General features: G+C 36.4%; 4 protein-coding genes across 11 annotated transcripts; 3 read left to right on the top strand and 1 right to left on the bottom strand.

Moving 5' to 3' along the window:
* The first annotated feature begins 4,260 nt into the window (after window positions 1-4,260).
* Window positions 4,261-5,340, top strand: LOC121370187. The gene has a single exon (XM_041495302.1). The coding sequence runs from the start codon at window positions 4,261-4,263 to the stop codon at window positions 5,338-5,340; it is 1,080 nt and encodes a 359-aa protein (XP_041351236.1).
* An 11,421-nt stretch (window positions 5,341-16,761) lies between these two features.
* Window positions 16,762-50,555, top strand: LOC121371841 (tubulin polymerization-promoting protein family member 2-like). Of its 6 annotated transcripts, XM_041498036.1 has the most exons (5): window positions 16,797-16,892; window positions 16,979-17,021; window positions 36,369-36,583; window positions 36,868-37,015; window positions 39,987-40,568. In XM_041498036.1, the coding sequence occupies exons 3-5, from the start codon at window positions 36,390-36,392 to the stop codon at window positions 40,167-40,169; spliced, it is 525 nt and encodes a 174-aa protein (XP_041353970.1). In that variant the 5' UTR covers window positions 16,797-16,892; window positions 16,979-17,021; window positions 36,369-36,389; the 3' UTR covers window positions 40,170-40,568. The 6 variants fall into 6 exon arrangements, with proteins under 6 accessions (XP_041353975.1, XP_041353971.1, XP_041353970.1 ...); XM_041498041.1 differs by lacking the exons at window positions 16,979-17,021; window positions 36,369-36,583; window positions 36,868-37,015; window positions 39,987-40,568 and adding exons at window positions 47,545-47,748; window positions 48,958-49,105; window positions 49,783-50,555 and having other exon boundaries at window positions 16,762-16,892; XM_041498037.1 differs by lacking the exon at window positions 16,979-17,021 and having other exon boundaries at window positions 16,766-16,892.
* Window positions 22,380-94,015, bottom strand: LOC121371839. 3 transcript variants are annotated; one of them, XM_041498031.1, is made up of 10 exons: window positions 93,671-94,015; window positions 80,306-80,660; window positions 63,964-64,074; window positions 62,117-62,291; window positions 59,529-59,719; window positions 54,404-54,551; window positions 53,113-53,236; window positions 32,572-34,660; window positions 28,656-28,706; window positions 22,380-25,707 (listed from the first exon to the last, which is right to left on the bottom strand). In XM_041498031.1, exons 2-10 carry the CDS (start codon window positions 80,435-80,437, stop codon window positions 25,696-25,698), a joined length of 3,033 nt encoding a protein of 1,010 aa, XP_041353965.1. In that variant the 5' UTR covers window positions 80,438-80,660; window positions 93,671-94,015; the 3' UTR covers window positions 22,380-25,695. The 3 variants fall into 3 exon arrangements, with proteins under 3 accessions (XP_041353965.1, XP_041353966.1, XP_041353967.1); XM_041498032.1 differs by lacking the exon at window positions 93,671-94,015 and adding an exon at window positions 83,383-83,455; XM_041498033.1 differs by lacking the exon at window positions 93,671-94,015 and adding an exon at window positions 83,339-83,410.
* Window positions 84,334-108,860, top strand: LOC121371840 (ATPase SWSAP1-like). Its single transcript, XM_041498034.1, has 6 exons — window positions 84,334-85,054; window positions 85,398-85,553; window positions 97,109-97,223; window positions 104,990-105,066; window positions 107,176-107,279; window positions 108,312-108,860. Exons 1-6 carry the CDS (start codon window positions 84,927-84,929, stop codon window positions 108,443-108,445), a joined length of 714 nt encoding a protein of 237 aa, XP_041353968.1. The 5' UTR covers window positions 84,334-84,926; the 3' UTR covers window positions 108,446-108,860.
* The last annotated feature ends 6,695 nt before the right edge of the window (window positions 108,861-115,555 follow it).

Here is a 115,555-nt window from a genome sequence, read left to right as displayed (position 1 = left end):
GGTGAGGGGGTTAGGTGTGCGAGTGAGTGATTTTGTGAGTGTGTGTTGTTTTTATATTTAGTAAAATTATGTGTGTGTGTGTGTGTGTGTGTGTGTGTGTATACACACACGCGCGCGCGCACACACACATATATGAATTAAATAACGAGAGACATAACCTTGATACGAAAAGGCAATCAGTTTAATATCCTTAGAAGTATTACACAAGTAATCTTGTTTTAAACAATGTGAAATTATTATAAAAACGGCGATTAACAATCTACATGTTCAAATCCGACAACAGTGTGTGTACCATTTGTGATAGAAAACGTCAGAGCCGGTTTATCCTAGTAGCACATGTAGCACGTGCTACGACCCCGCCCTTTAGGGGCCCCCGCGGTGATGTGTACATTTATTTCCACAAGGTAATTTTTCCCCATTCCCCGAGGGGGTTGCAAAATATATGTTCTGGGATAGGGGATCCGCTGTTATTTGTGCTACAGGCCCCGCGGATCCTTAAACCGGCTCTGGGACACGTACGTTCCTGCTTACTTGTTGTTTGTATCACACATATATTTCGAATCGAAGGAAGTAAATGTTTTATTTAACGACGCACTCAACACATTTTATTTACGGTTATATGGCGTCGGACATATCGTTATGGACCACACATATATTGAGAGACGTAACCCGCTGTCGCCACTTCATGGGCTACTCTTTTCGATTAGCAGCAAGGGTTCTTTTATATGCACCATCTCACAGATAAGATAGTACATACCACGGCCTTTGTTACACCAGTTGTGGAGCACTGGCTGGAACGACGTAGGATAATATAGGACCTAAATATATTAATTTGCAAGTAATATTTGTTGCAAGAAATGAAAAATAAAGTTAACAAGTTACATTTGCATATATCCGCTTGAAAACTGAACCTAACCAAGATCCAGTCATATGCTTATATTCTTTGTTGATTTATCATCATCAGTAGGTCACCATCTTCAAACTGCCGAGTGCAATCAATCAATCATTTATTTTCAATGTATATGAATCGTACAAAAACAGGAACAATAATATAAAAATAATTATAGCAATGAAAGAACAAGGCACGTTACAGTGGTTACAGTTAGTTGCCTAGCATCATTATATGACATGATTATATGACATCATTTCAATTAGTGACAATGTCAGTAGGTTGGAAGTCGGACACCTGAAAGTAAAAGACGTATATATTTGTTTTAGCATATCGTACCCTGTGATTGGTGCACGATGTGCTGGGCAGAGAAGAAAAATGAATGGTTTTTCAGTGTCTTTTAATAGAGTAGATGTTGGGTTTAACTGCTGTAAATGTTGATATAACATATTTCTAAGTTTTGTTAAAGTGCCACAGTAATGAAATACGTATTTTGCTATCTTTTGGTACCTATATCACGTTTATAATATATATGAATCCTACCGAATTTTTAAAAGAACTGATAGGCCGGGTTTTATATATATATATATATATATATATATATATATATATATATATATTCGTAATAATCGATTGCCTTAAGAAGTGTAAATTCATCTTCAACACAGGAGTTGCAGATTTTTCATACCTTTGTTGATGGATGTTTTGGTATCTACCAGTTTCCGTTTCGATTTCGTGAGCATATATTCTTGCTGTGTTTTTGTTACCGCTTGTCGGAAGCTTGCATTATTTAAGCTGCTGAGGTTAGCTGCACGTTTATAGAGCCGTCAATAAATTTATAGTCAAGTAGTTTCATTGACGCGGATATTTTTTGTTGATAGTAACGCTGGTGTTTTGCCGATATATACAAATTTACTCCTTTGTAGTCATGGGCTTTAGTAGAGAAGTATCAATCCTATTTGATAAAACAGTTTGTTCCAGTTTGTCTTGTTGGTGTCTAACCTTTTGCTGGATTTGTTGGGGGGGGGGGGGGGGGGGGGGGGGGGGGGGGCGGTATCTACATATAATTTTACAAATGTGTCCAGCACTTAATCTCCATGCAAGCGATATAGATCGATTTGTTTTCTACCTGAAATTAGTTTTTCGATTAGTTCTTTTTTCATTCGACCGGCCTCGGTGGCGTCGTGGTTAGGCCATCGGTCTACAGGCTGGTAGGTACTGGGTTCGGATCCCAGTCGAGGCATGGGATTTTTAATCCAGATACCGACTCCAAACCCTGAGTGAGTGCTCCGCAAGGCTCAGTGGGTAGGTGTAAACCACTTGCACTGACCAGTGATCCATAACTGGTTCAACAAAGGCCATGGTTTGTGCTATCCTGCCTGTGGGAAGCGCAAATAAAAGATCCCTTGCTGCCTGTTGTAAAAAGAGTAGCCTATGTGACGACAGCGGGTTTCCTCTAAAAACAGTGTCAGAATGACCATATGTTTGACGTCCAATAGCCGATGATAAGATAAAAAAATCAATGTGCTCTAGTGGCGTCGTTAAATAAAACAAACTTTACTTCTTTTCATTCGATCGAACAACTTGAGATAATCATGTTTCTTTATGGTTGAAATAGGGCGGGATTCAGCTCAGTCGGTTGAGTGCTCACCTGAGGTGCTTGCGAAGCAGGATCGAACCACCTCCATAGACCCATTCAACTTATTGGATTTTTCTCGTTCCAACCACAACGGGTTAAAGGCCGTGGTATGTGCTTTCCTGTCTGTGGGAAAGTGCATATCAAAGATTCCTTGCTGCATTAGAAAAATGTAGCGGGCTTCATCTGATGAGACCGGCCTCGGTGGCGTCGTGGTTAGGCCATCGGTCTACAGGCTGGTAGGGTAGGTACTGGGTTCGGATCCCTGTCGAGGCATGGGATTTTTAATCCAGATACCGACTCCAAACCCTGAGTGAGTGCTCCGCAAGGCTCATTGGGTAGGTGTAAACCACTTGCACTGACCAGTGATCCATAACTGGTTCAACAAAGTCCATGGTTTGTGCTATCCTGCCTGTGGGAAGCGCAAATAAAAGAGCCCTTGGTGCTAATCGGAAATAGTCCATGTAGTGGCGACAGCGGGTTTCCTCTCAAACTCTGTGTGGTCCTTAACCATATGTCTGACGCCATATAACCGTAAATAAAATGTGTTGAGTGCGTCGTTAAATAAAACATTTCTTTCTTTCTTTTTCTTTCCTCTGATGACTACGAGTCACAATTACCAAATGTTTGACATCCAACAGCTGATGATTGCTTAATCAATGTGCTCAAGTGGTGACGTTAAACAAAACAAACTTTACTTTTTGGTTGAAATATTTCACAGTTTTACAAAGGTATCAAATAATGTATTGTATGTGACTAGAAGAGGTGAGCTACTGAGAAAACTATTGATTTTGAAGAAGGAAGGAAACGACGCACTCAACACATTTTATTTTACGGATATATGGCGTCAGACATATGGTTAAGGACCACACAGATATTGAGAGAGGAAACCTGCTGTCGCCACTTCATGGGCTACTCTTTTCGATTAGCAGCAAGGGATCTTTTATATGCACCATCCCACAGACAGGATAGTACATACCACGGCCTTTGTTACACCAGTTGTGGAGCACTGGTTGGAACGAGAAATATCCCAATGGGCCTACCGACGGGAATCGATCCTAGATCGATCGTGCATCAGGCGAGCGATGTACTACTGAGCTACGTTCCGCCCCCTCTGATTTTGCCATTCCCAGTCTAAATTATGGACCATGTGGCAACTTTGGCGAATCAAAGAGAATTCTTGGAATTTGACACCGGAAACCCCCCTGTACACCCCCCCCCCCCCCCCCTGAAGATTCGGTACCTCACAAAAATGGTCAAAAATTGAATTTCTTACCACAAAACTCATAATTGGGCACAGAATTTGCATTTTTTTTGTGGTTTAAAACAAGTTTTTGAAGAACTGAGCTGACATATGACGTCAGAAGAAATAATTGTAAAATCCAAGATGGCCGAAATCCAAGATGGCGGCCAAAATGCTCTTTTTCTGCACGATTGTTGAACTTGGTTAATAGGTAGCCTTGTAATATGTCTTTGCATAGGTTTTCGGGGTCGCTGAGTACGAATTTAGCGTTAAAACAACGTTTCAAGTAAGTTTTGTGTCATAACTGAGTGTATGGTGTAGTATATTGATTGTCTCAAACAAGTACTGCTGAATGAAATGTCTTTGAAATGTCTCATCAACCCGTATTGTTGTTTGCTGACCTTGATACATAAATGATCACTTTCATAACGTAACCCCAATTTCGTCTACTAACAGATTATTCCAGTATAATACATATGTAGGAGTGCCAACATGGCCAGTGAACAGTCAACATCTTCAGCAACTTCTCGAATGCCTATAGCTGCTGTTGGAAAGTCAACACATTCGTTTAATAAGCGGACGACTCCAACTTCATCCAGTAAACTGCCTACACGTTCATCGGAACAAAACATTCTTGGGACAGAGACCTACATAGAGGCACCAGACTTTCCAAATGGTGTTCTACCAACCAGAAAAACAGTTATAGAAAACATGATGTACCTGATGAGGCCCAATCGTGCTGGCAAGAAACAGAGGTCTAAACAGGAAGCTGCGCTAATTTTGTTTGAACTTCTGCAGGAACACTGGATTTACTGTAATATATATACGATCCGCACACGACACATTCAAACTAACATACTGAAACTGTATATGGAATTCACTAATCTGATACAGACAAGAAAAATTTGTCGGAATGAAAGTTATTATGAGAAAGTTCGACAATTCAATGAAAATCGTGACAAACTGTTTGACATATTTTGTGAGGACCAGGACAGTCGGAAGCGTTTGGAGAATGCATACGGTGTGAACATGATGGGGAATGAATGGGCTTTTCTCACTGACCAAAGAAACCAGCGTGTAATGTACTGTGAACATTTCGTCGATCGGAAGTGGGAAAACACAATGGAAAGGCGGCGTTATGATCTACAATCGTTAGAAAGAATGAAAGAAAAGGCAGTTAAGCAGAAGATAGAAACTGAGTCGACAACACAGCTGAGTAGTGAGAGCGAGTTTGAAGGAAATGACCAAATGGACAGCGATACCGAAATGCAGTGGAATGATTCTGATGGTTTTGATGATCTTGGAAGTGCTGCAAAGCGACGACGCAAACTTTTATGTAGCCATATTCCAGATAAAACAGACAATTTTCCACAGCAGTATCAACATATCAGAGAAAGTGTGCGCAAAGTTAGACCCGAGGTCCACGAGACCACAGACAAGTTGAAAAGTCAGTATCTCATGTCCAACCGTCAGTCAGAAGCAGCATTAGTGACCGTCGGCAACAGGATATTTGGACGAAAATGGAAATTTCATGACGAGTCCGATAATATTGATCTAGACACTCTTCCTTAACTGAAAAATGTCAGAGAGGTGGGAAAGAGTATAGAGTCCCTAGCACTGGACGAGATCGTCAAGGAGATAATGATAAGTGATGAACAAACTGTTGTGACTTACAGCGACGATGGGTCTAAAAAACAAGGTGTGGGATCCTTGTCTGTACAGGGACTGACAGTGAATGGAGTCTATAGATCATTACCAACCCTATCAATTGCGAGTGAAAGCAAAGCAAATGTAGCAGACTTAAAGATCACTATCCTAGAAATGCTTGAAGCAGCAAGTGGAGTGGACCGAAAAGCAATCTTCGAGAGAATGGACTTCGTAATCACTGATCAAACTGCTCATAATTTCAACGTGGAGGAGATGGTCGCCAGAAAATTGGAGTCGCAGCACTCCCTAGGACATCTATTTTGTAACGTGCATCCATCTCTCATGTTCAGTAGAGTGATAACTAAACTGTGGAATGACATTGAGAACAAAATTGGTCGTGATAAAATATACTCAAGCTTTTTAGTCAATGGGACCACTAACACGTCCACAGTGATGGAGCAATCCTTGGACTGTATAACCCGGTTGATCAGTCATTCGTTCGATCACAAAGCATGGAACAAAGCGAATGAGTTTGATTCATTTATTGCTCCCAGGCAAAATAAAGTTGTTCGGTTGCAAGATGAGCGATTCAACAGTCTCATAGTCACATGTGCTATTGTTGTCTATCACCTGGACGATGTTTCGTTGTTCTTAGAGAAATTCGATCATGTCACAAACCAGTTAGCCTGCATTGTCAGGTACTTTGTGGATTTGGATTTTTTGAAGGTACTGTACTGTGTTAGAGCACTGATTGGCCTACACTTAGTGGAGCCTTTTTTGTCTCTGACCGCTTCAAGCAACACGTCTTACTCTACACTGATACCAGCTTTCAAGCAACTTTACACCAATCTTCTGACCACAGACTCATCAAAGCTGACGAATTTAGATTCCCAAGCATTCCAGTTTGTCTCAGAAGAAAGATTCAAAGGGTGTAAGTACGACAAAGATGTTTGCGACGCAATAGTCAACACCACGATGGAGTTGAAAGACGAAGTGAAAGATGTACTAGATATGATTTTACCAAAGCTAGCCGACGGTTTCAGGAGACAAAAAGGTGAAATCTTTGGATTTGGAGATGGGGAAGGGACTTCTGAATATGCATTGTCCAAGATGGATGCTGAAAAGTTGGATAAAGCGCCTGTACATAACCTTGCTGCCGAACGCAGTGTTGGTTTTATAAACTATGAGCTACAAAGGCGTGGAGCCAAGCAAATCAGATGTGCCTCTAGCTGCCAAGTCAAGGCAAAAGCAGAAGATTTGATTGAAAAGCGTTCGACGGGCTCATATCGTGCGTACAGAAGGACTGTTTCTAGTGGCGGAAAAATTCCCGAAATAGTCCAGGAATGGGAGAAGAAACAGAGGGAGCTGATAGAGAACGGTATGGCATCTAAAGAGGTGGAAAATATGTCGGTGGATAAAAGAAGAAATAGAGACCTACAAGAACTGAAACGATATGGTGGACCTTTTACAGCTGTAGAAGAAGTTGACATGTACATGGGCGACTCCTCAATCGATGACTCTGAGAAAAACAAGAGACTTTACCTTGAGATTCGCTATACCAGGGACACTTCACTCTCCATTCCAAAGACAAGTGACATTTTCAGGCTAAAAAAAGATTACAAAAATCTGCCTAGTCTAACCTACGCCACAAACTTGAAAGTATATCTCAGCAACGTTACATGCAAAAATTCTGTTACTTTATCAGATTTTGTGTGCGCTGTGAAGTCTCTACAGACATAAAGTCGCTTGTATAGACTTGCAACTGCACATACGCGTGCAACTGTAGAAATTACAGGTGTTGAAAAAAGTATCGGATGCTGCTGAGAATGAACATACCAATTATCCTTACCTGAAATTAATGTCTTGAGATGTTATGGTTGGGTATTTCTGTGAAAAATAATACATTTATAATGCCAAATTTGTGCTCAGTAACCCAAAAAACCTATATAAAGATGCTGTATGTATTACATGCCTATGAATAGATATATTAAAAAAAAACATACTAAAAAGGGCATTTTTGGCCGCCATCTTGGATTTTCAAACATCACTCTTGATGCTATATTTGAACACAACTTTGTCACAGACCTGCATTACGCAGCAAAAAATGGAAGTTTCCGATTTCCAATCTGCGTTTTATGGCGGAAAGTCCATTTTCTGCTCAATTTTGTGGGTCCCAACTTTCAGAGGGGGTGCACAGGGGGGTTGCCGGGTTTAAATTTCAATTTTCTGTTTTGATTCGTGGCTCCAATCTTAGTTATGGCTCCATAGTTTTTTAAGCTGGGATTTTTTTTTTAATTTCTGACAAAAAGCAAAATAACACCCTCCCCTAGATCTGCGTTCAAAATTTTATGTCGAAATTACTTCTTTTTTTCAAAAATATTATTAAATAGTCCGATCCTTTCTTCTTTCTCTTATTTAATTTTGGACTGTCATTCTAAAATGCTCCAAATTATATAAATATTCAGCAGTCAATTCTTTTTATTTTTGGCTTGTAACCTTTTTTTTAATTTTTTATTCTATTAACTTTTTTACTAATTGCTATTTTCAAAATTCTGCCCATTTTCAACACCCCCCTCCCCCCCTTCATCCCGAGTCAGGCCACCGATCTTATCGGAGGTCGGACTTGGGATGGGCGTGTTCGAAACCCTAGTGGTATATGGGCACGTTAAACTAGTTATCATCATCATCATCATCTGATTTTGAAGAGAGCTTGTTTGTCAGGACTCTATGTACAGAGCCTTAAAGTTACGTATATTCTTATTCGATCTACTTCATTATCCCCAAATAGAATGTCATATTGTGTGTGTGTGTGTGTGTGTGTGTGTGTGTGTGTGTGTGTGTGTGTGCCTGTTGTTATTTTGGGGTTTTGTGTGTCTTTTTGTTCTAATCATTAGGTTTAATTTTCCAACGTGTATAGTAAGTTACAATGTTGAACAAAACTCATCAAGAGTATTTAATCATTTCCTAAGGTCGGCTGCTGACAGAGAAGCAAAACCTTCACTCGCCCATTGTGAGAATGAGTTTCATTATATAAGTGAACGGGGTCACGCACTCAAGTTGAATATGAGAAATCATTAAGGAAATGTTTAAAAGGATGGGCGAAGATTACCTCCTTTGTTGGAAGTTAATGTGGATGTTAATCTGTTACTGTATTTTAATGTAACTTCGTATGGAGAGTACATGTACTTAAAATCGTGCTAAAGAGTCGGTGTAGGTTAAGTAAACGTCCATCTCTTGACACATTATCAAAAGATTCCTGAAATCGGGAGGGTGTTATTTATCCAGATAGTTGGACCCCGAGTCAGACCCCCGATACTATCGGAGGCCGGACTCGGGATAGGCGTGTTCCAAACCCTAGTGGTATATGGACACGTTAAACCAGTTATTAAGCTATGCAGACAGTTGTTAATAATTTTGTTTTGTAATAATTAAGACGCTTGACACTTGATTATTCCTGCAGTTCAGTGTAAATGCCAACACACCGTCATCACCTATTTATTTTATCATATCGGTTGAGACATTGCTGGCGACATTCGGGAAGGAGAGTGGGACGTAAAATGCACAATCAATATTTAACAATAATCATTATTCTGAGTATTCTTAATTCGGTATAAGGACCCCCCCCCCCCCCCCCCCCCCCACACACACACACTATTAAGACCAGTTTTAATTAACTCACGCCGGTGGTCGCAATAGTGCAATTTCACTGTTATTCATACCACTGACGCATGTGTGGGTATTTTGGTGCACAAAAATTAGAGGGCACAAATATTTTTAGGGTAGTGTCCCTCAAACACTGGTGACAAATGAGTAGTGAGTGCATCCCATTGTTTTCCCTGTGACCAATTAGTTTCAAGTTCATGAAATATAATGTAGTGTGTGTGTGTGTGTGTGTGTGTGTGTGTGTGTGTGTGTGTGTGAAGTGGGGTACACGAGGACCATATGTAGTTTGCCGAGTAACAGCTCATAATGGAACCTCGCCTGTTGCCTCCCTATTTAGCTCTTCGGTGGGCTGGATCACTTTCTCGTCATCCGACACTTGTAATGGTTTTCGACTGAGACGTCTTTGGCGCCAAGTTATTTGTGGACTTGGCCTTTTGACTTGTTAATAAAAGTTATTCCAAATTCTGTCCACTCTCACTCATTCCATTTTTTTTTTAAACTAACCTCGCCCCTTTTGTCCTGGACTTCACAGGGGAGGTTAGATGCTGTGCACAGGCTGAATTTTCATATGATATGGTATGGTATTTAGTGTTCGTATTTTGACGTTATCACTCTCATCGTAGTTATGAGAGTAAACATGTAAATTATGTCAAGAATATACAAAGTAAGAGAAGAAAACTGCATGTGGTCGGGACAATATTCACAACAACCCTCCCCAGTGAGTTTTAAAGCGACTGTTTTCTTTTTTTAAGCCAAAATAACATGTTTTAAAGTATAACACTGTTAAGTATAATACTTATTAATAGCCGATGATTAATAAACCAATGTGTTCTAGTAGTGTCGTTAAAGAAAATAAACTTTTATTAACAGAGCCTTTGAAACAAGTAACATATTTTAATTAATTACATTTTGTTTTGTTGTTCTTCATGTTTGTTGAGTGACTGTGTTTCTGATCTGTAGTATCTCAGATTTTAATTTACTTCGTAATTATATCTAACCAACAAAACTATTTTGATTTTTAAAATCATGTCTTTGCAGAGTCAGAGTCAAAGAGATGTTTAGCAATATCACGACTGCTGCAGCGAGTATTTTGGGAGGACAGTCATTATTTGTTCGTACAAAATTATTTTGAGGTAAAAACCAGTTGGGACTACTCGAAATATTAAGATGACCAAAAAAACAAAAACAACCCCACATGAAAAATCCCAAACAACAACCGCATTTGATATACAGACACTAACATTATAAACAAAGTAATGTCTTTATGATAGTGGTTGAAAAACCTATTATTTGAAAACAGTTTACAATGATGTTAAATCGAGGACACTTTTTACTTGTTATAATTTATTTTCACGTTGTCCTGGGCTATGAGCTATCTGGGCTGTTTGTCCAGGGCAGTGAGTTAGTGGTCAGTTGTTAGTGGTCAGTGAGAGACAAGTCGGTGTAATGGCCTTACACCTACCTGTTGAGATGTTCTGATTGGGAGCAGGTATCTGCATGCAAATCACCGCACTACTAAAACCAGTGGGTAGTTACTTTAAACATTGTTGCGTTTGTTATTGTGCACACTCCGTCTACTACCAAAGATGAAATTATGCCACAGTCACTTTATCGTCTTTGGGGGAATGGATTGAAATGTCGAGACTTTTAATAAACGTTGTTGGGTTGAAATAGGTTAACCTTTTGAGTATCTGAAGGGTTAAATAGTGCGGGTAGCGCACGTTATGAATACATGACAGGGAAATGCAGAGTATGTAGAATTAACGAGTTGCCAGTTAATATCAGTATCACATGCCGAGTGAAATAATTATATGAAAATGAAGAATTTCGTATTATAGGTATAAAACCGAACTTTCATTTCAACTTATTTTCGTGCTTATATCAAATTAAGGTTCAAGCACGCTGTCCTGGGCACACACACCTCAGCTATCTGGGCTGTCTGTTCATGACAGTGAGCTAGTTGTTAGTTGTTTAGTGGTTGGTGAGAGAGAAGAGGGTGTAGTGGCCTTACACCTACCCATTGAGCCCTTAAGAACTCGCTCTGGGTTGGAGCCGGTACCTACCAGCCTGTAGTCCGATGGCTTAACCACTGCGCCACCGAGGCCAGTCAAAACCGAACTGGATAATCTATTCTGGATGTATAAATATTAAAATGATTCCGGACCCAGCAGATTACAAGCGCTTGCTTGGTGTACTATGGATCGGGCCGTCTGTAACCAAATAGGCGCTCCGGGCTAATTGTGAAACAGTTTATATCAAGTTAAAACGAGTCGGGACAAATATCGATTGGCTTAATTGATGAGCCAAACCCCGAGGACGAAAATGTACGGGTGTTTTTTCTACTCTAGATAAAAGATACACCCCCCCCCCCCCCCCCCCGATTCCTAAGTCTGTCATTGTGTCTCTGTCAAAGTGAATATTTTGTAAGATTAATATATGTGACATGTTAGGTGCAATATCAAAGTTGAATAATGGCGACTTCCCTCCAGAATTGTTGTTTTGAACTGTACACATTATACCTTCAACTATATACCCATGGAAATTACAACCAAATAATTTAATTTACCACCAGAAAAAGAAGAAAAAAACCCAACATATTAAATAATGTTTCAAGGACGCCCGCTGCTGCCAAGTTTGCTGTCTTTGTCCAAAGCATGATTGTGGTGGCCCCACCTAGCTGGCACCAGCCGACTGGCCAAAGTTTGCGGATTAACCGACATCATTAAGATAGGAATCTAGTTTATGCGGCATGCAGGCTTATTAGTTTAACTTTGAATTCCACATTCCCCACTTATTTATGCAAAGATTATGCGTGGGATAGGTTAACTTGTAGTTATTTATGATAAATAAATATAAAAGAATAGCGAAATATTGCACGTGTAACTAGGATACTGTACCTTTAATAACATTGTACTAAAACTTGTTTCTATAAATGATCTTTCCACTGCGATGACCTCGAGTATAGCTCTCAACTGTGACAGGTTTCACCAGGACATTGTAAAATATGGTGGTTGCAACAAACATAGCCTAATCTTAATCGATGCCTAAAAAACTGACCAAATAAACGCTCGTTTTAGGGGTGGACGTTGGCAATGGTACGCGATTCCCACTACAGAAGACAATAAAAAGTAAAATAACCTAAGAATACCAACCATCGCTGTACAATTTTAAAATCAAAAATATTATTGGTAGTAAATCTTAAAGGGACAGTCCTGAGTTTTCTGCAATTTTTTAAATGTTATCGACTAACAGAGACTTGTCAACGATTGTAATTGCATATCAAATATATTTTTCTGCATACACTATTAGTGGCTGTATATTAAATGTGTTTCTGATCGTTCTAGTATTTGTACTAGGTTAGTATTCATTTTATTTCCTAAAATATAATTTTTTCATACGTACGAAATTATTTGAAGGCAAAATCCAGTTTGGGCTTCTTAGAAATATTAAGACAGCCAGAAACACATTGAATATACAGACACTGATATTCTAAACAAGAAAATATATTTAATATGTAAATTTAATCGTAGAAATATTTTATTAATCGGGAACATCTTACAATGCAGCAAACTCAGGAATGTCCCTTTAAGGCAGAGATGAATTTTACTTGTAGAATGCAGGAAATTGCATTTCGGGACATCTAGTGGAGCACCCCCCCCCCCACCCCCCCACCCCCAAGAAACTGTGCTTTGTGCCCTCGATCTCAGTCAGCTCTCCCTCCCTCAATGTATACTTGCTTCTGTCCACCTTGCCTGCCTGATCGCAGAATAAATAATAAAAGTTTAAGGCTCGCGGGCAGTGCGAGTGGTAGTTGGGGAAGGGGGGGTTTCAACATCACCAATCAAAATTCGAGTGAGTTGTCAGTCGAACTAATTTGTGCGAGCATATTCACCAACACAATTGTTACATAAATATACTAGGACGCAGTGCTCCGTTAACTTCCACAGTTCCTCTACCGTGTAGCTTATTTTTGTTATTTTTCTACTTCTCCCACAATCTCATCAGAAAAGGGCATTTTAAAATATAATCATATTATAATTATAATGTAAAACAAACAAATCAACAAATGTAAACATAATTAATTTATTCGTAACCACACCACCATATATTGCAACTAATAAATTAATAAAATTTTTATGTCGTATAACAAATTTGGATACATAGAAACGATACAAAATGTATGATTTAACATCCTGCAACAAATAAACATTTCATTTGTTTTGATCACATAATTATGACACACCAAATTACAACATTCAGAAAAGTACCACAAAAACCTGCATTCATTGGGCTTGACCTAGCTATTCGCGTGATTCGAACAGTGATCCGTCGTCAGTAGCAGTCTTTGGTAAAGTTGGTAACTTGCAGGTCACGAGTTTTAATTAACTAGTCTCACGCCCACTTTGGTTACTTGCATTTTTCACCTGCAGTGCTACTTATGCCAGACTCAGACTATCAACTGTCACGACGAAGTTGCGACAGTTGCGTTGAAGTTGTCACATAATACGACGAGAATCGTGTTTTAAGAGCGCCCAGACTAGCAACTGGACAGTCGTAGACGTCGAGAGATCGGCGAGTTGGCCAACTACATCGTAACAGTTGGTAGTCTGAGATTAGCATTATAATTCTGTTGTAGACTACAGTTAAATATTAAAAAAACAAAAACAAATATAACTATTCTTTCACTAAAGGTTTACACATGTAAATTACTTTGAAGTACAGAATCATGATGCAAATAAAATCTAACGTTTGTGCTAAGTGAACTCATTATCTTATTGGACTTCCATAATTTTGTCATAATTTAACTTTATAATTATATTTCTGCTAACGAGTTTACAAATTAAACTGATCTTACATTAGATGTATACAAGTGGTTTTACATTGCGGGCAACCCATATTGGGGAAGAGGGGCAATCCACACTATGCGCGTGTGTTTGTGTATTGATGTATGTACATCTCTGTATTTATACAGCCATTACAACGCTGTTATAGTATATTAAATTTGGTCTCCTATAACATGTGTTCCCTTCTTTCTTTTTTTCAGTATATTAGTTAAAATGTTTTAAAATGCATTAGTAATCCCATCGAAAAAACCCCACTATAAAATAATGTACATGTACTTGTATTTAGAATAGAAATGTGCACCTTCGACACATTAACATTAATAAATGTTTACATTTTTCTTTTACATACATGTATATGTAAATTAAACATGGTACATTATAATACCGTTTAATTACGTTCATTGCTTCATGGACAAAATCATAATTATTATGTCTACTGTTTGTGCACTTTCATAACACTGTAAATGATATTTAAGACTGACAGAAATCTATATACGACGTAATTTCAGATATAAAATCTACAAGTGAGTTGGCCAACGAATGTCCTTGGAACGGTTCAACGGATTTTGATTCATACATTTTCAGGCCCATTGGAACCGGGGAGAAGGGCAATGGCCGCTGGGGGCATGCTACTCCCAGTCGAGGACTTGTTTGTGTGTGTGTGTGTGTGTGTGTGTGTTTGCGTGTGTGTATGTGTGTTTGCGTATGTGTATGTGTGCGTGTGTCCTATCCTATAATAATAAAGGTAAAACACTGGTTTGTGCCTTCACTAGAGAATGTGCCATTCCTACAAACTTCTCCATAAATAGCACACCACCAAAATATATCTGGCCGGGTACAAATATGACGTGTCCCCAGCTATAGAGCACTGAATACTACCACGCCCGCCATCGGTGAGGTATGTCACAGGACTTGTAACAATGGTGTGAGGGCCGTACCCTGATAAAAATCGTAGGTGGGACACTACTTTTTATAAACAAATAAAACACTATACAAATTAAACCCTGAGATGTGTATGCTATTTTCTGGAGTAAAAAAAGGAAAATAAAAAAGTGAGATTCTCAGGGGGGCAACCCCCCCCCCCCCCCCCGAGGGTACGGCCCTGGTTCTTTCACATAGCCAGTAACTGCCTGTAATTTGATTTCAATTGGTAGTTCTAATATAACTGTTCTGGCCACTATGTACTTGAAACATAACCCTAAAATTAACTTGATAAGTTTTGTGGGCAACTAAGGTAGGCAGCTTCATATTCCAAAACTAGCTCGTAACATTACCCCATACCATCCATATGTTGTGATTTAAGGGCTAACGGTTGTAGTATATGTATCAATGTATAATTGTGCCGATTGTAAGGAAGGAAGGAAATGTTTTATTTAACGACGCACTCAACACATTTTATTTAAGGTTATATGGCGTCGGACATATGGTTAAAGACAACAAAGATATTGAGAGTGAAAACTCGCTGTCGCCACATCATGGGCTACTCTTTTCGATTAGCAGCAATGGATCTTTTATATGCACAAGCCCATAGACAGGATAACACATACCACGGACTTTGATATACCAGTCGTGGTGCACTGCTGGAGCGAGAAATAGCCCACCGACGGGGATCGATCCCAGACCGACCGAGCGAGTGTTTTACCACAGAGTTACGTCCCGCCCCCGATTGTAAGGTTGCGTGTATATGTAGCAAGCAGCGTTAACCGCATGCTACTATTGGTTACATTTGACTTCAAATGTCGTGTGTTACGGGAATTCAGTTAAATTTAAGACAGGTGTTTTAAAAATGCGCATGCCACGAATATTTAAGTCTGATTAGGCCTACTTCCATATTTGTTCTAATGGTGCAGGAATGGTTACTCTGCATCAAGTTCCCAAACAGCGTTTATTTCGTAACTTAAGTGCAAACATGTATTTTATCATTTTATGTTATGACATATTATCACAAACACCATTTATTTTATGACATATTGTCACATAAAATGAAAAAAAAAAAAAAGAAGAAAGAAAGAAAGAAAACGAAAAGAAAATCGTTTCTAATATAACTGAGATATTAACTTAGATTAATATAAATGTTTCGGTAATAGTGTAGCTGCAAAACTTGCCTCTTCGGGTATATTCTCTTTCCTCTGTAACCACCTTTTCTGTAGAACAGCGTTTACAGAGATGACAATGTTCATACACAATTAGGAAGGCGAAATTTAAGCAATTTTAAGCACTTTTATGCTTCTAAGTAAAATTCCGGTTTTCATTTGGTAACACATGGTATCATATATTTTTGTCAGTATTATTCAACATTTTTCAATATTTGTGATAAAATGACGCTGAAACTACCCAAAACTGTCAATAATATCAGCTGACAAATTTTGGAATCACGAGAAAATAAACTTCAGAAAGGTAAATTTTAATATTTATCAGCAGAAATATGCAAAATCCAGCCTGAAGGTTTACCATAAAACATACAAATTAAGCGTGGATTCAGGCTTATTTTTGGTGAAACATTATGTTATAGAATACACAAAAATGCAAAGTTATCCCGTCCACCTGTCAAGGACCTTTAAATTCTATTTTCAAAAACGAGTTTTTGGCCCCCTCTATTAAAAAAATCCTGGATACGCGCATGAAAATTGTTTTAATTCTTCCCCAATTCCTAGACATGTCACAATTAAGAACTATAGTGGACCGTGATGTATGAACTCTCACCCAGAAGTCTACTGTGTAGTGAGACCTAAGGTATGGGTCCAGGGCCCATATTTTTGAAGCAATCTTAGCGCTACGAAACCGTAAAACCATCGTAAGTTGTGATATAGTGACGTCATAGCTTATAATATATACTGTAATGACGTCACAGTCTATGATGGGTTTAGCTTCAAAAATCCCTAATTAGGTGTGTATATGACGTAACTGAATTGAAACATGATATCATAAGTACATAATCTACGATTTGTCAAAATAGGTTTATTGGCAAAGGTATTTGAATTTTTTTTACAGTTTTCTGTTGCGTTTCAGTTTTTGTTACAAATTATTTATTTTAGTTTGTGTCAATTTATTCTCAGCTTTCGTCGGCAAAGAAGATTGAATCGGAGTTTAATATTTACGGTAAGTATATGTTTAATTTAATTTTAATATCGATAGTCCTTCCCATCATCCATGAACATTGTTTTGTAAATAATTTCAGTTTAATTTGCCGAAAGAAGACAGTTCAGTGTTTGGGAAATAATAATAATAATAATAATAAAACCTCACTATTTTTGTGTGCAATTTAAAAAACAATCCGCTCAGAAATAAAATATGTTTTCATTTGGGGATGTACACTTTTAGGGGGAGGGGGGGGGGGGGAGGGGGGTGGTCAAAAGCGTACGGTTTGTACGCTCGTGAAAATGTTCAAAATTATGGACGGTCCCTTAGAAAACGACGTTCCCTGCATAGGCGTAAACCGGTACGGTCTCCCATTTTTACTAATTTTTAGGGTAGAATGATGGAAATACATCATACATGGTAAAAAGGTCTCAGGTTAGCACATTTTGCCCGAATATCTATCATTTTTGCCCGAATTTTAGGCCCCCCCCATATCTCGTACGCATATGATTCCCTGATGGGAAGGACTAACGTCGAGATTGGCTATGTTTATGATTTTGAAATGAATACGGCAGTATTAAACAAGGTAGCTGGCTTTACACAATATATACCTTATGATCAGAGATTTTGTACATTATGTAATATGAAAGTTATAGAAGATGAATATTACTTTGTGTTAGTTTGCCCAATGCATAGGGATTAAGACAACAGAATTTAAATAAGATTTACAATAGATGGCCAAATATCCAAAAGTTTTATAGGCTAATGTCTTGTGATACCCCTAAAATGGTTATGTACATCTTGCTATGCAAAATGGTTATGTACATCTTGCTATGCAGAGACGCCGGTTATTGTTATAATTGGTTTCTTATCCGTTCCTCACAGCTTTATACTTTCATGTATTTTCTTCATCTAGCCTTCTTACTTACCGAGTCACTGACTACATTTAATTTGTATTTTTCATTATATGTTTGCTGTTAGTGTTATGTAATACTTTATGCAATAAACATGTTCTTCTAGTGGCGGATCCAGAAATCCATTTGGAGGGGGGGGGGGGGGGGGTGACATGAGGTGGAATGCCAAGGGAACTTTGGGGGAGGTGTAGAGGGGGATCGTAAAACAATGAAAATTAATATATAATAAAATTATAAACTATCGCAAACAAAAATTGGGGGGGGGGGGGGCCTGAGGCTCCTAGATCCGCCTCTAATTTTAAAACTATTAATTCACAATACTTGTCATCATCGATGTTCCATACCTGTGATGTTGATCTATTATCGGGCGTGTGCGCATGGGTTATGGCGTGTGTAACCGGCCTCGGTGGAGTCGTCGTTAAGCCATCGAACATAATATGCGTGCGTGCGTGCGTGCGTGCGTGCGTGTATGTGGTATGTGTGTGTGTGTGTGTGTGTGTGTGTGTGTAGACTGGGGTGAACAAAGTTTTCCAAGGGAGAAGGGTCCAGTCTTATTCCCCTAAAAATTATATACATTGAAAAAAAGTAATAAATTTGTAAAAATCAAAACAAAATCGCAAGAGCGGGGTTGGGTCGACCCCAGAACTCTCTGCACAGCCTGTAGATTTTTACCGATGTAAAACAACAACTGACAGGACTGGTATGCTGTAAACAAGTATAAATAAACAAATTTTACTGAAACTCCATTCCTTTCTTAAGTACAAAGGTAGATTTCCATGATGGTATACCTACATTTTTCGCTCACCTGTCATCGTAGCTTGTATGAGGCGGCCAACAGATCTATTAAAGTGACAAAAATCACAACACTTTAAATGTATCACAAGTGACAAAAACTGGCCTGAGAATCTGACTTTTACTTTCAATTACCTGTTTTACCTTTAAATAATTTATATACAGCGCCGTATCAAAAGTGTTCGCAATAATCCAAAATGGCCGACGTAAACACGGTCAGTATGTAAATTTTAAAAACAAAATTCGGCTAGTAGAATTAATAACCATACCTCAATATTTGGTTAAGTGTCCCTTGTTACGAATGCAACCCATAATGCGACGTGGAAGTGAAAAATATAAACTTTGAATGTATATTCCAAATTCAAATTTTCCCATATGTCAAGAACTGCAGCGAACAACTCTTCAGACGTTGTTATGGTTAGGGCCTTGTTTTGCAGTATTTTTTTCATTCTTAACCAAATATTTTCTATTATGTTCAAGTCTGGTGACTGAGCAGGCCATGTCATACCACGAATATTATTTTCACGTTTATATGCCTCGATTAATCGAGGTCTATAAGGTGCATTGTCATCCTGAAAACAATATGGTTTATCGATAAAATGTCGTGATAAAACAGGCCAGAGATGATTGTCGAGTATTTCACGATACTTTTCAGCATTAATGTTTCGATTAACCATACATAAAGTTCCGACACCATGCAATGTAATGCAGTCCCAGATCATAACAGACATGCATTCGGGACGGTATGCTTCATGTGCAGCTCACCAAACAAAAACACGGTGGTTTTTGCCAATTACTATCTGAGATTCATCACTAAATATCACTTGACTCCACTGGTTATTAACTTCTCACCATCTCCTGTCCAGGCACCACGACAGTAGCTTTTTTTTTGTTCACTTTTTTTCGAATAACTCGCCTAAAAATCTTATTTTTGTGTAAAATTCTTTGAATTGTCACAGGATGAACTTTCACTCTCCTACCTTGATTAAAATCAGCAAACTTACGTCTACGAGTAGCAGTAACGTCTGCCGTAGATTTACGTTTACGTGCAAAAAGCACCTTATTCTCAAAGACGGTCGTAAATGTAAACGTAACTTAGTTGGACGTAAATCGACGATTTAACACTCATCGGAGAAATAAAAAAAAAAACCACATTAGAAACGATGGCTACCGGGTAAATAACAAATGCGCAAAACGCAATTTCGTTTGTCGTCTGCTGAAAATAACATCGCGAACGGCGAACCATGGCATTTTGGTATTGGTGAGGATCCACGTTTTGGTACGAACTTGAGGGATATTTCTTAAAAAGGAAAAGATAACTCAGGAGAAATTGGCCGAGTCGAAAACATCCATTCGATCACCAATAAAAATATGTTAAATCCGTGAGCGTTCGCCATCGCAAACTGCTTCAATTATTGGAAATGCTGCCAGTTTCCGTAAATAACGGCGATCGTGCTTGATTTATTATATGTACACAACTTACGTGCAGCGTTAGTTGTAACCGGAGGCACTCTTATATTTACATCCAACTTCACACGTAACTTACGTTTTTGTTGTTTCGTGAATAGCTCTTCAGTCGTAGATTTACGTTTACGTGTAAAACTATAGACTTACGATGTTTTGTGCGAAGCCATCTTAGCGCTACGAAATCGTAAAACCGTCGTAGGTTGTGACGTCACTACAGCGCACGCCATAGTGACGTCATAGCTTACGATGATTTCACGATTTCGTAGGCTAAGATAGCTTCGAAAATATGGGCCCAGACGACTAATTCATGACGTCACCAGTGTAGCTACGTAAAAATTTTATAAATTGGGATTGTATCAAAAGACTTGGTTTTATGTAACTTGGGGGAAAAACACGCATTTTGCGGAAGGTAGAAAAGCGCTTCCATGTTACTGACGTAATTTTCGCGAACACTTGATACGGTGCTGTAGCATAAGGTTTTAAAACAATTTACTTTTTAAATAACTTTAAGTTTTTAAAACACTACTTTTTCATACGTTTCAGAAAGTTTTAAAACACTATTTCAATTTTTTAAATTAATTTTGTCAGAACAAAAGTAAAATACAACTGCAGCCGCAGTACTAAATATTGTTGTGTTTTAATTTGTTTAAGAAATGCAATACAGGCAGTGCTATATATGGACGTTAATAAACAAGTTACCAGTCATTATCATATTTATGATCACAGTAAAATAACTTTAACTTGTTATGAGTTTTAACAAGTGACAAATTAAAATAATTTCATGAGGGACATAAATTTGATAATTGGTATAGAGTTTGTTACTCTATTTGTTACCTCAGCAACTTTTATCTCCGAAAGCAGTTTATTTTTGATATTCATACACATTTAGAAACATGTTACATACATGTATTTTACATACTGCTCTATAATTATTTATTATTATTATTCACGTTCATGGGTGTATATTTTGGGGTTTTTTAAAGTTCTATTTATTCTGTTTAAAAACAAATCTGTACTGAATTATATTAAAATAAATTTGTTTTGCAAATTTAACAATAAGACAGCTCTAGACATGTAAATGTAAACTTTGACCTACGTGATGTCATTGTGCATATTTGCCAAATCGTGATGATATCACATTTAGTACCTACAAAATCATTGCGTTGTAAGCGGCAAATCATCCAGTAGTATGATAATACATGAAATTATGATTTTTATTTCCCTGGTTATGAGTGCCCCCAAGGATAACAAAAGTCTAAAGCTATCAAGAATGAAGAAATGTGCTGCTTAGATTGCCAATAGTTTTAGTGTGATGATAGTAGTAAAAAAAAAAAGCATAACCCCCCCCCCAAACAAACAATATAATATCAGTTATGTCTTATATAATGTATCACTGTGTTGGCCAAAACCTGAAGAACATTAGAGCTGTATAAAACGAGACTGGCTGATCCTGATAACAAGCAATCCTTGACCTAATAGGTGTGGAAGTAATCTAACCATATAAACAAGATGATTTAGGGGTTCCAATAGTTCCACGTGGCTATACATCCATTCATAAAGACAAACCTGCAGACAACTGATCTGTGTTCCGTATACATGTGATATCCTCCATGAGATCACTGACTGACTAATGTGTTACATAAAACTGCAACATACATAAAACAGACCCACAGCCAGCAGGGGAGTCAAGGGGATTGGTTGACCATCTCACACCCATCAGACCAAATGACTTTACCAAAATTAACCTAAATTCTGTACATATATATTTGTTAAAACAAGATTGCACCTCAAACATTGCTGAATAATTTAGTTAAATGTTATGTTCGTCAAAGTTTAAGTTTAAGTTTAAATGCTGAAATATTTAAAAATAAAATGCAAAACCCCCACAGCAGTATAGTATCTTAAAATAAAACCCCCAACCCATCCCCTATTCTAGGCTGGCTATAGGCCTGTAAAATAAAGCTGTGCATAAATATTAATACTAAAACGGTTGGTGTTCATCAATACTTTTCCTTAGTAGACAATGTATTATCATTATATATTTTGTGTCGTTAATACAATATTCTGTGACAGACATGATAATTAATTTGAATTTTCAGTAACTTACAAACACAAATGTTGCTAGTCAACAGTATAAAATATAAAAATATAAAAAAGATAACAACATTAAATACATTCATGTTTCGTTAAATGAAGACAGACACTGTAACACAAACATCATATATTCTGAATCATACAACAGGATAAAACATGGTGAAAATATACCCGTACAAGAGTTGTTATTTAAAACAAAAGATAATCATTTAAAACAAGAGTACCGATCAGGTACATGATACACCCATCAGAAGTTTGATTGAGAAGAACACACATTTATTAATGTGTTAGGTGTATGGCTTGATTATAATTATTTGAGGTTTGTGTAATGGGATTGATTAACAGTTCACTTTGGACCAATTACTGATGATACTGCACCTATTGGAGAAATTGCTGTCTGATTTATGAAGCTATTTTTTGTGTGTTTGGTTAGGTTTAAAAATTAAAATTAAAAAGGGAACAGTTTGTAGTATGGGAACCATGATAATACATTTATATTGGCAGAGAAACAGTTTATGAATGTATTGTCAACTTCTGATAAATTTAACTGTTTTGGCTTCTTCAAAGGCTGAACAAGACATTTTCTACGATGTTCTAAATCTAGATAAATTAAGTGGTTTATCTGTGATACAAGATCAGGTGTCTAGAACCTATATGAATTGACAAAGAAGATATTCCCAGAACAAGGATTCACTTTCATGTGCATTAAACCATAAAACGTAGGCCACCGTGACCTAGTAATGGTATCGTATGTGACACAACACCCATCCCAAGTTGTTCCTCTATGTGAGGTCTGATGGTCCAGAACGCATCAGTATCCAAGATATGGTTCAAGAAATGAAAAACTTATCAGATGGACAACACCATCCGAGTAATTTTTAAAAAGGTTAAAAATAAATACAGCTTAGTGAATATGTCTAACTACCATGCTATTATGACTAAGTTAAACTATATCTGTTACTTTGCTGCAAAGTATGGATCAGTTCTGGACTTAAGTGAACTTGAAAATACATGACTATAAAAACACTTTAAAGAAAACAACAGTGCTTATGTTTCTATGCTAATTGTTGTGTAGTTTAAATATATGAGTTCCAATTTTGAGATGTTTTCTCTACCTTCTGGTTTATAAAACTGATTTGTTACTTCCTTCTTTAGTCCTGCTTAAAATTAAAGCAAAACGTATAATGCAGTATATTGTCTGGTTGCATACAAATAAACCGCTAATCCACTGTTCTGAACAGACAGCCCAGACAGCTGAGGTGTGTGCCCACAACAGCATACTTGAACTATAATTGGATATAAGCATGAAAATATGTTACAAATGAAAACTTCAGTCCAGCCTTCAGTTGCAGCAGTTCATCTGCAGGTGATGTATGACAAGACAGTGCTCAATGTTTTAACAGGCTGAATGTATTCAAACGGCTTATTCAAGATTTGTGAAATCTTTTTGGAAGTCTTTAACAAGCCAGGGATATTTCTGCATTGATAACATTTTTACAAATATTTCCTATAGACTGACTTTATATTAATTTGTTTTATTTTAGCTGGATTTTACAAAAACTAAACCCAAATTCAACAGATTAATAAGGAATTAAGAAATTATCGCCACAACCAGCAAGAAAAGAAATACCAGTAGTCCAAGAGATATTTTTGATAGTGTTCCTATGCTTATCAATAAAATAAATTAAGTTATGACATGTTAAAATGATTGACAGGAATTGACAAAATCAAACTTAGAATCTTTTGCACTTTTTGTGGTCTTCTAAGGTGTAAGTCAATTAACTGCTTTATATTTTTACCAAAAGAAACAGGTAGTTACGTATTTTAAGGTATAAACAAAACAAATTATAATATAACTATTTAATATCGGTGAGGTATATTTGCAACAGGTTGTGTACACTAAAATGGTTTTTCACTACATGTACCTATATTTTTAAATTTTAAGAGTAACTGTCCTGAGAAAATAATTTCACAACAATAGTGGCATGCAACTACCACAAATAAATTTTAAATTACAAATACAACAGATTTTAAAATGATATGTATACTGCATTTATACAATTTTTTTTTTTTACAAATAATAGTAATATCCAAAGAACATCACAGTAAGACATTTTGACTAGTTCTGCAACTCCGATGGATTTAAAATCACATATAGTATACATATCTGAAGAAATTAATGCTCTTACATGAATGTTTATGACATACTGATCAAACAAATAAGGTTCACACCAACACTTAACAGGAAGGAGTGACTGCAACCAAACCCCTCATCCATGGTGTGAGGGAAATAAAAGTTTTACTGACATTCAATCTCACCATTACATCTTTGTATCTTATACACAACATTACCCTAACCAAAACCCGACATTATGACACTAATAGTTAATTAAATTCCGTCTATAATGCCTAATGTTCCCTTATTTATTTGCCATATGGTATTATCATATTACACCTGACATTATTAATAAACTTTTGGGGAAATTTCTTATTTTAAATTGTTTGTATTTTTTTATTTGTAACAAAATAAGTAATGCAAATTACATTAAAAGTTTACCTTTATATAAAATGAAAATAACTTGATAAGTTGATATTTAAAAGTATTCACTGGTAATATGTATATATATTTTTTTATTATTAATCCAAAAAGAATTAAAAATATTCAAGCATTTTGTCTCTTAACTTATGTCTGTCAATACATGTTATCTCTACTCCGTTAATCTTGAATAAACCTCGTTTGGTAGTGCTGTAGTTTAAACTGGTGACTACTAACTAGCTAGTCTTCTGAACCGAAACACCATAATGGAACTAAATACCTGTTTGGAACAATGAAAAAAATGGTGTTTTAACATCCAAATTATATGACGCACACATTTACAAATCAATTGGCAGTGAAGCCTACACACATCTTGAATACATTTTGACAGTGCTTATCTGTGGATTCCAAGACGCTATCACAGGAAAGAGTAATTTGCATTAAATACTTAACATGCCCAGGTATACTTCAAAATAAAAATACTTGCTTCACTTTGATTACATATTTAAAATATTGACTATATAGACCTCCTTTATTGTATACCTTTCACATTTCAACAAACAGCTGACATCTACAAATAATTACACCTGTTTCATATATATGTTGCTTTACAACTTTTTGTCAGAACCACATAGACACATAAAGGAATGAACAATCATTTAATATCAAGTGCAATCACAAATGTTTAAAAAATCACATTGCCTCAATAACCTAATTGGAGTAACAAAGTTTTTAACATTCAAATATCACTATGGAAACAAAGACGAAGAAGAAAAAACTCCTTTGGCGAGATGTGAGGTTGTTGTAGAATGCAGCCAGTGATAAGGCACGCATCACGCTGACAAAATACACACACACAAACCTGAGGTACACGAGACAGGACTTACCACCATCAACGATGAGGCTTGCAAGAGAAAGAAAAACACAATTAAACACATGTAACCAGTGACAAAACACAAACATGTAAACAAAATTCACTTACTTTACCTTTAATATCCAATTCAATATTTATAGATTTTCTTTATATACCCTATGAATTTCAATTACTGTACCTTTAATATTTATTCAATATTTATAGATTTTTTTAATAGACCCTATGAATTTTACTTACTTTACCTTTTATATTTATTCAATATTTATAGGATTTTTTTTAATAGACCCTGTGAATTTAACTTATTTTACCTTTAATATCTATTCAATATTTATAGACCCTATGAATTTCCCTTACCGGTACTTTACCTTTAACATGTGTTCAGTATTTAAAGACTTTCTTTAGACCCTATGAATTTCACTTATCTTACCTTTAATATCAAATTCAATATTTATAGGTTGTCTTTATAGACCCTATGAATTTCTCTTATTTTACCTTTTATATCTATTCAATATTTAAAGACTTATTTTATCTTTAATATCTAATTCAATACTTACAAACTTTCATTATAGACCTTTTGAATTTCATTTCTTTCACCTTTTATATTCATTCAGTGTTTATAGCATATTTTTTATAGACCCTATGAATTTCATTTATTTGACCTTTAATATTTGTTCAATATTTATACTTCCTTTAGGCAGGCAAGAAAAAGAAACAACAACCCCCCCCCCCCCCCCCCAAAAAAAAAACCCCCACACAACCCCAACCAACATCAACAAACACAAAAAAACACAAAAAAAACCCCCACCCCAAAACCAACTACTAAAAGCCCAACAGTTTTCATAAATTGCTAATTATTTATAAAGTCCGTTTTTCACTCCAGCTTTGTGTTATAAACATAAAGACCTATTTCCTAACTGAGTCAACACTAAGCATTACATTTTAGATGGAGAATTATATACCAAAACTGTTGCAGTCTGGCTTTGTTTTTTATGCATATGCAAAGAAACGGGTATTCAATGGGTATTAAAGGTGAAATTAGCCAAAAGGTACAGGGTAATACATGTAGTTTAATATCTGAACATAATAATAGTCATAATAATTTATCAGCAAATCATGTAACTGGTATACATTTGCATTTTATTAGAGTATATACTGGTACCAAGTGCATATATGCAAGTTATATGATGGTCTTTGTCTTAGACCGTATCATTTGAAAGTTACCACTAGCAAATTGTTGGGGGTTTTGGTGAACAGCCAGGTACATGATTTGTATTGAGACCATGCAAGCAATAATCCTTGTAAAATTGTGTCCAATTGCATACTTCATAATACCAAGTTTTGTTAAAATCAGTGCTGATGTATTGTGTATATGATATAAATGTGTCAGACAACATTACTTGGTATATTGTAAAGAATAAGTTAACACATCTCGGCGGATCAGACTATGACAATTATTCTAAACAGTGCAAGTGATAATAAAAACACAAAAGCTGGTATCATACAAAAAGAAAACCAAATGAAAACAAAACTAACAATGAACACCATCTATTTATTTTTAACTGTTTATTTCACACAAGATGTGCATGTTAGAAAACCTTGATGGGTGGCAAATATACATCTGATAAAATAAATATATTTCATCAACTCAACAGGTACCCCCAAACAACAATCCCAGGAGTAATGCTATGCTTAAATATATATTAAAGAGTAAAGGTAGTTTACTTCAGAATACTATGTTTAATGAATATATGTAACTATTTGTGTTTACAGTGCTGAATATATATAATACTTTTTTTTTTCTTTTCTTTTTTTGTGAAATTTTAAAAATATTTTTATCTTGAAGTGTGTCAAACCTTTACTCATTGTAATACACAGTGAAACCCCTGAAAATAGGACCCTCTGTACACTGGAATTCCCTCAAAACCGGACATTTTTCATGGCCCCTTTTTAAATATCAGTACAGAACTTAATCTCTCTAAACCGGATACCTCTTAAAATGAGTTTTTCCTTGGTCCCATGTGTGTCATGTTGAGAGAGGTTTCACTGTATATATAACAAAGACATTACGCCTGCGATTCCTGTTTGGGTTTACCTGTGACAACACAAGCAGTGTCAGGTACAGGGAGACAGGGCAATGTGATGCATAAAACAAATACTACAACCAAAAAAGCAAAATAACAAAAACAAAGATGTATGATTGTGTATCTGAAATAGCATGTCACCAACCAATGTGCAGGTACATTCTGTTAATTGTTCTAATGAAGAGAAAAGAAAGAAAACCAAATGACCTAGGCACCAATGTCACTACTAAAAACTACTGTGCATTCACAATTGTTGGAGCCAGTATTTCTGAGACAGAAGTTAATATACATTTTAACACAATACTATTTCAGTGGGTGAGTGGGAGTTTTAGTTCCAGCTGCTCCCAGTTGAATTGCTATATATAAAGTAGCAATAAGACTTTGAAAACTTCAACCTTGAAAACCTAGATCTGTCAAAGTAATTTCTAGTCCAGTATGCAAATTTAAATTTAAAAAATAATATATTTATACTTCATCCCATCTTCATACAAAAATGTTTTTGTAAATAATTTCAGTTTGGTTTGACGTAAGAAGAAAAGTAAGTGTGTTGGAAATAACTAAAAAAATAAAGACTATTTTTGTGTGCAAGTGAGAAAACAATCGGCTTCAAAATAAAAATAACTTGTAAATTCCATAGTATGAAAGAAGGCATTCCCCCATGGGAAGGACTATAGTCTTGTCAGTGAATGTGACATACCTGACTTTGCACAATAATTATGTACATTAAAAATGAGGCAAGGTGAATATGACCACAGCCTGCTGCAGCCATGCACGCTTATACACACATGCAAAGACATGCATGCACAGCACACGCACATACACACACGCATATTAAGGAAAGGCTGTGAGAGATACAATCCACACTGCTTATAAATAACAATAAAACTAGATGCTTACAAGTCCTTTTATTTTATGATGATTATTTGGCTGATGATTCAGTGTAGTAAGCTGAAAGAAATGAACATACATGATAATCAACCGTAAACAATCAAAGATTGAAAAAACCCACAAAAACAAATATATCTTTACAATTACTTTCTGTGGAATGGTGTAACGTATACTGGTATTCTTATTTCATATTTACATCTTGGATTACCTATATGTCATTTACTGAAGAAACAAATCCTTATGATCACATCTCTGCCCACCACTGTATTAATTGTTAACATGTGCAAAATACCATAATAAGTAGTGCCAACAAGAAGTGCACCCTGTTTAACACCGATGTTTTCAGTCCAGTAAAGAGTAAAGGTGTCTGCAAATTCAAACTTTGTCATCTTAAAAAGGGGTACTGCCCCAAAAATGTGTAAGCTCTATTTTGATGGTGGTGGGTTTTTTTTACAGATCAACACAATAAGAGCCATTTTGCTAGGTCACGGCCCATATTTTTAAATATCTTAGCACTACAATATTTTAAAACTGTCATAGAGATGTCACAGACTTCAACAGTTTTAAAATATTCTAGCATTAAGATAGCTTCGAAAATATGTTGCCTGATCATTCACTAATGTTACAAGGAATGTAAATCAGTTATGTTAACTTAGTGGAGGCCTGGAGTAACAGTAGCAGAACCTGACCCGACAACTGGCCACTAGTAAGGATAGTATACTAATGAAAGATCAGCCTATCCGTCCCACCTGCCTTGGTGGCACTTGTCGTGAGCAGAGATTAAACTTCAAATGCAGTTTTCAAACAAAATAGACATAAATGAAAGTAAAATGTCACCTAGAAGTGAATTACACACCTCTACAACAGTGTATGTATTATTATTACTACAATGTTGGCTGTTAATTAGTAGCATACAGAAACACAGCCATTTTGTTCAACTAATTACATATCACTGTTAGTTCAGTACTTTGATAAAGGTAATACTTCAGAAAATCAACAAAAATAGTGCTCAATTACAATAAAATGAGTTTAAAATATTTTTAAAATTCATCACACCATGAGTAGAAATACACAAAAAACCCAACTACATCCACAATAATTCTCATGCCAAAATTTAAGTAGCATTATCATATGAATTATTATTTTTGTAAACTGACATGTACACATATCTTTTGCTACCGGAAAGTTGTAAAGATTATATTTTTAATTATAATCCAAAAAATGTACAAAACAATAATTTCTAAGCTAACCTGTAATAAAAAATAATTCATTTACTTGAGAAACCTGTTTTCTACTTCACATGTCAACATTAAAATACTATTTTAAGTTTAAATTTGTTTTGTTCACCATTTATAAATTATTTTCCAATATATTTAAGTATGTAACCACAATAACATGCAAGTTTATATTTATTTAAAATGCAAACTAAAGCTTGATAATGCTACTTTAATTATTTTACAAATCAAAGCCAAACACTTGTCATCAAAATTAGTTACCCTCAATATACATTTCTATTTTTTGATAATATTTTATCTCAATGAATAACAATGAAATAAATTCTAAATCAAGTATTAAGAATGTTCACCAACGTAGAACCTGTACATTTTCAAAGCAGAGTAACCCGCTGTTACTCAATGCTCAGTGATTACATAGAGATGAATAATGATTTATTGATCTTCAGGTTTTCTGCCAGAAAATAATTTAAGAGTTTGTAATAAAAAAAAAACATCATAAGTGTCCATACGGGTATGAAATCTTTTGAAACTGGACACTGCATTTCATCTACTTAAACAGCATTCTTTCTATAATTTAATTTAATTTCTTTCTTTCTTTTTTTTTTCTTTTTTTTTAAAAATGTATCCATTAATTTCCAAGATTTAGGGTGGTAAGTGTTTCTGCACTTGCCTTTCATCATAGCTTTATTATAAAGCTTACTGTTTAAATGAGTAGATCTGCTCTTCCTATTTGAAATTTCTCACCTGGAATTATGATCAAATCAACAGGCCAGTTCAGTGTAGTGGTTACATATACACCCAGCATTATTTTTAATCAACAGGCCAGTTCAGTGTAGTGATTACGGTACATATACACCCAGCATTATTTTTAATCAACAGGCCAGTTCAGTGTAGTGGTTATGGTACATATACACCCAGCATTATTTTTAATCAACAGGCCAGTTCAGTGTAGTGGTTACATATACACCCAGCATTATTTTTAATCAACAGGCCAGTTCATTGTAGTGGTTACATATACACCCAGCATTATTTTTAATCAACAGGCCAGTTAAGTGTAGTGGTTACACCCAGCATTATTTTTAATCCATTTAGGAGGTGGGATCTAGCTCAGTTGAGGTGCTTGGGTGCAAGGATCAAACCCCCTCAGTAGACCCATTCACAGATTGTTTTTTCCTGTCCCAACCAGTGCCCGTGAATGGTCTATCAAATGCTGTGGTATGTACTGTTCTGTCTGTGAGAAATTCAATATAAAAAATCCCTTGCTGCTAATGGAAAAATATAAGATGGAGGAAAAAACCCCTGAAGAAACATCAGTCCTATTTGATCAATGTAGTAAACTAAAATATGTGCATGTGCATAGTTACCTAAATACTGAACAAATGTTGTACCACAAAAATGTTTGAGAAAAACTGACAAGTTTAATATTAATAATGAGTTTACAAACACCATCAAGAACATACATATTATATAATATGCCCCACTCCCAAAAACTCCAACAAATGGTATGACATTTTCACCATAACCTTTACTGAAACAACATAGGTTTACCAGACCTACATGTAAGTAATGCATACAAAACATACCTTAAATGTAGCTGAATGGACTTGACAAGTTAATTAGTAATATGAGCTTAAATTAAAACATTGCCTTCACTATGACAACTGATTATACTATTCTGTTACTTCCAAACTGCAAATAGTAAACCAAGTGGCAATGAAAATGAGAGATTGTAAAAGTGACAGTATTTCAGTAGTCTCCAAGTCTAAATCAAAGGGTTTTCTCACACTGAACAGCAAGGCACCTAAAGACATTTAAATAATACACTGAACTCTGATAAACTGAATCACTGTAAGAGAGCACACTATTCATCTTGTCAGTTGGAAATTAAAAAAAAATATATATAATAATAACTAGAATTTTTATTTTATTATAAAGGACATAATAATGGTTCTACTAAAAATTATGATTAAAAAAAAAATCTTTAAAGTATACATTCAGATTAGCTGATAGTAAAAACCTGAAGATAGACTGGTATTTTATAAGATGACAATTATATACTGATGGAAAGAAATAAGGGATCACTAACCACTAACCCCACTGTCCTGGACAGACAACCCAGATAGTCGAGGTATTTCCCCAGGACAGCATGCTTGAACCTTAATATAAATGTATGAATAAATGAATAAGGAATCCAACCCTCATCTATAGTCCGGAAGTGAACCCGTTACTCAAAGTCAATCCCAGAATTCTGAAAGTCAGTTTGACACCAATGTCTGCAGGGTTTTTTTATACACACAGTGTGACAATCATAGTAAATAAAATTTGGTTTGCAATATTCAAGTGTTCCCTTATTTCTTTCAGTACAAGCTAATGTACCCAACAAAATCTGGATACCACTTAAACAGTCCATTAAGCTACAGGGTAAATATTGTTAAAACCAAAAGAACAATGTTCATAAATAATAAAACAAAACAAAACATTGACAAGCTAAAACAACACAAACAAAACGAAGGAAACTGCATAAATTAGCCATTCAGTCACTAATGACACACTTGTAAAAACAAACAAAACAAAGAAAACAAATTGAAAAAAGGAAAATTAAGAAGGAAGCATCCAAACCAAGGGGATATCAAAGTGTCCGTGTTATAAGCATTGCACAGTGGTCAAACATGGGGCTAACACTACGATACCTGGATGATCTCATGACTTCCGTGCAGCGAACTGTGGCTGCCGCTCGAGGAAATGCTGCTGTTAGACTGATATGGGTCGGAGGAGCCGCGACACCGACACGGCATGTGCTCAAACATTGCGTTCGGGGATGGGAACGGGTCCATGACAACGCCGCCGCAGTGTTGCGGAACCTTACCAAACATAATACAATCACTAGACATGACCGCGTGCTCCGAACTGAGGATATCGTCCAGGCTGCGCGCTTTACGTGATTCCTCGTAAGCCTTAGTCCGCAGCATAGCGCTCTCCATGGCCGCCGTAATCTGTTTGTACACCTCGCGCTCGGAATACCGACCCCAGCGAAACGGCTTCCCGGAATCCTCTTCGGGGTGGGTCTGTTTTGATTTCTTGCTGTTACGTAACATGTAAGCCTCGGAGGAGTCGTCTTGAGAAATGCTGCCCGAATCGGAGGAATGCTGCGACTCTGTTCCCAGGTCGAACGTTGGATATGTTGAGAATGCAATACTGTTGGGTCTGATTATTGGCCTCTTGGCCTTGTTTTCCCGCGAACGTAACTTCACTTTGGCAGTGGATGATGATGCAGTGGGAGACTGAACACCTGACCCAGCAGAGCTGCTGCTGCCGATGGACATGGGTGATGACTGGTCTGTGGGTTTCGTTTCTGAGATGGGAGAACTCAGCGAGCGGACAACAGACTCGTATTTCTTGCGTCGCGGCACATAGTTTGTTTTGATGGGCGAGGCTGTCACAGACATGGTGGCACTGCCACACGAACTGAGACTGCTGACGGACACGGGGGAGATCTGGTCAGGTAGGATGCCCGAGTCGGAAGATGCTGAACTCGTTGACTGCCTCGTGCTCGCAGGTCTGGGCCACACCGGGCTCTCATCACTGGCCAGGCAAGGAGTGAAGTTCAGTTTGTCCAGGGATGTGCACGGGAAGTTCAACAACTCAGAATGCTTCTCAACACTCTGACCAATAGTATATTTTGAATCACTAACTAAAACATTTGGGATCTTTTTCACATGAGTGTTGCCAGTGTCCGTCTCTTGTGTGTCGAAGTTGTGATCAATAGTATACTTGAAACTTGATGTGTCTGAATCGGATAACTTTAAGTGTTTTTCAACACTAGCACTGTCTGTTACTGTGTTATGTTTGTCACTAGATGTGTCAGTAAATGACTGATGGAAATTGAGCTTTGCCATAGCTGATGTTGGAGATGAGAGGTGAAGTATCTTTGGAGGTAGCTCCAGCTCTTTGAGAGTTTTCAACTTGTTTTTCGACACCAGTGTGTCTGACCCGTTTGATATGCCACATAGTATGAACTGCCTGCTGGGGGATGGCGTTAGGGAGGTGGATTGCACTGCTTGCTGTGTCAACGATGAAGGGGATAAATTCAATGAAAAGCTATGTTTGTTCAAATTTAATGTCTTTGTTTCAAGTTTAACAGTCTTTGACTCTGAATGCCAGCTTGACTTTTTCTCAGTTTTCACCACTTTAGTCTCTAAATAGGGCACTTTCGCTGTGAGAAAATCTGGTGGCAGTTCTAACCGTTCATCCACTGGTGGTAAGCTAAATGTCTCGCCATCAGTAAGAGGTCTGCTAGGCAGAGCATCACTTGGCTTGGCAGACAAGCTATTGCTATCTGGAGGTTTCACAAAGAGTTTTTTCTCTTTTGTTTGGACCATCTCATCCTTTATAAACTGAACTGACTCACTTTTTACATCTACACACATTACCGAAGGAGTGGTATCCTCGTCCCCATCACGATCGATACCCACATCACAGCACGACTTGCGTTCCCTTGACGTTAGGAATATGTTTTTCGAATCAGACATCAGTTCTCTACTCCACGACCTGTCGAAGGAGAGACTGTCGAAGGAGAAGGACTTGCTGACGGTCTTGGTTCCCGGGGAGGGCGGACTGCACAGCTGGAGGTCCATCACGAACGGTTTCGACCGGCGACTCTTCTCCCTGCCGCTGGAACCAGCGTTCTCGTTCTCCATCTTCAGCTGCTTCTCAAACTCGAGAAGTTGACCCAGGAAGTTAAAGTTCGGAGAGATCGTGGGACGCTTTTCTTTAACATATCTGCAAGATGCAATAATACACAGTTAATCATAAATCATTTGATTACTATGGTCCATCCCATTCTCCTACACAAAATGTTTTGAGTAAATAATTAGTTTAGTTTCACGTAAGAAGAAAGGTAAAATTGTTTTGGAAATAACTTTAAAAATATTATTTTTGTGTGCAATTTAGAAAACAGTTGTCTTAGAAATAAATAACTTGCAATAAATTCCATAGTATGAAGAAAAACAAAAGGTGTTTGGGAAAGACTAGAAGTATATGAACTTTCGTAAATAAGTAAAAGGGGAGGAACCCATACAGATGGTTGTTAAATTAAGCTATGGTAAAACAAACATGCTAAAGCTAAATATAAAGAGTTAAATATCCAAGAAAATGACACTAAGCACAGCCAAAATAAAGCATTTGAAAAATATTAACCAATCCTAAATTTAAACTAAATTTATTTGGCATAGTCAGCTGACTTCTCAAAACTGAAAAAACACTTCAGGCCAAACCAAAAATAGTTGGGTCTCTGGTCGGACTGAAGTTCCAGAGTTGATGCGGCGACGTGACTTTTGTTTTTTCTTTGTTTCTGGAAAAGCCTGGATTGCACAGAAAAGGTGGGTATATGTATATATATAATTATGTATATATTTTATGTCCTCCTCATCTGCCATGATCCAGTCTTATTGGCCATGGTGCCCTCATTTGTCCTGGTACCCTAAATGCTTTCCATCACATTTTCTAAAAGTTTACTGTAACTTTTCCCCTAAATTACCTCATTTGGACACAATGTTGTGGTCATCACATCACAATATTATTGGAAATGGCACAGCATTATTTCTAGTATAGATGGCACTGTTGTAGCGATTATGGGAAATTTGAGAAAAAAAAAAAAAATTCTGCACATTCTGACCAGAGACCAGCAATATATATATTTTTGCTTTATATTACTGGATGGGAATCAATGACAAATAAAATAATAATATGAACACATTAATGATAAGTGTCTGCATATATACAATAAATAATTATCTTGTAATGGCAGGTACAGTGTAATAAATTTGACCGGTAATGGGGACTTCTCAATGAAGACTAGTGGCCTCAACCCAACTCAACATTTTAATGCAGTACAATGAAACAATGACAGTAACTACAGAACTAAAACAATGAAAAACTCATTAATAGTATCATGTCTTTTATTTTAAAAACATATATTGTTCTGCTACCTCACCAAAAATCTGTCTCCACCGACCTTCCCCCCCCCCCCCCCCCCCCCCCCCCCCCCCCCCCCCCCCCCCCCAACATATCTTCACAAAATCATCTCATGACTTCACTGCTTTCTAAGTTTCAAAAACATCCCTAAATAAGATACTATCCATAATGGGAATATCCTTTTTAAAAAACCAATCTCTTTTTAATTAGCGGTATATATGTTGTTTTTGACTAAAATGTTTTTATTACATGTAAATTGAATTAAGGAAGAGAAATTATATTTTGATAAGGATAGCTTTATTAATATCAAGGTTTCTGAAACTGAATCACTGCAAAGTGATACAGCCAGGTTTGACTGTTCCTAGACTGGTTTTACAGTTTCATATCACATCTTCAAAATAGCATCAAAATATATACCGGCTTAGCATAATTATCATTTTACAAACACACATACCTATGATGAATCATAATTATCATTGTCATAAAGTTTACTCTCTCTTGTTTTTGCCCACAGTTTCGTAAAGATACTATCAAGATGGCTGGATTTAACGACCACTTTCACGCATTCTGCAACTTTGGTGTCAGTGGACCAGTTGCTGGTGGTAAAAAGAAAACAATAACCGACAAGAATGTCACGAAGATGTTCAAAGACTGCAAGTTGTATGGAAAGCACCTCACCTCTACAGACACCGACATTGCCTTCAGCAAGTACAAGACCCAGGGAAGCAAGTACGTATTGATACACCGCTTATTTTAAATAATTAACAAGTGTCATGGTCAGATTGTATTTACCATTTGGATTTGAAAATAAATATTTTACTGTTACTTTATCAACTAATTGTACAGAATATATTAAAAACAACATGTAACTTATAGCAGATCTGTGAGCAATTTAACCAGCACAGGTCTATATTCAATTTCCATTTTCCAGAATGACAAGTTGTGCTATTTAAGTACATACTACATTGTTCTGTATTTTGTCACTGGATTATGATTTATCGCTATCTTTGTAGAGAGCTGACACTGGATCAGCTCCAAGCCCTGATGAAGGAAGTCGCTGTGAAGTACAAGAAAGACCACAAACTGGGAAGTGTTGACGAAGCCTATGACAAGATGGTCAGTGAAGTCTGCACCCATGGACCTGGTTTGCATCACACTACAGTGAGTGTTACACTTATCATTTATTTAAACTAGCTAAACAGCTACTAAAGAGACTAATGTAACCTTGGTTTGCAGACACTGTAAGACATTTGTGACTAATTGAGCATTTTTAATCACTGAAGGTCTACATTAAATACAATTTCTTGTTTAGAATATCAGAATATATATATATATATATATATATATATATGTTCCTGATCATCACAATGCTTATAGAAGTTTAAGCTGGGGGTTTTCCTCCCAGAATTAGGGATAAAAATGAAGTTTGAGCTAGTACTGTATGTATTGTGACAACCAGAATTAGGGATAAAAATGGAGTTTGAGCTAGTACGTATGTATTGGGACAACCAAAAACACACTGGTTGTACAGGTGGTATTTAGATTAGTCAGTTCAGTGCTCACTTAAGGTGCTTGCGTCACAGGATCGAACCACCTCAGTGGATCCACTCAACTGATTGGGTTTTTTTTCATTCCAACCAGTGCACCACAACTGGTCAAAGCCTGTGGTATATGCTTTCCTGTCTGTGGAAAAGTGCATATAAAACATGCCTTGTTGCTAATGGAAAAATGTAGCGGGTTTCCTCTGATGACTTACACGTCAGAATTACCAAGTGTTTGACATCCAATAGCCAATGTTTAATTAATCAATGTGCTCTAGTGGCATAGGCGTCGGAAGATGGCACTTATTAAATGCGAGTTCATATTTGAAATTAAAAGAAAATCCAATAACATGTTATACAGCAATTTAGAGAGTGCTCAGGAGTGTGTATATGTGCATGTTGTTTTGGGAGTAGAGTGGTGGTGTTGTGTTTGCTACTCTTCTGTTTGGGATATTTGTAGGGATAACACCAATTACGGGTACAGTTGTGGGTTAATATGCACAGGACAAACACCAAGTCACCGACATACTTTAAAATTACTTACCAATTATTAGGCCAAGCCTCAAAGCGAAGTAATTCAAGTTCATATTGTGCAATTTAAAGCAACAGTTCCAAAATATTGTCTCAAGCACGATGTCTGCATTTCAAAAGCAGTAGTATATTCAATGTCGTACCTGTGCACAAGGAGAGTCCAAAGGATGTTTTGACAATCTCATGACTGCTCTAAAGAATCAGTCAGCTTATACTGCCCAGTACTTATCCCTGCGGGACGTTAGAAGTCGTACAAGATTAGGTCTCACTACACAAATACCATCTGCCACTGCTTTCCACATTAAATTACTCAGCTTCAGGTCAAGATTGCTAATAGAACGTGTTCTCGTTGGGAAGATTTCCATCTAGATGTCCACATCTGGCTATCCATGCCAGTGGTACAAGAACCTGGTCCGCTGTACACCCATGTCCCAAAATTTAAATTCAGTGTGTTACAAAATACCATGACCAAAATCCAGCTAAAATACCTTCCATTTAAAAATACAAATCATTTAAATTCTATCCCAATTACTAGAAGTGAATATGTGAACGACAAAACCTGTCTCAGTTAGGAACTATTGTGGACCATGATTAATGAACTCTCACCTGGAAGTAAATTCTGTTGTGAGACTTTAGATTGTTTTGTCTATTTGTCAAATGATGGTTTACTTTAAAACTGTCCAAAGTAATTGATGCGACGTTCATTTGCACCAGTGAATGATTTCGCAATCTCTCGCAAGTCGAGGTCATCTGCAAGATTGTGATGAACATTCAATATAACAACATTGTTCAAGAGATGCCTGAGAGCAGAAAATTATCGCTCTGCTGTGGCACTGGTGACTGGGATGGTACGGTAAATTTGAAGTAGTTTTTTCAGCTCCCTGAACATAAAAGTCCAGTCTTGACGTCTCGTAGCATGGAGACCAGCGTCCACACAGATGTCACCTTCTTCAGAGCTCCATAAAGGTCAGGTCAAGTTTCTCGTGCTGTGTTGATGAAGTCAGGGAGACATTTCAGTTCAAATGCAAGCTGTTTCAAGTCGATATCATTTTTGTACATTTTAAGAATCGTTGGGATTTCGGTATCGACTGTGTGGTCACGTTGGTTTACAGCAGACATCAACAACTGCTCATTGCTACAGGGATATCAATGGAATTTTGGCTGAATCTCTGATTAATTTTCTCGATTATGAGATCAAATACTTCAAAGTATACTGATCGGTAATACACCTTGGCATCAGTAAATCTATCACGCGATTAAGTCAGTTATTGTTTAGAAGTGGTTGGGGTGGGGGTCCTATTATAATCAAGTCCCGTCATACTAAAACAATGTCCTAATAATATGATGAATTATAAGCTACATTCTTCTGAACTTCCCAGAAAATTGGTCAGTGTAGAAATACAAATATTCATTCAAATGCTTACTTCTATCGCTTTTAAACTGGGGGGGGGGGGCCAAATCATATTGTGCCCCCCCCCCCATTTTCAGAGCTGGGGGGGGCACAATATGAGTGGTGTTGTTAAACAAAACAAACTTCAACTGTATTGGGGTAAGGTGGGATCTTACTCAGTTGGTAGAGCACACGCCTGTATACTTGGGTCAAAGAATCAAATTCCCTCGGTCGTACCATTATTTGTTTTTTTCATCCCAACAAGTGTCCCACAGCTGTGGTATGTGCTATCCTGTCTGTTGGAAAGTGCATGTAAAGGATCCCTATTTGAAAAATGTAGCAGATTTTCTCTGATGATTATGTGTCACAATTACCAAATGTTTTGACATCCAATAGTCGATGATTAATTAATGTGTTCCAGTGACTTTGTTAAACAAAACAAACTTTACTTTTTTTTTTACTGAGGTGTGGTTAAACATTTAAACATTAATTAATTTATTTGTCCATTTTATCATCAGGTCAAACCAGGAAAATGGGTGGACGTGAGAGGTAGGGTGGGTTTTTTTTAAAGGGGCATAACTGGATTTCAAAACATCTGGCACCAATTAATATACTGACAGTTCTGATTCAAAATATATAATGAATAAATAAATAAATAATCTTATTTCAGGGCATGAGCATAACTGGCGACGTGGAACATATGACAGACACCACCCTATACACAGGGTCACACAGGGAGAGGTTTGATGAGTCTGGCCACGGGAGAGGAGCCGAGGGCCGGGTGGACATTGTATCAACATCGGGATATGTTGAAAATTACAGAGGAGAGGGCACATACGACAAAACACACTAAGATCAGAGAATGTTTGAAAACTATTCACACTTAACTGCACAAGATCAAGACAGAATTAGTATTCATCATTAAAACCACCAGATTTAATTGGTATTCCATATTAACACCACCAGATTGAATTAGTATTAAATATTAACAATACCAGTTTGAATATTCTCAATACCACTAGATTCAATTAATTAACATATAATTATGCCATTGTCAAAGTTCAAGAATGTAATTTTGTTGTGCAGGTTTTAGGTGTTGATGAATTTTATCTGAGGACATATCATATTTTGTTACTAAACGTCTGTGATACTTGTGTTGCTGCTTTTGTTAGTTGTTGTTTTACTTTATTTTTAATATAGCTATTGCTTATGTATTGTGTTTTTTATTAAATAAAACTTGCTGTTGACACTATTACCTTGTTGGTTACATTCAGATCACAACTTGACAAACTTGACAATTTTCATCTTCACCAGTAGCTCTCTTTAGGCGCTACAAACAGCCTCTTGTATTTATTTTGTTTATAAACAAATTTGATAATGATAACAGAGTCACAATATGGAACTTGGAATCAGTATTTTATTAACCCAGAATACTTAACGGTTTCCAATGAAAATTGCACATGTCAAGAGGCCCAAATTGGGAGAATTGTAATTTGGGTTTGCATAAATCATGAAGAGGTCTTAATTGGGTATATCGTATGACGAAATAGTAACTTTGGTTTATTGAATATGCCACTTATTTGAATATATTTTTGTTGCACGAGGTACATTCAAATAACCAGATTTGACAGTACTACTCAACATTCATCTTCACCAGTATCTCCCTGTACCATGACCCACACGATTCTTCACAGACTACTCGACATTCATCTTCACCAGTATCTCCCTGTACCATGACTCACACGATTCTTCATACACTACTCGACATTCATCTTCACCAGTATCTCCCTGTACCATGACCCACACGATTCTTCACAGACTACTCGACATTCCATCTTCACCAGTATCTCCCTGTACCATGACTCACACGATTCTTCATACACTACTCGACATTCATCTTCACCAGTATCTCCCATGACCCACATGATTCTTCATACACTACTCGACATTCATCTTCACCAGTATCTCTCTGTACCATGACCCACACGATTCTTCATACACTACTCGACATTCATCTTCACCAGTATCTCTCTGTACCATGACCCACACGATTCTTCACAGACTACTCGACATTCATCTTCACCAGTATCTCCCTGTACCATGACCCACACGATTCTTCATACACTACTCGACATTCATCTTCACCAGTATCTCTCTGTACCATGACCCACACGATTCTTCATACACTACTCGACATTCATCTTCACCAGTATCTCTCTGTACCATGACCCACACGATTCTTCATACACTACTCCACCAGTATCTCTCTGTACCATGACCCACATGATTCTTCACAGACTACTCAACATTCATCTTCACCAGTATTTCTCTGTACCATGACCCACATGATTCTTCATACACTACTCAACATTCATCTTCACCAGCATCTCTCTGTACCATGACCCACACGATTCTTCATACACTACTCGACATTCATCTTCACCAGTATCTCTCTGTACCATGACCCACACGATTCTTCATACACTACTCCACCAGTATCTCTCTGTACCATGACCCACACGATTCTTCATACACTACTCCACCAGTATCTCTCTGTACCATGACCCACATGATTCTTCACAGACTACTCAACATTCATCTTCACCAGTATTTCTCTGTACCATGACCCACATGATTCTTCATACACTACTCAACATTCATCTTCACCAGCATCTCTCTGTACCATGACCCACACAACAACCATGTTCGTCCTTGGGTCACTTCGTTGTTATATCGAAATTGCTGTTGTATCGAAATGTCATGAGTTATCTCCTTTGTCAAAATGACGTAACAAAAGATATTAACTGATTACTGAATAGCATTTAAATAATTAATGTATTACAATTATTATTAAAAACAACAAATATATGTACATATATACTAAATATGTTTTTAAAAACATCACTAAATATATTAAACAAGGCACGTTCTCCGCCAGTCTAATCATTCCTTGGTTAAAGACATCTACGACTGGTACCCGTTTCATTTACAAAAATCATGAAAATAGAAGATTTGATTATTCGAAATTAATCCATTAATTGGTTGAATAAAGGCTTATTTGCAAAAGCAATACACTTCTATAGATTTATCAGACATCGGTAGTTCGGACAGCATGTGACCGTCGGCTCACTATGAGTTCAAGGATTCTAAGTGGTTGTGTGCATACTGCCAATGTGGTACGGTATTTGTGATTATATAATGTTGTCATAAAGAGGTGGTGTCGGAAGGTGTAATGAACAGAATAACACTGATGTACATTTGTTTCCAACAATTTGTAGTTGGATGGTGTAAATGTCGTTGTAACGAGGTCTGACTGTATATATGTCTGTCTGCCTGCCTGCCTGCCTGCCTGCCTGCCTGCCTGCCTGTCTATGTCTATATCTATCTATCTGTCTGTCTCTATCTCTATCTCTATATGTATATATGTGCATGTATATGTATTTATATATGGGCAATCTGAAACTCAAAATCAAATCTAACTGAAACTCAGGAGAATTAGCTAAAACATAATCACCAGGTTATTAAATATTCAGCATTCTTTGACAGATTGCAATTACAACATCTTTATTTGTAGATTTTTATTATGCATGAATGAGTGATAATTTCATATAGTGTAGCACCAAAACAAATGGGTGTACACTGAAATATTGCTTCTCTTTATCACCTTAGCCTCGTCCAATCAACCATTAAAATGACTTCTTGTAAAATGATGACTCAGTAGCAAGCAGTTATAAAATGTTGTGATGTTAGAGGCACAGCACTGGCTGGTACTGTGGTGTTATGAAACGTAATCCAAAGCATTGTGTGTATTAAACACAGTACATTAACAGAGTTGTATACAGATCGACAAGTCTCATTAAGTGTGCTGTGACCATGTACATGTTTAAACAGTCTCACCACTTGAACAATTACAAAGATAGCCACACAATGACTGAGCTGACAAATGACAGCCGGAACATTTTATATATCAAAATGTAGTGTCATTTGAATACTTGTGTGTACATGTTCTTATACAGTTGTCATGTCAATTTCAGTGTCTTCACATAGAGCATGGGTCTAATATAAATAATCCATGTAACATATGCACACGGCAGAATACACAACGCCTGCTTATCGGGTCAGTGAGTTTATTGATTGATATTCTCAAAAATGAATTCACACATGACAATTGCCATAAATAATAAGTGATTCTATTAAAGACGTTTAGATAACACAGCCTGTTGTTCAGCAACTATGGTTGTTTACATTTACATACAGTGTCTGTGATTGGCTACACCCGACACAGTCCAACAATCGTCTGATCGCCGGCTTTATTTGCAGTCAGATCCATACGGAACTGTTTGAGTACACACACACTGACAAATAAGTGCAGGTAAGGTTTCCATGACTTGTGTGCATTTAAGGCAATATTTTATTTTCATTTAGACATAAACATTATTAAATACATGCACTGCATAATAAGTTTGATGTCTAGTTTCATTACTTGCACTCTAGCTACATGGCTATAAGAATGGCTTCCTTAACAACCAGATAAACATAGTGTAACAGAGAGTGTCACTGTTGCACAGTGTCTAGCTGCCATCACTGGCTAGACTAAGTAACACAATCATTTATTATTATTGAGTTTATTGACCATACGTATATTAATATCTGTATGCACTTAATATTAATGTATTCTGATGAGTAATGGAGGCTGAATTATGCGGACACTCATAGGAAAACGTTATTTACACTGTTACATTGAGTGTAGCAAATCAATGTGGCCAGCACACAGTTGCTGGTAATATTCTATATTATCTGGAATAAAGCAAGCCTGTGTTACGGTGACTCATCGAATAGCCAATGAATATGCGTCACATATATGATATACCACACAGATGCCATATCAATAATGGCAGCCAATTCACTACAAGTTGCACTGCTGCTTTTATAGCAAAACCACACCCATTATTTTCTTTGTAACAAATACTGCACATTTTATTTAATTTCTATCAAAAAACTAAAACTGAGTTTAGTTGATACATTAAGATGTAATGAGTATCCTGTTTTAGCAAATAAATTTTGTATTTAAATAAAATCTCTTCAGTTCATATATAGTAAAGATTGCTGCAGAAATTATTGCTACATAATACACCTAAACAATTGCTTACATTTCTTACATATACCTTTTCAAAAGGCAAACACTAATGTTACCGGTTTTACCTGCTACGTAGCATAGTAACTAACATGATGCTTATTTTCAAAAGTCAACAAACTCACATGACTTAGTGAATCAGATAATACAACACTGTTCCTTGATACTCTAACCTGCATATTGTTTAATCCGTTAGTATTACAAGTTTGGCACATAGTAATTGTGACAACTAATCTAACGGTGAGAGAAAACACCAATTCCCACCATAAAAGCTATTCCTAGGCAACACATACCATAACCTCAAGAGTCATTAAGTAGAATTTGGAACTAGAAATAATCCAATGGTCCACCGAGAAGAACAGATCCCATTACTTATCAAACCTCATAAATATTCTACTTCTAAAATGCATATTGATATAACAATCAAACAGATTCATTAATTAATTAATTTTAACTTGATTTCCAATTAATGTGCAAGCACACATTCCTTGTCGTATATTCCAGCTATCTATAGCCCATCCCATCATTCTATTAAAATATTTCTTTGTAAATAATTTCAGTTTGGTTTAACAAAGAAATACAATTTGTGTGTGCAATTTACAAATCAATCAGCTTGGAATTTTTTTTTTTTTTTTTAGTAAATTACAGTATGAAAGAAATGTGATCCCTGTGGGACGGACAATGGGTTGTCTGTCCAGGACAAGAGTTAATGTTCGACCATACAAATTGCTACCCTTAACATTAAAACCTGTTTTCCTTACGTACAAACACCAGCATATTTATATCAATTCCATCATCTAAGCTGTAGGTATAACTACAGTTCACATTTTTCACAACAATCAACTATGGGTTTTTTTATAATCAATTATAACATAAGTCAAGCCTAACCAATCAATTTTTGATTGGAATCAATCATTGGACCATTACTAGTGTAGGACCATTACAAATGCCCATTGAGCAAGTAGAACTTGGGTGGGAGCCAATGTTTGGAATGAACCTACAAGGCTGATGCCAGTGAGACCGGTCTGTAAAACAGATGACAGGTGTAATATATAGAATTGTTCTACCCTATTGGGGGCCGGTTGTTCAAACAGTAAGTTAGCTAAGACCGGTTTGTAAAACAGATGACAGGTGTAATATATAGAATTGTTCTACCTTATCTGGGGCAGGTTGTTCAAACATTAATCAGCGATTAACACAAATATTCAAAACCCAACGACTGGATGAGTACAAATAACAACTTAAGACTTGATGTAGAGCAACCAAAGGTATCCACACATAAGCAAATCTAAAGTTTATTTTGTATTTGTGCAAAAATAATTAAAAGAAAAATATTACACTAACCCCGAGTTATTTAACCTATGCTTTGAACAGCCTGGCCCAGAACATTTCAATACTATTATTACAGCAAGTTGTATCATGTCTGAAGAGCAGAGTTCCAACTGTCATAAACTTCACACACAGATTACAACAACCATTCAAGGCTGTGAGCTAAGGGCTCTTTTATGACACTGTAATCTCACGTAGCAACCTCTTTATTTACAACAAGCCCGGACACCGTACTATGTGCATAGTACTGAGTCTGAGCCAGTCGTCTCAGTTCGTAGTCTTCAGTTAAGTGAACACAGCCAGCCCAAGCATGCCTCGATGACTCACATTGTAGTCAGTCAATATACAGTAATATGTACGTGTACAAGCAAGCCACACATTTTTTGTAAGTGAATGGCCAAACATACATAATGATGAAGTCAAAAACCTAATTCCAAGTCCTTTAGAACCCTCTTCAATACGGCACTAAGCTAAACGAGCAAATGGACAATGACTCCGGCAGCAGACATCCAATAATCTTGAGAGTGGCCTTTCAGACTGATTCATGAAGGAAATTGGAAGAAAATTAACACATTGAGAAATATTAACAGCACCAGCTTCTTTTGTCACATTATGTGTCACAATTACCACATTATAAATTAACCACTGAAAAATGACCATAGTTTGACACCCAATATCCAATGTATTTTTCATGCTGGGGTGTCGTTAAACATTCAATAATTAATTCCACTGAAAAACAATCATGAAAGGTAGCGATAAGCAATTAAATACACAATTTATAACATTTCAGCAGTCAGTAAGACGAGATTCAGTCTCAGTACTTGGTAAATGTTCGCTGTATACACTGGGTTACTTACGTATATATAACTAATATATTAAAGGGACATTCCTGAGTTTGCTACATTGTCAGATGTTTCCGACTCATAAAATATTTTCTACAATTAAACTTACATATTAAATATATTTACTTGCTTAGAATATCACTGTCTGTTTATTCAATGTGTTTCGGGTCGTCTTAATATTTGTAAGATGCCCAAACTGGATTTTGTCTTCAAATAATTTCGTACGTACAAAAAAAACTATATTTTAGGAAATATGAAATTTAACCTAGTACAAATGTTAGAACGATCACAACAGGTTTAATATACAGCCACTAATATTTTATGCAGAAAAATATATTTGATATGTAATTACAATCGTTAAAAAGTCTCTGTTCGTTGATAACATCTTAAAAAGTGCAGCAAACTCAGGAATGTCCCTTTAATGGTTGCCAGACAATTACAATATTTTGATATTTAAATCAAGAATGGCTTTACTATTTTTGTGTCTTGTTTAGAAAAGTGAAGACAAAATCTTACCTTTAGGCTTGATTGACCTCATTATATTTGGATAAAAGTGTAGAACAGTATTTAATTTTCAGTTTGCTTTTAAGGTTACTCAAAGTTGCATACAAGCAGTAACTTTTTTGAAACTTTGCAATTTATAAATATATTCCATATACTGGTAAATTATGGAGTGGATAAAAGTTTATAAATCATAAAATTATCAATTTTGTAAAATCAGAAATAACATACTGAGTACTAGGAGATATTGATGCATGTATTAATTTTTCTAAAATGTTTATTTTGTAAAACATTTTTAATGCAACTATTTGCATTATCAAAAATACAATACCTCTCATGTCTTTACCATTATTTATCTCTCTGTGAAAAAGACCGACATGATAATTCTTTTACAAAAATGTTTTCTTTATTTTTTCTCACAGCATACCAAATCATCTATCAAATATGGCCGACTTTAATGCCCAGTTTGAAGCATTCTGCAACTTTGGTGTTACCGGTGGTAAGAAGAAAACCATAACGGACAAGAATGTCACAAAGCTGTTCAAAGACTGCAAATTGTACGGCAAGAACCTCACCACCACAGACACTGACATTGCCTTCAGCAAACACAAGACCAAGGGAAGCAAGTATGTATCGATACACTGCTTATTTTAAATAGCCGGTATCAAGCAAGTTATATATTCCAGTCATGTTGTGATTTATTTAGTATTTCACACAAATTTTATTATTTTAAAATAAATAAATAAATTGCATGCAGAGTATAGAAAAAGGAAGAAACGTTTTGTGTCAGAACAAAGCTAAAACAGACCTATTATCAATGCTCTAATTAATCTTTTCTCGTTTGACAAATTTAGCTATTTAAAGCCGCACACCCTAGTTCTATCCAGCGAAAATAAATTATAATTTGGTTAATCTACAAACCTGTAACACACTTAGATCACTTTTTATCAAATGGAGTGAAAAAGCAGGTTTTATATCGATAAATACCATGGGAATCCCCATGTCCCAATTGCTTGAAATCATTTTGAAAGTTTGTATTCTGATGTCACCGGTAGATGTCGCTCGAAGCACGACAATGCCTATGTCACGACAAATTTCACAGACTTGGGGTGCGTTCTTTTCACCTCTCCTGGACATGTTCCAACTGTTCTGTCCTGGTTGTATCCCCTCTCCAGAATTCGTAGGACTTAGCAAAATTATTGGTTTTAAGGGTTTGTAACGTTTTGTATTGAGATACTTACTTGTCTGAACTTTATTGTTACTGAAAATGTTCACGAACTGTGAAGAAAAATCTCACAAATGAACAACAACAAATCGGATGTTGATTGCGCGAACCGTGCATGAGAAAACAAACCGAACCAAAATGATAACGGTCACGTGGTATACCAACGTCTGTGACATTGAAATGGAAATATCCCGTCTAAAAATAGATTAGATCTTGTCTGCTCAACGGTTTTTTCTCAAACGTGCGTCCGTTTTTCAGAAATACGAAAAATGCATTTTGTGGTAGTACAAACACCAGGATTACCAAAAAACACTTCAGCTGAATGGAAATGTATATTCTAAATAATAAACGGTAAGTAAAGTGCAATTTTATTTGTGAAAAAAATGGGTTTAATAGCGAAAAACAACGCCGTAATGGTTAACAACTAGCCATAACTAGGGTGTGTCCCTTTAAGTTCTGTGTTTTGTCACTGGATTACAACTTTTGTTGTGTATTGTAGAACTGGGTAAAAACTAATTTCCGATGTTCAACTAGATTTGACACTTTTTAATAAATGATTCTCCTGCTATTTTGAATCTTGTGAAGTACAAGTTAAGCGCTATATTTGTAGAGAGCTCACACTAGACCAATTCCAGAGCATGTTGAAAGAAGTCTCTGCCAAGTATCAGAAAGATCACAAACTGGGGAATCCTGACGAGGCGTACACCAAGATGGTCAATGAAATCAGCAGCAAGGGGCCCGCCATGCATGGAACCACGGTGAGTGATTCACTCACTAAACCAACACTTACAATTACTAACCCAAGACTTACCGTTACTAAACCTTATATGGGTTACAATTATTTAACCAAGTGTTACAATTATTAAACCAAATGTTACAATTACTAACACAAGTGTTACCATTACTATACCATGGGTTACAATTAAGAACCTAAGGGTTACAATTACTAACCCAAAGGTTACAATTATTTAACAAAGGGTTACAATTATTTAACCAAATGTTACAATTACTATCCCATGTGTTACAATTACTATCCCAAGGGTTACAATTGCTAAACCATAGATATTTATAACAATCTTTATCTCTGTATATACATTAGACTATATACATGTATATACTGAAGTTATGTAAATGCATTTATTTGTTGAAATGCCATAAATATTGTTACAAGCCTGTTGACTAAATCAAGTTTTACAATGATTTTTTTCTTTTTAAAGACACTACTAACATATAAAATATAAGACATTTTTGATCTGACATCAAAAACATATAAAATATAAGACATTTGTGTTCTGACATCACAACCATACAGATGATGATAATGAGATGAATGGTGAAGCTGCAGTAGTTCCCTTTCAGTATGGGACTACTTGACAGAACAATGATTAAATTATGTGTCACAATGACTAAACATTTAAGTATAATTGTATTTCAGGGCCAAAGTAAAACTGGTGGTGTTGATCGTATGACTGACACCAGCAAGTACACTGGTTCACACAAGGAGAGGTTTGACGAGTCTGGCAAGGGGAAAGGTGCCGAAGGCCGGGTTGACACAGTGTCTGGGTCTGGATACGTCGGCAATTACAAGGGAGAGGGCACATTCGACAAGAAGTAGATGGGAGATCTACATAACATGAACATTTGCAATATAACTGCAGAATGCTTGGAGAATTTTAATATCTCTTTCTATCAGTACTTTGATAATTTAAACAAAACAAGATGGGATTCATTAACTATGTAGCAAGGGAAGTTAATTAACATTTTTACAATAAGCCCAAGGTTTTATTTCTAAATTCCGACTTGATACTGGATTTAGGAAATATATCATAAGTTTTATTTAAAATTGGGTACTTTCAAATCAAACTTCAAAAAAATTAAAACCAGGCTATTTGAAACAAATAGCCTGGAATTTGGAATTTTTACATTCAGACTCTGAATTTGCCTTTAATACTGTGAATTTAATGAAATAGCCTTTGGGGCATGGTGTACTCTAACTGTTTTTCCAAGACCAAGAAAAAAACCTTCAATATGTAGTTTAGCTGTTGGTAAATTTTATGTTATTTAAGAATATAGGGGAAATTTTATCCTTAAACTTCTGTGGTACCTTTGTTGTAGCTTTTGTTAGTATTTCTCAATTACTTTATATATTTAATATAGCTATTGTTTATATATTATGTTTTTACAAAATAAACAATGTTTACATTGTTACATCGGCTGTGTTTAATTTATTAATTTGATAGTAATGATCATAGCTTGCAGGTTACAGTCAACCAGTGACTTGGTTTTATGTGCATGTTCAGAACAAGCTGTTGTAGCATACGTTTGTCATGGGCACAAGTGTTGGCTCACACCAACTCCTCTGCCCATGACAGAAAGAAGGGGTGGGGGTGGGAGAAGGTGGGATTGCCTGCACTGGCTGGCGCAAGGAAGCATAGGCAGTCCAACTGTGATTGGTAATGGCCAGTCAGCCAGGCAAGAGATGAACTTTTATTTTGAAACTTATTCTTAGCATACCCCTATCGATTAATTTGCCATTAATAGTTTGAAACTATTTGCCAGCACACACTAGCTAATAAAAAAAGGTTTGAAACTATTTGCCAGCACATACTAGCTAATTAAAAAAGGTTTGAAACTATTTGCCAGCACACACTAGCTAATAAGAAAAGGTTTGTTTTGTTTAACAACACCACTAGAGCCCATTGATTAATTAATCATCGGCTATTGTATGTCAAACATTTGGTCATTCTGATTCGTAGTCATCAGAGGAAACCAGCTACATTTTTCGATATGCAGCAAGGGATCTTTTTAATGCACTTTCCCATAGACAGGAAAGCACATACCACGGCCTTTGACAAGCTGTGATGCACTGGTTGTAATGAGAAGCTAATAAAAAAGTCTTGTCGGTGTTATGACAGTTATAATGGAAGATGATGTCACTAAACATCAGATTAAACGTGAGTGTCACATCTTTGCCCAACACACACAGACTTATTGACTGATCAGTCGGAAGTTGGTGATATCGCCAATGCAGACGTCTAGTCAGCAGATGTATGCTGAGCATTACTTTCCCTGTGGCAAGTTTATTTTGCATTCTTACTTTGTCACAATAACTTTTTATTTGCCCAGTTTCTTTAAGTATATAAACAATATACAACACCAGATCTTGCCCAGTTTCTTTAAGTAAATATAAACATAATATATGACCACACCAGATCTTGCCCAATTTCAATAATTAAGTATATAAACAATATACGACACCAGATCTTGAGCAGTTTCTATAGGTAAATATAGACACAATATAGGACTACACCTGATCTTGTCGTGAAAACAAATTCAGTATTGAAAGACTGTGTCACTAGACTTTCCAAGTAGTCAGTTCTAAACAGCTGCCATTCACCCACTATTTGTATCATGTTTGGCTGATATGCTATGGTATGTCATACTACACAGTATGACATCCTTTTATTTTCATATTTAATCCATGGATACACTGATCACACATCTCTCTGTCACACGGACCAAAATATGAAAACAAATTTTGTACATATTTATTTCAATTGTCAATAGCTTAGTTTCACCATCAGCCTATGCAGATATTTCGTATGTTGTTTTTGTATGTGTTTTAACATTAAAAAAAAAAGAGAGAAAAAAAGTTAAAATAATAAACCCTATATTACATTTAAATATTTCTGTATAAGGGAAATAACTCTTACCAGTTTGGAAAACTATTTCAAAGCCAATACTATCTTTTTATTACCAAAATTATCTGGTAGACAAAATATAAAAAATGAATTTTGAATATTTTGTACAGATCTATACAAGCTCTAATCAGAGTTGTACCCCTTTATTTTAAAATACATACAATCAACTACAGCAACAGATAGCAAGGCTATGTGGTTGGTGAAAGGGAAATGGGACTGAAATGGTAACTGAAATGGTATTTAAGGAAAGGACCACAAACAATAGTGAAATTTTAAATATGTATAGGGACAGAAGGAAATGTGGCAATTCAGAATTCTTCAGCTATTTAAAAAAAAATTCTCAACACTGAAATTTGAGCAGATATGGAACAGTTTATACCCAAATATATATATTAAAACTGTTTTTAATCTGTTTAAGAGTTAGGAATAATATAGGTACTGACAGGTATATAATGAAAAGTGCATTAAAACACTGCTGCTATTTTGGCAGGAGAAACCTATATGGTGACAGCAGGTTTTCTCACTTACAATCTCAAACAAATTTTGAAGGAGGTGAAGTTTATAAATGTGCTGAAGTGTTGTTAAACATACACCTTTCCTTTCCTTGTTTTTGGTGTGTACCTAGCAAAGAACATGGGGAATCCAACAAAGAAATAGCCACTCACAGTTGCCACCATTAAGCTACATTTCCATATGTTCGTTTTCTGTGTACATGTTGTGTGAAGCCACAAATCTACGTCCGTGTTGATAATTTCCATGACAAACATTAATTTCGAAAGGACACCGTAATATCATCGATCAGTTTCGACTTCTTGCACATATTGATGTTGATGCTTTTTTCTGTATGACGTCATTTCTTGTGGGATTCTGTGCTTCCATGATGTGTGAAAAACTGCTCGAAAAGCACTTCCAAATTCATGTACACGGATCACACATAGTGGATAGCGTGGAAACGCACACATGGAAGACACATTATTTCAATAATATACAGATTTATGTATTCACAGAAAACAGACAGAAAAACTGTACACATGGAAACGTAGGTTCAGTCTGATATTCGTTACCTGTAAGCATCATCTGATGACATGTTCATGTGCTTCATGATGTAGGCGATGGCGAGAGTCGGGGAGCGCGAGATCCCGGCCAGACAGTGCACCATCACACAGCCGTTCGCCTCACGCACCATGTCTGCAGAACAAAACAAACTCGGTTGTCAAGATAATAGCATGCGTCCAACAACATGAACACAGAATTAAAAAAAAAAACAAGTTATCATAAAGAGATGTGATTAACATAAAAAAATATATATAAATTCAGTATTCAAGATAGTTACAAAGGTATATGACAAACATGAAAATAAAATTTAAAACTTAAATACTGACAGAGCTAAATACAAAAATTAACTTTCAACTTAATAAACTAGTTCAAAAACATTTAGGAAACGATTACTTGCTTACATTAAAGGGAGCCATTTTATGGGTTAAACGTAAGAATGTGTAACGTAAGTCAATTTTTTAAATGTTTAAGCTGTATGCGAAATGCTCACCTACATCAATTTTAAACTAATAACTTCTGCTACAAATATAAAATCCAAATATTATTCCTTCAACTTATAGCAATAATTTATATACTACAGCAAAAACTGCCATCGGTAAATGCCTTACAGCAATTGCCATCAGTAGGTTCAAGCCATACCCTTTCCATAATTACCATATAAAGCATTGATACTAATACTTTTTTTACTATTCACGTTATGGGGAACTAAATATTAACCTCCTTAAATAGGTTTCAGAGGAATGATAGCTCCCCCAGTATGGCGAGGTTTGATTTGCCTGTATCTTCTGTGATATCGAATTATTAAAATATCTATTAAGCTATATCAATTTGTATGGATCTACAACTGAGTATCTCAATACTGATCACTATCAAACCAATATGTTCTTGACGGGGTGCAATGCAAATGTATTAAATCTGCATGTTGCCAGCAGAAAAAGTCACACCTACCTGAGTCATTGATGACAGGGTTACTGCCAGGTGGTAGATCTTTACAAATTTAAATCGGTGTTTCCCCTCTACTATACTAATAATTACAACCACTGAAACCCACACAAAATATCAGAAATAAGTTTGCATTGCAAAATGAAAATGTCATTTTTTCTTAATGTTTATTTAAAAATTGAATTTTTTATTTTAAGGAATGAATGTGCCAAGATTTTGTGCAGTTTGCTACTTAGAGGAAGGCCCTAATTGCAATCCAGATATAAATCAATGTTTCCCCATTATTATACTAATAATTAAAATCATTGAAACCCACACAAAATATAACAAATAAGTTTGCAGTGAGGTCTACCGTACCTATGAACTGGAATGCTTGGTAAAAGAAGGGAAGGAGTTTCTCGCTGTAGTTGTCGTTGACTGGAATGCGGAGGAAGTGGCCATCTTGGATGAATGGCGGTTTTGTACAGGTGATACTCACATTGAGTATATAGTTAATACCATTGATCTGAAAAACAATAAAACGTATACACATGTTTGCCAGTCAGGTCAACACAATTTGCTGTAATCCATAACATCACTGGGCTATTCAGTGGCCATATTTATAATTTTACAAGGCTGATTTTCTTCTTAATCATTTGGTTGGTTAAAACATAGGTACAACAAATGACAAAACACTGGTTGAAAATACCAAAATGGAAAAGTTTAGATATAAATCACTTTTGATGAGAAAATTGTAATGAAAACAAAACAAGACAGCATCTGAAAATGGGCCCTATACATATTATATGTGAACATCAATCTAATTAAAATTAGCTCCACTGGTTAATTACTGTTACCAGTAGATCTAACAGCATTGCGTTGACTCCCATGTCCAGGTTACATTTCATCTATAAATAACAATTTAAATATCGACCAATTACACTTCGCCTTTTATAGCATTATTCGGGAGCATACAAATTCAAAATATATCGGGTGAGACTATTAAAATTTTATGCAATAGGCGAACTTGTTGGTCAATTTCAACATTGAAAAAACAGGGGGGAAAGTGCAGTAATAAACTCTGGATTGTATACTAGTATAAACAGATTTTATGGCTATACCATCATGGTTTTTTTCCGTCTTGAAACATTTTACATTGAAATTAGTTTCCGGCATACTTCGTAATTCACTCTAATCATTTCGTATACCCTCGGCATAATCCCGAATGTTTTCAAATTCTTTTCAAATCACTGGCATGATTTTGCAAGTAGGGTTTTGATTGGTCGAATGAAAGGTCAACTGGACATGAGCTCCAGTGAGCTGCTGTTAGATCCACATGTAATAGTGGAGCTAATTTTAATTAGATTGTGTGAACATAAAAGTGGCAGAAAACAAATACCCCAATTTTACTTTCATAATAATGCATGTTCCATTGAGTAATAATTGAAGCTCTGACTGCAGATTACAGACTTTAATGGCATCATTTTGTATTTTGATTATTGCAACTCACTGCTTTGTACCAGGTTTTGTTATAAATCTGAACAACAAAACCATTATCCCAAGCAGACTTTATGGACAGTGCATCCTTCTTGCACTGCTCAAAAGAGGACTGCCATTTCTAGACCACTTAACTAAATCAAAACTAGCACATGACAGAGCTCATTGAAATAAATATAGCACTCATGAATCACCATCAAAACAGTGATGATATTAGGTGTCAACGAAAGTTGAGCATATCCTGCCCGACTGGTGGAACCTATGATGAGTTCTGCCACCACAGCTGTCCCAGTAGCAAACAACATGGCATTTCTAATATACCAGCTAGCAGAATGGTAGGAAAAGTTAAAGATTGTTTTCTTTAATGACACCACTCGAGCACACTGATTTATTAATCCTCGGCTATTGGATGTCAACCATTTGGTAATTTTGACATGTAGTCTTAGAGAAAAAAACAGCTATATTTTTTGTATTAGTAGCAAGGGACCTTTTATATGCACCATCACACAGACAGGATAGCACATATCATGGCCTTTAATATACCAGTCATGGTGCACTGGCTAAAATGAGAATTGATTGACGGGGATCGATCCTAGACAGACCATGCATCAAGCAAGTGCTTTACCACTGGGCTATTTCCTGCCTTCCAGAAGGGTAGGGTGTAAATTACCGATTTACCTAGGTAATTTCCTGAGAGAAATCATGATATACCTGGGTGATTTCCTGAGAGAGAGTGTGATTTACCTAGGTGATTTCCTGAGAGTGTGATTTACCTGGGCGATTTCCTGAGAGTGTGATATACCTGGGTGATTTCCTGAGAGAGAGTGTGATTTACCTAGGTGATTTCCTGAGAGTGTGATATACCTGGGTGATTTCCTGAGAGTGTGATTTAACCGAGTGATTTCCTGAGAGAGAGTGTGATTTACCTAGCTGATTTCCTGAGAGTGTGATTTACCTGGGCGATTTCCTGAGAGTGTGATATACCTGGGTGATTTCCTGAGAGAGAGTGTGATTTACCTAGGTGATTTCCTGAGTGTGTGATTTACCTGGGCGATTTCCTGAGAGTGTGATTTACCCGAGTGATTTCCTGAGAGTGTGTGATATTTACCTGGGTGCTTTTCTGAGAAAAATCATGATTTACCTGGGTGATTTCCTGAAAGTGTGATTTACCTGGGTGATTTTGTCATAGTTTAGGGTGATTTACCTGGGTGATTTCCTGAAAGTGTGATTTACCTGGGTGATTTTGTCATAGTTTAGGGCGATTTACCTGGGTGATTTCCTGAAAGTCTGATTTACCTGGGTGATTTTCTCATAGTTTTGGGCGATTTACCTGGGTGATTTCCTGATAGTGATTTTCTGAGAGTGTAACTCACCTGGGTGATTTCCTGAGAGTGTGATTTACCTGGGTGATTTCCTGAGAGTGTGACTTATCTGGGTGATTTTCTCAGATTGTGTGATTTACCTGGGTGAATTCCTGACAGTGTGATTTACCTAGGTGATTTCCTGAGTGTGACTTACCTGGGTGATTTCATGAGAATGTGTGATTTACCTGGGTGATTTCCTGAGATTGTGTGATTTACCTGGGTGATTTCCTAAAAGTGTGATTTACCTGGGTGATTTCCTCATACCGTATAACCAGAAATTTTCGTGGTCTTAATTTTTCGTGGTTTGGGGTATAAAAACGGTTTCTTATTTTCGTCATTTGCCAAATCTAAATTGAAAGTGATTTTATTTTCGAGTTTTAGCAAGTCTAGTTACAAGAATATTTGTTATTGTTGATTAAAGTTTCATCTCAGCTGCCAGTTGTGCGATACCACCGACATGTAATGTTAAACAATAGAACATGCAGCTGTAGCCTAATTGGCCACTGTTATAACCGGTATGCTATTCGCAAGACAACTGATCACAGTCTTTGATTTTGTGTAAAGCAATTACGACGTATGTGTGAACAAACCACTTAAGGACGCCCTGAAGTCTGAGTTCACCACATGGTATTCAAAGCAGGTTTCCCTGGCTATGAAAGACGGCGAAGGTGTAACAGACATCAAAATCGAAATGCGTACTTCGGCAATAAAACCAATTAATGCAAGGTGGATTATGAAAGTTATGGCAGAATTAAAAACATGCCAGGAACTGTTGAAATCTGCATTCATCCACCCCGAAATCACTGATGCAGTGCAGGCGGACATTGACAAAAACAATATACAAAATTTAAAAATATTTCATTATATTCTATAATATTCACACAATAACTTTTTTTAAATTCTAACTTGTTGTCTTGACTATATTATTTTCTTGTCGTATCCGGTGGACTGCGCACGACAGGAAATAAAATGTTCCAGTAAATTGTCAGTGTGTTATGGTTTTCACAATACATATTTTAGATAGAATTTGTTGATGTTTTCAAATATTTTCAAGGATTTATATTTTCGATGCCGACTACTTACTTACCCTCAAAACCCACGAAAATAAAAATCCTCGAAAATTTCCGGTTATACGGTAGTTAGAATGTGATTTACCTGGGTGATTTCCTGAGAGAGAGAGAGAGATAGTGTGATTTACTTGAGTGATTTCCTGAGAAAGAGAGTGTGATTTACCTGGGTGATTTCCTGAGAAAGAGAGTGTGATTTACCCGAGTGATTTCCTGAGAGAGAGAGTGTGATTTACCTGGGTGATTTCCTGAGAGAGAGAGTGTGATTTACCTGGGTGATTTCCTCAGTTAGAATTTGATTTACTTGAGTGATTTCCTGAGAAAGAGAGTGTGATTTACCTGGGTGATTTCCTGAGAGAGAGAGTGTGATTTACCTGGGTGATTTCCTGAGAGAGAGAGTGTGATTTACCTGGGTGAGTTCCTGAGAGAGAGAGTGTGATTTACCTGGGTGATTTCCTGAGAGAGAGAGTGTGATTTACCTGGGTGATTTCCTGAGAGAGAGAGTGTGATTTACCTGGATGATTTCCTGAGAGAGAGAGTGTGATTTACCTGGGTGATTTCCTGAGAGAGAGTGTGATTTACCTGGGTGATTTCCTGAGAGAGAGAGTGTGATTTACCTGGGTGATTTCCTGAGAGAGAGCGTGTGATTTACCTGGGTGATTTCCTGAGAGAGAGAGTGTGATTTACCTGGGTGATTTCCTGAGAGAGAGAGTGTGATTTACCTGGGTGATTTCCTGAGAGAGAGAGTGTGATTTACCTGGGTGATTTCCTGAGAGAGAGAGTGTGATTTTACCTGGGTGATTTCCTGAGAGAGAGAGTGTGATTTACCTGAGTGATTTCCTGAGAGAGAGAGAGTGAGATTTACCTGGGTGATTTCCTGAGAGAGAGAGAGTGTGATTTACCTGGGTGATTTCCTGAGAGAGAGAGTGTGATTTACCTGGGTGATTTCCTGAGAGAGAGAGTGTGATTTACCTGGGTGATTTCCTGAGAGAGAGAGTGAGATTTACCTGGGTGATTTCCTGAGAGAGAGAGAGTGAGATTTACCTGGGTGATTTCCTGAGAGAGAGAGTGTGATTTACCTGGGTGATTTCCTGAGAGAGAGAGTGTGATTTACCTGGGTGATTTCCTGAGAGAGAGAGAGTGAGATTTACCTGGGTGATTTCCTGAGAGAGAGAGTGTGATTTACCTGGGTGATTTCCTGAGAGAAAGAGTGTGATTTACCTGGGTGATTTCCTGAGAGAGAGAGTGTGATTTACCTGGGTGATTTCCTGAGAGAGAGAGTGTGATTTACCTGGGTGATTTCCTGAGAGAGAGAGAGAGTGAGATTTACCTGGGTGATTTCCTGAGAGAGAGAGTGTGATTTACCTGGGTGATTTCCTGAGAGAGAGAGTGTGATTTACCTGGGTGATTTCCTGAGAGAAAGAGTGTGATTTACCTGGGTGATTTCCTGAGAGAGAGAGTGAGATTTACCTGGGTGATTTCCTGAGAGAGAGAGTGTGATTTACCTGGGTGATTTTCTAATCGAGAGAGTGTGATTTACCTGGGTGATTTCCTGAGAGAGAGAGTGTGATTTACCTGGGTGATTTCCTGAGAGAGAGCGTCCTGTTGAGATCCCAGGTAGAGGAAGGGCAGGATGCGGGTTGGTCCGACGTTGCTCACGGGCAGACAGGGCTGAGACAGGGAGGTGAGGGGGGCACACTTGTAGCTGCAGGTCGACTTGTTTTCACACAGAGACGGGTGCATAGCATGAAACGCCAAATAGCCCCCTGGAAAAATAACACAGAAACAATATTTTAGTGTGAAAAACTAAACATCTTACAAAGAAAAGTGCTCTGCAATGTTGAACACATTTTAAAACTAAACACAACAGCCATAAGCTACTCTTACACATAACAGTATATAATCATTTTTTATTATCCACAGTTCAAGATATACAGGGAAATATAACCATGTGTCATGATTATGTTGCATGCACAACATAATGTTGGGAAGCGACATGATAACATAATGTGGCTTCCCCAGTCTTAGCTCTGTGTCCTTTGCCATTCATAAAAATAATATAATGGATAATGCTGATAATAAAGAAAGAAAATATTACACTCGCATGTGAATCAACCTGATTTTACAAAACTTGTGTTAGGATTCATGTATTACCCTTGCTTTCGCTCGGGCAATACCAGAATCCTATACTCGTTTTGTAAAATCTTTCTAATCTCTCTATATTCACCACAGAGGCTACTCTTACAACTAGTGGCATATAATATTCACCACAGAGACTACTCTGACAACTAGTGGCATATAATATTCACCACAGAGACTACTCTGACAACTAGTGGCATATAATATTCACCACAGAGACTACTCTGACAACTAGTGGCATATAATATTTTATATTCACCACAGAGACTACTCTGACAACTAGTGGCATATAATATTTTATATTCACCACAGAGGCTACTCTTACAACTAGTGGCATATAATATTTTATATTCACCACAGAGGCTACTTTTACAACTAGTGGCATATAATATTTTATATTCACCACAGAGGCTACTCTTACAACTAGTGGCATATATTTAATATTCACCACAGAGACTACTCTTACAACTAATGGCATATAATATTTTATATTCACCACAGAGGCTACTCTTACAACTAGTGGCATATAATATTTTATATTCACCACAGAGGCTACTTTTACAACTAGTGGCATATAATATTTTATATTCACCACAGAGGCTACTCTTACAACTAGTGGCATATATTTAATATTCACCACAGAGACTACTCTTACAACTAATGGCATATAATATTTTATATTCACCACAGAGGCTACTCTTACAACTAATGGCATATAATATTTTTTATTCACCACAGAGGCTATCCTTACAAATAGCATAATTTTTTTTTTATATTCACCACAGAAAGGATAGCATTAACACACAGTACAACTTTTGATGTTTGACATCCAATAGCTGGTGATTCATAAATCAATGTGCTCTTGTGGTTTCATTAAACAAAAGAAACTTTGATGTTTGATTTACCCATCGTTCACACATAGTTGGAGATGGGCAAAGTCCTAATGGCTTTAAGTAGCATTCTTAATTATGCAATTGGTTGCACTGACTTATCGCATGTGATTTGTCATCAGAAATAGGACATGTTCTAACTGGTACGACTCAGAAACGACTTTGGTGTTTTCACAGTACAATTCAATCGCATGCAAAAAGTTGGTGCAACTAATTGCTAAATGAGAAAGCCCTTTTACCCAACGAAAAGAATAAATATGTAATAAATTAAAAACAAATATACCTTTGAGAAAGGTAACAAAAACAAATATACCTTTGAGAAAGGTAACAAAAACAAATATACCTTTGAGAAAGGTAACAAAAACAATTATCTCGCCTTCATGTAAAATTCTTTAATCTCATTGGTTGTTTGCCGTTGGACAAATCCCTTATCCCCCTGTGGGCGGAGCCAAATTCTCTTATACCCCGTCTGTAATTTCCAAGTTTCCAGCCGCCCCAGTTAATGCTAAAGCAATAATTAGATTATAAATAACATTGATAATCAATCAAGTATACACAATTAATTTTATTTTTACTATAAAATACACTATTTCAATACTTTTAAAAGCTGCAATGTTGAACTCGGCCACCTAATTACGGTCGTGGTGTTATTGTATTAATGCGCGATTAGCAACAGTTTTTGTTTTTTGTTTTTTTTACTACATACATTTCTGATAAAAAAAAGTGTTTTTTTTAAATTTTATTTTTATTAATATCTGTTTCAGACAATTTCGTATTACAAACATTTGAAGTTAAAAACTCGTTTATCGATGGAACTATTTTTCGTCACTGGCAAGTGCTTTCGTTCGCGTCCGCGTGGTACGGCTCCTCCGTTAATAAATTGTTAACAATTATTGTCTGGCGTTATTTTAATTATTTGGCTATATGGTTTAACATGTCGGCAAGATAAATTCGTTGTAGAAGCATCTCTCAGGGTATATGGCTTTTTATGTACCCTCTGTGTGCTCTTTTACCCCCTCGCCTTCGGCTCGGGGTAAAAGAACACACAGAGGGTACATAAAAAGCCATATACCCTGAGAGATGCTTCTACAACTTATAATATATCATTTAGAAAAGTAATAAACAAATATATACCTTTGAGAAAGGTAACACTTTTGTACGCCGCTGACAGTTTCTGCAGCAGGACAAAGACGAAGTTGTCTTCGGTAAAGAGGGCGGGGTCCTCTGTACACTGGTCGTACACGATGACGTCAGAGTCATCATCCACATCCATGTGACAGTTCTGGAGCAGCAGCTCGCGGATGTGCACCTGGAGAAGAAACCAGTCAGATAGAAAATTATTGATAGCATTTATACAAACATGATGAAACACTACTCCGTTTGTATTTCAGTTCAAGTACGTCACCTGCCTCCTACAGCTGAGCATAGATTAGTCTTGGGTCTCATTCCATAAAGTTTTCTTAGCTCTAAGATCAACGTAAGTGCATTTATAACTATCTTAAGATTATGTTCGCACTAAGATTGCTTCGTAGAATGGGACCCTGGTGGATGTTAAGGGTCTAACAAATACACTTGGTGGCAAAGGAGATACATGTTATGAATAGTAGATAACAAATTCAAATATGCTAAAAATAGGGTGTCTCATAGCATTTACAAGACTTTAAAATGTTTGTACAGTGAAACCTCTCAAAAGCAGATCCTCTGTAAACCGGAATTCCCTCAAAACCGGACATTTATCATGATCCCTTTTTAAAAACCTGTACAGAACTTAAACTCTCTAAACCGGATACCTCTTAAAACCGGACGGTTAACTTGGTCCTTAGTGTGTCCGGTTTACAGGGGTTCCACTGTATTAGTAACCTTTTTGCTACAAATTAGTTCTAATTTTTACTGTAGCCTGTACTACTCCCAGCCTCTAGTGAATAGTGCATAACAACTGTACATTATATAACAAGTATATTCATTGACAAGTATATTCATTGACTGGACATTGACAAGAATATATGCAGTCTTTTCCAGTCAGAACAGCAGTTGCTGTTATTGCATCATGAAAAGTTTGATGTACCTCCAATTATAAATATAAAAAGAAAGTTCCTAAATTGGTATAATGCAACCTTTTATAAATAGAAAAATAACTATAAGCTACATTTAAAATGAGTGTTATGTTTCAGTTAGTGTGGGTGCATAAAACAGAAATACATACAATAAGCAGTTATAAAAAATGGTTGCACATTGCCTTTAATGTAGCTCCAGCTCAGTAGTATCAAACAGATACTTTCATTATACCTAACTGTAACACTGGTACCTCTACAGTACTCTGCATAACAACTGTACACAAAAACAAACCTCTATTAATTTACTGGAAATAGATAAACTGTATTTGCATAAATAGTGTCACTTATTACTACCAATATTAAAAGTAATAAATTTGTTACACAGGGTTGTTTGTTAAAGGAATGCACACTGTCAAATAACTGCATAACTAATCTATAATATAATACGAAGATCGTTTTAACAGTGTCCCATTGTTCTTGTTGCTTTTCTCTGGATCTGCACGTTGTTTGTATTTACCACACCTTGCAAGGATCTTTTTGTACTCAGGTCCTGTCAACTACTTTCAACTACATAACACACAAATCGTACTAAATATTGTGAACCAAAATAAATTCCATAAATACAACATCAATGAATGCTGCCATAGAAGTGGCTATATACATGACGGCAGTATGTATAGCCTCACCACTGGCCATCTACACAGCAGTCATATTTTAAGGTAGAAAGTCAACGTAAGGCAAACCCACCCCATCTAAATTTCCCTGTGCGAAGCAGAGGTTACATCTAGTAGTCTATAATACAGGTTGCGGTTTGGTGCACCGAACACTGAGCTTGTGTATTATGCCACCCCTAGTCAGTGTGACAGGCACTGTGGTTGTTTGACAAGGTTGTTGTAATGACACTGACTAACTACTGTGATGACTCACCTTGTTCTGTTGAAGTCTGCGTTTAACAAGCTTGGAGCAACACACATTAACCGATTGCTGAATACTGCTGGTGTTGAACTCCAGAAATGACCGACTGTCAATCAGTAGAAGCTAAAAGAAATCAATCATATGGATTATTTCACATTACTCACTATAACTCTTCTTTAAGCCTTGTCATATAACACAGTAACACACAAAATGCTACAGAAATCAGACAAACCAGTGATACTAAAACTGAGGTTACATTTTACAAGTACATGGCCATGTATACATAACCAGAAACAAAATTTGGGAATAACATCTTTCACACTTACATGTATCAACCAAAACCTAACAATCTGTAGTTTGTGATACTTTTACAAAGTCCTAAAAGTATATATTCACTGTGAACAAAGGATCAATCATTTCATGAAAATGTAAGTCAAACTTGAAAAACGTTCTCGACCAATATGTTGTATGTTTGAATCAACTGTTTTGTTAATTCAGAAATCTTTGTCTTGCGATCAGATGGACTTCTGGTTTGAGAGGACAATCATTTTGATTGCAGTTCCATTGGCACTAAACCAAATGAATTTCACTTTGCTAACACACTTGGAACATGAACATAAGAGATTGGTTTTAAAACATATAATATCTGATTGGGAATGCTTTTTCTAAATGACAGATAAAAATATGCTGTAACATACATTGTATTTGTACATTCCTGGCAACATAGAATTTCTTTTATGCCTTACAAAAAATTCATAATTATTTTCCATCAATCATTATTTGGGTACTTCTTTTAAAAAATTTACTCTCTTTGGTTCACACAAAAACATAGAACACAGAAAACTAACAGTCCAACTGAAAAACCACAGACAATGCAGGCTTTGGAAAACTGACCAATTACAGATTTTCCAGTATTTTATGTATCTAGAAGTCCCTTAAATTGATGCCCCAAATGTTTATTGTGGTAGTACCCAAACAGTACTCCTTTCGTCTTTTTATTTCACAAATGCGAGACTATAATCAGTTAGTCTTGGTATAGCCAGACATGTCGGAACCTAATAATCAATTGGGACGCCACCAACTTACATGTGCAAGGTGATGACTCGTGAAAACGGAGGATGAGTTACGATTGACTGCGTATATTAAGTTTAGATAGACTTTTTTTTGTATTGCATTTGTATTCCTAAATGTGCACCACTGCAAATGAGCTAAGTGGCATAGCCATGCATTGCTTTACATTAAATAAACGGTGTAGACCTCATGGCAAATGCATAAGGCTCGCACAGCAAACATCAAGATTGCCGTTGGGAACTTCGAAGACTGTACACTAATCAAACCAAAATGCTACTGAAATATTTACAAATGGTAGCAACCACAAAAAGAATCATTATTTAAATTGACTGAATATATATATATATATATATATATATATATATATATATATATATATATATACATACACACACACACACACACACACACACATACAATTATACATACACACACACATATGGATTGGGCACAAGTTATCCAACTTACGAGGCCCTCTCCTAATTACAAACATTAAACTGTACAATAATGGCGACTGGAATTTTCAATAAATAAAAGTCAATGTTTGTGAAGAAACGATTGAATAAACTTAAAGGACAGAAAAGGAAAATAAAAGAAACAGTTTAACAGTATTCATTATTAACATTTTATCTTCTCAGATAGCCCAACTAGTAGTTAATAACAATATAATAGTAATAGTAACAACAAATAAATAAATGAATGATTCCGCACCATGAAATAAAGTTTTTTTTAGTCTAATTGTTGTGTCTGTTTAATGAATTTGCAAACAAACTCCGATATTCTTTATTTATTCTTTATTTAACTTTGAGCTGTTACAGCTCACTCAAATATTTATTTATTGGTATCATCAAACATAAACGTTATTGGAGATCACTGAAGCAAGATTTATATCATGAGTGCAGTTCAAATCTAGTTTGAGTTTTATCGGCCCACCGACTGCTTTTTTTTTAATTGTAGTAACAAAAATTTTAATATAATTCAAGACATTTAATTTTATTTCTATCAATTTCAAAATGTTTAATTTGTTAAATATGGTGTCCCATCTGAACAATTATTTACTTGTGGGTAAATAATTTTCTTTACCATTAACTTTACGAGCATAATTCTGACTTGTATATAAAAAAAAAAATTCCTAACAATAATAATTTGTTTAAAATGGGAATTTTCTATTCTGTCCTATTAGCTTCTATTCTGAATTTTTTTATTATTCCAAATAAAATATTACACTGCATGCAAATCAATTTTATTTTACCGAAATTTGTGTAAACCAGCAACCCCTGCAATTGCCCATGGCAGTCTTGGACAATATTCAGGTTTTTTCAATGGCATGGGTTTTTTGTATTTTGCCGTGGACATTTTCTTAATTGCAGGGGTTGACCAGCAAATAGTTGGTCTATAGTCCTCCCCACAAAAAAACCCACATTTGTCATACTATGGAATTTACTACAAGTTATTTATTTCTGAGCTGATTGTTTTCTAAATTGCACACAAAAATAGCATTTTTTCATTATTTCCAAAACAATTTTACTTTTCTTCTTACGTCAAACCAAACTGAAATTATTTACAAAAAACATTTTTCTACAAGAACTATATATAAAAATAAATGTATGGGTTACTTATTAAAACAGATGAAACTGCATTTACGTTATATTGAATTATGTGACACTGAATCTGTTAAAAGTTTTTAAGTGAGTAATGTGACTTGTAATGGTGGAAAGATATTTTTCGGATTTAATTTTAAACATACATAAAGTAGATCACTAAGTCTACATTCATTCTAGCCTATGAATGAAGAAATTTGAAGAATTTATAAAACAAAAATACTTTTTAAAATCTATTACGTTAGGACTAGTAATGACCAAGTAGAACATTTCGATAAAATTATCTATTAACCTTCAAACATTGCTAAAATTCAGTTACTTTCCAATAATATAATTATAATTTATTGCATAAAATTATTAAAATTCGTACTTAGCGAATTTGGTGATTGGCAGAGATAATCCTGCCTTTACATTTGAAATCTGTGAAGTAATAATTCAAATATAAAATGCAAATGATGCAACCCACAGACAACGTAATTCTTGGAGTTTTTATTAGTCTTCAAAGGGACTGTCCTGAATAAAAGGTAAATCTTACCATTGTAAGATGTGTCTAACAGTTGTTTTGATGACTATAATTAGATATTATAGATATTTTCTTCTTTAGAATATTAGTGTCTCTATATCCAATGAAATTTTTCATTATACTTCATAATACATGCATATATATTTGTTCATACTTATGAAATTATTGGGCTGCTACAAACATTTTGAAAACAACAAACACATTGTTTATACAGATACTGATATACTAAAACGCAAAAGAAACGCAGGTTCTCATTAAATTGGATATAAAATATTAAAAAAACAAAACGAAATGAAGATTTCAACATTTATTTTGGAGCTACACCAATTTGGCACACATTGGTGTTGGAAATTTTTGATTGAATTCCTTTTTGGCTATTGTTTCATGTCATAAAGTAGGGTGGGGGTCCATGTTAAAAATGTGAAAGAGACGACCTGTAGCATTGTCAAAGTCAGTATCGCGTGTGACCACCCTGGGCATTCAAACAGGCAGTGCAACGTCTCCTCATTGAGTTGACAAGCCGTTGAAAGAATGCCTGAGGGAGTGAGTTCCATTCATGGACCAATGCTGCCTCCAGCGCCTGCATATTCTGAGGTTGTCCGCGAGCCTGAAGGCGACGTCCGATTTCATCCCAGACGTGTTCGATAGGCGCCATGTCCGGTGATAAGGCTGGCCACGGCAACGTTGGGATGTTGTGCTGAGCCAGCAACGCCTGTGTTGCCCTGGCAGTGTGCGGCCTGGCATTGTCTTGCTGCAGCAAGCGCACACGTGGGTGAGCGGCAAAGAAGGGAACGACGTGATTGTTGATGACGTCATTTTGGTACACGGCGGCATTAACGCGTTGTCTGAACACATGAAGTTGTGTTCTGTGGTTGAATGAGAACCCACCCCACACCATCACACTACCCCCGCCCCATCGGTCGGCCTGCAGAACGCAGCAGTCGGAGTAACGTTCATGTCGACGTCGCCATACTCGGATTCGGCCATCAGCGTTGGAAAGATTGTAACGGCTCTCATCAGTAAACAGAACTTGTTGCCACTGGCCACGTCGCCATCTTTGATGTTGTTGCGCCCACTGTTGACGTTGTTGGCGGTGCCGAGGGGTCAATATTGGTCCCACATAAGGACGGCGGTTACGGAGTCCTGCTGCCCTCAGACGGCGTCGGACGGTATCGGCGGACACTGGACCACGTGGACCACGCACCTGGTGAGCGGTGTTAGCTGCTGGCAGCATCCGATTCCTAAGGTGGGTCACCCGGATGTACCGGTCTAGGGCTGCGGTTGTCACCCTCGGGCGGCCGGTGCGTGGTCGATCGTTCACAGATCCAGTGATTTGGTGACGTTGAGAAAGGCGTGCGATTGTCGAAACATGACATCCCAATTGTCTGGCTACAGCAGTACGGGTCTGTCCGGCTTGCAACATCCCGATGGCCATCCCTCGCTGGAGTTGCGTCAGTCGCGGCATTTTTAAAATGTGATTCTGTTGTCTGTCACTACTCAAATTGAATTTATGCGATTAAATCCAGGTGTGTAGGCTTTATAAGCATTTCAATGAGTGTGTTTGCACTGGATTCATGATACGGATGATCCAGCACGTGCAAACAACGTGTTTTGAGAATTCGTGACGTCACACAGGTAATGAAATTGACACGCAGGTGGGACTGCGGTGTGGGTGTGTGCCATGTCCTTTAACACAGTTGAGGTTCAATTCCACCAAAGATACTGCTTTACAAAGTGCAATTCTTTCGCATTTTCAGGACCTGCGTTTCTTTTGCGTTTTAGTATATTCTAAACAAGATAATATATATTTTAAGTTACATACCCTCGTTTTTAAATACTACAGCATATTTTTCACAATTAGAGCTATTTTTTGACAATTAAAAAAGGTGTATGCATTATTTTAAAGGGACATACCCTAGTTTTTAAACACTACAGAATATTTTTCAGTTAGAACTATTTTTTTACAATTGAAATCAAACATTACTTAGATTTTATTGTTTATTAATGTTCATACATCAGTAGTATTTCTGGTCATGCTGGTGTTTCTAATACCATGAAATGCATTTTTCAAATTTTAAAAATACATGTACTTCTGAGAACTAACTATATAGTATAATGCAGACGAGCTGTAGGCTGTTTTTAAAGAGTATTTCACCTTTTCAATGCCACTCTTTGTAACTTTATCCAAATGCATTACAGGTTTATAGATTTACCAAACTTAGTGTCCATTTTCATGTATTGAAACTAGAGTAATGTAATTTTACTCATCAAAAAGTCTCCATATGTTGTAAACATGTTACCGTGGCAGCAAACTCGGGATACTCCCTTTAAAGAGTTTTGTCAATTTAGTTTTCTCAAATTGCTGTAAGTGCATGTACCAGTACATTGTGATGTAAATGTGGGTAAATGAATGTAAATCAACTATATTAATTAATAAACCAGCATGACAAAGCTGCCACTGACATGTGGAGCAAAGTCCAAGTTACTGCCACTGTTTGATCACACTAAATTCACAATGTATAATATCAGCAAAAATTAACCCAAAACCAAGACTGAAAATTAAATATTTATGTAGGATTCTATTTTTAAGAGATTTTCACAGTTTCTGAGTGTAAAGCATTGACGTCAATGGTCCTTCTCTCGGTGAGTTTTCTATTTCAATGATTTGTGTAAAACCAAGTGTCACAAGGTCTGGCGATGACTCATCTTGCACTGCATGGCTACCTAGGCTTTCTTAACACAGACAATTTAAACACCTTGTTCGTACTTCTTTTATAACTACAGCAAGCCTTTAAAATTCATAGACACACTTTTATGTGTTATATACTAATAGCTATTTTGTGAGTCACACCAACAAATTATTCAAAGCAACATATAAATGAGCAGTACTGTAAATAAAAAAACAAGGCAACTGCACAGGACATATATTGCGCATCTAGTGGTTTTGGTATCAGAAATATCTACTGTTTACAACGTAAATGTGTATGTAACCCAGGTATATATATTGTTGGGGGGTGGGGTTGAAATAATATATAACTCAAGAGTACATACATGCATTACTTCCCAGGTGAAATGCAAATTAGTATACCTGCCACCACCAACCTCCCTCAATTGCTGACATCTCAACGTCTGTGAATATTTATTTCAAAACCTAGTATATATGTTTTCTCACATCCTTTCTGTAATAAAGCTAGTCTGTCCCATGGCTCTAGCTAGTATGTGGTTACAGAAAAAAGTCTGTTTTATTTAACAACATCACTAGAGCACAGTATCGCATCATGATTAGCTATGCAAGTTCCAGAGATCACTACACAATTTTAAAACATCAAACAGTAGTTGCTAATGAATTTTCAATTGACTAGAAATATCACTGATCATGATTTTAAAAACAAAATGTTGCCTGCATACATGTATGGTCACTGCAACAGACTGCAGCCAGTGTTCACCAAATGATCACGGTTAAGTTTAACTAAAGTAAATCTAATTCGTTACACAGTTTTCCATTGAGGATCGTGTGAAACACTATTTAAAAGGAATGTATTATTTTGCATCATAAAATATTAAGATTTTCAGCAAATGATCGAAGTGAACATTTAACAAGTAAATCATTTGTTACACATTTCCTGTTGGGCACCTTATGAAACCATTTACACATATTACAATCATCAACAAGAAACAAAAGTTGATCACACACGATTTACACAGATCTGAATCGCGGTCATGTTTATAAAGCATGCAAACACATGCTTGGTCAGCATAAAGAGGAAAACCAGTTAGCAATCAGTGAATCCTGAATACATCCAAATATTCCTGAATGCATACTAATAAAAAAAATGTTAAAAAGCATATTTTTAAATTTAATTTTGAAGTTATAAATATATGTTTGCCTACACAAAGATCCTGAATTGAAGAATTTAAGTATGTACAGCAAACCAGTTTAACCAGAAAGTGGGACAAAAGTGAAACATATATTTTTTATTTTAATTATTAAAACAATTATGTTGTAACTATAATAAAATTAAAAGTCTATGCATTATAACTGCAATGAATTTATTGATTTTCCAATTATAATGCATTAATGTTCAGGGGAAAATATTTCAAAATTTTAGTTTTACTTAGGTAACCGATTGTTCGGCTACGTGAATATAGTTCTCGTAACTGATGACTTAGGCCTATCTAATCCTACCATTTGAACTACGGTTCTGTGCTACATTGTTGGTTAAAATGTATTTAAAAACAAACTGATTTTCTCTTTAATTACTGATATATGGTACTTTTAATTTTAAAATGTAATTCTTCACCACGTAACTGATTGGTGGTTCTTGTGATTTTAAGGCTGTGTAACCGATACGTGAACAGAACAATCATTCTCATGAAATTTTGTGCCTTGCATGTTTAAATTAAAATAATGAAACTTTCATATAGATTAGGATGCTTACAAGTGCTTTCCTACCAGTAAAACAGAATAATCTACATACATGTATACTTATTTAGCCATTAAAACTACTGTTTGTCCAGATTTCTAATTAAAATGGACAAACAATAAAAAATAATTCCAAATCACCACAAACATGAAATATGTAACAAACAATGAAATAACCCCAACAGAAATAATATACCCAGAACATGAAGAAAAATTTATTCCACATGTACATGTGTAATGCTGTTTATCATATAATATGTTACATTTTCAGTGCAATCAAAGTATGTGATATTTTTCAGATCACATACTTTAAGAATTTGATAACTTTGCAAATTAGATGTAAATTAGTCGAGGTCTCGGCACTAGGTTTATTGACATTTAAGCAAACGTACTTGGGTGACACTCCATGATTGACGTATGCATTCATAGTCATCAAATAAAAACATTTCAATGGCAATTTGACAATGAAAGCTGTCCAGCGTTCAGAAAACAAAAAATGTTAGGCATAACTTTATTTTGATGTAAGGACATCCAAAATGACGTCATTCGAGTTTGACGTAATTTCCATTCAAAAATACAACACGCCACATATTCTTACGTCATTTGAATATCTAGTAATGGCGGACTGGAATTAAAGTTGTGTGTACAGTTTACAAAAACACATTGTATTAAGCTTGAGCTTATATGATAAAGAGATTATTACCCTCATGTATTTCGGTATTGTCAATATCATATATTAGGAATACAAATAATGTATTCCTAATATATGATATTGATGATACCGAAAAACACTCTGGTAATAACCTCTATATATTACATAATAGCTGCTACATGATGCTACTCCAAATATTACTGATAATACATGTACACTTTCGTGTGCTCTCAACCTACCCCCCCCACCTGGGGGGATTGATGGCTAGCTACGGCTTGTTGTTGGAATACCGCGTCGCGTACACCGGGTCACGGGCAACCGTGACCTTGGTGTACGGAGACGCGGTTTCAAACAAGAGGAAGAGGACAAGGAAGAAGAAATGTGCGCCAGGGACAGCTCAGGCGGGGACAAAGCTGGTGGCTCAACCGCCAGTGGCGGTTCCGTCTGCGTCGCTGCCCCCACCACGACCAATCCAGACGGAGCGGAAGGAGACGACTCGTCAACCGACCGCACCGACCGCGCAGAAGCGGAAAGAGGAGCATCCCAGTGCACCACGGCCCGCATCACCTGTTCTCGCCCGTCGCTCATCAGCGTCGAGACCCCCATCCACGGGGGAATCCGCGATGGCGACATTGGATGTTGGAGTTGCCAAGCGGAAGGCCGTGACCCCCCTGGGGGACCAACCAGCCAAGACGCGGCCTTCTGCTTCCGCCAGGGACCAGTGGCAGCTCTCTAAGGCGAAGATCAAGAGTCAGTACGCCAAGTACGTGATCGGTGGCGTCTCGGATCCCTACAAACTGCCAGGCGGGATCCAAGAGGAAGAATTTAAGACCTTCCCGGATGGCAACGAGATCGCCATCCATCCTGGGGATCTACGGGGAATCGGGCAGGTACTGGTCATCACCTCGCGCCGGGAGGGATTGTACAGACAAGGGATCCTCTACAAAGAGATGGACAATCACACCGTCCACAGGATCATCAAGATCATCGCCGGCGCCCAGTACCTCCCACTGGCCCAATGCCTATGGGCGCACGACTTCAGGAAGTTGGTGCCCCATTTCAACGACGGTTACATCATCTCGTCCCCGTAGACGCCAACCCTAACTAGGACAGGTAACCTCCTTTTTGGGCTTAGTTGGACTTTAAACATTTTTCGATCGAGCTTCCAAATTCTTATGTTTATTTTTTTTATAAATAGTCCAACGCATTTTACTTTGGCGCCTGTTCAATTGCTCAAATCACCTTAAAACCTTTTCGGCCGAGCAGTCAAACTTATTTTTGGGTTTAAATTCTTAGTCCGGACATGATGTTAGGTGCAGTTATTCTCCGTAGACATAGGTTTTTTTAGTTAGACCCGAAGGAATCGAAATTCAGCCAGTCAGAACACAGCCCATTTTCGGTGTCTACTAGTCGGTCCGCGCAGTCGCTGGACGCAACTAAATACGTATTCAAAATTCTGCCCACTTCAAACTCAATCCCCCTTGTCCTGGACTTAGTCACTGGCAAAGGCCAGAGATTAAGCCCAGGACAGGCGTGTGTGAAACCTTCGTGGTATATACGCACGTTAAACCTTTTACCTGACCTGACACTTGTAATTTGTTAATTTCAACAGAACTATATGTTTTATATCAGATATACATACATGTACGGTATATACCAGTTACTAATAAATAGTTAGCAACACCCAAGAAACCACAAAACATGGTGTGCATTAATTTAATAACGCTGGATACCAAAGTAAACACGTATTTGTAATTTTACAGAACACACAGCCCCTCAAGGAATGTTTTACTGACAGGTCTAATAATAGGAACCATAGTAATGACTAATGACTAAACTACCTGTATAATCACGTGTGGATATCAAATAATACACAGGTGAGACAGGCAACTGAATAATACATGGGGAGATATATGTGCACACACACACACCAGCGTATCAAGACCACCAGATGACCAGGTCAGTTCTGACCGGTCTGTGATGAGTCATGTGTATGTAGGCTGGCCTCACTGAATATAGAACACTTCACACAGTCTGACTACCAAACAGGGGTTCTTCACTAGCACATGGTGCTCATCATCTGAGGTTCTCTTTCATCTACAAATTGTATTTTTTAAACAGTATTTATTCAGTAAATGAAGTAGACTGGCAAACAGATTTACATGTATGTAATGCCTCTCCATGTGATGACAGTACATACTGTATAACATTTAACACACGATAAACAGAAAACAGAACATTACAAAATATCACTATAGCCATTACATACAAACTACATACAGCCAAGAACTCACACACATATACATGTATGCATGTACATGCTATACATCTAAAAACTATACATAATCAGTCTAATTGTAAATACTATATCTGGAGATTCATAAATAAGGCCACAAGTAAGCAGTTGGACGATGAGTACAAAAGCTGTATGTCAATTAAAAAAAAAAGTTAATTAATTTTGTCTGACAGTTACTTCAGAATATCAAATAGGCTAGGGGTGGGTGGATGAAAATAGAATTGTTTTATGAATATAGCCAGCTGGAATGTCTTTTTACTACACATAAAATTGTGGATGTCGATCTATCACTTCTCTCATGTAAACACTTCCATAACATAACATTAAGAAGAATTCCTTTTTACAACAAAAAAACAACTGTATGCTGGTTTGGACATACATGTACTGAGCATGTTAACACCTGTTACCTGTTGATGAAGACTTAGGACAAATGTGTTTTGTTTGATGATCTCATACCAAAACAAAGTCAGCGGTAGGGAGTGCTATAAAAGTGAATTGCTTCCTTTTATGTTTAATATAATTATGTATATAGCAGTAAGACCGGGCTGAGTCATGTCTGTTACCACGAGTCTGCTCAATACTGATCTGTGGGCAGTCATGATTCAGTGACAAATCTGAAAACTATCGCAGGCTTGAAAAATACACTTCTGGTTCCACTGGACCAAACCAATTTCCACTGCAGATCATGTTAACATTTTCTAATAAAACTGATATAAGCAATATATCAAAATACTCAGGCTGTATATGGACATAACACGTATCAAAATCTCCAATAAAATGGGATGTTTGTGTGACAACCAGTGCTCACCCCCTGCCCATTGCCAAATTGCTAATTTTTATACAAAATTTAATTTTTGGCTATACAAGTTTGTTCATATTAATATTAATTATCCACTCTTTAATAATTTTCAAAGAAATATTCTACATATCTGAAAACTAGCTAAAAAAACAACATTATTTCCTGTGATTCCTGAACAAGTTTACTGTAACCAGCCATGGAGGAACTGGGATGGGGGCATGTCCCCATCATAGGTGAACAAAAATACTTACTAGTTTCAGTCCCATTATATACATTTCTCTCATCTTTAGGTATATGGAACAGAGCTATCCCATGAAAGAAAGCCATGTAAGAAATTTCTATCTTACATGGGATATCACGCACTTACGTTTAACATGACATCACTGGTAATATATGACGTCATATTAATGTGAGATGGCGACGTGAGGTCATTAGACACAATTTTAAATTAATATTTTATTAAAACCTTCATTTTAAAAGCTATCTTGTTAATTTGTAGTGTTAAATTTTATTTAACACATGAAACAAACATGGCAAATACGATAGTTTAGTTTATTTATGACAAAATGATCAAATAAAAAAGTTACTTGTTCAGCCATATTTGTCTGTTCGTGTAAAATAATGGTTTATGTACTGAATAAATAAGAGAAAAAGACTCCATCATGTGGTCATGTGGGATAAAAAAAAGTACATCCTTGGTAGTGAAAATTTCGACATGGGACTTGGCAAGCCTCGTCCCAGGTCGAAATTTTCACCACCTCGGGTGTACTTTTTCTATCCCACATGACCGCATAAGATGGAGTTTTATAGTATATATAAAACCAAAATGAATGTGCTTGTGTAGCACCCCACTTCACATATTGTTTCTACAGGTCTGGTAATGATAACTTGATGGAAATATGTCACATGTATACCGAGTCTGACTATTTTAGTATTTATGACATTTGTCATTTTAATTTTATATTCACTTTTAACATAATGTTAATTAATTAGATTTGTATTTATGTATGTGCATTGAAAAAAATTATGTGTGGAATATGCTGTGAATTAATCGGCAATCCAAAGTTGTATTTGTATAATAATATATGCATACTTGCAGGGTTTAAGTTAGACTAAACAGGGAGCAGTCACTTCTTGGTTGTGTTTCTTTTATCATACATGTAGATATTGTAACATGGCTAACAACTAGATTTAAAGCTGCCACTTATAGAATATTTTCAATATTTAAGAATTCAGAACCGATCATCCAATTTTGTTTCACAACTATTCATCAAGGATGAAAACAAATTTAAAGAGTGGGAAGAAATCTTTGCTTTTCAAATTTGAGTCTGGAAGCAAATGTTAGAACTGAGTGCAGTTCTGGATATTACGGTCTTGAAGTACTTCTTGGGGCCATCCATAAAGTACTCACACAGAAAATATTTTTTCCCACCTACCCCCATAACGATGTATGATGTACACTTTTTGTATCTATTTGATCAATAACCCCCTCCCCATGTACAAGAATACATTGATCTTTCACACTGAAAAGTACATTAAATACAATGTTGTAATAAGTAACCATTGGCCTCTGGCCTCTTGGAATGGATGACCCCTTTGTAGACTTAGTGCAACTTTTTAAGCAACAGTGCACAAGATAAAATGATAAATGTTTATGATATACTGGAAATTCTAAATGTATCTGGAAGACTATTAAAAACATGATGAAAAACAAAAGCGGTATGTGAAGTTGACTAATTATCAGAAAGCAGACTGTGTATTTTGAGCAACTTAATTTGCAGCCTGCACCCTGTAGATTGCGAGCCTTGTGCTGTGCCATTATTTACTTTCAGCTCACTACACATGCTTATTTAAAGGTAGACTAAACTCCAACAAGAGCCTTATGTGTTGGAAAGATGCATACCCGGACCACCAACACATACTGACACTTTAACAAATGAAAAACGCGTAATTTTAGAATTAATAAAAAAAAACGTGTTTATTCCTGCTAACTGGGGACAGCCATTTTGTTTCGTTTTTGTGACGTCCGGTGGTATAGCTTGGGGCGAAGTGATGTCAGCTCAGGTCCAACTTCTCTATTATGCACAGTGTAAACAAATGCTCTAATTTATGACAAGGCGCTTCGCTTTCATCAACCTCACTTGTAAAACAACATAAATGACTTGATAGTATAATAAACTATTTAACTAAATATATTTCAATTTGCATCAATATAACGAAATGGAGTTATAGTATTTTTTTGTTTTAAAAAATCCAAAGAAAAAATGCATATTATTAGGCCTATTGGTAGGATATGTTCGAGGACAAAAGACCACTCACGATACCCAAGTGATAATTTTCTTTTCTCTGGGACTACATAATTGGTCAGTTTTGTGATTTTAGATGGGAAAGTATACTTAATTAAGGGTTTTACAGAATTACAGTAAGGCCGAAAAAATTTTTTTACTTGTTTCCTATTACATGCTGGAAAAATATAGGGTAGGTAGGAAAAACATTTTATTTTGGAAAATAATTTTATTTATGGATATTAAATAAAGGTGTTGACTACCGGTATCCAAAATAACCTCTGCATGTATAGAAATGCATTATGCAAACCAACAATACCATTTATCACAGTGTTTTCCCTAGAAATGAAGTAAGGCATGGTAAAGTGACGTTTTGGGGGCATATTTTATGTGCAGTTTTAAATATAAGGGCTTTTTTTTTCCATTATACAATTTTCAAAAGGACAAAAACCTCATGTCCATTTTAATTTCTATATCTATTTCATAACTTAATTAAAAAAAGGAAATATGTAGTGCTATACACATAGGTGTGTTTAAAGGCTTCTTTTTACATGGGCAACTTATAAATTTATAAAAGGCAAGGCATTTTGATTTTGAGGGCAACATGGTGCTAACCAATCTGTGGGAGAGTACATGTATACAAAAGACCCCTTGCTGTTTAATAATAGGCAGAAGGTTTACTCTCATACTAACACTTAACTTCTGTACTGGTCCAGGACAGACTTGGTTGAACCTTAATTGGATAGAAACCAGTAAATAAGTTATAACAATTTCTTTTAATGAAAACTGAAAAGAAGGGTTCTATATTTATCTGTCCAACAATAACATTTACACAAAATGTTATGAATATTATCTTTCCTAGTGTATCTAAGACATGGTAGACTTACCAATTTTATCATTTGCAATGTTAGTTTTATTCTGTATGCATCCAGTATTAAAGTACACACTTGGTTTGAAGCAATCAATTGGTCCAATGAATAGAAATGCAGTACAAATGCTCAGGATGCTCAAACGAATGTTGAAAAGTGAGGTTTGTTTTATTTAACGACGCCACTAGAGCACACTGATTTTTATCTTTAATATCATCGGCTATTGGACGTCAAACACATGGTCATTCTGAAGGTCACTAAATTTCTACAAGGCCAGTTTGTCGCTGGAGTAAATCATTAAATATAGTTATTATTATTATTATTATTATTAATCGGAACACCTCGCTAAGCTAGATGTAGAGTAAATTGGAAAAGATTGCATATATTCGTGAAAACAATTTTCAGACTCTTCGCCCGATATCTCACGAAAGTTACTGAACTTCAATTTGAAGGGAAGTAACTCCATCAATCAATTGTTAGAAGAAAACATTTCGTGGCTAACGGGTCGCCAATAAAACTAAATTTGCGACAGTAAAACCACCGATATACGTCCGCAAATCGGAAAACACAGATGGGTTATCCCCTAAATGACACCAAATTAGTGCTTGTGATAGTTTTGGAATGTTTTCATGGAAATCGTTGTTATATTAAAAATACATTTTTGGATATACAAAAAAAGTTTTAGGGTCGGCAGGTTCAAATTAGGGTCGGTCGGGTAACCAGAAACAAACAATATTTTATGATACGCCTAATAAAGCTGGTAAAGTCCATTACGATTTGAGGTTATCACACAATACCCTGTGATCTTAATAAAAGAAGCACGTCTTTTTAGTGTGTCTAGACAGTGTTTAGGGACCGTCTAAATATACACCTGCCAATCAAGAACCACAGGTACAGGCCACGGAAAGAAAAGACCAATTAAGCAAGAAAACACTCCGACTATTATTTCAGTACGTGGGTTTATAGTACAGTTATTTCAACAATTTGACAATGGTGGTTTATATTGACATTGGTGGTTGTATTGAAAAATAAACCACATATACACGTTGCTGTGTTACTGGGATAGATATTATTACAGAACATTGCGATACATCTGCAAAAATCAGGTATGTTTTGTTTCTTCAGTTCGAAGACTAATTCCTGATGTGACACGTTAGGTATTACGTAACCACCAGCTCGCCAGAGGGCGTATTCACTGGGATGGTACAAAATGGCTGCGCCCATTATATATAATAGCCGTCACATTTAACCGTTTTATTAATTAACTATACGATGATACTTGTTGATATTAAGCAATAATGTGCATTATGTATCGTTGAATATGCACACCAGTCCAAAAGCCTTGCTTTAGCATTCCTTTAAAACACCTACAAATAGCAGGCTATATGCTACAAATTTCCTTATTTTATTCGATTTGCACTGCTGTAAAATTTCTGACATGGTATTTGCATAAATGTAACTATGTTGATTAAGTAAGTATCTAAAAAAAACCAACATATCTCTCCATAGTCATATGGGATGACCATTTCCCAGTGTTGTTAATTGTCCCAGAAACATTTTATGCAGTGAAACCAATTTCCTGTTTTGTTACCTCCACCAAAGAATCACCTAAAACTAACTAAATGAGTTTAACAATCGATAAACGTCATTCAGTAAATTAAAGAACACAGTCCGGTTATCTCTCAATTCTAATTCAACACATTTGCAAGAAAAATTATTTTTTAAAAACAGTTTCTGATGGTTTGCCAGAATCACAAGGCATAAAACCAAAAAACTGTTTTCCATAACAAAAGCAAAACACTAAATACGTCTTTAATGGATCTTTGTTTACATACCTTGCAGGTTCCCTTGTGGACAATATCAGCAAGACCATCAGGTTCAATGATGCCCCAAGAAAGTCCATTTGCATTTTCGTCAACAGCACGTGTTTCACACAAACTCTCACTTGTGTCCATTGGTTGAGCCATTGATTAGCCAAAAACTTAACAACCAATCAAATCCAAGAGAAACACGAGGCCCTTAACAGGTTGCAATATCATCCTGCAGAAGTTAATGTTAAAGTAATTTTTAGACAATAGTGTCTACTATTCATATCCTCACAAAGTAATCCAGCCATTGCTCAAGATGGCTACCACAGGTTAGTACAGATGTTTGCTGTGAGCTAGAGTTGTTAACATGGCCGATGTTCTTCTGAAAAATAAAGGCAACAATTGTTATTTATTAATATCATACTAATTGGGAGATGGGGGCGGGATGTAGCCCAGTGCTAAAATCCGCTAACCATGAAATCAGTGATTTTTTTTATTTACTAGCCACAATTAAAAATTAACTAGCACTACTTTACTTTAAGTTAATACAATTTTACTAAATAATAGTAATAATCAGATATGTCACCTAAACAGAGCTTAAAGGGACATTCCTGAGTTTGCTGCATTGTAAGATGTTTCCGACTAATAAAATATTTCTATAATTATACTTGCATATTAAATATATTTTCTTGTTTAGAATATCAGTGTTTGTACATTCAGTGTGTTTCTGGTCGTATTAATATTTGTAAGAAGCCCAAACTGGATTTTCTCATCAAATTATTTTGTACGTACGAAAACATATTTTAGGACATAAAATGAAATTTAACCTAGTACAAATATTAGAACAATCAGAAACAGGTTTAATATACAGCCACTAATAGTCTATGCAGAATAATATATTTGATATGTAATTTCAATCGTTTAAATAGTCTCTTTTAGTCGATAACATCTTAAAAATTGCAGCAAACTCGGGAATATCCCTTTAAAACACTAACATTGGGGGTTGGGGTGGTGTCAGCATATTCATATTTACAAAATAGACTTTAAACTACAACATTTGACTCTTTCTGTTTTCACTAGCCGTCGGGCATGGCAATAGTAGTTATTTACCAGCCCAACATTGAATATCACTAGCCATGGGAGTGGGGCTACCATAATCTAGAAGCCCTGTCTGGCATGGCAATAGTAGTTATTTACCAGCCCAACATTGAATATCACTAGCCATGGGAGTGGGGCTACCATAATCTAGAAGCCCTGTCTGGCATGGCAATAGTAGTTATTTACCAGCCCAACATTGAATATCACTAGCCATGGGAGTGGGGCTACCATAATCTAGAAGCCCTGTCTGGCATGGCAATAGTAGTTATTTACCAGCCCAACATTGAATATCACTAGCCATGGGAGTGGGGCTACCATAATCTAGAAGCCCTGTCTGGCATGGCAATAGTAGTTATTTACCAGCCCAACATTGAATATCACTAGCCATGGGAGTGGGGCTACCATAATCTAGAAGCCCTGTCTGGCATGGCAATAGTAGTTATTTACCAGCCCAACATTGAATATCACTAGCCATGGGAGTGGGGCTACCATAATCTAGAAGCCCTGCAATAGCCCATGATTAATAAATCAATGAGGTCTAGTGGTGTTGTTAAACAAAACAAATTGTACCTTTAACTGATGGGATATAAAAAGCACATGTCTGCATGCCAAATGAGATTAAACATTTTGACTGACAAATTAAAATGAATGACCTTTTTTTTGACTAAGCAAATTAAACATTTATTTTTAGTTTAGTTATGTTTCTTTACCCTTTATGTTTTTTCATCCATTTTACATTAATAGTACTAAAAATAAAAAGATAAAATATTTTTTTGATTTTTTATCTGTATTTATATTATCAATTTACTGTCTTTTACAAGACATTACATGTGGGAGAGGAGGGCATAAAAATGGGCAATTTGCATCAATTTATGTAAAATGTTATTGAATGATTCCATATCTTAATTAAGGGACACAATTTTTATTGTTCTGTTCGGTACTTAATAATGGTTCATTTACACGCTTTTACTGCCTTAGCAAGTCAACTAGCCATATGGAAATGAAACATCATCATCATTTCTCTTATTTTACCCAGTTGGTAATTAATGCAAAGATTGCTAACACCATAGCATTGTTGTTGAACAAAATCAGTCATTTTTTAAGGAGCCAAGGCTGCTAAATTGGAAATTTGTGTAACCCATTAATGGGTTAAATGCAAATTATTTTTGCATATACCTTTCTCTTTGTGTAACCTATTTTCAAAATAATATAAAACAGTACATAATTTATTAATGTAAAATTTCATATAATGGAATAAAATGAATCCTTTTTATAAAAAAAACTAAATGCATAAAATTATTAATATCAATTCAGCTGTTTTTCTCTCAGCTTGTTAATGACCATAACAAACAAAATATTGGTTGGCACTGTAAAAAATTTGTGTGAACGGCAAATAGGTTATGCAAGCACGGTTCCTCGCGGCCCAAAACTATCATTAGCGCAATCTGATCATCCCTGGGAGCATTCTGTTAAAAATGTCTCAATGTTTACTTCACTATAAACACTGAGGGAATATATATTATATTAATTTGTTGATGGGTTTTTTTTTCATTATTATTTATTAATGTAAAATATGCAACAAGTTCTGGTTCCTTTCTGACACACAGATCCATTATAATACATAACATAGGCCTACAGGACACAATGTTTTTTCTGGGTTACTACATTATGTTAACACCTACCTTTAATTAAACACTACAAACGTGTAACCTTAAATCCCATGTGTGTGTGTGTGTGTGTGTGTGTGTGTGTGTGTGTGTGTGTGTGTGTGTGTGTGTGTGTGTGTGTGTGTGTGTGTGTGTGTGTGTGTGTGTGTGTGTGTGTGGGGGGGGGGGGGGGGGGGGGGTCGTAGTGGAACTATAGCGGCTCACAAAACTGCGTTTGTTGTCAACATTTACTCAACATAAGCACAGTGACAGTCACTGTTGCAGTTTTAGAACGAAAATGAGGAAAGTCAATAACCTTATACAGCAAAGAATCTCTCAGTTGGTCTAAACACATCTTACCATCTAACCTCTTCACCGCTGCTTACAAAACATAAAATGTTAACACACCGAACGTACTTTCAGCCATTTTTCAAACACACACTTCTCAAGATCATAGCAATTAGGTCACAAGCTAAATTTAGTAACATGATTAATAGGCACCCAATAGAATTGCTCGTTGCAAAGAGGTACTTGTTTAGAAACACGGAAGCTGTAAGTCTTTGATCGGAAACGATTTACGACTTTCTGTGGGAAATTTAATTTTGGGAATCACATACACATTCTTACGATTTGTGTATTTATTATCTACAATGCATGCATAAGTGGTATTTTAAATACTCCTCTGAAAGTAGTTCTTTATCTCTGTTACAGATAGTTTTGTCAACCACTAAATGAATGTAGAACTACAAATGACGTTTTAAAAGTTATTTAGCTCGCCTGGTTACTGGTAAACGAACACGCACACACACACACACACACACACACACACACACAAAATGTTAAATTTATTAATGTTAAGTTCTTTATTTTTGTGACACAATACACCCTATGATTGAGCTTTATAGAAATTGAAATTCAGTGTTACTTGATCCACAGTGTGGCTGAGTGTTTTGAGTCATCAGCTACAGTCCCGGTGGTTTGGAGTTCAAATCTTGACCATAGCACTGTGTCGTTTGAAGTGCTTAATAGTGCAATATTCAGTTGATAATGGTAATTCAATACCCTGTATGTTGAGGGAAAATACAGAACTCATTCCAGTTTATGTTAAAAATTATTAGAAATTATGATGTTTTCAAACCCATGTGTTATTTTCAATTCTAAATTTGTATTTGGTTTTTTAATCTAGAGCTTTTAATGTTCCAAGACAGTACTTGTTGAGAGGGGGTACAAAAATGGGCAATTTGCATTATATAATTGTTAAATGACTCCTAAAAAATACTAGAATTAAGGGATGTCTTCTTTTTTTTTTTCGTTTGATAGCTTAATAATAGTTTATTTGCATGTACAATGTGGGACATTATTATAGTCTCAGCATGAGAGGTCTGCCCTTTTTAACCTATGCTGTATTTCGTATTTTACTAATTGGTACCACTTCGCTTTATAAAAGTGAAAAATATAGTTTTATACCACAGTGTTTGAAATATTTGTGGGAGTCTGTGTTACTTAGAATTACACCAGTGAATCAAAAGGACTAAATAATGAGTCATTTTTTATTAGCATGTTGTTTACTTCTAAACTTGTCTCCAAAGATGACCTTCAAAAACCTGGATCCTGTTAAAACCAGATATATTAATTTTGGGGTGCCATGGTGATCTGGGTTGGCCAGTTTCTACTACAGTGTCTTATCTTGCCTAAAACAGCTTGAGGGGAAGGAGTGTTGGCAGTTTAAACAATTGGACATAGTAATATAATGTCTTCACAAACTAATCAATAAGATGCTTTTAATCTAAAAAGGTCACTTTTTCTTATTTTTGTGATGCACTTCCCCGTAACAGAAGTTTGATCTGTCTTTCAGATTGTGAGTTTATTACGCTCTGTTAGCTGACTACATTGGTTTAATAAAAATGTCCACCCTTGTTCATATGCTTCCACTGATATCCCCCTGGTGGAGTTCGGCTGAAAACCTGAGTGATCTGGGCCGAGTTCTGCTTGAAGACAAGCGACCCGTGGTTTTGATTGGAAACAAAGGATCGTAAGTAGTGTGACAGCTTCACTACCTTTTGTTGAATGCTGTGATCAAGTATACATTGTTGTATATGGAAGTGCAGCTAACACTAAATTAGAGAAGACTGTTTTTAGTTTATTTGTAAAATTTAAGTCTGTTTATCACAACATCAAGTTAGAAGTGTATTTCAAACTGATGTATTTCAAATTATTTGGTTAATTTAGAAGTTAATCTTATGGGAGAAAAACCTCACCAAAATTTTAAATTTAACAAGACTGCAACTAAAAACAATATTTTACATTGTCTTTTAGTCCACTTATTGATATTATGAATTGCACCATTTAAATCTTTTTTTTAACTATTATTATAGAGGAAAGACATCGATGTTGTTTCAAAGTGCTGTGACCTATGCATCAGAGGGTGGAACAGTTGTATTTATTTGTCACCAGCCATTGTCACAAATACCACTCACAGTCCATGGTATGCCCAGCCCAGATCCTTCAGTTCTACAGTCTGTAAGATTTCTGTGAGTTTGACATTTTACTCTGAGGTATAGGAAAAGAAGGTATCTTGTCTCTCTATTTGGTGACTGTCTCATACATGCAGATATAGTATGACACTTGGTCTAGGAAGTTGGTTGAATCCCCTGACACCACAGGGGCTGTTTTCTTTAGGGTGTAGAATTATAATTTTTTTTTTTTAAATCAATCTTATAACCTAATATACTTTTAAAAAAAGTGTTCATCCAATAAGCTGTATCCCACTTTTTTGTGTATTTGCTGGGGGGTGGGGGTAATTTTCTTTTTAATGTGACAATGCTCACTTTGGTATATAGCATTGTCAGTTTTATTAATTTAATGATTATCGATTTTTGTTTCCTTGAAGCTGCATCCAGTTTTGACAGAGTTATCTCGCTTGTTTAAACTAAATGTAAAGGTGTGTTTACAGAAACAAGAGAAACATCTCTTTTTGTGTTAAAAAAATAACTTGTAATTTATAGTAAAATGTGTAATATTTTAACTACAATATATAATATTTTAACTATTGTTAAATATGTAACTTATTAAACTGGCATTAACTAGTGAGTAATTGGTTGCAATCATGTTGTTGTTTGCACAAAGATAAGCAGTCAAAACAAAATGATATGTTTCCGATGTCTTTGACCGAAGAGTTATCAAACAAACGTGTTTGTGCAGAAATCTTATTTTTGGCTGGGAGTATTATTAATAGGTTAGTGCCTATGAGTCATCGGGAATTTGAACAATTCTTTAGAGACAGTTAATTAGAAATCGTGTAAGTGAGAAATGCATGTCACACTTCTGTGGCTTGTGTTCACACTTCCCGCTAAGTGTAGCTTGTGTTGTACCAAATTAGAGACTTCCTCATCAGAAGTCTAGCTTGCACTATCAAATATTTACTTGGTTATGTTAAACTTAAAATGAGGCTTGCTAATAAAAACAATTCTTTAAATCTCCAAATGTCATGTGACATTCTCATTTTCTTGCAGGTATATGAATTAAATGTGAAGTTTCACACTTTTTGCCTGTGTACTGCCTGGGCATGTTCGTACACTGATTGTGTCAGTTTTATTACAAAATGTTCACATTTTAGGAACTAAGAATTGAGTTGGCCCAGTGAATATGTACCTGTTACTTAGTGATGTTCCAATGATCGAGTATTATCGAAAATGTATCGGTTCAGCTCTTCCAATGTTAGAATTAATGATAAAACTCCATAATCGATTGTGTGAGATAATATTAACTGTAACTGTTTCTCCTGTTGAGCTGGTGGAATTGATGTAAAATATTGGGGTTGGGATTTGTTTTCTAGTGATCATAAAGATTTTTTTTTTTATAGTTGTTAAAGGTAAAATTAGCTATTTATAGTGTCTATCCCGGTCAGGGTTTCTGTGAGAAAATAATTTAACAGATAAAACCAAAACCAATCATAAGAGCCATACTAGGTGGGGGTGGGATTTAGCTCAGTCGGTTGAGTGCTTGCTTGACGTGCTTGTGTCACAGGATCAAACCACCTCAGTGGATACATTCAACTGATTGTTTTTTCAAGATTTTGGGGTATGTAATTTTACCTTTCGTACCCTCTGCAAGGGCGGCACAATGTAAAAAATAGTGGTACAGCTCGAGGTTGCCAGACTCTCCTTTCAAATTCACCTGTGAAGGCCATTTTCACAGATACAACAAATATAACTCACAAACAAACAAAAAGTGATACAGCCATGCCGTACCTCTTTGAAAAGTGGTACGGTCATGGCCGTACCAGCCGCACTGTCTGAACTGCCCTTGCTCTGGCAGAAACCCTGCTGGTGAACACAACAATAAGTGAATGGTCCTTATAATTGAAATCCTTCTTTTGTTCATATAATTCTATCCGATTGTTATCAACAGTCGATTGGCTTGTTGCAAACCGATTGTAACCGATGATCGATGATGAAATTGCAACCGATTGCTAATACTAGCTGTTACCGTGGTATTCTCAGTAGCGGTAATGTGGTGTTGGTGAGCCAGGTTCCACCTCTTATTAATCTCATCTTACGCTGGCACCATGGCCTGCAATCCAATGTGACTCACCTCTCTAATGATTTTCGTAAACAGAGGTGGAAACAGCACCGAGTGCCTAGTACACAGATGATTAATTGAATCACTTTTGTTGTCACTGTGGCTTAATATTGAGAAATCACTATTGTTCCGGGTCCTCTAATTTTCATGTAATTTGTGGATTAGTGCAGTCAAGAATTTAAGAACACAGTGAAAGTATAATACAAATTTATGATACTACCTTTTCGATTAATGGATTTAAGTACCCAATGAAGTGTTTTTTAATAGCAAAACCTCAAATGTTTAAGAATGTTAAATGATTTTACAGTAATCTATTTTTAAAAAATACATATTTGTGAATATTTATGGTGTATGAAGCCATGTCTTTTTATTAAACATTTGTCAACTCCACAAATGAAAACATTAATTTTATATCACAGATAGAAGAACAGAAAATCTAGTAGGTTCTGTACCATAAAAATATAGTTGAAATAGTGGGATTTTATTCAAAGCTGTCAGTCAATGACCTTGTGATCCCAAACTGAATGTTTTGCCATAATTGTACTTCAAGACCAAGACCAAATTGTTTAACGTGCACATTCAGAGCAAGCTGTTGTAACGAACGCCTGTCCTGGGCACAGGTGCTGGCCTCGACAAGCTCCTCCGTCCAGGACAGGAAAGGGTGGGGGTGGGAGGAGGAGGGAACGCCTGCACTGGCAGGTGCAAGGGAGCACCAGCAGTCCGACTGTAGCCAGAAACAGGCGGAGGGTTGTATGGTGCTATGTAATTTGGAATGTCCCGTAGAATTAAGCCAAAAGGGAAATGGATGCACATTTTGATAAAGGAAATTTGGCACAATTTTGATGGTCGTTAAAAAAATTAAAGGTTTGGATTTTAGTAGGTCGAGAGTAACTCGAATTGTACATCGGATTCATGTTTCTTAAATACAGAATTTCTTAGACTCAGTCTTTACAGAATTTTTGATAAAGGGTGAGCTTTCAACATACTGAGACCTCAATTTTGATTGTTCATATTCTGTTCATGTAAATCGGCTGCGAATGTACTGAGTCGAGTGAGAGAACGAATATACATTAAATACCAATGCTGATTCATGCTTCATTACTATTACAGATCATGGCTGTTAGATACCATTTATTTTACAAGTTGTTTCAAAATTAATCTAACAACGCAAGTTGGATTTGTTTATAAACAATAAATAATATCTAATGAAAATGGGTGTATTATTCTATTTCTTACATGTTCCCAAAAACCAGTTTAAAACAAATATTACGTCTTTTCCAAGTAAAATGTATTTACAGCGCTAACGTTTGTACTTAAGTTATACATTACAGAGCAGTCAGTTGTAAAAATTGCACATTCCCTACTAAATGGTTTTGTATGAAGTGTAGCCAGAAAGCTTTAAATGTTTGTAAAAAATATTAAAACTGCAATCCAATAACATTTTTTATAAACTGCCAATACATCTACAGTCTATCACTTTTGAAAAAACCAACAACATTTATCTACTAAACTGAGGAAGCTTTTATAATGAAGGTTTTAATAACAAAATATTAATTTAAAACTGTCTCTAATGACCTCACGTCACCATCTCACATTAATATGATGTCATATATTACCAACGACATCATGTTAACTGAAAGTGTGTGATATTCCATGTAGGATAGAAATTTCTTACATGGCTTCCTTTCATGGGATAGCTCTGTCCCATTTACATGAGGATGAGAGAATAATAAATAAATGCACTCTAATGGTGTTGTCAAACAAAACAAACTTCACAAATGATAGGCATTGCCAAACACTTCTAAATTGTTGTATCTACCTTGGTGGGAAATATATAGTCAACAGACTTTTTTTTATCTTTTTTTATTTTATTATTCCCATTTTTATTGACATGATATCCACACACAGATGTATACAGTACATATGATAAAAAGATCCACATGAAAAAAAACGAAGTAGCAAAGGAGATATTTAGCTAAGATCGAATATATGTGACTGACAATCAGACATACTGAAAAAATCAAAAGGAGACTAAGGACATAATAAGTATTAAAAAAAGAAGAGAAGAAATACAATATAGGTTTTAAATATATTGTGACAAATTGACCAAAATTTGGTGAATTTATCATAGTTGCACACGGAAAAAGCCGCTGCTTTTGTAACATAATAGTACTCCGTCAACTCTTTTTGGATCCATTTCAAACTGGGTACATATGCATTAAAATGACTTTTAAATATTACGTGTTTTGTAACGAGTACAATGGCATTAATGGGATCATTATTTCTAGTTTTAAAGCCAAACATTACATTTTCTTTATTAAATTTAATATTGCTACCCGTTTTTACATTAATCCAGTTCTGAATATCATTCCAAATTGAGTCAACAAACTTGCTATTTGTTGATTCATGTATTAAATTTGTGCTACATCATATGAGGAAACACATTGTTAGAAAAATCATGTTGGCATCAAAACTAAATTATAAAGTGTACATTTTGTTCACTGGACTTTATACTAAAGTACAAAAAGATTTTGTACAAAATAGTGATATTTTTTAGTTTGAATATTATTATTATTTTATTTTGTTTTACTTGAAATTATTAATTTTTATTATTTCTTTTATATTATTTTAATGCTTCATTGTTATGCATGCACTTCACATGTTTACACATGGCTTGAGTTGGTATTTGGTTACAGTCTCTATTTCCTTAATACACTGAATCATGTATATGACTGCAGTAAATATATTTTATGTTGCAGTATGCATTATGTATTCTACTGAAAGATACTGTATTTAAATTACATATTATGTAAGGTTCGGGTGATTCAGGAGCTTTCCTATTTTAAATAATATTGCATATCTATAAACCATTTCCTTCCTTGTTCATCCATCCATTGTTTTGTCCTGTCTGAATCCTAATGTATATATCCATCCATCTATCCTACCTGAACCGTGTGCATCTGTCCATCCATCCATTCAGCTATCCATCTGTCACAGCTGAATTTTGTGTGTCCGTCCCTCCACAGTTTATCTTATCTGATCTTGTGCATATAACAATACATCAATTCATCTGTCTAGCTATTCATTTCTCCTACTTTAACCTTGTGTGTCCTACCCTCCCGTTATCCATTATTTCCTCTCTCCCTTTATCCATTATTTCCTCCCTCCCTCCTTCCATCCATCCATCCATCATCCATCCATCCATCCATCCTTGTGTATCGTTTCCATCTAGTAGTTTGTCAAGAGGTTTGAAGCCATGTTTAACTGAACCCCAGCACATTTTAAAATACAGCTATTGGGTATCTACCATACACGGGTTACTCGGTCAGTCTGGGATTGATCCCTATCAGTGGGCCTATTGGGACATTTTTTTATTCCAGCCAGTGCAACATGACTGGTATATGAAAGTCTGTGGTATCACCTTTTTGCAATAATTTTTATCAGTCAGTTCGGTACCTGCATAATATGTTTTAACTTTGACCTTTGACCTTGATTATGTTAGGACACAAATTATATGTGACTTTATTATCACATATATGTTTATAATTCTTTGACAGCTAAGAACTGACTACTGTTTTGATGGATGTGATATAGATTTCTCTGTTTATTTTTTTTTTAAATGTCTTGTGAAAAACCACTGTTTACATCTTTCATTCCTCTTTCCTCCCATCCATTTCTCCATCCGACCAGCAGCACTTTACAATTTTAAGATTCTCAAGTGAATAGGGCAAAGCTTATACAAGGGATAAATTAATATATAGTTTTTTTTGTCACAAATAAATGTACAGTAATTTTTTTTTTTTTTTTTCTTAAGAAGTATGGCACTGTACGTTTAGAGAAAACTGCTGTGTATGTGTGTGGTGACTCATCTGGGTGGTAAGTGGACATCATCCATATTTATATCACCTAACCAGCAGTGATAACAATACTAAGCACATCTGAACGGCAAACAAGCCACTCACTCATTCATCTTCCCGTGAGTGAGGTGGTGTCTGTGCTGCAGGTACTAGCTGGAAGGCAGCAAACTTTGCCTGCTATTCATATAAAGTGTCTCTTTAAGAGTAAATATCTATTTCATCATGTTTTGCCACCTGTATTACCTGTTTACCACTTGCAAAACAAATCTGAATGCATGCTGGTGCCTGTAGTACATTGTACTATCGAATTATCACTATGTGTGTGTATATATATATGTGTGTGTGTGTGTGTATATATATATATATATATATATATATATATATATATATATATATATATATATATATATATATATATATATATATATATATATATATATATATATATATATATATATATATATATATATATATATATATATATATATATATACATACATATACATACATACATACATACATACATACATACATATATATATAGCTCCTAACTCACTGTCAAGTGTATGGTGTTATAACTTTGTGTAAAAAATAATTTTAATGAAAACCTAAGCAAATGGTAATTCAGTGTCATAATTAATTGAGTTTAGATATTCCAGATCAACAGATTCTAATTAAAATATTTTCATATTCTTTACTAAAATATTTACTTTTTTCTATGTAGTTAAAATATTTTGATATTCTATTGATTTTATTTAAAATAGTTTTTAACTTCACAGGTTATAATTAAAGTATCTTTAAATTTTACAAATTGTACCTCAGGTATTTTATAATTCCAAAAGATGGAACAAATTATTTGTTTTATTTCCACAGATTGTAATTTAAAACCTTTTCTTATTTTTTAGATTTAACTGAAATGATTTCAGATTCCACAAATGTTGATAAAATGTATATTAAATTGCATATGAAATATATTTTTTACTGTACAGATAGTATTTAAAATACCTAATTATATATTCTTATCCTGCATTTTATACCAGTAATTAAAATATTTTAAGTTCCACGGATTGTACCTATTTTTAAATTCCAAATTTAAAAGTTAAAATATTTATTAATTCCACAGGTTATACCTATTTGCAAATTTCTGATTTAAAAGGTAAAATAATTTTAAATTTCACAGATTGTACCTATTTTCAAAAATCCAGATTTAAAAGTTAAATTATTTTTAAATTCAACAGATTGTAAGTAAAAAGAAAATTGTGTCACAGCTGTAGTAAATTGAATTTGTGAAATCTATGTGCATGCTACTTTTTATATAGCACTGAAATTAAACATTGTTTTGTGGCTTTTCTCCAATCCCCTTCCATTGACTGGGTTGAGGGGAATTGTTTAAAGAAAGCTGATCGCTGGTTTGGTATAACAATAACAGACTTCACCGTACATGAAATCCAGAGAATGCAGATAATATTTTTGTATCTGTATATACAGTTGCCTATGACTTACAATGAATTCTTATCTATTATTCATGTATATTTTATTGATATATAATGTGTAAGTGATGAGTTAATACTTCAGTAGAATTAATCCTAAATAATGTGTTTGTAATGCTGTATTTAAGGCAACACACTTAAAACAACTAAGCTTCCTTTAAGCCTTCAAGAGTGAAAAGTAATACTAATTTTACTCAAAATGCTGATATGTTATGTTATATGTATTGTATGTCTGAAGTATGTATTTTTGGAATTTATTGTTACAATGCTGTCTGTGGGTATAGATGAACTGACAGCAAATTAAACTTGACAGTTATCCACCTTTGTTATAAATGCCCTTTTTTGTATACGCTACTTATTTGTGGTTTGTTAAATATTATACATTTTATAAAAAGTACTATTAATCATGTGGTTTAATTTTTGTGTGGTGTATAATTTGTTTACTTTATTAACAAAAAATTCAAATTGTATGAAATAAATATATCAATGTTTATAACTTTTTTCTTTTTATGAATTTCTTTTTAAAAAAAATATATTTACATTAAATGTCTTCATCTTGATTTTGTTCTGTTCAATAATTAGGTATTTTATACATTTTGTTTTATTTATAATATATTTTTTGGGATTTAAAAAAAAAATACTTGAGTAAAACTTTAATGAGAAAATCTGTCACTTACAGTATATTAATTGAAGAAAAATAATTTCAAGTTTTCGACTTACCTGTAAGCTGTGCGATATTTATCCACCAGCGGTTGCTACAGACTGGAAGTCACCTGAACCCATCTCAGCTAACTGTCCACCTATCTCAGTCACTTGATACAAGGACATTTTAGTTTTTAAAATCTTTTACAATATTATCTTTAATAACGGCCTCTGTGTAAAGTGTTCGGCAGTATGGGAATGTGGTATACAACAGGTTGTACGCAGATCATGGGCAGGTTTATCCACTGGGGCCCTGTGTGCATGAGTCATCAGTGGAGAGGCAGGGAGCCTTCATTGTGCGCGTTTGTCAATATGGCCAATGTCATCACTACTTGATTATGCAGGCTGTGGTTGGCCGGCAGTCTATCATGTGTTGGGTAGATGTGATATAAACCTGTTTTCTCTATCCCCTGTGTGTTTGCTGCTATTTTATTGCTGATGGCCGTTAGTGGACATAGATAGCAGATAATTAATTAGTGCAGTCAGTTCTAATGACATGGTTTCTTTGTATATTATAATAACTTTATGACCACCCAGTCAGTGGGCCCATTAGGCTATTTTTTGTTCAAGCCACGACTAGTATATTAAAGTCAGTGGTATGTGCTATCCTGTCTTCATATAACAGATCCCTTGCTACTAATGGAAAAATGTAGCGGGTTGCCTCTCTAAGACTATATGTCCAAATTGTCAAATGTTTGACATCCAATAGCCAATGATTAATAAATCAATGTGCTCTAGTGGTGGTTTTAAGCAAAACAAACTAACTTTAAATTGAATACAAAAATCTCTTGAAATTGTTAAAGTAGATTAACCGGTTTTCTAAGCAATGTAAATGACCATGATATTTGATTAAGGTGGTAATCAATGTGTAATAAATCCACACACACTCATTACTACATGTTCGTGTAGTGGCGTGTAATTTTTACATTCAATTAGTGCTCCCATTCATTGACAACTGTAATCTGAGATATTGTCATTTTTTTAGTCTGATGAAAACTAACAGATACTATGAATTGTTGTTGTTTTGTTTTTCTTCTTCTATTTTTCATTTTTATTTGATCTTGCATTCACATAGTACACGCATACAATATGGTTATAATTACAACATATATGTGAGAGAGAGAAACCTGTATACATACACAAATATCATAAGATACACTTATGACTGTAAACCCTGACCAATATTTTCCCATCTTCATCTTATTCTGGATCAAAGTCTTTGCTGGAGAGTACAAATATAATGAATACAGTTCTATGTGTTTATACGACTTAACATGTTCTAAACATGTAGTACCTTTTTAATTCTACATATATGGATGATATTGTTTTATTAATATTAAACACAAATTTATGATATCAGATTTTGGAAAATTAATAAAAAGCCCTAACAAAATGATATCAATCTTGAAAGGTATAATTATGTTACACAGACTTAGTGTATTCAAAAAACTGAATGATGACTCGGACTTTTTTCTCTACCTTCTTACCTGTGAGTTTAAAGTGTTAATGTAATGCATGCAACCGTCATGACCTTAATTAGATATGCAGGCAAACCTTTGGTAAACAGCCACCTATTATAATTTAAAAGATGCATTTTTATACAATGTTGTTTTTCTTTTTAATGGGAGCCAGGTTGAAATTTTATATATATATATATTATATAAAGAAAAAGTCAGAAGCCTCCTTTAAAAGTCATATATCCCTCTTTAATTCCAATTTTCGCCTGTTCAGGCTTCATCAGGGAAATCTGTTGACAAAAATAAAAATACGCACATAAAACCACTAGTGAAAACAAAGCTGTAACTAAAATAATAAATATTATACTTAAGTCTGTATAAGAAGAGGACCTACAAATAAAGTAACGTAAGATAAAAGCTGCAGAACAAACAACTGGTCAAAGATTAAAAGTATGGTAACACTATGACTGGAGTAAAACGAAGTGTAGGTAGGGGGAATAAAATAATAATTAAAGGTAAATAAAACAAAGAACAAAATAATGAACGAATGAATGCATAAATGGATAAACCAATAGCAAAAACAATCTGAATACATAAAAGGAATTACCCGGATAATTTACAAGTATTTTATATAAAGAAAAAGTCAGAAGCCTCCTTTTAAAAGTCATATATCCCTCTTTAATTCAAATTTTCGCCTGTTCAGGCTTCATTTTATATAAAGAAAAAGTCAGAAGCCTCCTTTATATAAAGAAAATATATATATATATATATTTTTTTTTTTTTCAGAATATACTGCACATTGAGCCTTTTTAATTTCTTCTCCATTTGTTTGCTTGTAAAACATGGAGACATACCTCAGGGCAGATGGGGATAAAAATGTAGGATTTATGTTATAATGGTACAGATAGCTGTATTATATAGATCAGTTTGGACTATGTTGGTAGAATTTTATGTTGACTTGTTAGAGGCAGTGCTACCGGTACATGACAGGCTGTAGTATCTCCTGTCTTTTGGAAAGTGCATATAAAAGATTCCTTGCTACTAATGGAAAATATAGCAGTTTTCCTCTAAGACTGTCAGAATTACCAAATGTTTGACATCCAGTAGCTGATTTTCCAGTTAATTAATGTGTTGTAGTGCTGTAGTTAAACAAACATTTTTCACAGACATGTTAACATGCTGATCTTCGTGGACATGTTTCAATTATGTATCAAAATATCAACTACAAGTGGAATATGATGACCATGCAGTTGACTGAATAAAAATCCTTCTTTGCACGGATGAAATGTAAATAATATTTTGAGGCATATTTTGTTGTGTGATTTATTAGATTAAATGCTGTGAGAACATGACTTTAAAACAGATGGCTGCTTAACACTATTAGCAGAAGTAGTCACTTAGCAGGTGCTGTGCCATGGAAAGTATTGGTATAGCAGGAAAACCATAGTTGGGTTTTACAACCCCTGCAATTAAGAACATATTTACAGCAATAAACATTCTATGAAAAAAAACAATCAAATATAGTCCACAGTAAAAACAAAAAAGTTCTGTGGAGAATTTAAAACTCCATGGTAATCTCCACGGTATTGCAGGGGTTGAGTATTGTCAGGTTTACATTATTATGAGACAAATTAACTTTTTTTCTCTCTCTTGTTGCCCCCCCCCCCCCCCCCCCCCCCCCGCTGCCCTTTCTCCCTTCCCCAGATACTATCTGTTTTATATTATTACGAGACAAAGTAACTTTTTCTTTCTCTCTTGTTCCCCACTCCCCTCTCTCCCTTCCCCATGTACTATCTGTTTTATATTATTATGAGACAAATTAACTGTTTCTTTCTCTCTTATTCCCCCTCCCCTATCTTCCTTCCCCAGGTACTATCTGTTTTATAGTATAATGAGACAAATTAACTTTCTTTGTTCCCCCCTCCCCTCTCACCCTTCCCTAAGTACTACATGTATCTGCTTTACATTATTATGAGACAGATAGTCTTTGTATCTACAGGTACATGTCTGATGTGAAGGAGCTGGTGGAGTTCTGTGCATCCATCCACACCAGGGCCTGCCTCCCTAGCGTCATCATTGTCGACAACATGGACAGCTATGTTCACCAGCTAAAGGTAAGCTTACTTTTCTTTCTTTTATCGTTAAGTAATTATTATATTGTTGTTAACTTAATGTTAGATATAATAATTATTTGTTTGTATGATGGGTGGGTAGGAGATATGTTTCTGTTGAGGTGTTTGGGTAGAAGGTATACTTCTGTGTGGAGTGGCTTCTTAACTATACCTGTCCATCAGGTGGCTTGACAGGTGATATTTGTGGCTGGGTAGTGAATAGACTTGTTCTATGAAGTGGCTGGATAGTTGGTAGTTGTGGTAGGGTAATGAATAAACTTGTTCTATGAAGTGGCTGGATAATTGGTAGTTGTGAATACACTTGAGTGGCTGGATAGTTGATAGTTGTGGCTGGGTAATGAATACACTTGTTCTATGAAGTGGCTGGATAGTTGGTAGTTGTGGCTGGGTAATGAATAAACTTGTTCTATGAAGTGGCTGGATAGTTGGTAGTTGTGGCTGGGTAGTGAATGCACTTGAGTGGCTGGATAGTTGATAGTTGTGGCTGGGTAATGAATACACTTGTTCTATGAAGTGGCTGGATAGTTGGTAATTGTGGCTGGGTAGTGAATACACTTGAGTGGCTGTATAGTTGATAGTTGTGGCAGGGTAGTGAATAGACCTGTCTGTGAATTGGCTGATCCATGGCGATGATTGTTCGTGGTGTAGCTGAGTGACTTAATATAATTATGATGAATCAGGTGGCTGTGCTTGTCACCCGAGGTAGTCAATGAGATAGCTGAATTGCTGTTTTCATATCAGTGAACTTGTTCATTTTCTGTCTAACGTTGATGTGGTTGACTTGTTGTTATCCATCAATGTGTTTGGGGTACTTTGTATGCATGGCAGTGAGTTGACTCAGTCTCCGTCTGTCATTGAAATGTTTTTTGTCATGATGTATTTTTATGTGTATTTTTTAACTTTATCTTAGTTAAGAAAACTGTTTAACTGTGTCCGAATGTATTATTTATAGTATTATAACGTAGTTTGTAACACATTCAATGAGAAAGTAACTCATATTTTCATTTAAACAAAAACAGGATGCAAGAGAAGAAACATAATGGCCTACTTGTTTTCATGCTTCTATCCAATTAATGTTCAAGCACATTGTCCTGGACACACACACCTCAGGTGTTTGGACTGTCTGTTTAGAACACAGAGTTAATGATTAGTGATAGAGAAGTAGATGTATTGGCCTTACACCTGCCCACTGAGTCGTTAAAGCTCATTTTGGATGTGAGTTGGTACCGAGATGTGAGCCTAGTACTTCTCAGCCTTAAGTCTGATAGCTTAACCCACTACATCATCAAGGCCAGTTTTGTTTGTAAGTGTAATGGCTCGTTTATGTGTGTTTTCCACAGACACAATAGCGCATGCCAGCCTTGTTAAACCTGTGGTTTGTCGTGTAACAAATGGTTATAGAGAGATGGTAATGATCTGTTGCAGACCGGGTGAAAAACCTCTTTTGTCAGCGTCCAACTGACTCCATATTGGCTGACTCCGTTGAATACCGATCATTGAGCAATAATAATTAAATGGCGATCATCAAGCAATGATAATTAAATGATGTTATCTGCTTGCCGATGGATCTTTTATTCTTCATGGAGCCACCACATCTGCCTGGCCTTGCTGTAGTGCTTGTAACAATCAATTGGATTTAAAAGGAAATTATTGGATGACCAATAGTTGACCACTGGTCATAGTCCAGACCTTTAATTGGCTTTGCAGCCGCCTAATCTTGTTGATGAAGTAGAAATGACTGCGTCATAGCCTCTCTGTTGATTGTGATTCATGTTGGCGAGATCTCTTGTTTCTCACTCATTCCGGTAGACTGGGAGATGACACTGGTGTGTTACTTAACATTAACAGGTTGTTAGTGGGCATTCTACCAGGATAGTTTTGTGTTGCATTCAAAATATTATCCTGTCAGTCTGCAAGTTTTTGCCACCACAGTCACTCATAAATCACTGAGAAACTGAACATTACTGATTGGTCCAGACGTGCTTACTTTTTATCATTCATATCTCGATGAACTAAAAAAATTTAAGCCACACCTACTACCTCCTCCCCCCCATCCACTGACTCGCACTACTTTTGTGCAACAAGCCGGAGTATTCAGGCAACCATATTTAGATATTTTGAAGAAAATACATTTGAAAGCTACAAAACCAATTTTTAAAATGTATACGATAAATTGATGGAAAATGCTATAGCAGACTTAGGGTAAAATAATGTACATGTTACATTGTATATTAGAAAGATAGAACCCTATTTTGGGCGACAGACTGACTTTTAAAATAGGACGTTTCATTATAACAAGCTAATATTTTCTTTTCGATGGCTATACTTGTTAAGTCATGCAATTTATAGAAACATGTCTTATGGACATTTCTCTGAAAACTTCATCAATATAAGACCAAACAATAAACAACATAATATAATGCGAATGTGTATTGTATTGTTGCGGTAATTTAAAAAAAAAAAAAAAAATTATTAGGCATTTACACCTTTAATTGTGGCTTTGGGGAGGGGGCGTTCATCATTTACATAACGCTTTATGGGCAGTGGAGTAACTGCAATACTGGAGTATCATGCATTATGAAACGTCATACGAGAGAGACTGGGGAGGGGGGGAGGGTGTAGGGTGTAATGTATCATTTTGAAAAGTTGTCATTAAAGTAAAATACCATGCTGCACAGCATATCTCTTTAGTTATTTAACATAAAATACATTTTATCTAAAAATTTAATTACTAAACCAAAACCAAACAAAAATACAAACTGACAGAAAATCCAATAATAATAATAATAATAATAATATATTAGTCAAATTGCCAATAACTTGCTTGTGGAAAGGACTGATTTTTAATAAGTAACTAATGTTAACATAATTATGACTCATGACTATTTGTAGCCTAACTAAACTATTGATTCCGTTTTGACAAGTGTTATGTATTGGTGCATGTCTTGTTATTGAATATGTTGTCATATCGGTGAGTAGCAGGGACAGCCAGCACTAGTACTAATAGTACCACTTATTAGTCACTGGCTTTTTCTTCTTCCACATCCTCAGGCCCCCCCCCCCCCCCCCCCCCCCCCCCCCCCACCCCCCCCCCCCCCCCCCAAATTAAAATGTCAGAAGCAGGGGTGCAGAAATGGACAATTTTGACTAGTCTGCCAGTCTATAGAACAATATATTATTAACAATATTATAATACACAGGGTCTTCCCTTCAAATGAAATATATAGATATATTGACAAAACATTATCAATAGCACTTGGTAAGTAATCAATATCACGTATCAAACAAAATAAAAAAGACAGATAGACCGTCAGGCTGGTAATTGCATTTTTTAAATCGTCTGTACGAATTTTTGCTCGCATTTGGCGAGTGGGCAAGCACTTTCTGCAGCTCTGCAGAAGTAGAGATTGCTTGCCTTTTCACAAAATGAATTCCGATTTTCGAATCGTGAAACATTGTTGAACAATTGTATTGGGAATACTGGTAGTATGACACATTTTAAGACCTTTTTACCCCACTGACTGATTTACGCCTACAGTACCCTACACCAGAGCTATCAGCTGAGCCAAACATTACTTGATTAGTAACTTTTTACAGGCTTTACTTATTTATCACAAAATGAGAAATTGTTCAAAGAACAAAAGAACAATAATGTCACAAAGTATACAGAGTCAAATTAAAAACTTCACAATCTAAAATTTGAAAAAGTCAATGAGTGTTGAAAGCAGGTATTTTTCATGAATAAATATTGTAATGGCAATGTCGACACTCCATTTAAAGCTCATCACAGCCCACATGATCCGATCCATAGCACGTGCTCAGCACCATTGAGGCAAAAGTGGTTTTGCACGTGCCGCTGGTCACGTGACTACAATAGCACACATGTTTTCATCGTTACTTGCTCACAGTAGTCTGACACAACGAAAAAATACATTAAAACGATATTTGTTACAACCTGTTTTGATGCCATGCCTCACAAATGTGCAGCGTGAACGTGCCGTCGGCATGTTGCACGCAGAAACGTTCTGACATTGCAAGGGCATTGGGTTGCAGTTGATGGTCAATTTATGATCTGCAGACACGCGTGAGTACAACACACGGGCACCACAGCTGATCACCCCCAACTGGGTAGACCACGCGTAACATCATAGACAAATGACTGTCATATTGTGTTACGTCACCTCCACAACTGGGTAGACCACGCGTAACATCATAGGCAAATGACTGTCATATTGTGTTACGTCACCTCCACAACTGGGTAGACCACGCGTAACATCATAGGCAAATGACTGTCATATTGTGATACGTCACCTCCACAACTGGGTAGACCACGCGTAACATCATAGGCAAATGACTGTCATATTGTGTTACGTCACCTCCACAACTGGGTAGACCACGCGTAACATCATAGGCAAATGACTGTCATATTGTGTTACGTCACCTCCACAACTGGGTAGACCACGCGTAACATCATAGGCAAATGACTGTCATATTGTGTTACGTCACCTCCACAACTGGGTAGACCACGCGTAACATCATATGCAAATGACTGTCATATTGTGTTACGTCACCTCCACAACTGGGTAGACCATGCGTAACATCATAGGCAAATGACTGTCATATTGTGATACGTCACCTCCACAACCGTTTCATGACAGCTACAGCAACCAGTAATGAACTTTTCATACGTCGGGTGTCCGCGCAAATGATCTGAAATGGGCTGCAAACCACTCACCTCCACGCACGGTGCCCATATGTTGGAACCATTTTGACCCAATTTCATCGATGTCAATATCATCAACATCAGCTGTGGGCACAACACCACTTGCAATGGACTCAGAGGGAATGGAATAGAGTCGTGTTTAGCCGATGGCAGGCAGAGAGTTTGGAGATGACGTGATGAACGTCATGCTGAGTGTTGTGTCAGTGAAGTTGACAGATTCGGAGGCGGAAGTGTAATGGTTTGGGGTGCTTTCTGTGGAAATGGCCATTTTCAACTTCTTGTCATCAGTGGCAACCTCTTTGGTGTCGTTAAACAAAACCGTGGCAACCTCAACGCTGCTGCATACGACAACCAGGTGCTGGCCCAGGAACATGTGCCCTTCATGGCAGCTCATGGTCCAGGCCTGATCTTTCAGCATGACAACGCCAGACCCCACACGGCTGTCTTGACAAGGGATTACCTGAGGAATGCAGGCATCAATGTCATGGATTGACCTTCAAGGTCTCCCGACCTGAATCCCATCAAGCACATCTGGGATGTGCTGGGAAGACGCCTGCGCACTCTCAGGAATCCTCCACAGACTTTGCAGGAACTTGGTGCCTCATTAGTGGAACAATGGCGCCATATCCCTAATGTGGTCTTTACACGCATCAGGTAGTCAATGAGGAGGCGTTGCCTTGCAGTTGTGGGTACACAAGGAGGGCATACGTACTACTGAATTTGTGATTTCATCAGACGACCCTGCTTGTGAATTACCATTTTGATTGTTTGTGGTTTTGACGAATGCTGTGGGTACATCGAATAGATTTTTGACTCAACATTTATTCCTATTCTTTCTTTGGATGTCATACAATTAAAAAATACCTTATTTAACATGTTTTTCTCTCATATTTGCTAATTAGCCAAGATGAAACGGTTATGAAGTTTTTAATTTGACTCAGTATATTCATAACTACTGTTATTGAATTGTGATGTATCACTGTGTATAACTAATATTAGAAGGTCACACATCAGTGTTTATTACCAGCTGTGGAAAATTACTCATCATGCAAAACATGGACACATTGTTCTTTTGATTCATATTTGCTTAAACTAAACATTACTTGCAATTAGTTCTTATATTAGTCCATTGTGCAGATTGACCTAATGTTTTCACATAAGGTCAAGGACATTCAATGTTTCATGGTTTTGTTCCTTTTAAAGTATTTGGTCAATAATAAAGTGATGGTCTAAAAATTCTATTAAAAATGTGTAGTTAATTATTTAATAGATAGCAACGTCACAGACAATCTATAGGTTTTTGGTAGCTACGTGTTTGATGATGAGTTAAAAAAAAACTCAGTCACAGTCTAAATAGTTCTGTATTTGTTGTTTTGCAGATCAACCTTGTTTGTTTGATAATTAACAACATGTGCTTTATGAAAAAAATTTCCCTGAAAATGGACATCCTGAAAGTGAAAGCAAAGGAAAGCAATTAATGTGTAATGGGCCTACTAATATGAGTAATTTTCATTCATGTCTTTCTGCCTATAGACTGGTAGAGCCTGAGGCAGCTGCTTTGACAGACCGGTCCCCAATCAGAGTCCAAGCATAGATATGACTCATTCTGTCGCACAGCCTGGTTACATTGATCTGTGAGGCTCCACACGGTCAATTCACGCACTCGCCCGCCTCGCGTTACTAACAGTCGCAGTGGTGCTTGTTTTGATTAGTCCTTTGGTGGTAGTTAGTGATGGTTATTGCTTTAACATCGTATCAGATGACTGGAGTATATTGTAGTTTGTCTATAGTTATCGGAAATACATGTACTTTGGATATTGGTTTTTTAATTAATTTCAGTATGTATAATGTATACTTAAAAAAATGTGTTATAAGAATTGCATTCAGTTTTAAGTATTTAAAATCTACTCGTTATTCATTACACCACTCATAGATGCTGGATCTGACTGGCTATACCGGTACTGATTCTGGTCAAATGATTGTTTTAGTCAACAATAACAATGACAGAATCACAGATAGCCAACAGGTGCCAAATTTCCACGGCGCTGTTTTGTCTTTAAAATGTTTCATACATGGAATATTGTTAAAGGTTTTAATTTCAAATATTCCAATCAGTGGTGTATCTACGGAAAATAGCGCTTATGGCAAGCACTGAAATTGCGTCCTTGTCCAAACATCTGACACCCATTGTTCAGATAACGTCTGACTTTAATATATAAAAAAACCCTGCTCAGTGGCACCCCCTTCAAGTGGTGCCCAGGGCGCATGCCATCATGCCATACCCTAGGTACACCACTGATTCCAATGAACGGAATGGCATTTTGTCAGTATGTCAGTTTCTGATTATGGTTTCTGTTTATTTCATGCTGTTAACACCATAGTAGAAAATTATATGTTTTGTACACATCTAAAAAGTGTGATTTGCAAGCCAAATACAGTTACAGTGTATGATATTGGTCTTTGACTTTCTACTTGTAAGCACTGTTCTATAGCTGTTGACGAAAATTAAATGTTTCCCTGACAGTGTAAATGTTTGACACGTTCCCTTCATTCACATTCATGAAATATAAACTAAAAACAAATCGGAAAAATTGTTTCAACATAACTTAACAAACCGTCAAAATGCACACAGCTAAAACTAGCAGAAAATGCGTCGTTTATCAAAATTACATCATTTAAATGATGTCATTTAAAATGAAATGAAATTTACACAAACAATACTACAGGCATATTTAAAACTAAACAAAACAACTTGAGACATTTACTGTTAAAGTATGAATATAAATTTAATTATAAGATTTGATCGCAATTATTTTTTGGTTCATGCATGTATGAACCGAAAAACCGATGTGCACACTTTTGTGTGATCCTCTACATGATGTCATACAGTCTGCACGTCATTTTTCTCAGTTCATACTTGCATGAACCAAAAAATAATTGCGGTCAATTCTTAATTATCTTTGACACACAGTAACCGATGCACTGTTCATGCTGGGGTGTCATTAAACATTCATTCTGATTTCAGGGAAACTGTGTTGAACATGCAGCTGCCAAACTCTGTGCCATGTTGATGGACACAGCCAACTTTATACAGTACAAGAGGTTTGTAGTTACATCACTACTAACTCCTTATTCTAGTGTCTTTAAAAATGTGCAAGATGGGTAATAAAAATAACTTTTGTGTGTATTATTCTTCTGTGATACAATAAGGAGCCCATAATTGTATCCAACCCCTCGTACAAGAAATATATTGACCACAACATACACATTATAGATATATTATACATATCTTGTTAAACAGTATAATGATCTCAGCATTTGTTTTTGCAAACAGCAACTACAAAAATATAACACCAGTAAAAAGATTTGTCTTTGTTTTGTTCTTAGTTACTGCAAAAACTAACTTGTGGTATGTATGTTTATTACACACTTTTCATCTTTTCATTGTCAACCGATTGTGCCAAGGGTGACAATACGAGGGTGTATCTGCCGTCGATCAAAACATACAGCAACACCCATATATACCGCCATTACATTTATGTGGCAACTGACTTCTACCACACCCGTAAGTGAAGTTGCGTGACATAATAAAGAGGTTTGAGAGGTGGGGTTTAAAAATTGTGCAGTGGACATTTTTATTGCATACTTTTGTGAATGGGAAAACAAGCTAAGCAAGGTACAATTGAAGAGTTCAGGCGCAAAACGCGATATAAACCATTTTCTTTCTAGTTTTTAATTAAAGCCATTATTGTATGTCAGTAAGGGCTAATGGTAGGCCCACTGATTTGCTGCAAAATGTGATTGATCCGTATGAAATTGTATTGGGTAAATCCCGTGTTTTTTAATCAAAACGCGATATACGCCAATTAAAAAAATCACTTTTACAGAAAAAAAAAAAAAATGGATATATCGCGCTCCATTTTCTCTCGAACGATGAGGTTGTGTTCCGAGAACGTGGCGATTTCTCTCCCCCCCCCCCCCCCACCCTAGGGGCTGTGCTTCGTTCGCTTGGGCCTTTGGCCAAGTATAGAATTGAGCACAATGGAGACTCAGCGACCGTGACGCTACATTACGGCAGCGAGACGAAGCGATGCGCAACCAGTAGAAGACGGAGGAGGCGACCTAAGACTACACAGGGGGAGCCTAACTTGGCAGCTCAACCGCCAGGGGCGGCTCCACCTGTCCCGAAGAGGAGGACGAGATACGGAACGGTGCAGGGTGATCCAAACCCGGTGGCCAAACCACCGGGGGCGGTTCATTCTGCTACACCGACTCCACCCACTCGACCGAAGCACTCGCCAGGAACCATCCAGGGGGGACCAAAGCTGTCAGCTCCACTGACAGTGGAGGCTCCTCCTGTTGAGGTTCCTTCATCGATGGACACGGGACACGTGGTCATTATTGACCCGCCGGAAAGTCCACCACCACCTCCGGTTGTTGTTGAAAAACCAGCGGAGATCCAGCGAGAATCCAAAAGGAGGAAGATGTCATCGGTTACCTCACCGAAGAAGTCCGACCAACCCGACAGGAGCCCTTGAACGTAACAACCAGTTTTTGATGGAAGGACTCCCCAACTTCTGCCCTGATCAGCCCATCAACTCACCATGAGTCCTGCTGCGTCAACCTTAACTAGGACAGGTAACCTCCTTTTTGGGCTGAGTTGGACTTTAAACATTTTTCGATCGAGCTTCAAAATTTGTATGTTTATTTTTTTCATAAATAGTCCAACGCATTTTACTTTGGCGCCCGTTCAATTGCTCAAATCACCTTAAAACCTTTTCGGTCGAGCAGTCAAACTTATTTTTGGGTTTAAATTCTTAGTCCGGACATGATGTTAGGTGCAGTTATTCTCTGTAGACTATAGCTTTTTCTAGTTAGACCCGAAGGAATCGAAATTCAGCCAGTCAGAACACGGCTCATTTTCGGTGTCTACTAGTCGGTCCGCAAAGTCGCTGGACACAACTAAATTCGTATTCCAAAATCCGCCCACCTCAAACTTATCCCCCCCCCTTCTCTGTCCTGGACATAGTCACTGGCAAAGGCCAGAGATTATGCCCAGGACAGACATGCTTGAAACCTTTGTGGTATAGGAGCATGTAAATAATTTTTGGAATTGGAATTGGATATATCGCGTTTTGCGCCTAAACTCTTCAATTTATGTTGCACATAGATTTATGAAAATTGTTGAGTATTTTTATTTTACTTTTTCAGCAAAAAGGCTTGCTTAGTTGTGATGTCAGCTTCAGACACCATTAAATCATTGCCATCCATTCTTAAACAGTTTAACATGAACCCTGTGTTCATAGAAAAATCAGGTGAGTTCCCCTTTATCATGATAAACAGTTTAACATCAACCTCATGTTGACAGAAAAACCAGGTGAGTTTCCCTTTACAATATTAAACAGTTTAACATCAACCCTGTGTGCATAGAAAAATCAGGTGAGTTTTATTTTACTGGATTAAACAGTTTAATTTCAACACTGTGTTGATTAAAAAAAAAATGGAGTTTCACTTTATCATAATCAACAATTTAACATCAACTTTAGACTTGTGGATTAATTTTTTACAAACACCATGTTGAGTGGGTACAAGTTTTTAATTTTTACTGACATATATTCACTTAAATGTTTTATAAATACATAAAATAAAGTTCATATATGAATCAGTAAGTATTATTTTCGTGGGGTTTTGTAATTTTTACAATATTTTAGATCAATTAATGATGATTAAAATTAGGCAAAAAATTAAAGAAAAAGTCACGTTTACTTATGGACATTTGTGGCCAGCTGACCAGTATTTATGTCCATTATTCCCAATAACTGTGGTTTTCTGACCAGAATTGTTTTTTAAAAAACGATCTACGATTCATATCACAATATTTGGTGATTTTCTTTGTTGGTAAAACAATGAAATTTATTATCAAATTAGCTGTCACAATCAGCTATCGATTCCTGAAAATGACTGCAATGTGCCGCCATTGTTGTCAAGCGAAAATACTTGCCTAAAACCAAAAATGCCAAGCTATTTTTCATTTTTCCTGTTAAGAAAAAAAGTTTTTGGTGAGTGTCGTGTGCAAAATGGCAGGAAATATGAATTGGGGAATGCACTGTATACAGTGTACAGTATGTCGACTGGCGGGCCGTCGGGCAAGATATCTCACCTGCAGTAGTCAGAAGGTTAACATCAACCTTGTGTTGATAAAAAAAATCAGGTGAGTTTTACTTTATCTTGTTAAACATCACAACATCAACTCTGTGTTAATCAGATGAGTTTTTGAATGTAAAAACTGATCACAAGACATGTAATATGCGAACATTGTGTACATTTTGTTGACTTGATTGTTTCAGACCACTCGTCATCTGGAAAAGAGTGCAAGCTCTTGGCTAAGACATCACAGAGTACACCTGTGGAGGTCATACTGTGTATTAATACATCGGTGATCACGGTAAAACAGCTCCAGTTCTCTACAGCCCCGACATGATCAAGGCAAACCCAGATTGCAGTTAGGAGATGGAATCTCGTCATACAACAGAATCATCACCGAGTCTAGCATTAGTCTGCAGTACCGGTACTCAGCGGTATTCTTACTCAGCAGTACTGTTACTCAGTGGTACTGTTACTCAGTGACACTGTTACTCAGTGATACTGTTACTCAGCAGCACTGTTACTCAGTGGTACTGTTACTCAGCAGCACTGTGACTCAGCGGCACTGTGACTCAGCGGCACTGCTACTCTGCAGTCCCATTACTCAGCGGCACTGTGACTCAGTGATGGTCGTGATTTAGCTCAGTCGGTTGAGTGCTCACTTGAGGTGCTTGTGTTGCAGGATGGAACCACCTCAGTGGATTCATTTAACTGGATTTTTTCTTGTTCCAACCAGTGCACCACAGCTGGTACATGTTTTCCTGTCTCTAGGAAAGTGCACATAAAAGATCCCTTGCTCCATTAAGAAAAATGTAGCAGGTTTCCTCTGATGACTACGAGTCAGAAATACCAAATGTTTGACATCCAATAGCCAATGTGCTCCAGTGGTGTCGTTACACAACACAAACTTTAAACTTTTTACTCAGTGGTATGGTACAGTTACTCTGCAATACCTTTACTTAGTGGTACTGTTACTCAGTTACTCGGCTGTACTGTTACTCAGAAATACCGTTATTCTGCAGTACTTTTACTTAGCAGTACTGTTACTCTGGAGTACTGTTAGTTAGCAGTAATGTTACTTAGCAGTACCATTACTCAGTAGTACCATTACTCAGTAGTACCATTCCTTAGCAGTACTATTAATCTTAATTAGCGATACAGGACATGATTTCACACAAACCATTGTTCTGTCTGTGTCAAATGATTCATGAGAACTGCCCATGTGGTGAACTGCTGTTTTTTTAAATTAAAGTGGCAAACTAATTGTTTTTTACATTTCAAGACTGATTTTGGACACTTGAAATATAATACATGTATATCATTTGCAAGTCATTGTGTTTAAAATACATTTGAAATATCAATGTAGTAAACTTGTCATGATTAGGTTACTCAATGACTATGCCAATGTAACTCAACAATTGGTTACCTAGGTGAAAATGCACATGAACCGACTTCTAGTTAGCTAATATTTTGAAATATCCTCTGAAATGTAATGTTGTGGACTGGCAGTAATGAAAGGTGGTGGAGTATCTTCAAATGTTGTACTGAAATGTGATGTGGACTGGGATTATCTTTAAAATGCACACAAACATGCAAGGACATTACACATGGATTTGGTACTGTATTTAAGTCTGTTAAAGAACCTTACATGGGATAGGTACTGGATTCAAGTTTGTATTAGAGGACCTTACATGGGACTGGATTGAGGTCTGTGTTAGAGGACGTTACTTACATGGGATGGGTCTGGATTCAAGTCTGTGTTAGAGGACGTTATTTCCATGGGGATGGGACTGGATTCACGTCTGTGTTAGAGGACGTTACTTACATGGGATGGGACTGGATTCAAGTCTGTGTTAGAGGACGTTACTTACAAGGGATGGGACTGGATTCAAGTCTGGGTTAGAGAATGTTACTTACATGATGGGTCTGGATTCAAGTCTGGGTTAGAGAACGTTACTTACATGGGATGGGTCTGGATTCAAGTCTGGGTATGGGGACGTTACTTACATGGGATGGGACTGGATTCAAGTCTGGGTTAGAGGACGTTACTTACATGGGATGGGACTGGATTCAAGTCTGTGTTAGAGGACCTTACTTACATGGGATGGGTCTGGATTCAATTCTGGGTTAGGGGACGTTATTTCCATGGGATGGGACTGGATTAAAGTCTGGGTTAGAGGACGTTACTTACATGGGATGGGACTGCATTCAAATCTGTGTTAGAGGACCTTACTTACATGGGATGGGTCTGGATTCAATTCTGGGTTAGGGGACATTATTTCCATGGGATGGGACTGGATTAAAGTCTGGGTTAAAGGACGTTACTTACATGGGATGGGACTGGATTCAAGTCTGTGTTAGAGGACCTTACTTACATGGGATGGGTCTGGATTCAATTCTGGGTTAGGGGACATTATTTCCATGGGATGGGACTGGATTAAAGTCTGGGTTAAAGGACGTTACTTACATGGGATGGGACTGGATTCAAGTCTGTTAGAGGACCTTACTTACATGGGATGGGTTTGGATTCAATTCTGGGTTAAGGGACGTTATTTCCATGGGATGGTACTGGATTCGTCTGGGTTAGGGGAGTTATTTTCATGGGATGGGACTGGATTCAAGTCTGTGTTAGAGGACGTTACTTATATGGGATGGGACTGGATTCAAGTCTGTGTTAGAGGACCTTACTTACATGGGATGGGACTGGATTCAAGTCTGTGTTAGAGGACCTTACTTACATGGGATGGGACTGGATTCAAGTCTGTGTTAGAGGACCTTACTTACATGGGATGGGACTGGATTCAAGTCTGTGTTAGAGGACGTTACTTACATGGGATGAGACTGGATTCGTCTGGGTTAGGGGACGTTATTTTCATGGGATGGGACTGGATTCAAGTCTGTGTTAGAGAACATTACTTACATGGGATGGGACTGGATTTGTCTGGGTTAGAGGATGTTACTTACATGGGATGGGACTGGATTGAAGTCTGGGTTAGAGGACATTACTTACATGGTATGGGACTGGATTCAAGTCTGGGTTAGAGAACATTACTTACATGGGATGGGACTGGATTCAATTCTGGGTATGGGGTAGTTACTTACATGGGATGGAACTGGATTCAAGTCTGTGTTAAGAGGACGTTACTTACATGGGATGGGACTGGATTCAAGTCTGGGTTAGAGAACGTTACTTACATGGGATGGGACTGGATTGAAGTCTGGGTTAGAGGACATTACTTACATGGTATGGGACTGGATTCAAGTCTGGGTTAAGGGACGTTACTTACATGGGATGGGACTGGATTTGTCTGGGTTAGAGGACGTTACTTACATGGGATGGGACTGGATTGAAGTCTGGGTTAGAGGACATTACTTACATGGTATGGGACTGGATTCAAGTCTGGGTTAGAGAACATTACTTACATGGGATGGGACTGGATTCAATTCTGGGTCAGGGGACGTTACTTACATGGGATGGGACTGGATTCAAGTCTGGGTTAGAGGACCTTACTTACATGGGATGGGTTTGGATTCAATTCTGGGTTAAGGGACGTTATTTCCATGGGATGGTACTGGATTCGTCTGGGTTAGGGGAGTTATTTTCATGGGATGGGACTGGATTCAAGTCTGTGTTAGAGGACGTTACTTACATGGGATGGGACTGGATTCAATTCTGGGTTAAAGAACGTTACTTACATGGGATGGGTCTGGATTCAATTCTGGGTTAGGGGACGTTACTTACATGGGATGGGACTGGATTTGTCTGGGTTAGAGGACGTTACTTACATGGGATGGGTCTTGATTCAATTCTGGGTTAGGGGACGTTACTTACATGGGATGGGACTGGATTTGTCTGGGTTAGAGGACGTTACTTACATGGGATGGGACTGGATTGAAGTCTGGGTTAGAGGACATTACTTACATGGTATGGGACTGGATTAAAGTCTGGGTTAGAGAACATTACTTACATGGGATGGGACTGGATTCAATTCTGGGTCAGGGGACGTTACTTACATGGGATGGGACTGGATTCAAGTCTGGGTTAGAGGACGTTACTTACATGGGATAGAGGACGTTACTTACATGGGATGGTACTGGATTTAAGTCTGGGTTAGAGGACGTTACTTACATGGGATGGGTCTGGATTCAATTCTGGGTATGGGGACGTTATTTCCATGGGATGGGACTGGATTCAAGGCTGGGTTAGAGGACCTTACATTGGATGGGACTGAATTCAAGTCTGGGTTAGAGGACCTTACTTACATGGGATGGGACTGGATTCAAGTCTGTGTTAGAGGACCTTACTTACATTGGATGGGACTGGATTCAAGTCTGGGTTAGAGGACCTTACTTACATGGGATGGGACTGGATTCAAGTCTGTGATTAGTTAGCTACTATTGTGAAATGTCCCCAGAAGTGTAGTGTTGTGAACTGGGATTATTTTTAAAAGGCGAACAAACATGCAAGGATATTACATTGTGTTAGAGGACCTTAGTCACATGGGATGGGGACTGGATTCAAGTCTGTATTAGAGAACCTTACATGGGACTGGATTCAGGTCTATGTTAGAGGATTTTACAGGGAACATTTTGTTTTCAAAATGTTTAATATTAGTATTTCTATCAATTAAAAATTGATTAGCAAATACATGTACTGTTTAATGTTTTAAAATTATATAGCAATTTCTGACATTTGCATAGCAAATTGTGATGAGATACTGAACAGAATGTTCCCCTTGCTGGGGGAGAGTTTGTAGCCTAACCCATGTGGTAGCAGTGACTTCCCCTCACTGTGTACACCAAGCATTGCAGTAACAGGTTTTGTTAAACATTCATTTTCTTTTGTTATTATGACCTTTTTACCAAACAATTCTTAATAATAAAGTTATAAAATTGTTTGTTTTGCCTTGTCGTTTGTTCATATGTGACTTTACTATTTGAGTCCTACCTACCCCTTGCTACTATTGAAAAAAAAATGTAGTGGGTTTCCTCTCTAAGACTATAATGTTAAAAATAAAAAAATGTTTGACATCCAATAGCCGACAATTAATAAACCAATGTGCTCTAGTGTTGTTGTAAAACAAAACAATTGAGTCCTACCTGGTAGTGACATTTTTAATACAGTTAAACCTCTTAAAACAGGACCCTCTGTACACTGGAATTCCCTCAAAAACTGAAATTTTTCATGGCCCTGTTTTAACTATCGGTATAGAAGAGAACCTCTCTAAACTGGATACCTCTTAAACCAGACTTTTTACTTTGTCCCAAAGGTGTCCAGTTTAGGGGAGTTTCATTACTATACGGGGAGGACAGAGGATTTGACGAGAAACACAGTATATTTAATATACTATTTCTAAAACCTTTTTTATCAAACTGGAGTACATATTCATTGGATCCACACCTACACATGTGTTACACACCCCTTGCATACTATAGTAGATATTACCCATATGGTTATGAATAGATTTGTCCATATCAAAGTGTTTATCCCCCTAGAACATAAAGTGGGACAAAATATCTTACGGTTACAATTTGTGCACTACGACCTTACTAGACCTTATCAAACAAGTTCATTGATGTAAATTGGAATTGATTATGGATAATAAATAAGATATTAAACTTGCTGCCATTTCATATAATGTTTATAAATAAATTTCATTGTTTCTTGCTATTTAAGCTTGTGACAATTGAAAATCATTTCACTTGAGACCTAAACATGATATTAAATGGAAGCTTGTTTAATATCCTATAATTGACTGCCCTATACAATGAATACTGGTGGATGTGTTAAAACGGGCAAAATCATTATTAAAATAATAATATACTAGAAGGCAAAAGTTATTGTGACACACAAAAGACAAAGATAATTGATGATAAGTTTTTACTGCAAAGTTCACACAGTCCGTAGCGAGTGTGTCCACATTGAGCATTGATACAGGCCTGGCACTGTCGTCTCAATGAGGCCACTAAACGCTGGAGAAAGGGATGGTACGGGCTGTGAGGGTTGCTGGCTGGAATCTGTTTCGCAGATGCATGGTGCGGATCCATGTGTCCTGGCGAGGGGTTGTCACAGGTGGTCGGCCGCTACAGAGACGGTCCCAAACCTGGTGGTTTTGTTGATATCATTGCCAAACGTGCCATATGGTATTTCTGTGGATGTTGAATTGATATGCGAGGTCCCAGATTCAAGCATCCCTATGACTCGCCATCTGTCATTTTCACTAAGGCGTGGCATGACGAAATTACATCAAACAGTTCACTAATGATGTTTTTCTGACTTTTGGACTTCTGAAGGCTGCGCAGAGTGATAATGATTTGCGACTAAATGTCTGGCCTTTTATGGTGAACACTGGACAGCATTTCTCCCGAATATTCAATTTTTCTTGCACAAAGCATGCAATCACTGCAACAATTGCGTGGTTGCATTTCTTTGAGCTGTTTCATGCACATTTTCTCTGGTTTACGTCCATAAATCCATTCACAAATTTACTACTCCAAATAATCCATGTCACAATAACTTTTGCCTTTCAGTATAGATCTGCTAGATTCAAAAATAGTCTATAACCCTGTAGGAATGATTTTTAACAATCTAATTAAAATTAACTCCACTATTGCATGTGGACCTAACACCAGCCAGTTGGAGCTCATGTCCACCAATCAAAACCTTACTTGCAGAATTCTGCCAGTGATTTAAAAATCATTTGAAAACATTCCGAATTATCCTGAGGGTATACGACATGTTTCATGTGAATTACGAATGCCTTAAAACATGTTTTATTTTATAAAATAAATAATTTGTAATGTAAAACTGAATACTGATTTAGTTAGCTTTTTTTAATAAATAAATAAACAATTTTTAATGTAAAATTGAAGACTGATAACCCACCCCGTACGTATTGGTATGGTTCGCTGTACTGCGGCCACTAAAATAGACTCGCCCGATATTTTTAGAATTTGTATGCTCCCAAATAACATTATAAAAGGCGAAGTGTGATTGGTCAATATTTAAATTATTATTTACAGACGAAATGTTACCTGGACATTGGGGACTACGCAGTGTTGTTAGCAATCCGATTAAAATTAGTTCTACTGGTCTAAATAAGGCATTTGTAATTCACATGAAACATATCGTATACCCTCAGGATAATTCGGAATGTTTTCAAATTATTTTTAAATCACTGGCAGGATTCTGCAAGTAAGGTTTTGATTGGTGGACATGAGCTCCAACTGGCTGGTGTTAGATCCACATGTAATAGTGGAGCTAATTTTAATTAGATGGATTTTTAAAATATAGAATAGAAAAAACCCATAAATTTTCATCAAGTTGGGGGTGGGGCTGTATATCTACTGGCCTGCATTGTCAACTATTTTCTTGTGATCATTAAATAAAAATTTGTAATCAGAATTTAATGTTTATTGTTTGTAAAATCATATTTCAAAATTAATT

Source organism: Gigantopelta aegis, chromosome 4 (genome assembly GCF_016097555.1).
Source record: "Gigantopelta aegis isolate Gae_Host chromosome 4, Gae_host_genome, whole genome shotgun sequence".
Taxonomy (NCBI): Eukaryota; Metazoa; Mollusca; class Gastropoda; order Neomphalida; family Peltospiridae; genus Gigantopelta; species Gigantopelta aegis.
The sequence above is the reverse complement of the archived record's forward strand: the minus strand, read 5'-3'. Positions and strand labels throughout refer to the sequence as shown.

What these genes read in the sequence shown, in the direction of transcription:
- LOC121371841 (XM_041498037.1), top strand. Translation starts at nt 36,390, where the DNA reads ATGGCTGGATTTAACGACCACTTTCACGCATTCTGCAACTTTGGTGTC. An exon ending in TACAAGACCCAGGGAAGCAA is followed by an intron (nt 36,584 to 36,867) that starts GTACGTATTGAT and finishes CTATCTTTGTAG; the next exon opens with AGAGCTGACACTGGATCAGC. An exon ending in CTGGTTTGCATCACACTACA is followed by an intron (nt 37,016 to 39,986) that starts GTGAGTGTTACA and finishes ATCTTATTTCAG; the next exon opens with GGCATGAGCATAACTGGCGA.
- LOC121371839 (XM_041498031.1), bottom strand. Translation starts at nt 80,437, where the DNA reads ATGGCTCAACCAATGGACACAAGTGAGAGTTTGTGTGAAACACGTGCT. An exon ending in GCAGACTTCAACAGAACAAG is followed by an intron (nt 62,292 to 63,963) that starts GTGAGTCATCAC and finishes TTTCTTCTCCAG; the next exon opens with GTGCACATCCGCGAGCTGCT. An exon ending in GAAGTCATGAGATCATCCAG is followed by an intron (nt 28,707 to 32,571) that starts GTATCGTAGTGT and finishes CATTTCTTTCAG; the next exon opens with CTTACTACACTGAATCATCA.
- LOC121370187 (XM_041495302.1), top strand. Translation starts at nt 4,261, where the DNA reads ATGGCCAGTGAACAGTCAACATCTTCAGCAACTTCTCGAATGCCTATA.
- LOC121371840 (XM_041498034.1), top strand. Translation starts at nt 84,927, where the DNA reads ATGTCCACCCTTGTTCATATGCTTCCACTGATATCCCCCTGGTGGAGT. An exon ending in CTACAGTCTGTAAGATTTCT is followed by an intron (nt 85,554 to 97,108) that starts GTGAGTTTGACA and finishes TTGTATCTACAG; the next exon opens with GTACATGTCTGATGTGAAGG. An exon ending in GCTATGTTCACCAGCTAAAG is followed by an intron (nt 97,224 to 104,989) that starts GTAAGCTTACTT and finishes TTCTGATTTCAG; the next exon opens with GGAAACTGTGTTGAACATGC.